The sequence below is a fragment of the Astyanax mexicanus genome, chromosome 22 (assembly GCF_023375975.1).
Source record: "Astyanax mexicanus isolate ESR-SI-001 chromosome 22, AstMex3_surface, whole genome shotgun sequence".
Lineage (NCBI taxonomy): Eukaryota > Metazoa > Chordata > Actinopteri > Characiformes > Acestrorhamphidae > Astyanax > Astyanax mexicanus.
This window is the reverse complement of record NC_064429.1, coordinates 7,442,675-7,586,853: the sequence shown is the minus strand read 5'-3', so window position 1 is coordinate 7,586,853 and position 144,179 is coordinate 7,442,675. Positions and strand designations below refer to the sequence as shown.

The following is a 144,179-nucleotide window of genomic DNA, read 5'->3' as shown; positions in this document are numbered from 1 at the left end:
CAAGCACAATGTGGACTGCAACAACAAGAAAACAAATAAAAAATGTGCAAAAATGTAGGACAAAATGATAACACAGTAAAACAGCTTTTACTCTTCATGTGTTTAAGTGTAACAAACTACATGTGAGTTATGACAACATAAAAACTATAAAAATGTATAAATACATAAAAAAATATATAAAAACAGAAAAGTGCACTAAAAATGTGACCATATGCAAACTGAACACTAAAGATGACACTAAATGTGGACTGACAGCAGCATTTATTTGCTCTTTTAGTGCGAGTTACGACTGAAAAAAGATATTTAAGTAATGTGCAATAAATATGCATTTACATTTAATTCCATCAGGGCTTATGGGTTGTAATCAAAACTAAACAGAAAAACATACAAATTAAAATGTAAAAAAATGAACTGGCAATAGAATTACATTTAGCTTCTTCTCTCAAAAAAAAGTTGTTTAGAAATAATAATACAATAAATATCCAAGCATATGGACCACAATGAGGATGAAACAGCATTTTAAATTTCCACATTGCATTAAAATTTATATGGACATTTTTATATTTAAACTCATCATAAAGTAAAGTAAATGAAGTTATGTATTGTAATCATTCTGATTGATAATTCAGAATGAACATTAAAATGTTACCAAGAACAATAAATGATAAAACATTTAGACTGATATGGGCAACATTTGTTCAGTAAAATGTAACATTAAAACAAGTTGTAGAGGTTCCTAAAGGAGTCCAGTGATAATTCATCTCATGCACCTTGAATATTCCCACCAGCCACATCCCTAAACTTATCCCTGATAGCATTCAATGCCAGAGGTGGAAAGTAATGAATTACATTTATTCAAGTTACTGTAATTAAGTATATTTTATGAGTAATTTGTAATTTTTAAAGTAGTTTTTAAAATAGGTATTTTACTTTTACTCAAGTACATTTTTACACCAGTAATTTACTTTGCTACATTGGAAAACTCCCCATCACTGAGTAAAAAATAAAATGCTGGGGAAAAAAAAACAATTGTCTGAATAATAATAAAAAAATTGTTGCGGATGCGCCGGCGCACGGATTCTCGGGCGTGGAATAACAAGGCAATAACGTCCTCATGCAATACAAAATGTGCCCCGCTGGACAGAGCTTTCAACTTTCAAAACTTCCACATCAAACCTGTGAAAGCATGTGGTGGTGAGTATTTTTATCATTAAACAATCTGCTTAAATGTTAAACAAAAAAAAAAACATTTAAATAGCAGTTAAAGCAGAGCAATTGCAAGTTAAAATATAACAATGACCTGTAAAACTGTAAAAATACAGTTTATAGTCACCTATATGACCATAACAAAAGTTATATAGGTGTACAGGTCATATAAGTGACTATAAACTGTATTTTTTAACAGTTAAGAAAAAAAATGGATCATAGAAACCTATACCACTTGTTTTTGAAAATGTTTTATTGGGTGATCTCAATAAATACTGCCTGAAAGGTCCAAATTATTATGTGGAATAATAGTTCATTAAAAGCAATTTCATTTATGATTTGTTTTAACTTTTTTACATCAAATAATTAAAAGTAACTATGTAACTTTGTACATTTTATATTTGTACATTTTAAATTGAGTACTTTTTTACTTTTACTCGAGTAGATTTTTAGATGGGTACTTTTATTTTTACTTGAGTAGAATTTTAACAAAGTAAAGGTACTTTTACTTAATTACAATATTTCTGTACTTTTTCCACCTCTGTTCAATGCTCATCCACATAGACATCACAGATACTGTACCATAGCCAGCTATATCACCAGACCACCAGACGCAAAATCAACACTCCCAACCATCCCTCCTGCAAAATCTGCAGGGATTGTGTGAATAGAAATATTGAAGCTTCATGGATATATAGAGTATCAAAGGACTCCATTGGGGCTCCATTAGGAACCTCTACAACTCCATGCTGAGATGTCTGTAGTGTTGTGTAACTAAATAAATATGACCAGCATTTTCCCACATATCAATTAAAATGTTTTATCATTAATTGCTTCTTGCCATTTTTAAATCTTCCTTTTAAATAGCATTACAATCCCACACTTTATTTTTCTGGGTGCAACCATTTTTATATTGTAAGTGTGTATTTGCAAAATAATAAGCTGAGAGTCATTTATTAAATCTTTTATTTTTTAAGTGTGTATGTGCAAAAGAATTAGCTGAATCTTTTATTTTATGTTGTTTCTCATTAATAACTGGTTGATTCACATTTTTAATAATCTATAACCACTAAAGTTACATTCCAAACTTCTATCTTACCATCTCAAGTGACATATTCAGATTTATTACAGCAGAAAAAGACAAATTTATATGGACTCTATATGGACGCTTTGAGCATTAATTACATAATAACAGTGCAACAGAAGATATTACAGCAGTGTGAGCAGTGTGAGGTTCTTTAGAACATTTTAAGCTCATTTTAAGGTTCGTAACACAACATCTATAAAGAAATCACTTTCTTCTGAATTTATTTTCGCTGTTTTAGAGCTAGAACTGTATTATATTAATATTAACTATTGTTTGTGATTTTTCATGCAGGGAGGGTTTTCACTTTGGTGACCGATCTTTGGTGAAAACAATAGCGAGGGGCAGCTCTTAGCTTTGAAAAAGTTTGTGAAAGGGAACACAATGACCGTACAGTGCATTATTACAAAACTTATATTACCATCACATCACATTGAAGCTTTTAGTGCATCAAAATACCTTAACATGGAATTAGAGAATACTTCCAGAGAGAGAGAATCACAATGGCCAATCTGCACAACAAGTCATTGTTAAAAAAAATTAAATAATCATAAAAAAAAAGATACTTTATTTCAGTAATTCTGAAAATGTAAAACTCAAATATTATATCTGATCATCAGTAAATTTTATATTTCATTTGGAAATCAAGGAACCAGAATCTGGAGGAATATAACTGTGTTTTATTATCAAGTCTAAAGTCAGTGCAGTTTTGTTTTACAGCACTTCATGCTTCCCTCTGCTGCTGACAACTTTTATGGAGATGCAGATTTCATTTTCCAGCAGGACTTGGCACACTGCCCACACTGCATACCAAAAGTACCAATTGGTCTTATATAATATTCCAATTTTCTGATACACTGAATTTTGAGTTTTCATTGGCTGTAAGCTATAATCATGAACAATAAAAGAAATAAATGCTTAAAATAGATCACTCTGTGTTTAATACATCTATATAATATATGAGTTTTTCATTTTAAACTGAATTAATGAAATAAAGTAACTTTTCAATGATATTCTAATTGATATTACAATATTGTTTTAATTGTTAATACTGACCTAAAGAAAGGCTGTCATATAAAAAATGAGTGCTCTAACCAATCACAGTGTTATTTATATGGGTCTGTAACTGTTCTAACCAGTGCGTAAGAACTGATCAAGGTAAAATCCTATGCTGGAAACAACCAGTGATCATGTTAAAGCTGGTTAAGCTGGTAGATCATCTCAGCCGTCAACCAGAAAAGCAGTAGAAGGTTTACATGTGTTTGGTTTTGCACCAAAAGGTGCAAAAGTAAGAAAATGGAAGAAATAGGCTTACAAAATGACTGTTAATTGACATCGTTTTGGAGTTCCGATTTAAGGAGCAGTAAAGCCACTCTGCTGAAGTACAGAGTTATACAGGAGTTTCAGTTTAGTTCTCCAACAGTATTAGCATTAGCTGCTAAACGCTAGCCATTGGAACATTCAGAGGTGAGTATCATCGACCTGTAGTCTGCTCTAACCCTGGCTAGCACTGCTGGAGCAGTATTAGCATTGCCCTCTAAGCGCAAGCCATTCGGACGTTCAGAGGTGAGTATTATCAGCCTGTAGTCTGCTTCTAACCCTGGCTAGCACTGCTGGAGCAGTATTAGCATTGCCCGCTAAGCGCTAGCCATTCAGACGTTCAGAGGTGAATATTATCAGCCTGTAGTCTGCTTCTTACCCCGGCTAGAGCTGCTGGAGCAGCATTAGCATTACCCGCTAACTGTGCTAGCCATTTGGCCATTCAGAGGTGAGAATTATCGGCCTGTAGTCTGCACGTTTACCATGTTAAAACAAGCTACGTGGACGCTTATGCTAATGCTAATACTCCAGCCTTAGTGGAAATCTGGAAATCTAAGCTTAAAATAAATAAAAATAAACAGAAGAGGTTAAAAAGTTTAAATATGAAAAAAGACCAGAAAATAGATGTTTATCGATAGAGCGCCTTGTAATGTGAAAAATATGGTATAGACGGTTTACGTCTTTCTCAGTATTCAAACTTACAAAATCAGCAGGGAATCTTTTAATTATTTCATTTACTGTATATGCTTTAGCAGCTAGCTAGTTCAATATGTGTGTTTTATTTCCTCTTCTGATTTTTCATGATATGAACAAAACATTAAAAGCCATTAAAAACAAGAAATCTAAACAAAATGATGATTATCAAAGTGCAACGTTGCTGCGCTTAGCACTGCAAACTAGCAACTAGCATAACAGCATGTCCAAAATGCTGAAAATCGACATGCTGCTTTGGCAACATCCTCAAGCACATACAGTACAGCTGCTCATTTTCAAAGACTAGTTTAAAAAAAAGGACATAAAACATAGAAAGATGATGACGTAAACGCAGTAAATACAACATGGAAGCAGTCACTACAGTGGATAAGCCTAGTCCAGCCCGCGGTGGCGCCGCCGAGTGTTTTAATGCACAGTTCAATAAACTGGAAATGGACATAATTTAATTATTCTTTTTTTTTTTAAGTTAATCTACCTCCACTTGTACAATATTACACAACATCCACCAGGAGGCGAGAGTACATAAGCCCTCCTAGCTGACTAGCATACAGAGCGTCCTACCATAGGAGGGCGCTACCGATATAATAGTCATTAAACGTTAATTATCATTATCGTGTAAATGTGTGTGTATGTATGTGTGTATGTGTGTATATGTGTAAATAATCACAAGTTTTTTTCCTGTACACCATGTCCATAACATTAACTGTACATTTCGTGCTGTAATATTGATTAATTGTTCTTTTTTTTTGTATAAGGGTACGAGGGTGTGAAAGAGAGAGAGAGAGACAGAGAGAGAGAGAGAGAGAGAGAGAGACAGACAGCTAGAGAGGTGTTTTACTGGATCTGACAGGCGGTAGAAGACGTGGCTTGGCAGCACATGCAGGTGGGGTTGACAGATTTGGGGGGGATGAGGTCCAGGTCTTCGTCGTCGGGGATTTCGTCCAGCCTGTAGCCGTCTTTCAGCAGCTGGATGTTCAGGTCCTGGTTTATTTGCTGTGAAAGTGGGTAACTTGAGTCATATAGATGTGAGATATATAGATATAGAGTCATAATTCATGAGAATTGAGCCTGATATTACACACCTACATCTTGAGGATTTCTAAGCATTACTTAAAAGGCTTTAATGTTTGATAATAAATATTACTACATGTAATTAATACTGTAATTGTAATTATTTTAATAATGTAAGTAAATCTTATATAAAATGCAACTTATATAAAATATACAAATATGATGAGTAAAATCATAAAATTGTCAGTATTTGTTGTTTTGTCTAGCCTCAAATATGTTAAAGGTTTTGGAACCTTAAGGAGCATCTTTCTCTTAGATAAAGTTAATAATATATCTTTATTAAAGAAAAAAACTTCTCATTCTGAGAGACCGAGTCTTATTTTTCATGTTTAACTGTTATAGTAGGATAGAGTTCAGTTTGTTAAGGCTCTAATTGTTCTATTATTTTGTACATGACTGTTCCTGTATTTTATTATTATTTATTTTGTTATGTTGCACATTGCTGTTTTAATAGTGCACACTGCTGCTACCCAAAAAAAGCCACTAGATGGCATTACATATATATCTTAATTAAATGATTTAAATTTGACCATTAGTGCCTAATGTGGTGTATTACAGATCACTTGTATCACTTTGCATGACTTATATCAAGCCCACCTTTTGAAATAAGATATTGTAAATTTGATGAATCAAACCAATGACTGACCATAGACTAATCTAAAACTGGCATAGGCCTCTCTGCTGTAAAAAAAAAAAGAAAAAAGAAAATCGAGAATCGAATCGTGACCCTAAAATCTGAAATAAAATCGAATCGAGGATTTAGAGAATCGTGACACCCCTAAGTTTTCAGAATATGAATGATCTATTTTACTGCAGAGATATAGGCCTGTAGCCTGTATATGGAACAAGGCATTTTAGGGGGTTAAATGTGTTTGGACCTTGACTTCAAAGTTATGGTGTATTCCTATTGACAGACAGAGGAGCCTGAGCTTGTGTGACTGGAAACAACTTTCCAGCAGCATTACAAAGATGGGTTATAGGTTCCCTATAGGGACTTTGGTATCAGCTCACTTGGTATCAACAGTATTAAAACGAATAAAAAATAAATCCTTTATTTAAAAAAAAAATCCAGTATTAATGAGTTAAACACAAATAGAGTTTGATGGTGAACATGCATCTATATGAGTAGTGGGAACACAGGAAATGAAGCTACATAATTTACGCACAACTTCGGGAAAAAACAGAGGGGTTTATTGGAATATTAATGCTTGTGAGAAACACATTATCCGTTAGAACTCTCGGCTGACTCTGTCAGTTTGGGGGTAAAAAGGAACATTTAGGAAGAAAAGAATAAAAAGTACATAGTTTGTAATGGAATAATGATGAGGGAAATCTGAATGAGGAACGAGGACACCCTGGTGATGTTTGGACGTGACATAGATTTGGTTACTCAGCCAGTGTTTTGTAGGTACCTGTTCCCTTAGTGACCTCACCTCAGCCGAGGAGTATCCCGACGAAGAGTATCTGGACACGTCGAAGTCATCATCACTAGAAAACACAATCAGAAAATTAAGCGTTAGCTGTGATGAGTTAGATGATGAGTGTGTGGTGAATCGTACTGTGTAGAAACAATTAAAGAAATGAGCGCAGTGTACCTACCTGTCTGTGTCTAGAGCTACTAAGGGTTTCTCGTCTGGGCTCTGGTCTAAAGAGGAGTAGCCTTTGTTGGGAACCACCAGCCTGAGGAAATAGAAAAAAACATTATTAGAAATCAATATCAGCAATAACATCAGCAAAAGAGGTCAGTGATCGAAACAGATGAATAAAATATGGTATATTCTTTTTTTCTATCATTAAAGGTGCTGTATATGATTTTGAAGGACAACTACAGATACAGCGGCTTAAAATATTTTATTTTATTTTTTAATGTTTAGGCCCAATCCTATTTCACCCCTTAGGTGGTAGGGAGAAGAGGGCTTTGTACAGAGATTTTTTTTAGATGAACTTTTCAAATAAAGGTGTATGAGAATCACTGGTAAGACGGCGGAACAAGAGACAAAAGAAACCCACAAATTTCAGTATTTTCCTTGTTAAAATGGATGATTAGCTCTATATTACCATAGTTTAATGTGTAGTTTCAATGTTTTATGCCCTAATTCTTCATAACAAGCATAAAAAAAGATCACTAGTAGACTACATTTATAAAGGGTTTATAAAAAAAAGGTTTACAATTAGTTTATTAATGGTTACTAATTAGGTTGTTAATTCCCTTTAAAAATCATTAATAATCAGTTATAACACATACGTAGAAAGGGCAACAATGACCTGTTGTTAAAATAGTGAACTCACAGCCGTCTATATTGCTGCCCTTTTTACGTATGTGTTATAACTGATTATTAATGATTTTTAAGGCATTTACAACCTGATTAGTAACCATTAATAGACTAATTGTAAACCATTTATGAACCATTTATAAAGATAGTCTTATTTTAAAGTGGTACCGTTCGTCTTAGTAGCTAGCTAGCTAACTTTCCTGTTCCACCTTAAATGATGCAACAGTGCTACAGTGGCTGCAGCATTTAGTTTATATAATTAAGTACTTGTATTGCATCTGCATGTGTCTGAGTTTTGTCCAGACATTACAGAGGTATTGTTCTAAAATGAAGAGGGTAAAATGTTTCATGTTCATACCGTGTTCTGGCCATGACGTTGTTTTTCTTGGGCTGCTGATTGACAGGGCTCCCGGTCGTGCCGTTCTTCAGTGAACCCTTCCTGGCCATCTCTCGCTGTTTCTCTGCACAGAAACACAAATCAGTTCAAATGTAAGAAGCATTTAAAGTCCAGATCAGGAATTACTCTCGGGCTGTAGAGAAACTCCAACACTCTGACTAAACAAAACCCAAGTTTACCATCTACTAGGGGGGTCAGGATTTCGATATTTCATCAAAATCTATCAAAATTATGTCATGATCTCGAGCCTCGAAGTCAAAAAGCGGATTGACGATCCCTCAAAGAGCAGCTCTTTCTCCAGAGAATGTGGACATTCTCATCTTCTTAAAGAAAAACTTGAAAATATAAAAATAACAGTTGATTTGTCTAGCCTCAAATATGTTAATAGTTTTGGTACCTTAAGGAGCATCTTTCTCTCAGATAAAGTTAATAATATATCTTTATTAAAGAAAAAAACTTCTCATTCTCAGGGACCGAGTCTTATTTTTCATGTTGAACTGTTATAGTAGGATAGAGTTCAGTTTGTTAAGGCTCTAATTGTTCTATTATTTTGTTCATGACTGTTCCTGTATTTTTTTATTATTTATTTTGTTATGTTGCACATTGCTGCTACCCCAAAAAAAGCCACTAGATGGCATTACATATATATATCTTAATTAAATTATTAAAATTTGACCATTACTGCCTAATGTGGTGTATTACAGATCACTTGTATCACTTTGCATCACTTATATCAAGCCCACCTTTTGAAATAGGCCTCTCTGCTGTAAAAAAAAGAAAATCAAGAATCGAATCGAATCGTGACCCTAAAATCGAGAGAGATAGAGTCTACAGGCCAAAGCAAGACATTTAAGACAGTGTACCTATTTTCCTCTGCAGCGGCGAGGGCTTGTAGTTGAGGGTGGCCGGCTCGCTCTCTCTTGTGTCCGAGTCGGCCTCAGAGGCAGTGGATGACGCTGGGTCCTAAAGAGAGGAAACAGAAGAGGATCGGTCCGTTATCATCCAATCAGTGTTAATACAGAAAATAAACAATTAGATATAATAATTATTTTTGGTTTATTATTCATTGTTAGGGTAGAAGCAAAGACTGATAATGTAGACTAAATAAACTGATATAAACTAATCTTAAAACCTGTGTGCCAAAGGATAGGAAACAATGATTAGAATCGAATCCCAGTCATGCAGCTTGCCATCAGCTGCTGGAGTCCCGAGAGAGCACAGCTGGTCTCGCTCTCTCTGGGTGGGTACAGTACAGTAGATGGTGCTTTTTCCCCTCATCACTCCTAGGGTGATGTGGATCAGCACAAGGCTGCATCTGTGAGCTGATGTATCAAAACTGAGTCGCTGCGCTTTCCTCCGAGTGTTAGCGCTGTGATGCTACTCAGCAATGTTGCGTCAATAGCAGTTAGAAAAGAAGCGATGTTTGGCTTTACAAGTGTTGAGGGATCACTAGTGATGGAAATATACTGCTGACTAGCAGCTAAATGGGTGAGAGAAATAGGCAGATAAACTGGAAGAAAAACAGTAGATAATTTAAAAAAGGCACATAAATTCATTGTTTATCTTATAATTAGGATAGTAAAACATGTGTCTATCCTGCTTTTGTTATCTCTACTGTCCAGGGAAGGCTTTCAAGTAGATTTTGGATTTAAGTCCACAAACATACAGCATTTTAGTGTGTGCTAGACCCTTAAAAAGCTTTAAAATAACCTGTTCTAAATGAAGTTCTTTATTTTAGATAAACTCTTAAAAGAGAAATCCAATTCAGAATGTTCTGCTGATATTGTCCCAATGCCCACACCCATCAATACCCATTTCTTTCTTTAGCTGAGAGCGGATCTAATCTCTCAGACAAACCTTTTAAGGCTCAGCCTTTGAGTAAATAAACACATACTGTAGTGCTTGAAAGTGTTTATATTTCTATATTTCTTCCTAAATATAAACTAAAAGTAGACAAGGCGAAACAAATCAACCAAATGAGACAAAACTATTAGACTTGTTCATTTCTTTGTTGAGGAGAATTATCCAATAATAGATATCTGTGGGTTAACAGATCGTTTGATAGTGAAATGAAATGTTGTCAAATAAATAAATGAGACAACATTTAGGTGTGAGTGGCTGGAGCCTGTATTATTTTATCATTAATTCAAAGTTTGGCCTATTAGTTTCTATTGTTGGAAATGATAAATCCAACATTTCTATTAGAGCTGGGTGATATGGCCCAAAAAAAATCTTTTTCGATTGAAATCTCTTTTTTTTCCCCTACTAAATTCTTCTAAAAGTCGCTAGAAGTCGCTAAAATGCCTGAGAGGGAGGGAGAGAGGGGCAGGGCGTTGCGTGGGAGAGAGGGGCGGGGCTGCACGCGGAGAGAGGGGCGGGGCTAAGCTCAGGGGAGTCGGTGGTGAAAATTAAAACTCAGAAAAAATTGATTTTCATAAAAACACATCGTCCTTAACTGTAAATTCGAATTAATTTATAACATCGATTAATCGACCAGCTCTAATTTCTATTCATACAGATTCTATTGAGACATCAAAAATCCAGTTTGGCCTACTAGATCCTACTGTGGCATCATAAATCTATTCTATCAGAGTTTGATCATAAAAAAACACGTTTGTGAAAGTGAATCATGACAAACGAGATTTTTGAGGATATCAGATTAATTCCAAATTTAAATTATTTATAAAGCACTTTTTTTTTTTTTTTTACAACAAATGGTGTCAGCTTTACAGAGATATGGCTCCAGGCCTCTTATGAGGAATCACCATTGTTGTTGATCCTCAACAAACTGAAAAAGTTTACAAAACCATCTCTATCTAAAGAGTTTAGACTCCACAAATCCACTATCAGACAGATTACAGTGTACAAATGGAAAATTCAAGACCATTATAACTTAAGGTAACTTCTAAGCAACTAAAGGCCAATTGGCTAATGTTAAAATTCACCACCAGAAGAATATTAAACAACTATGGTGAGTTTCCAAGGGAGAATTTCAATAAAAAACACAGCTTGTAAACGCTCAACTTTTAACTCAAACAGATAAAGAATAAAACAACATTACTGTTCCCTTAAATGAGCTGCTGGTGTGTCTTCACAGCGTGAAAGTGCAGATCAGTATCTGTCTCTGCTGAGATGCACAAAGCACCTCATTGTTAAAATACCAAAGCGCCAAAGTCAGAGCTCACCTGCTTCTTAAAGCAAATAACAACTGGCACACTGATCTAAATCAAGTTGTTCTATAGGCTACTGACTGGTGCGCTCTAGATCGTTAAAATAGTTCCCCACATCTGTAACATTGGATCATTTTCATCAATAAATAAATAAGCAAGTCTAATAATTACTGTGTCTTATTTGTTTGATGTGATTCAATTCATCGTTTAAGCCTCACTGTCTGTATTTTATGTATTTTATACTGTCGCAAAATCTACAGTAAAATTCAGTTTCTCCAGCCATCACTGCCTGAAACACTTGCAGCTTTAAGGCTTGTCTTGTGTTTACGGGTTAGTCATTTATCAGATGTTCTTGCTCAGCATGACCTCCTGTTCCTTCTTCTCTGCAAATCCTGAAAAAACTCACTCCTCTACAGAATATATTAATATATATTTACAACTCTTAAATTGTAACCTTCATGTAAATTGTGATTTGCATTCTTACTTCCTTAATTTCCTTTTGAAAACAATAAATCCTTCCTTCTTTTATTGAATGGTTCCTTTCAGAAGTGGTTCTCAGATCAGGGTGTAAATTTCAGGGGTGGGGGTTCTAAACATTTAACCCCCTTTTCAATATGTTAAGTTAAGTTGTTAAATATTTAGTGCATCCCTAATAATCTATATTATGCATCTGTACTGAGGTTGAAACCAGTGTCCACCCACTCAGTCAATGATTCTTCAAAGAACCATACAATAATATACAGATAGAATAATATACAATAGAATAATATACAGTACCATCCAAACTATTCACTAGAAGTGGTGAAAGAATATTCTTGAGGGGAACCATCTCAGTGAAAGAAAAAACCTTCTGTTCTCAAGCAAAAGAACATCCAGTCCCAAAAGTCCAAATGTCATGGCGGCTGCTCCATACATCGAGGTTGCTCAACTTTAAAATTCCTTCCTTCACATACAGAACCAGTCAAATTGTGGACATAACTTCCTATTCAGTATTTTTCCATACACTGTAAATGAACACTAAAGTCATCCAGACTATGAAGGAACACATAAGTAATCATGTAGTAACTAAAAAGTGTTAAACAAACCAAAATACTGCTTAACTTATCCTGTACAACTTCCTTTTCTGGGGCGGTCCTGATGAAAGCCAGTTTCATCATAATTTTTTTATGGTCTTTGATGGTCAGTGACTGCACTTTCGGATAATTTCAAAGTTCTTGAAATTGTTTTTTTGGATTGACTGACCTTCATTTTTTCTTAAAAGTCATTTTTTCTTAGCTTGAGTTGAGTATTTATTGTCATTGTATGGATTAGAACATATTCAAATATTCACTATTCACTGTATACCAACTCTACCTCTTCACTTCTTCAACTGATGCTCTCAAACACATTAAGAGGGAAGAAATTCAAGTCATTGAATTGACAAGGTCATTCCAGGTGACTCTACCTCATAAAGCTGACTGAGAAAATCCAGCCAAGATGTGCAAAACTGTTACCTAAAGAAGAGGTGCTGTATTTTGAATAATGTAAAATATAAAACATATTCTGGTTTATTTAACACTAGTTTGTTTTTCGTCGTGGTTTAGATGACTTTAATATTATTAATATACAATGCAGACATTTTTAAAAAAGTAATGAAATTTGGTTTGTGTTTGGGCACTTTTAGAGACACAGAAAGTTGAGTTGAGTTTAAATTTTCTGTTTTTGTGTCCTGCACTTTGTTTTGTGCGATGCTGTTGGAAATGAATAATTATTTAACACTGAAATTTGGAGTTAACTAATTTGTGTAACTGACATTCATTATTAACTATACTACATTACACTCTAAAAAAACAGAGGTACGATATGAGTACTTTTTTGTACTCAAAGGTATACTCTTCATAATTGTACCCTCAATGGTACAATATTGGTCTTTACAGGCTCAGATTTGTTCCCTCTGAAGTACAAAGTAATTTCTAACAGAAATAAGTACAAATTTGTACCACTTAACCAGCTAAAGGGTACATTTAGTATTCTGTATCACTGTACTAATAAACAAGATATATTTTAATTGCACATTTTTTATTTGAAAGCCAGACAATTTTCGATCAAGTTTTGAGCCATATTTAGTTGATGATAATATTTATAATTTTTATAATCTTTACTGGCTTTACATGGGTACAAAAAAGGACTTTCACTGAAAGGTACTTTTTGTACCTCAATATAAGGTACAGCCCCAGCGACAAGCTTTATACTCTTTTAAGTACAAATCTGTACTCACTTTTCTTAAAGTGTATAATTGTTGCAGCACTGTATGGATGTTCTGTTCTTTAAATTGACACACCTCCACATGTTGCCATATTTGTCTGGAAAATGTAGGCCCACACAATGGATGACTTTTGGGCCTGGATGTGCTTTTGTTCTTGAGAACAGAAGCTTCTTCCAGAACAAAACTGGTGACATGGTACGAATCTGTCATTAGGATGGAACTCTCAAGAGTATGTCTCCCAAGTACCTTTATTTAAGGTATTTAAATATTTCTACTACATCCCTTTGCTGTTTTTATTTCCATATACGTTTAAGGGACACAGTTGGACCTGAAAGATCATGTTGTACCTTTGATGAAACATTTGTACTGTCTGTTCTTGTACAGTGCATTTTTTTCTGGTATTATAAACCAGGCCTCAATTGAACCCTCATCGATCATAAAGCTAGGCTACGCTATGCTATCTACAGTATGTACATCCAACACCCAGCTCTGGAGGCTCTAGCCTGGGCTAGACTAGACTGCAGACAGTCTGGAGGCACTCTGAATGATGCTGTAGGAAGCTTGGATTGTAGAGTATTTTTAAACTTGTTAATTACCATTGTTGAAAAGACTAAACACTAAAAAACTAAACACATACACAACAATTACACAATGACCAGATTGCTCAGCTACACGATCAGCTAGAGCTGCGCATCTGCTTCGTAGTAGAATCTCCCGTTCCACCTTAAATGGTGCAGCAGATACATTGTAGAATGTTGTAGCGTCTCGAAGGATCTTGAACGCTGCAACTGCGCTATTTAAGGTGGACTGGAGAGTTAATGTACGAAGCTGGAGAGATGTGATTTTTGTGCATCAAACGGAGCATCCATGACCAAATCCCACAAACTGGTGCCATCAGACGCATCATCCCACTATCAATCCATCATTATTATTATCATCACCCAGGCGAATTAATCCGAATCTGTAAATCCCATCAAACCGATTTCACACACAGATAAACACACACACACACACACACACACACACACATAAACCGCATCGCATCGTTCGCTCACTCACCAGGGCCTGCATCTCAGCCTCGGTCGGGACCTGGAATCGGTCGATTTCTTCCATCATCTTTGCGGTGCTGCTGGATCACCGGCTCCTGTTCCGTTGCCCTGCCCACTGCGGAGCGCCCGACTGCGGCCTGGGAAGCTGGGAAGGACCGGTGTGAGTCCGGGTGTTTGTGTGTATGAGTGCGTGTGTGTATATAAGAGTGTGTGTGAGTGTGTATAATTGTGTACAGGCTGTGTGTGTGTGTGAGTGTTTTAGATTCCTCCTCTTCAGCCGCGAGACTGTCCCCGGCGCTCCTTCATCCCAGCGCTGAGCTCTCTGAGAGGCAGTGGTGATCCGCCCACTTCCGGCGGGGTTCGGTCTCGAGGGGGGGCGCGCGGATGGTGCTGATGCTGGGGCTCCGATTTCAGGGGCGGAGGGGCGGTGATGAGGCTCCACCCAGACCCGGGATGGAGGGGTGGAAGGGGTTGATGAAGGGGGCTGGTGGTAAACAACAGCTTGGTGGTAAACATCCTGCTACTAAATGACAGGGGCAATGTTGTATGATTTTGCTATTAATAGGTTTATGTATGAATAAAATGAACATTGCTGTTTTATTCTATAAACTACAGACAACATTTCTCCCAAATTACAAATAAAAATATTGTCATTTAGAGCATTTATTTGCAGAGCTGTCAATGCAAATAAAACAAGTTCACATTCATAAAGTTTTAAGAGTTCAGAAATCAATATTTGGTGGAATAACCCTGGTTTTTAATCACAGTTTTTTTCATGCATCTTGGCATGTTCTGCTTTTGGATAACTTTATGCTGCTTTACTTCTGGTGCAAAAAATCAAGAAGTTCAGTTTGGTGGTTTGATGGCTTGTGATCATCCATCTTCCTCTTGCTTATATTCCAGAGGTTTTTAATTCGGTAAAATCAAAGAAACCCATCATTTTCAAGTAAGTGGTCTCTTATTTTGTTCCAGAGCTGTATTTAAAGGCCATTCCAGCAAGTTATGTACAATATGTAATTAAACAATAACAGAAACTACTTAGAACACTGAAAAAATAGCATTTGTTACCTGTCCCCACTCTCTGACTACAAACTTTACCATGAAATATAAAATATATAAAATACTCCAGAAATTTTGTTTTGCATTGTTGTGTGACACCAAATCCCATATATGCTTTAAAAATATTGTTTTCATAGTAAATCCTTAATATTTAAGTTAAAATACACATTTTAGTTGTGTCTGTGGGTTTTACTCATTCCTGTTACCATTAAACATTACCCTGAATATCTGAAACATCTGGAAAATTCTACAAGTCACATCAACAACAGGAAGAGACATCAGCTGTTTTTTAAAAGGTCATTGGAAGACCAAAATTAAGTTCCCTCATTAGTTTTTCTATATAATTGGTCTTATTGTAACGATGACTGAGGAGCTCAATCTCAACACTCACTCCGGTTACCTAGGGGTGATTTTTGTGTCATAAATATAAATTATTTGAAGATGCAGTCAACCACTTCTTGAAAATAAAGACTTACTTCAGAGAAAAATAAAATATAGTGAACTTGCTTTTTAAATGTCACATGAGTGTTGTAACCGTCTTCGGATAAGAAACTTTGTAAAAATTAAGTAAAGCTGACTGAGATTGACCAGTACGTGTTTCGAATACATGTTAAATATATGTGTTATTAGATTCAGAGTTTAAAAAAAGAAGAAAGAGTATTAGGAAGAGTATTAGGAAGAGTTACAACAAGCAATTGGCACCTATTCGGTGGAATTTCCCATAAGCTATAACACAAGATGTCGCATCAGCACCGCGGACAGCGCCTCACTATAAACAGAGCAACTAAAAGTACATTCAATTCAGTTTTTAAACAAGATCAAACAATACCCCCATTGACCAAACTGTAACAACTGCAAGATGCAGATCAGAAATTACAAATATTTATATTATATTTATACATATAAAAAAAGAAAAAAATATTAGTTGTGTATAAAAAGAATATTACATTGCATCAATAACATTCGGTCTGTCAACATCTTAAGTCACACAGCTATTAATATATGCTTTTCTATGCTTTCTAGACATATACATCACGTTACCTTGCTTTTCCCAGTGTCAAACAAATATATTACGAGTGTTAAAACAATCTTTTTATTTTACTATGCCTGAATAGGAGGCGCTATTCCAAGACATTACCACCCTTAAAGATAATCTCCCTCAGACAGTGAGGAAATTAAGTCAATATTGGGGACCAAATCTTATCAAAATGGGTATAATTTCTTGTAATCCATGCTGTTAATCTTTCTTGGGGTAAAAGTCTGTACCACAGTGTTATTGATGGAGGTTTGTTCCTGGCGAGCAAATTTAGTAAAAAAAAAAAAAAAATCCTTGTTCTTTACCAACTCAATTTTGAAATTATGGGGCCCTCCCACATGCAGTGAATATACAGCTCTGGAAAAAAATAAGATACCATATAAAAATGATGAGTTTCTTTGATTTTACCAAATTGAAAACCTCTGGAATATAATCAAGAGGAAGATGAATGATCACAAACCATCAAACCACCAAACTGAACTGCTTGAATTTTTGCACCAGGAGTAAAGCAGCATAAAGTTATCCAAAAGCAGTGTGTAAGACTGGTGGAGAGGGGAGAACATGATGCCAAGATGCATGAAAAAAAACTATGATTAAAAACCAGGGTTATTCCACCAAATATTGATTTCTGAACTCTGCATGTATCCCTCCACCATGAGCACCACTTTAAATACACATTTTATTTCCAAAAGGTTATCTCAAACCCAAACCAAAACAATGTATTTAGAACCATCTCGACCAGCCTTGGAGATCTGATGTCCTTCAGGGATTTATAGCGGTCTCAGATTTTATTATCTGGATCAGATGTGTCAGATGAAGATTTAAGGTTGAAGGTCAAGGTCTTTCTACTGGTCCAGTGACACTACTTTCTCCTCAAATGCATTAGGATGATGTAAGATTTCTTGGGTCATCACTCTAATTCTGATTATCAATTTTGTTAACAAATAATTCAAAATATTAATTTCAGTAGAACGTTCTCTATATTATTTAATTTAAGTTTATTTAGAAATTAATTCTGGATGTCCATTTAATCATTATGTCTTTTTGGATATAACTTTATACTAGAACATTAATCAGGATATTTATTTATTTTTAAATTATTTCTAAATATTTTAGTTTCATATTAATTTGATTATAATATCTATTAATCTAATATTTTATTAGAACCATATACTGCATATCAATTGTTATTAGAAATACTTTTAGGATGGTATTTTATTTATTTATTTGTTTATTTATTTATTTATTTTAGAAATTGGTTGAACATGTATAGAACAATGACCTCTAATATACAGAATTGACCTGAAACCTCACATCAAATGTGTATCAAGAAGAAAACCAGCAGATGGCGTTAACCAGACAGGTCAATATCAATATACCAGTCAAAAGTTTGGACACACCTTCTCATTCAATTATTTTATATTTATATATTACATATATATAAATATATATATATATATATATATATATATATATATATTTTTTCCTACATTGTAAATTTATACTGAAGACTGAAGTAATCCAGACTATGAATCAACACATAAGAAATCATGTAGTAACTAAAAGCGTTAAACAAACCAAAATACTAATAGATTTTCTTATCTTGGGAAGCTGTTTGTTAACTTGTGGTTTCTGAGGCTGGTGAAAAAAGGTGTGGTTATTGTAAAAGGGCTGGTTATGGGCGGGACCAATAACAGACCGTCAGCTCCGCTCCGCCCCGCTCTGCAGTCTGTGACCGCGACGCAGCCCTCAGGGGCGGGGTTATTTAAATGAGTAGGCGGTCTCTCAACTGTCTTTCTCCCTCCTCTGGTCTCTACTGCGCAGAATCGGGTGTCAGGATCGCCAACATGGCAGAAGATTTTGGCTTCATTTTCATTGAATGAATGGGAACGAAGACACGGCGTCCATCTTTTTTTACAGTCTCTGACTTACCCTGTACAACTGAAGCAACTCTTGCTCTTCCTTTTCTGGGGCGGTCCTGATGAGAGCCAGTTTCATCATAGTTTCAAACATTCATCAAGTTTTTGATAATCTTTGCGGTGACCTCCCTTGACGATACTTTCAAAGTTCTTGAAATGTTTCGGATTGTCTGACCTTCATTTATTAAAGTATTTTTTTTCTTTATTTAGTTGAGCAGTTCTTGCTTCTCATAATCTGTATTAGAACATTACTCAAATATTCACTATTCACTGTTCACTCAGGGATCAATAAAGTATCTATCTATCTATCTATCTATCTATCTATCTATCTATCTATCTATCTATCTATCTATCTACAACTGATGCTCTTAAACACATTAAGAGACAAGAAATAATTAACTGTTGATGAGTTCAGCACAGCTGTTAACTGAAAGATATTCCCTAATAAACCAAGAGGTGCTACTTTTAAGAATGTAAAATATAAAGCATATTTTGGATTGTTTAACACTTTTTTTGTGTACTTAATAATTGTATGTGTTTCTTCATAGTTTTGATGAATTAAGTATTAATCTAAAATACAGAACAAAAATAAAATAAAAAAACTAAATTAAAAATGTGTCCAAACATTTCACAGGAATTGTACTATAGTAAATTACATTTCTTGAAGGGGCGGACCTTATTTAGTTTAAGAGTCTGGAAAATGTTTTTTAATATTCTGCTGGACATTATTTGCTTGGTTATATTGGTTTAAACTGAGAAGCATCAGTATGTATTTGCAGAGGTGGAAAAAGTACTGAAAAATTGTAATTAAGTAAAAGTACCTTTACTTTGCTAAAATTCTACTCAAGTAAAAGTAAAAGTACCCATCTAAAAATCTACTCAAGTCAATGTAAATTACTCAATTAAAAATTTACTTTGAGTAAAAGTTACATAGTTACTTTTAATTATTTGATGTAAAAAAGTAAAAACAAATAATAAATTAAATCGTTTTTAATGAACTATTATTCCACATAATAATTTGGACCTTTCAGGCAGTATTTGTTCAGACCACCCCCCCCCCCCCCCCCCCCTAAAACATTTTTAAGAACAAGTGGTATAGGTTTTTATGATTCATTTTTTTTTCTTTACTATTAAAAGATTATGATAATATATGTGACTATAAACTGTATTTTAAAAGTAACAAATTACTCATAAAATCTACTCAATTACAGTAATTTGAGTAAATGTAATTAATTACTTTCCACCTCTGTCTATTTGTGTCAGAAACATATTAAGCTAATTTTATCTAGTAAGAAGCTGTGAAACAGAGCTTTGACCACCAGGAGGCGCCACAGGGCTAACTATAAACTCAGTCATAGTAATAGGTCATGTCTATTTGAACACACGTGATCAGCAATAAACACGTATATACTAGTTGGTAATGAGATAAGACATTTATATGTGTAAAATAAATAATACTAAATACGTAATAAAAAAGTACACAAGCTAACATATCATGCATAACACAATAAAATGCCAAAAGCCATGGGATAGCATGAATGTTTATAAAGCAGTAATGATTATGAAGGCTTTAGAAATGCTCATTCTTGCATAAAGTGTTTGTTGTTGTTGCATAAATATTAATTAAATTATCTTTTTTTTCCTAAATATATATTTTCATGAATTAAGGCTCACTTGTGTTAAACACAGATTAAGACAGAGCTTTCTGTTGAAATTATTATTTTTTTAATTAATAATTTAAGCTAAAGTTGAACAGTTTATAGTTTATTTTCACACTTAAAAGTGTAATTTTAACTAATTTGGATTTAAATAGTGGAATAAAAATAGACATTTTATTCAACTCTGCCCACTTATCTGACTTGATTGGAGAACAAACTATTTGCATTACTATTTGCATCAAAATATTTGCATTATAATTTTTTTTGGCATGATGTGCAGTTAACCAATCCGTGTCTCACTTGCCATTCCCTTTAAGAGCCAGGTGCGCTCTGTTTTTGGCAGATTGCTATTTCAGGGGTGCAGCTACCTGGACATGTTCAACGTTTCTCAGCAGTAGAGCTGTGTTTGCAATTCATTCCCAAGACAGCAATGAACGTCTGACTGTTGACTTATGTTTATGTTGTTTTTAGTCAGTGGAGCACCTGTGTTTTTTGTGGCAAAGATAGCAATAATCCAGAAATTTGTGTGAACACACCTCATTTCCAGACCACCATATATTCACAAGCACTGTTGCTATTTAAACAACATTTATGGTGTAAGATAACAATGAGAATCGCAACCTGACTTGTGCAGGGTGTAAGATAGGGCCCTCTTTGTTCATTTATCTGCATTTTTGCATGTTCTCTGAAAGCTTGGCGCACTACGTAGGATTCCCTTGATTTTTGATCTTTTTAAAGAAGTAAAATTACAGCTTGAAACTCACTGCAGCGCTGCATTGAGGTGTAATAGGAGGAATAGCGGTGCTCTCGTGTCTGTGCCGGAGCTCCTCTGAGCTCAAATCAGACTCTGTAAGTTTTCCGAGGCAGCCGCGACCAACGCTCGCAAGAACTGAGACCTGCTTTCCGACCTTTAGTTCTAACAGTTCTACGAGGACTACTGGTTCATTCTTTACAAACTAACATACAGACACTGAAGCTGATACAGAAGCTGGAAAGAGACCGAATATGTCTGTGAAAGCCAAAAAAAAAAAAACGAGAAAGAGAAACTAATCTGCCTGAAACATTTATTACACTCTGCAACTGTAGGGGGAGCCCACTAGCCCAAAATGTCAATCCTACCTAGTGGAGCTTTAAAGTGCAAAATGCAACCACTGCCATGGACACGACTTATGTTGAAACTTTTAAAGACAGCTTTGCGTTATTCACCCTTCACCCCAACACCAGGAAGGTAAACAACACACAAATAACCTCAGAAAACAACATGAACCCAGTAAACAACCCCAAGCAAAGAATATAGAGAGTCACAAAGCATACAGGGAGCCCCCTCTTCATACTGAGCACCGCCACGATATAATGAAATTAGTGAATAGAATAAAAGAATAAATAACTGCAGTAAAACAGAAGATACTATAGTCGGCTATATTTATCTTAATCATATAGAATCAAACATCATGCTGTGAGATCATATGTGTGTTTGTACTGGATTACGGCTCTGACTGCATTCAGCTGTTGTTTGGACTCGTCCCCAGTTGGAGTCTTTACATGAGGCAGATGAGATAAGCTCCGTATGTCTGGATCTGATGAGTCACGCCGACTTTCAGTTTAAACATCAGCTCAGAGTCTCTCAGTCTGTCGCGTATAGAGCAGAATACTCAAATCTAAGAGCTATAAATAAATACAGAGAGTGGGAAAAAGCGTTCAATAAAGAGAGAGAGAGAGAGAGAGAGAGAGAGAGAGAGAGAGAGAGAGAATGGAAAAATTAATAATTCACATTTACTTTATTTAAAAGTGTACTAGAACTAAAACTAATACAACACACACTGAAACAAATGATGCGTAAAATTTACTTAAAAAAAACTTTTGCAACTTTCTGCATTTGATTTTTTTAAGTAAATTTAATTTAAGTTTCAAGCCTTAAATGTTACACAGAGGAAATAAGTGAACAGAACTTCAGTCAAACCTTTCTTTTAGTAAACTTTACTTCATTTATTTTTACTGAATCAATCCTTTCTTTTAGTAAACTTTACTTCATTTATTTTTACTGAATCAATCCTTTCTTTTATTAAACTTTACTTCATTTATTTTTACTGAATCAATCCTTTCTTTTATTAAACTTTACTTCATTTATTTTTACTGAATCAATCCTTTCTTTTATTAAACTTTACTTCATTTATTTTTACTGAATCAATCCTTTCTTTTATTAAACTTTACTTCATTTATTTTTACTGAATCAATCCTTTCTTTTATTAAACTTTACTTCATTTATTTTTACTGAATCAATCCTTTCTTTTATTAAACTTTACTTCATTTATTTTTACTGAATCAATCCTTTCTTTTATTAAACTTTACTTCATTTATTTTTACTGAATCAATCCTTTCTTTTATTAAACTTTACTTCATTTATTTTTACTGAATCAATCCTTTCTTTTATTAAACTTTACTTCATTTATTTTTATACTGAATCAATCCTTTCTTTTAGTAAACTTTACTTCATTTATTTTTATACTGAATCAATCCTTTCTTTTAGTAAACTTTACTTCATTTATTTTTATACTGAATCAATCCTTTCTTTTATTAAACTTCACTTCATTTATTTTTATACTGAATCAATCCTTTCTTTTATTAAACTTCACTTCATTTATTTTTACTGAATCAATCCTTTCTTTTATTAAACTTTACTTCATTTATTTTTACTGAATCAATCCTTTCTTTTATTAAACTTTACTTCATTTATTTTTATACTGAATCAATCCTTTCTTTTAGTAAACTTTACTTCATTTATTTTTATACTGAATCAATCCTTTCTTTTAGTAAACTTTACTTCATTTATTTTTACTGAATCAATCCTTTCTTTTAGTAAACTTTACTTCATTTCTGCATACAATATTACCTCATACACCACCACCATGCTAATCAGTGGTAATCACTGCAGTACTGAGAATAAATGACTCACCACCCAAATAATATTAATAAAGTTTACAGTCTGGGATTACAGGACTACAGTTTCCTGCATGTTCTCAGAGGAGCTTATAAGATGTAGAGTGAATGTCTTTTCACATATAGTATCCTTATAGTATCTGTATAAAATACATACATGTGTTCAGTATCATTTTTAATGGATATTACCCCACATCCTGGCATGTGTAATGACTCAGTAGAAACACAGAGCATGTGTGTGTGTGTGTGTGTGTGTGTGTGTGTGCACATTCAGGTCAGCACATTTCCCCAGGGCGGGCCTGGTGCACCAGCACGGTCCGTCATCACTGTGTTTTGTCTGCTTCTGAACAGACGCTGCTGTAAAACCCAAAGCTGACTGAGAGCACAATTAATATTTCCTCTTCTGTAGAAAAGGTTCGGCTGACCTTGTGCACTTCCTGCGGTTTGATCTGAACTCATTACCGTGGCCCCGGATTCCAACAGCTTACATCAAAGAGCGTCTTCCTTCATCCCGATACTGAAAGCCCTGTTTCAGTCTCCCCACAAACATCTGAGCTTTATTGTGAAGCTTTGTTGAATGAACAGAGCAGGAACTGTGTACCGATTGTTAATGCCGTAATCAGACGCTGACGGGACGACATGCATACCAATGGAACTACCAGTGGCCAGTGACCAGTGAGGAAACAAAGTCATTAGTTATCAGCTTACAGCTTCCAGAGAAGACTACGCTCCAAAAGAAAAGAAGCTTCATGACAAATAAAAGCTTAAACCCCAAGGATGCAGCACCGAACATGGCGCTTCTACTGCTGACTTTTGTCAGGGTTTTAATCAGTCAGTAGAGCACCTTTATTTCCCTCCACCTCACCTGAACACACCTCACTTCCAGACCACCATGCCTATCAGCGTAGATTTATTCCTAAACTGCAACGCTATTTTAACGGCGTGGAAATAGACTGTTGAGGGTTGTAAGATAGCAACAAGCATTGCAAAACATTGCAGCTTGCACAGGGTGTACAATAGAGCACAACGTCTTCATGCTCAAATTTGACCATAATTTTGACTCTCAGTTGAACTTAATCATGAAATCTTGACTAGGTATGCGGTTTTGACTCAACTCAACTAACAAAGAACATTATTCTAATGTTTAGCAAAGCCTATAATGTTACAGAAATAATGTTAAAATAATTACAGCGTTATTAGAACGTTCTTCTCATAATGTTCCCACAGCGAATTTAGCAGAATGTTTAAAAACATTACATAAAAACATTATTGAGGGTGACAGTGGTCCAGCGGCTAAGCGCTGCCACTGTGATTGGGAGATCGCTGGTTTGAATCTCGGTCATGCAGCTTGCCATCGGCTACCGGATCCCCGAGAGAGCACAGCTGGCCTTGCTTTCTCTGGGCACAGTAGATGATGGGTGATGTCGATCAGCACCAGCCATCTGTGAGCTGATGTATCGGAACCGTTTCGCTGCTTTTTTTCTCAGGGCATACTATGATGCTTCATTTTACAGATTGAACATTTAAACAACGTTCTAGAAAACGTCCTACTAACCAAAAATTGTTAGCTGGGTTAGACTACATTTTGATTGAGATACTCAATAAAAAAAGACTTAATAACGAAGGTCTTAGCTAGAGCCATAAATCTAGAGCAGGGGTGTCCAAACTACGGCCCGCGGGCCATTTGCGGCCCGATTCCTTTTTTGGAGCGGCCCGCGAGGTATTTTAGAAATAGAATGAAAGTTGGCCCACTGTTAAGCAGGTTTTTATAAGAGAGTGCGCATTTCTAGCGCAGAAAAACGGGGCAAAAGAGTCTAAAAGCGGAGAGAGTGCGCATTTCTAGTGCAGAAAAACGGGCCAAAGAGTCTAAAAGCGGAGAGTGTGCGCATTTCTAGCGCAGAAAATCGGGGCAAAAGAGACTAAAAGCGGAGAGGGTGTGCATTTCTAGCACAGAAAAACAGGGCAAAGAGTCTAAAAGTGGAGAGAGTGCGCATTTCTAGCGCAGAAAAACGGGCCAAAGAGTTTAAAAGCGGAGAGAGTGCGCATTTCTAGCGCAGAAAAACGGGGCAAAAGAGACTAAAAGCGGAGAGAGTGCGCATTTCTAGAGCAGAAAAACGGGCCAAAGAGTCTAAAAGCGGAGAGAGTGCGCATTTCTAGCGCAGAAAAAATGGGCCAAAGAATCTAAAAGCAGAGAGAGTGTGCATTACTAGCGCAGAAAAACAGGCCAAAGAGTTTAAAAGCAGAGAGAGTGCGCATTTCTAGCGCAGAAAAACGGGCTAAAAAAGAGTCTAAAAGTTGCCGTAATTAAGGAGTTTAATATTAAGAGACATCATGAAATGAAACATCAATTTGAAAAATCTTAGTTTACACAACACTGTCAAAGATAGATAAAGATAGTAAGTCAAGTAAAATGGTGTGTAAATGAAATAATCAGGAAAATTATATTTCATTCTTTGTTTTATTACAGAGTCTGTGGCCCGTGACTTATATATATTTCTGAATATATTTCTCCTTCTGGCCCCCAACAAAAAAAGTTTGGACACCCCTGATGTAGAGATTAATAATTGGACTATATCTCTCATACTAACTTACTGATTTACGTCAATATGACATAACATTTTCTAAAATAAGTGCATTTTACAGTATAACTATTACATAACTTCTGTGACCGATGTAACTTTAAAGGGAAATGAAGAGAAAGAGAGTTTTATATAACTCAGTGGACTAAGTAATTGTTTATGTGCATTGTTGCATAATAGGAACATTAGTGTAGAATGCAGTCTCCCGTCCATCTGCGACCCGCTGCCGTCAATTACCAGCTTCCAATAATCCCAGGCATTGACACGGTGCTGTGCAATTTAGCGTATGGTCACAACATTCACATGCATAATCATAATCTCAGCAGGCAGACTGATCTGTTACTGTTTATTTATCTCCAAGGAACTGCTGGAGTTCTCCATTCTCACAACTACAGAACTTTTAAATTAGTTACTGATGGGACTCAGTATTTGGAACCTAATTGTAAGCCTGGGAAGCAGAAGATAATAAAGTCTGAACATGTTTGTTTGGGGAAATTATGTAATATCAGTCCCAATCATTTGTACAGGGAACATGTACTCAGGTAATCTCACCTAAAACGTGGCTAAAATCCTCTCAGAGCTGGCTGTAATCCCACATACTGGATAGGTTACCCGTGTCTTTCACGCCGTTTAGCCATTCACATGTGAATCCGCATGGATATAATACTCTCAACAGGCTGGATTTAGCCTGAGAATTTAACCCATGCTAATAATGACTTTAGCCACAGTCAAATAAACATATATATTTCAGTGGATATACTGTATACACTACCTTATAATTAAGCAATAGAACACAAGAGGGAGTGTGTTATCACGAATTCATAACACACAACCTCGAGTGTTCTATTGCTTTTATACAACAGGTTTTTTTTACAAAATTAATAAAGAAAATAAATAAAAGAACCTTAAGAAATACAGAATGAATATGCTTTAATATGGACTGTGCCTTCCGCCAAAAAGTAGTTCCACAACAACTGTAACAGAACTGAAATTTAACTACAAAACGGTGTATGGTTCATACAGACTAACACCACGAAAGTTAGCTTGAAAGCAAAATTGGGAATAAGTGAAGATGGTAACATTAGGAGCGTGAAATAACGCTAATACTCTCCTCTCCTGCTCCATGGAGTCGTCTTCAGGTGAACGCTGCGCATTTTTTTAACATTTCTGCTTGTTTTGCTGGGTGGTGTTGGTTTTAGCTAGCCGGCTGGACCGTGGTTAGGTAAGCGTAACTTGCTTTAGCTCAGCATTAGCTTAGCGTAGCTTAGCCTAGCCTGGCTGGTTAGCATTCTGGATGTCAGACGGCATTAGCTGAGCGATTTTCTTTCCCTTTTTTCCACAAAAGACGAGCCAGCGCTGCGGGAAAGCATGCCGTTGCTTAGCGATAGCCTGTGCTAAGCTAATGCTGCTGCTGGTGCCGCTGGTGATGATTCCGGTGTATATACGCCGTTACTCGGCAACACGACGGCGGAGTGATTCAAGTTTAGTGTGAGAAGGCCGTGATGTTATCACAAATATCAGAATGGCTAGAACACTTCTCAACCAATCAGATTGTGAGGTCGGAACTAACTGTTGTATAAACACCTACATCCCCTGTAGCTACACTTTCCTGGTGTACAATTACAGATTGTATCCCAGGCTTCAGGAAATACAGGTCAGTGAATCCAAAAAACTCAAGAACTTTAAATATATCCTCAAGTGTATTTGCAAAGACCATCAAAAATATTATGATGAAACTGGCACTCATCAGGACCACCCCAGGAAAGAAAGAACACGAGTTACTTTCTTTGCACAGGATTTTATGTGGTCCATTCTCCTGCCCAATCAGCAGCTAGCCAGATGTATATTCCCATCACTAGTGATTTATCAACAGAAAGAGGACGAAGACTAGCACATGTGAAGTCAGACTCCGCCTCTTTCTGAACTCTGCATCTTACCGAGTAGCATCACAGCACACTCGGAGGAAAGCGCAGCGGTTCAGTACATGAAGTTCGGAGGTGTGTAGTGATGAACTTATCTGAAGCTACATGAAGTTAGGAGGTGTGTAGTGATGAACTCTGAAGCTACATGAGGTTTGGAGGTGTGTAGTGATGAACTAATCTGAAGCTACATGAAGTTTGGAGGTGTGTAGTGATGAACTAATCTGAAGCTAAATGAAGTTCGGAGGTGTGTAGTGATGAACTTATCTGAAGCTACATGAAGTTAGGAGGTGTGTAGTGATGAACTCTGAAGCTACATGAGGTTTGGAGGTGTGTAGTGATGAACTAATCTGAAGCTACATGAAGTTTGGAGGTGTGTAGTGATGAACTAATCTGAAGCTACATGAAGTTTGGAGGTGTGTAGTGATGAACTGTTCTGAAGCTACATGAAGTTTGGAGGTGTGTAGTGATGAACTAATCTGAAGCTACATGAAGTTTGGAGGTGTGTAGTGATGAACTGTTCTGAAGCTACATGAAGTTTGGAGGTGTGTAGTGATAAACTGTTCTGAAGCTACATGAAGTTTGGAGGTGTGTAGTGATGAACTAATCTGAAGCTACATGAAGTTTGGAGGTGTGTAGTGATGAACTAATCTGAAGCTACATGAGGTTTGGAGGTGTGTAGTGATGATCTAATCTGAAGCTACATGAAGTTTGGAGGTGTGTAGTGATGAACTCTGAAGCTACATGAAGTTTGGAGGTGTGTAGTGATGAACTCTGAAGCTACATGAAGTTTGGAGGTGTGTAGTGATGATCTAATCTGAAGCTACATGAAGTTTGGAGGTGTGTAGTGATGAACTCTGAAGCTACATGAAGTTTGGAGGCGTGTAGTGATGAGCTCTGAAGCTACATGAAGTTTGGAGGTGTGTAGTGATGAACTCTGAAGCTACATGAAGTTTGGAGGTGTGTAGTGATGAACTCTGAAGCTACATGAAGTTTGGAGGCGTGTAGTGATGAACTAATCTGAAGCTACATGAGGTTTGGAGGTGTGTAGTGATGAACAAATCTGAAGCTACATGAAGCTTGGAGGTGTGTAGTGATGAACTCTGAAGCTACATGAAGTTTGGAGGTGTGACTATTTAGACCAGTGGTTCCCAACCTATGGGTCGCGACCCAACCTATGGGTCGCCAAAGATCCACGATGGGTCGCGAAGCCCTCTTGATTTTAAGGGGTTTAATTTTAATACTATATATAGTCTAGGGTAAGCAAAATTCGCCGCGCTGCGCTGCGCTCTCTCTGTCTCTCTCTCTCTCTCTGGCGCGCGCGCGGGCGCTCTCTCCGGCAGCGCGGAGCTGAATTCAGCGCGAGGCTGAATATAATAATAAAATAATATAAGAATATAAAACTCAGTTTAGTTAAATAAATGAAAATGAGTGAGGGCCTGTAAAGTTAATCAATTATTGTCCAATATTTGGACAGGTTGAGGTTTTGGTGAGCTGTTTTACTGATTTGAAACTGAAACTGAAACTGATATTATTCTTTTTTTGTTTGTTTGTTTTTATTTTATATAAATTATTTTTTATTCATTTTAAATAGTTGTATTATTTTATTGATCTAATTATATTTTTCTTCATAAGATAAAAATTCCTTATGTTTTATGTATCAATTTTTCCTTTTTTACGTGTTTATTTTATTCATCTATAGTAAATGTCAGTTTTTATTTGTCATTTCTAACCCCCCCCCACCCCAACCCAATTATACACTTACATCTTTTACATTACATTTGGGGGGGGGGGCTTTATGTTGGGTCACCAAAGCTTACAATGGTAAAAATATGGGTCCCTGAAGAAAAAGGTTGGGAACCACTGATTTAGACTATTGTAGCTCAATATAAGATTATTCTGTCATGTATATATACATATATATATATATATATATATATATATATATGTGTATGTATATGAGCTGAGTGACTAAGCTGTTCTAACCTGTAGACTCATCTGTTAGTCATTCTCTCATCATTGCCGCAGGGCTATCAGTGTCTTCTTCACCTCATTCTCGATCTCCTTCCGAAGACACATGGAAAATCTGAAGGTCAAAGTGTGCTGGTAAGTTGTGGGTAAAGCTTTCTTAAGTGGAACTGCTTTTACTACACTTTACCCTCGTCAGAAGTTTAGGAGCTGATTTGAGTTCAGTATCGCCGCTCTCCTGAATGACTCCTCCAGCAGCAGATTGATCCAGGATCAGATCTTATCCCAGACATCAGGCAGCAGTAAATAGACTGGCAGATGGACAGTGTCTAAAGGGAACAGATAAGAGGCTTTACTTGCTTTACGTAATAATCGTCCTCATCCACAGCCCCACAGCACACACACTGAAAGGCCAAGTCTAGGACACAGCACTATACAGCTCTATATAGCACTATACAGCACTGTACAGCACTATACAGCACAATAAAGCACACTTTACAGCACCTTTTACAGCACTTTTTGCAGCAATATACAGCATATTGCAGCACTATACAACATTATACAGCACTACATAGCACACTTTACAGCACTATACAACATTATACAGCACTACACAGCACACTTTACAGCACTATACGGCATATTACAGCACTATACAACACTAAACAGCAATGTACAGCGCTATACAGCACACTTTACAGCACTATAAGGCACAATGTAGCTCTATACAGCACACTATACAGCATTATACAGCACTTTAAAGCACTATACGACACTATGTAGCCCTATATAACACTATACAGCACTTTGCAGCACTATACAGCAATATACAACACAATGTAGCACTATGCAAGACTATACAGCACTATACAGGGCTATACAGCACTATACAGCCCTACACAGCAGTTTACAGCACTATACAACACTATACAGCACTATATGGCGCTATACAGCACTTTGCAGCACTTTGCAGCACTATACAGCACTATGTTGCACTATACAGCACCACACAACACTTTACAGCACTATCCAGCACACTATACAGCAATGTAGCACTAGACAGCACAAAACAGCTCCATGCAGCACTATACAGCACTACACAGCACACTATACAGCATTGTTTCTCAACCTTTTTTCTATCACGTCACCCTTTAAATATATGCGAGATGTCAAGGCACCCCAGTGTACGGGGTGGGGGGGGAGGGTGCTGGCGCAGTACTTCAGGTGAGAAGGGGGGGGGGGGGGGGTGCTGTTGCAGTACTTCAGGTGAGAACGGGGGGGGGGGGGGGGGTGCTGGCGCAGTACTTCAGGTGAGAAAGGGGGGAGGGGGGGTGGGGTGCTGTTGCAGTACTTCAGGTGAGAACGGGGGGGGGGGGGGTGCTGGCGCAGTACTTCAGGTGAGAACGGGGGGTGTTGCTGGCGGAATATGAAATAAAATAGCGAGTCACAATTAGCGCGATTAGTGCTGCCTGTGATTTGGGACACACCCCGACACGAGCTGACTCTGGAAAGGAAATATGCACGTGAGGCGCAATATTTTGACGGCACCCCCGATGAAGCCAGACGGCACCCCAGGGTGCCGCGCACCCTTGTTGAGAAACACTGCTATACAGCACTTATTACAGCACTTTTTAGAGCACTATACAGCACTTTACAGTGCTATACAGCACTATACAGCACAGAAGTTTAGGAGCTGATTAGAAGTTTAGGAGCTGATCTGAGTTCAGGATCGCCACTCTCCTGACTGACTCCTCCAGCAGCATGTGTAAAAAATTCTAAATTAAAAAAAAGAAATAAATTAAAATAGGTCTGGATAGTTGTCTTTAGTAAGTGTGTTCCAGTCTAGTTAGATATCCTATTGTCAGTAACTAGTGGGAAGGGGGATACTTATAACAGTGTTGTTGTTCTCTCAGATATTGACCAAATTGAAACGGCCTCTCAAACAGTTGCTTGGTTTGCCTGTCCTGTTGCAACAGGCCTGTGTGTCAGAAATGGATCCAAGTAGCCATTAAAATGAGGTTTATGGGCATTCTCTTTCTTGTTAAAAATCATCTACCAATGGTAAATTCATACAAACTGAAATGTTTTAGGAAAATCATTGTTTATTATGTTGTGTGAGTGGATGTATTGTCTGGGTGTCCATCCTCGTCTGAGTGGGTGAGCATTAGTAAGCCTAGAAATGTCTCATATTGCAGTAATTACACTTTTTTATCATATCATTGAGGAGAATTGCTAAATAGCATTACAGACTAATAACTGCATAATTACATTACAGTATCAGCTGTGCTTTCCTAATCTCTCAGTGGAGATGAAGGAAGCATACAGGTGTAATCCACACCATACTGATCTCATTGCTTTGCTTGCATTGCTTCTGCTAGAATAAACTAATTAAGATCTTCTGAAATTTCTCAATATCATGTTTTAGATTCAAACTGGAATTAGTCAAGATTATAAAAAAGGTCATTCTATTAAAATGTCTAGTTGTGCTCTATATTATGAATGAATGGGGCGGCGTGCCAAGTCCTGCTGGAAAATGAAATCTGCAGAGAGAAGCATGAAGTGCTGTAAGATTTTGTGGGAAAACAAAACTGCACTGATTTTAGACTTGATAATAAAACACAGTGGATCAACACCAGCAGATGACATGTCTCTCCAAACCATCACTGATCATCAGTAAATTTTACATTTTATTTAAAGTAAATCAAGGGAGCAGAGTCTGGAGGAAGAGTGGAGAGACACACAGTCCAAACTGCTCGAGGTCTAGAGTGAAGTTTCCACCAATCAGTGATGGTTTGGAGAGACATGTCATCAAGATATATTATTGCTGAAAGCATCAGCTGTTAGTAATTTTACCTACACTAAACCAACTAAAGTAAACTTTTAAGCACAGTTTTATTATGGAAATACTAGGACACATACTTTTACTTAGTAAAAGTATAGTTTTATCATAAAAAACAGTTTTATAAAGTAATACTATATATATATATATATATATATATATATATATATATATATATATATATATATATATATATATATATATATATATATTTATTTATTTTATATATCACCAGTACAAAATTAGCACGGTCAAATAAACTATACTTTTTCAAATATACTTAAAAACAGATTACATAGGTAAAATGTAAAATGAGAAAAAATATACTTGAATTATTCACATTTTGTTTAGGTACACTATTAACATGTATTTAAATATACAACTTTTTATTGTAATTTTGTTAGTGCTTTGTCTATTTTTGGTGGTTAAAGAAAAAAAAAACATTGCCCATTTCTATTCAACCTGAATCAAACTATTAAATGACCTAAGTAAACTCTACGTACAAAATAAGAGACCAAAAAAATGATTTTCGTTTTATTTTACCAAATTAAAAACCTCTGGAATATAATCAGGTTTAAGATGGATGATCACAAGCCATCAAACCAAACTGAACTGCTTGAATTTTTGTACCAGGAGTAAAGCAGCATAAAGTTATCCAAAAGCAGTGTGTAAGACTGGTGGAGGAGAACATGATGCCAAGATGCCTTAAAAAAACATTTCTTTGCATTATTTGAGGTCTGAAAACTGCATCTTTTTTTATTTCAGCCATTTCTCATTTTCTGCAAATAAAAGATGGTATTTTGATATTCTCCAGTGCTCTGGTTGGTCAGTGACTTACTATAAGAATGTTTCACACATTAATTCAGGAACTCTACCCTTCTGTTCTCAGACACAGACCATCGCTGGCTCAAATAAAATGGATTGCTTTGGATTTCCTCTTGGTGTGTCGCCACTTTTAGCTTTCAGAAAATGCCATAACTTATGACTTTCTATCGTCATCAAAACAGATCAATGTGTGAACTTGCAAACTCGCGCTGTAGCTTCTTTTCTACAAGTTTGAGTCTCATGAGTGCTAGAAGATGTTGTGGGATGAAAATTGCAATAATTATAAAGTGCGCTCTGAGACTGAAACTCATTATAGTTTAATAGGTTTCTTCACCCTTCAGTACATTGTTTTTGCTTAAACTGTGATATAACACACCACATAGGATTTAATGACATTAGCTTGTACTTATATACTGTTTATTATTCATTATTGCGATACTGACCTCCGCAGTAGTAACTGACATCCATAAATAACAAGTAAAAAAAATCTGATATTCAAGTAGGGGTGTGCCATATCGTATTGTACATGATAATATTGCCAAAAACAAATTATATCGTGAACGATATTATACCCTGGAATATCGTGCCATATCACCCACTTCTAATTATCACATCAGGGTACTACTTTTTTTGCCATTTTTAGCAAAAAACTGTTCTCATTTCCCATTATATATCTACTAGAGACTAGAGATTATATCTGTCCAGTATCATTTATTGTACTTTAGTGCATTAGTAGAATCATGACATTCTGAATCATTGACTTTAGAGCCATATCGCTCACCCCTATACTCAAGTATTGTGACAATTATTACACATACATTCTGTTAACCACAGAGAAAGAATAAAATAGGACTGTTTTCTATAGAAAAATGAGAAATAATAGGATAAATATTTTGTTGTACAAACAATACAAAGCACACAAAAGAGCACATGTAAAAACATTTCATTATTCAAACATAGCCTGGGCAAATCAGTAGTTTAAGAGTTGATGTTAGCTGCCTCTTTAACTTCTTTAAAATACAGCACCAGTTTACCCCTTCTCATTCAACATTTTTATTATTATTTTTTTTCTTACATTGTCAACTATTAGTAAAGTCATCCAGACTATGAAGGAACACATAAGGAATCATGTAGTAACTTAAAAGTGTTAAACAAACTCTAGCTCTTTCTTTTCTGGGCGGTCCTGATGAGAGCCAGTTTCATCATTATGAATCATTATGTTTTTGATGGTCTTTGCGGTGACTACACTTGAGGATACTTCCAAAAATTCAAAGTGACCTACACTTCTTAAAGTTTTTTTTTCTTTATTTAGTTGAGTAGTTTTTGCTTCTCATAATCTGGATTAGAGCATTACTTAAATATTCACCATTCACTGTATACCTGTAACTCTACCTCTTCACTACTTTACTTTAACTGATGATCTCAAACACTTTATTAAGAGACAAGAAATTCAAGTAACTAATTCTTGATGAGTTCAGCACAGCTGTTAACTGAAAGCCTGAATTCCAGGTGACTCTACCTCATAAAGTTGCACAGCTGTCATCTAAGCAAAGGGTGCTACTTTAAAGAATGTAAAATGTAGAACACATTTTGATTTGTAAGTAATTCTATATGTTTTTTTATAGCTTGAATGACTTAAGTAATAATCAACAATGCACAACATTTTACAATGATAAAAAAAACGAAAAAAAACGAAAACTGAATTTAAAGTGTGTACTTTTTACTATTACTGTATTTTTATTGTTTCTAAACATAACCAACATGATTTAGAGAAATAAACATCTAGCTAACATTAGCTAGAGCATTAAATATTAGCTGGATTAGTTAAAATGTAGCCAACATCAGTTAGTATTGAACATGTAGCTAACATAAAATGGAGCAGTAAACATCTAGTTAATGTCAGCCAGAGTAGCTTGTAGATGTTAATGTCTGGTTAGCATTATCTAGAGTAGTTAACATCTAGCTAATAAATAAAAATAAAAGTAGTTGGTGGTATTTGGAGGAATCAAGTAAAATCTTGTCAAGAAAGCAATCTATAACTAAGCAATAATACACAAGAGGGAGTGCTATAACATGTAATATTGGCACTGCTGTGCTGATCTATGACATTATTGCAAATATACCACAGTTCCATTATCACTGTTTATTTAAAGTGTCAGTCTGTATTATTTTGTTTCTAAACTGAGAGCAGAAGCATTTCTGAGTGGAGAAGAATATGGATAAAATATGGTGTTTAATGGTACCAGTTTGCTGGAACGACCATCCCAGCTAAGCCTAATAATATATTCATTCTAAGAACTGGGGGTCGGGTCACTTTAAGAGGATCTGGCTCAGTTTTACTGAACGTGAGCGGCTGGTGGAGCAATGGAGACTTCAGAAGGGGAAACTCTTAGAGCTCAGTAGCTCATTCACTCATAGTAAAACCAAAGAAACGAAGGAGTGAAGATTCTGACTGAGCTCTCTCTCTCTCTCTCACTTTCTCTGACTAAACATAACCTGGAATCGGATTCATCTGCTCTGAAAGGAGACCGCATGACACCCGCCCAGTTTAAAATGATTCTTCCGCATGCTCAGTGCAATTACCCATTCTCACCAGAGTGGGCCCTAAATCCCATAAATCCCAAAACTTACGGACATTAGCTTTTAAGTTAAAGATGATGAGAAAATAGGATTTCTTTGGTTATAAAAACTTCGCAGGTTAAAATAGTTCCATTGCTGCTCCGTTTGTAGCTGCGCTGTTTGGTTGGTAAGCGCTGAATCGTTGCTAGGTTATCTAAAAGTATTGGAGTAATACAGAGTAATGGAGAGCTTCGGTTACAGTGCATTACTGGCTGATAATGTCACTCATGGAATGCCTCTCAGCCAATCACATCACAGGGTCGGAACTAACTGTGGTTTAATCATGTAATAATAATAATAATGATAATGATAATAATATTGTTCTACCAATATGGTTTTAACACATTTAAAGGCATATCACATTTACAATATGCAGCAGTACAATCTCAGGGTATCTGAATTTGTCCATTCTGTACCGGTGAGTTATACACCAGGTAGGGAGGACGTTCAGTTTAGTTGTTCTTCTAACATCATGCAGCAGTCAATAAGTACTTTTGTTCGCTCCTCTGCTTCTCCTGAATCTCTGTTAGCGCTGCTGCCCTCTGTGGACAGGAGGGCACTTTACAGGCCTTGTAGAGGATAACGAAGAGGATAAGGATGAGCACAGCGACTACAGAGTTGCACACAATGGCCACTATAGCCGCAGCAGACAGGCCAGTCCTGAGTTCCATCTCCATAATGACTGAGCTATTCCTCAATTCTTATAACTCCACCTAGTGTTCCTGAGGTTCTGTAAACAGACAAAACTACACATCGTCCATTGATGATGTAAAGAATCCATCAGCCACCAATGTTGATCGTGTTATTGGTCCAGTTTCCAGGTCCTGACGAAGGATCTTCTAGAACTGTCTGCGTCCCGAGCTTCGTTTCAGCCCTGAAAAACAAACAGACGATTTAGTAAAACCAGCACGCTCTGCCTCACAAGACTGGAAGTTATTAGTCTGAGGACTCTAACTGAATTTTAATCCATTACTCAGTGTCTGGCTGAAGCTGCTCTAATTGAAGCCATTTAAAGTCAGAACTGAATCGTTTCAAAATTCAGCCGTAATTGGATGGTCTCAAACTAATCATACACTGCCAACCCACCAATTTCTGAAAACAGTCATGCTGTTTTGTGAGACAATTCCATTAAAGAAGTAAAATGATTATGCTGCAGGCAGAAATCACGTCTTACAGGAGGTCCTGGGTTAATGGCCATGGATTTGGTGAGCTGGATTCTGTTGCTGCTTTCTGTTTTTTTCACTCTGAACAATAGCATGGACAGTGTGAGGTATAAAAAGGAGACGTGGCTCAAGCTTGTTTTTGCAACAATAACTAAGAAACAGTAAAACAGCTTGCAGGGCCCTGGGTAGAAAAAAATTACTCAGGCCCTGGGTAGTCAGGTCCACTTTTCCCCCACTACCACCCCCATGACAGCTTGGCTTGTAAATACATAAAGAAATTCATAAGACACTGTTTTAGCGATCTTTTTCACACCAGCCAATTAGGCAACACGCAGCTGGACTTAGGGCATGTCGGTGTCAAATATTACTTCTTTCAAATACACAGTGTCTATACACAGTCTATAACATATATTTTTTTAAACTCTGAATCTAATAACACATTTATTTACCTTTTTTAAAAACACGCACTGGTCAAACTCAGGCAGATTTCCTTAATTTACTTAAACAAAGTTTCTAAGCCAAAGATGGTTACAAAACTCATGTGACATTTATTTTTTTTACATATGTATCTTATACAGTGATTTTCAGAGCCTTTCATGTTCTGTAAGAAACTGCAGCCGAGTCTTCCACCTTTACTCTGCTCTTGTTTTTTCGCTCTCCATACGTTTATTCTGCCCAGTAGAGTAATTCTGATTTGTCGGTCCACTTGCCATGTGCAATCAGACTTCAAATTACAATCACAGCAAAACCACCCTGAACTATTTTGACTCAGACAGCAAAGCTGCATGAAGCATTCACTGGAGGTCTAGCCTTTCCTGAACCCTGTCTTTGTAAGTTTGCATGCATGCATGAATGAATGAATGAATGAATTAATTAGAGCTGAGGTCTAAAAACCTCAACCTTGAATTAAGTTTTCAGTCCTGGGTTTTGTTTTCTCTGCACAGATAATTAACAGTTCATTTAATTGTTTGGCCACAGAGTATCACAAATACCAAAGCATGGCAAATCTCAGGGCTTGCTGATACTGACAAAAAAAAAAATATATCTCGATTAGGGTTGGGCGGTATGACGGGATTTCGGTATACCACGGTATTTAAATATGGTGACAGTATTGTAAATGGTGACAGCATATTAACCATGTGATGTGACGTGCCAAATCTTTGAAAAACAGGACATTTAAGACATTCTGCGCATCCACAATGAAAGAGCAGTAGGAGGGGTAAGCAGTTGGATTGATTGGTTATGGGGTGGGGATTCTCACTGAGGAGATCATACAGCAAAAACTCCTGGGCCGGCGAGAATTCTCACTGCTTTTCTGGTGCGCTGTCGGGTTCAGCTGAAGAAAATGGTCTGTTCAATGTAACAAATCACACTGTGATTTTTGTGCTAATTAAAAAGTTACAGCTCATCCGTGAGTTTAAAGCTCCGCAGGTGGATTAATGTCAGCATATAAATCATGTGCGTTTTCCTACAGGACAAACCATTCAAACATGCGGATGAGCTCTCCGCACCTGATTAAAAAATCACACAGTGTCTGTCTGTCTTAAAATAGTTAGATACAGCTATTAAATTAATAAATCAACATTCATTGAAAAGACCAGTGAGACGTTCTGTATGCTAAATAACAAAGAAGGCAGCAACAAGCTAGAAGCTAATAACAACATTTAATAAAAACAGAAAAATAGATATAAAACGGGAAAATGACCAACTAAACTAAGCTCAAAATGCTAAAAGAAATATAATCTAAAAAATTCTAAAAGAGCAAAACGTAATAGTGAACACTTGGGTACAAAAATATTTTTTTGTATATTTTTTGGCCCTCAAAATACCAAAGACACGCCCTAAATCCAGTTGCGTGATGCATAATTGACCGAATTGCTATAGAACGCTAAAATATATGTTCGTAAAAAGTATGCTACTAAACTGCACTACTGCTTAACTCCAGATTGCTGTTCTTTATATAAACGCCTATAAACTCATCTCCACACACAGAAATGCTCCAGCGAATGCTAAAAGTGACTCTGCTAATGAGTCAAAATGAGAGCAGCGGTTCGCTGACCCCCCGAGAACACAGACACGGACTCATTAAATAACCATTAAACACTCATTCCGGTCGTACGCAAAAGCGGCATCCTCTGCAAAAACAAACGGGCTCGGCAGCTCAGCAATGCTCCAAATAAAGATTGATAAGGGAACACGGAATCCATTTCTGCTGTGAGGCGATGCCTGAATTAAGTCGGGATTTTTTGCTTACAAGGCTGAATGAGATTCAATCACAGACATTGCGCTCTGCCTCCGAGCAATTCCTCTCCCACCTCTCTGCCAATTTCACAGCCTCCGCCGTTATTACGAGTCTGGAATGAGTCAAGGCGGGAGGGAGATTGAGGAGGATCGCTCAAGTTACATTCACTTTCTGCCTGTGTCTCGCTGTGCCTCTCGCTCTCCTCTTTTATGCATAGGGTGCTATCACACATCGCGTTCGGTCCACACCTTTGAACATTTCAGTTTGACCTGAAACTAAATATCAGGAGTGGAAGGTGCTGCTAACCACATTCTTAACAAAAAGACCAAAATCTAGTATGAACAAGAGAAGTGTTATGAATCTGGATCAACTGAACCAAAGTCCGGTTTGTTTGCAGTTTGGTTCAGTTAAAACAAACTTTTATTTGTTTATTTGTGCCCTTAGTGCGGTTTAATTTAGCAGGTGTAAAAACAGTAATAGCACTCGGATGTGGTTTAAAACAACCGGACCGAGACCAGCTCATCTAGCTGGTTGTTTTGATCAGCACCTGTTTTAAATGAACTCACTTCGCTTGTGATAAGAACGTAAATCGGTCTCGATCCAACCCAGCTACCAAATATACTGCTTTTATTTGAGCTAAACTGCTGATAAAGCACAGTTTAATCTGATATATAAGTCAGATAACGCTAAATAACACAGCTATAAACAAACACTGTCTTTGCTGCTCCATGCTGTTTACAACACAGTCTGTGCTGCATTAGTTCCTGTGCTGCACAACGATGTATTCAATCCAATACGGTCACTTTATCTTCAGTTTGTCAATAATTTAGACTGCAGGTAGATAAGTCTTTTTAAGATTTTGATTAGTAAAGGTGTTTTCTTTTCATTTATTTGATTGCATTTCCTTATTTTGTACTTTCTTATCTTCTAACTTGCTATTTACAGTATATCTCATACTGTAATTTCTTTAACTTTTATGGTTATTGTTAATATTGTTTTTAATATTTAATGATGTAAGTTTAAAATGTAAGAAACATTTTTAAATAAATAACTAAAGAAATATCCAACTCCTTAAATAAATTGAAATTTAATATATGCATACAAAATACATATTAAATAAATGTATCCTTATGTTAATTTACATTTATTTGAAATCATCTATGCTTAAACATAAAATTGAAAATTAGTTAAACATCTTAAAGACTTCTACCGTTCACACTTTACAACTGCCTGTTCTGAAATGAGATACATGATGCACAAAACAAAACATTTAATATAAATACAGCTTTTAACTGTATTAATTTAAACTTAATTTAAGAAAGCTTTCCAAAAATAAGGTCTAGATTCCTTCCATAAACAAAGAGCTCCAAGATTACGTATCTTCTAAAGAAAGAGAAAAGCACATGGTGTGTTAAAGCTAATTTGGAGCTTTGTGATCATCTAATCAATACTCAACCCCATGCACAGATTGCAGCAGTGCAGAGGTCCAAAGTTCACAGAAGGTCTGTGTTCTGTGTTCAGTCCACATCAATACCTATACCAACTTTACATAAACCAACACACAGTCTGCTGCATGAAGATAAGAATGTGTGCATTTGATGCAAATGATCAAAGTTTAATCTTCTGTGGAATCTCCTGCTTAATTGATGGGCATCTGTAATGAGTGTAAAAAGAGTGAACTACGTATGCAGAGACTAAAGCAAAAAAGGGAAAGATCAACAGGACCAGTCTGTCTTTTGTCTACAGTGGACTGATCTAACCTATGCATCCACAGCGTGGACAAAAAAAAACTCCAGCATAATCTTGATGTTCTTGTTTCCATGCCCTGCTATTCACAGTGTCAGTGGCGTGGGCAGTATTGATTCTAGATGTATGGGGCATGAAAATATATATCCTTATTTGCACAGACTGCTTACAAGTTCTCTTCCAGCTCAGTGACCCACTGTTTTGTGGGAAACAATCTAGAAAACGTCTGGTAGAAAATACAAAGCAGGAGTACACATGACCTTATGAAATCTCTTCTGAGACCTGTCCACTGGTCTGTTTAGATGGCATAAAGTTATTAAGTATATATATATATATATATATATATATATATATATATATATATATATATATATATATATATATATATATATATATACTGTTGAAGCTAGGGCTGTACAATATATTGTTTGAGCACTGAAATCAAATGTGGGCATGTATGTGTAATAGTATCGTTTAATTTACTTCAGTCTTGGATACATGAAGTGCATTATTAATACAATGACATGCTGGATGATTTAATTCTAGTCAAAATGGTGATAATGACTGTATTTGTTAATATCACAATTAGAAATACAGACAAAAAACTATTGCAATGACACCGTTTCCAGTATTGTACAGTCTCATTTAAAACGCATGTATCACAAGAACCTTTAAAGTGTCAGTCTGTATTTTTTTGTTTCTAAACTGAAAGCAGAAGAATTTCTGAGTGGAGAAGAATATGGATAAAATATGGTGTTTAATGGTACCAGTGTGCTGAACGACCATCCCTGCTAAACCAAATATGTTCATTCTAAAAACTGGGGTTTCAGGTCACTTTTCACCGGAGTTCTTTACGAACTTACGTCACACGTACAGCCTCTGAAAGAGGATCCGGCTCAGTTTTACTGAACGTGAGTGGCTGGTGGAGCATTGGAGACTTCAGAAGAGGAACCTCAGAGCTCAGTAGCTCATTCGCTCATAGTAAAACCAAAGAAACGAAGGAGTGAAGTTCCTGACTGTGTGTGCTCTCTCTCTCTTTCTCTTTCTCTCTCTGACTTGAAAACTTGATAAGTGTCAGCTCATCACACCCAAAGGTTTCCAACCCCGAGGAATGTCAACGACAGAGACCCGAGCTTTCTGCATATATTTCCAGCTTATTGGTTCTTATAACCCAAATTTTGCAATATACCCATCGTTTGCATTTGCAAATAAGGTAATACATTTTCCGATTCACTGAAAGCACTGTTGCTATGGTAGATAATGTCATTGGTCAACCTAGGCAAAAATATCATTCCCTTTTATGGTTTTGATCACATGCTTTGTCACTCAGACCTGATGTTCAGCGTTTGACTTTAGTCAATGTGTTTGTGTAAAAGCTGCTTCTGACATCGTCAGCAGGCCTTTAACTCTAGATCATGGATACATTTCAACTTCACACCTTTTCTAAAGAGGGACTAAGGAAGTCAAAATGTCACACATATACTCACACACTGTCCCTAAGCTGACACTAAGGGCCCTATTTTAGTGATCTGTAGGCGAGCCATCAAACACACACTGCAAAACTTGGTTTAGGGCATGTCAGGGTGTCTTTGCTATCGTCACAACAGGAAAAGTATGCCTTATACACTTACCAAATTAATTATAAATGTACTATACTTTAAACTTCATTTTCTCAGACTTGTACATGGTGTCTGCACAGGCAGTTTTGCTGCTGCTACGTTTTTGGTGTTAACATCTATCTGGGTTATTTACAACAAAAGTTGTTTATGGTTATGAAGAACATGAAGAGCAAGTATGTCCACATTTGACTGCTACAACGTTCTAAAATCAGATATGAAATCAAACTTCTCACATTCCTAAGGAGTTGCTGTCAGTGGGGGTTTTGTCTACATTGTCGTATCAGAGACAATCAGCCAATTGTTTGTGCCCCACATTGGGAGCTGTGGGGTGCTCGGAGAATGTGGGGATGAATACTAAACAGCTCTGAATTTGCAGTCAGAGAACACTGAGAGAAGCCTATTGGTTCTTGAAGAGGCTCTAAACTCTTAAACCTTAAAACTTTTATTGATTGTAATGCTTTTGTGAAACGTTTAGAACATGTTTCTATTAAAATAGTAGAAAGTCATAGTGCCACAGACACTGTGGCAGTGGTCAGGGTGATGAGTCTTTTTCTCGTGTTGATGTTCTGATAAAATCAGCTTTGCAATCACAAGTTTTAGTCTTATCTGACGCAAAAACTCTGACGTGGGCATAGTGAATAACCAATAGCTGAGCTGTCTCCAGCACTAAACAGGAAGCAGGTGTCTGGTTCATGTAACCACGGTCATGTCCACATTCTATGCCTTCTTTACTCAACTTCTGTACACACAACTGTGGCCAAAAACTGTTTCTGTTTTTTCTCCATTGTTCAATTGTTCTGTTTCTCTTCCACCATGAGAACAACATCCCACAAATCTCACAAGCAATGTAGTGGTAGTCTTGGAAATAGTGGTCCAAAAATATTCTCTTTAAATGTGTCTCTTTAAATGTGTGTCAGGCTATGGTATTTTAAACAAGTTCTGTTTTACGGTTAGCATAGCCTTGCTTAAAAAATCCAGCTTAGGGACCTGCTTACAGACATGCATAAAGTACTAGAGATCCAGACTTGAGTAAAACTACAAGTGCTATATCATAGCCATCATAAACAATGCCAAACAATCCCAGACAATAATTGCATACCTCTTGCTGGTCAACCAGCTTGAGATGGCCCTCAGTTTGTATTTCTGTCTTTACTCCACTGATGCTCTGAATGATTTAATGAGGTCCCCACATGTACATATTGGCAAATGTCTGTATTTTGATCCCAATTTGAGTTTGGTTGCCCAAAAACTGGGTCAGAAACATTCATTTATAAGCATAACAGAATTATTGGTTGGTTTCTAAACTTTATTTAACACACCAGTAAGCCAGAAATATGAAGAATTTGCTTTAAAAAGTGTCAGGAAAGTAAGAAGTATCCTATTTACTCAATCTAGCAGTTTGAAAGCTCTTTAAACTGTGAATCACTCCTCAAAAATGGTCAGACTTGGTTATACTGGTTGTCTAGCTTGTTTAGTGACATATATTTTGCTTGTTAACCAGCTTGAGATGGCCATCGATTTGTATTCCTGTCTTTATGGAGAGTCCACTGATTCTCTAAATGATTTAATGAGCTGCTGGCTAGCTAAAGTTCCCCACTTGTATGTATTGGCAAATGTCTGTATTTATGTCCCTATTTTAAGTTTTATTCCCCCCTAAAACCTTACTCCACAACCCAAATGTTATTGGGAAACATTAGCTGGCAGAATAGTGTAAATGTAATAGTTTAAAAGGTCCTCAAACTGTGGATGCACCCCTCAAAATACATTTGATTTTGGTCTTGTTGGTCAACCAGCAACCCAGCTTGGTCAGGTAAATCAAACAATTACATACATGTTGCATATCAACCAGCTTAAGGTGGCCATAAGTTTGTATTCCTGTCTGTATGAGACTCCACTGACTTATCTGAATGATTGTATTTAGGTCCCTATATTTTGTTTGGTCCCCAAAAACTAGGTCAAAAACCCAGTCCCCACAACCCACATTTTCCAGTATTGTTTTTTAGAAAACATTAGCTCGCTGCTTAATAACATTAAACAATGATTCATACGCATAACAGAAGTACTGTTTGGTTTCTAAACTACATTTAACACACTAGTCAGCCAGAAATATGAATAAATCGCTCTGAAAAGTGGGAGAAAGTGAAAAGTACCCTGGTTATTTTGGGTTACTCACTTTAACAGTTTGAAAGATCCTCGGTTTGAACGCACCTGTCGTCCAACTCCGTAGATTAGCTCTCAGAAACGGCAATGTATTAGTTAAATTAGTCCGAAAAACAGGTAATAAGCTTCTTATTAAATCCTCTGGTGTTTAATAAGCCGAATAATTTTCTGTTTTGTCCCCTTTAGCAGCAGAACTAATCCTCAGCTTCTTCCTCTCCCGCTTCTCCAGCTCCTACTGAACTGACTGACTGAATGACTGGCGCGAGATACGTTACTTATTCCCGCCCGTTTTACAACAAGCCCCGCCTCCCTCTATCCCTGATTGGCTGAAGTTGTCGCGCCCGCTGCGCAGGATTGGCTATTGTTCTCACGCTGTGCACTTAGTAGGCGGGGCGTGTCTGATAACGGGTGAGATGAGAAATAAGTGCTAATTGTTGTTTATGTGCTGAGTTAATAATGGTTCAGTTGTTCTAGTATTTATCTAGAAAATAGGGAATAATAAGTTTTAAGATATGAATAATGTATATTTATATACAGTCTCTAAATGTCGGTAGATTTATTGGTTTAAGAATTGATGGTCTCATTCCATCATTTTTTCATTAATTTAAAATGTCTAGTTGTGGTCTTTAGTATAAAAAAATAAATAAAAAGTGCTCTGGTGATCCAGTATAACCCTGCTTTAATCCAGTGGAGGAGTGTGGGGCTCCTGTTTATGAATATTCATACATGCAAACATATTGCTTCTGATTGGCTAACAGCACGGAGAGACAGCGAGACAAACAACAGAAATGTTTTAAAAGAAAGACATTTTTACACTAATAACAAACTTTGCAATGTCATATGTTGCTTTACAAAATGTGTAATACCACTGACCTAGACTTATGGATTTTTTTTTTTATTTAAAACAATTTGCATTTTGAAATTGTATGAACACAATAAGCAAATGTATATTAATTGTATAATTTTAAACACAGGGGAGCTTGTGTTGGGACCCATGGGACCATTTCACTGATTTCCTTTTTGCTTTGGGTCCTTTCATTTTTTATATTTACTTTTATTTTCAAACTGTAAAAGTGCAAATATTTAATTAATATTGTTTAAAATCTTAAAGAAGATATATTATGTAATACTCACTTTTTGTTCTTTTCTATTTTCACTTGGGTCTCGACACTTGGGTCTTCTTACAGTTGAAGAAATGTTATTTCTTTATGCTAGTTGAAAACCTCAGACAGTACAAAACATGATCAGCCAGCAGACTTTGTCTAAGGGAGGGATCTGTACATACTGTACATGGCAAATCAACAGATTAAGGATATGTGAGTTCTTTGCATAATGAGTTTAGTGTTTTATCACAGTTAATAATGAGCTAGCTTGTTCTTGTTTTGCCATCAAGCACAAGCTAATACTAACATGTGGTAAATGCTTCATAGTCAACATGTGCCAGTTTAGCTTCATAGTCAACATGTGCCAGTTTAGCTTCATAGTCAACATGTGCCAGTTTAGCACTATTAATGAAGAAGTTTTAATTGATACAGTGAGTCACCTCAAATCATCCACCTGCAATCTTGATACATTACCAACCAAGTTTTTAAAGAATGTTTTTTACTCAATATCAGCAGACATTCTTCAAATTGTAAATACCTCACTCATGTCAGGTGTTTTCCCAAATGCATTAAAAACAGCCGTTGTGAAGCCTCTCTTAAAAAAGAAAAATTTAGATACAAACTTATTGAACAATTACAGACCAATCTCTAATCTACCATTCATTGGGAAAATAATTGAAAAAATTGTCTTCAAGCAAGTTATGCACTTCCTGTCCATAAATAACTGTCTAGACCAATTTCAGTCAGGTTTCCGGGCCAATCATAGTACTGAGCCTGCGCTTATTAAGGTTATCAATGACATTCGCTTAAACACAGACTCAGGAAAAATATCTATTCTACTACTGCTTGATCTCAGTGCTGCTTTTGACACCATTGACCACAACATTCTCATAGATAGACTTGGAATTGGAACCGGGTTGGAATTTCTGGAACTGTCCTAAAATGGTTCAGTTCATACCTTCAAGGAAGGAAATACTTTGTGGAAATGGAAAATAATGTTTCTGAGACTGTGCCAGTGACCTGTGGTGTACCCCAGGGTTCAATTCTTGGGCCACTCTTATTTAATTTATATATGATTCCTCTGGGGGAAATCATGCGTGACTATGGGATATCTTACCACAGCTATGCAGATGACACTCAGATCTACATGGCCCTCTGCCCAAACAACTATGGTCCCATTGACTCACTGTGTAAATGCCTTGAGCAGATAAATAAATGGATGGGACAGAACTTTCTGCAATTAAATAAAGATAAAACAGAGATTATTTTATTTGGGAATAGTAATGAGAGGCACAGTCTAGCTGCCTATCTGGATTCAAAATGCCTGAAATCTAAAGAACTAGTGCGTAATCTTGGTGTACAAATGGACTCTGATCTCACTTTTAACAGTCATGTCAAAGCAGTCACCAAATCAGCATTTTATCACCTCAAGAACATCAATAAGATCAGAGATTTTCTGTCTAAATCAGACCTGGAGAAACTCATCCACGCCTTTATTTCTAGTAGGATTGATTACTGTAATGGACTCCTAACTGGACTCCCAAAAAAGACCATCAAACAGCTTCAGCTGATTCAGAATTCAGCAGCCAGAGTTTTGACTAGAAGTAAAAGAAGGGAGCACATCACCCCCATCCTTAAATCCCTGCACTGGATACCAGTCTGTTACAGAATAGACTTTAAGGTTCTGTTACTGGTCTATAAATGTGTTAATGGTGCAGGACCAGCATATTTATCTGATGTGCTCCAGCAGTATGAGCCGAGCAGAACTCTCAGATCATCAGGAACTGCTCAGTTAGAGCCGCCTAAAGTAAAAACTAAACACGGAGAGGCAGCGTTTAGTTACTACGCTGCTCTTAAATGGAACCAGTTAACAGAGAGCATTAGAAGAGCTCCAACACTAAACATGTTTAAATCCAGACTGAAAACCTACATGTTTGATCAGGCTTTCAGCTCAGCTTAAAACACTGCAGCTCCGCCCACTTTTATTCTGTAACGGCACTTTTATATTATGTTTTATTCATGCTTTATTCTTATTAATTCCTTGTTGTTCTTTTACATGTTTTTAATTTAATTCTCTTTGTTTTAATCATGTTTTAATCAATCATGCTTTATTCTTATTTTAGTTTTTATTTCCATTTTTACTGTTAATCTTTTACATGTTTTTTTTTTTATTTTTTTATTTCTCTGTGTATTTTCTAATTTGTAAAGCACTTTGAATGACCGTTGTGTATGAAAGGTGCTATATAAATAAACTTGCCTTGCCTTGCCTTGCCTTTAAACATGGGGCATGGCCAGCAAACAGCTTATTTGCATAAACGTGACAGAGCCTTTAAACAGCACATTCTAAAAGGAACTAAAACTGGAAGGAATAAAGCTGGTGAGATCTCTTTATATAAAAGTGATTTTTTTTTGCAAAAAGTTCATGAAGATGTTTTGTTTAGCCCATAAACCTATTTTTATTTGTGTAAAAAGAGGTATAAATGCTATATATTTTTATTGCTAAATATTTTTATTTTTTTTGTAATTTACTTTTACTTTTACTTGTTAGGTTAAACATTTTAAGCTGTGTTGCTCAAATGCACTCTCAGTAAAGCTACAAACTGCTTAAATCTGTTTTTCCAGTTGCATTGGAATGGAGTTGAGAAACACTGATTTACATTGTGCAATTGGAACACATTTTCAGGACCTTCACTCCTGAGTGTGTGTCTCCATCCAAACAACACGATTGCTACAGCGCCTGACACAACCCCCTGATATTAAACCACTCTGCTCTGTGTACCTTTTATCTGTGCAGCTTCCAGCCACAAGACAGTCAGAGACTCTGAGACTCTATTATAGGAAATAAAAACAACCGCAGGACTCTCAGACACGCGTATATATCTGAAATAAATGGGGTGGGTATGGTTGAAAAGATGATGGCAAACTGAAGATTTCTCTCAAATATTTCACCTGAATGCAGCATACAAATCAGAAGCACACACATATAAAATATAAAGTGTATTTATAAACTGGTTTGGTAGAAGCACCTTTCTTTTGCTGCAGTAACAGTTTTAAGTCTGTTGAGGTGAGTTTCAGTGATGTCAGTAATGCGTTACTTAGTAACGCGTTACTCTAATCTAACGTGTTACTATTTCCAATCCAGTAATCAGATTAAAGTTACTTATTTAAGTCACTAAGCGTTACTCTCTCTCTCTCTCTCTCCACCTCATCTCCTCCACACACACACACACACACACACCGCTCCCTTACCAATTCCCCCTCTGCTCTTCCCCAATCACACGCGTCTCGCTTTCTCCCCTGTCATACCCCTGTCTCTCTCTCTCGCGCTCGGCGTGTCTTTAGTGTCCGCCCGTTTTCATTTTTTGCCAGTTTTCAGGCTCCCTATCTCTTTATAAAGGCGTTTTTTTTGCGGCCGCATCCCAATTCACTAGCCAGGGCAGCGGTCTGCCACAAATTTGATTGGCAGAGGAGAGCGTTTGAAGATTTTACACCACACGTGATTGGAAGTTCACTGTGGCGCAGAGCGCACATACCGTAAAGACAAGAAAAGTTCCGGTGCTTTAAATGAACACTGTCAGAATTAAATCCTTCTCAGTAGTTGGGTCCGGTATGGGGAACAACAGGTTCAATGTTCAGTTTTACAGTGTTAAATATGTCAGGTCAAGAAAGACTTTCTTTATTTTATATATTTTTTATAAAAACAAGTATTTATGTTAAGTAAAATCAAGAAAGACCATATTTTATTATTATTTTTTTTTAATATGTTAAGTAATTTTTTTTATTTTTATTAAAAATATATATATTTTTAGGAAATAGTTCAACTTAATAGAGATACATTGTTGCTGTTTAAATACATTTTCCAATAAAGGGAGTATTGGCAAAACTGGTTATAATGTTTATGTTAAGGCGGCGGGAGGTGGTGTCTGCAGCTGCTGAAAGTAACTAACTTGTAAAGTAACTTAGTTACTTTTAAAATCAAGTAATCCATGAAGTAACTAAGTTACTTTTTAAAGGAGTAATCAGTAATCAGTATCCAGTAATCGGATTACTTTTTCAAAGTAACTTTACCATCACTGGTGAGTTTCTTAAAGCACATCTGCTTCAGGATCACGGTTTTTAAATAGTTCGAGTTTTACTTGAAGATTGTAGAACATGTTTTGAGCAGACTGTTTGCTGGCATTTTGAATTTGGGCTTTATGCAAATACTGCATACTTCTGGTGTTTCTCATAACTTTCAAAACAAAACTTAAGTTTTTTTTTTTTTATTTCCCAGTGTAATAACATTTGGTAGCACTTTAAAATAAGGCTCCTTTATAAAGAGTTTATAGATGGTTTATGAATGCGTATACAAATGATTATAAATTATGTTGTAAATACATACATGTAAAAAAAACAATATTAAGCAGTTACAACAAATAAATAGAAAGGGAAACAGCAGCCTGTTTCATATTATTTTATACTATTAATCTTTTTCTTTTCCATCAGTCAGCGTTAACATATATGTTAACAACTTTATTAATTTAATTGCCCAGATTAATAATTTATCTAGTAATCACAATGTGTTGTATACTAACATATTGCATTAGTTTAATTATATTAAACTGGCTTTCTATACTATTTTAATATAGAAAAAATAGTTAATTCTGACTGATAAAAAGGACAAAGTAAGATTTAGGCCTCTGTTGTCTGTTATGTTTTCTATGTATGTACTCCTATGTAATGCTTAATTAATGGTTTTACAACCCAGTTAATAGCAATTAACAAACTCTTTTATAAACCCTTTATAAACTCTTTATAAGGGAGCCTTATTTTAAAGTGGTACCTAAACTTTTATTTTCACTTTTTTTCTGTCATCCTCGTAGAATTGCTTTTATTGGTCTTTTCTTTTTTCAAGCTGTTTGCACCTTTTTTCTCGCTGGTGCATCTTTATTCCAGTATTATCCATTAAACTCAGCAGCTCCTTTAAAGTGATTATTGGCCTCTTTATGGTTTCTGGCTCAAAGGGTGTCTCTCATTTCCTATCGCTGATATTCCTGGAAAAGTCTGTTAACCCTCCTGCTGTCCTCAAATTTATGAACACCCTTTATTCTCTGGGTCAATATGATCCCAGGAATTTAAACCTTCAGAAAAATATCATAATTACAGATCATTAAACACGTTAGCAAAGTTTACTCACCAGTTACTTTATGTTTATTTAAAAATTACCAGCTGTTTTTGCATTATTCTAAGTGTTTTATTAGTATTATATAAGTATTATTATTTGACAAATCAGGGCCTAAAGCAAATGGGCATTTAGAAAAAGATTGTAAAACTGAATGTCATTGTGATCTCAACATTATTAAGATGAAAATATGTGTCAAATACTGATATTTCTTATGTTTTATGTCAATAAAACGGCCTTAATAAAACATTAAAGACATTAAAGTTGAAACATTTAGTTTTTCATTAATTATCTTCATTAAATTAAGAAAAGACAATAAATATAAATGATAAAAAAACGAATGTCATCCCTTTTTTCAGAATCTTTAAACACTGAATGGGGTCACTGAATTGACCCCAAAGATAACAGGAGGGTTAAGGCAGTACATGGGGACATTTGCATTCAGTAATTTGAGTATTTCTGAGGTGAGGATGATGGATGGTCACCACCCCATTTCCTCCATCCCCAACTCCACAACTCTTTTCAAAAGTATTGGATGGAGCACCATAATTCCAGAGAATGCAGTTTTACTGCTCCACATCTTAATACTGGAAGACTTTAAACCCCTCAATGCTTTAGAGAGTCCTATTCTATTGGCCGTGCTTATCTATGGGGACAAGACAGGCTGTGTTTGTGCAATAAGTGCAACTGCATTGTAAAGTAACTGAATGCATTAGTTAGAAGTGGTGTATATAAATATTTGGGAATAGTAAACTACATGCATAGATATTGATGGTCTTGTTTTGTCACAGTTTGACTGATGCATATTACTTTGGTGTACTAGCTTTAGGCTACAAGCTATAGTAGGAAATACAGACCCTCTAAAGAATGTGCCAAACCTAATTTCTAAGGAAATGATTATGATGATTTATGACTCTTTGAGGCAGAAGCATGTTCTTACTCATTCTGGCTTCGGTGCTGAAGGCTATCAGCAGCAGGTGTTCAGAGAATCTGTTCAGGGTGTCTTGATCACTATTTGTCAGTAAATATTTAATCAGGATGAACATATTTTGGTTTTCTAAACAGAGGACACAAAGGGGACACATGGGTATTCAATATGGTTGGGATTTTTAGGACAGCAGGCTTTATGTAGACTTTTACATTACATTACATTTGGCAGACGCTTTTGTCCAAAGCGACTTACAATAGTCAAGTACAATGTAAAATAAGTTTAAAGGTAAAACATCTTTGGATAGGGATAAAAGGAGGTCAAAGGGGAATAATAGGATAGAGGAGTGAAGGAGGGGAAGAAGGAAATGGGGTTAGAAGTAGTTAGTGTGTTAGAGGTGTTAGGAGAGTAAGTGCTCTTTGAAGAGCTCTGTCTTCAGGAGTTTATTAAAGATCGCGAGAGATTCTTCTGATCTGGTAGTGGAAGGTAGTTTGTTCCACCATTGGGGAACTCTGTATGAGAACAGTCTGGATTGCTTTGTGTGAATGTTTGTTTGGCAAAGCGAGGAGACGTTCATTGGAGGAGCGCAGCGGCCGGGAGGTAGCGTAAGCCTTCAGGAGTGAGTGCAGGTAGGAAGGAGCCTGTTCTGTCATCACCTTGCAGGCGATTGTAAGAGCTTTGAATTTGATGCGAGCATCAACTGGTAGCCAATGGAGATCAATGAGCAGCGGGGTGACATGTGCCCGTTTTGGCTGACTTAAGTTGTAAACCTGTGCTGACGTGTTTGTGTAATTATGTGAGGTAATTTCCTCTTAAAGCTTCTGTAGAAACATCCTCTGTATAACTGTATAACTTTCTTTGCCATCTTTGAGAATTAAATAACATTTTTTGAGTTTATATTGTTTCTTTTTTTCTTGGTATTAATTGCCAAGGGCGTAGAAGCGGGCTTGATATTGGGGGGACACATTTGCCACCCTATAGTTTCCTAGAACAACATTTGTGGAAATTACTTTTAATCACAAATAATACATTTTTTTCTGTATCTTATTTATTATTAGTTACATCCAAGTAAAGGTGATTTTACAACCTAAACATGTTACTCCATGTTACAGTTACTGTTGTTAGAAAAAATTATGCATGCAATGTCTGAATTATATACATATGACAAAAATGATCAGTTATCACCTAATATTTAAAATAATATAACAGATTTGGTTATTATTATTATTATTATTATTATTATTATTATTATTATTATTATTATTATTATTATTAATATTAATATTATTAATATGTATTGGCATGTCAATTCTGTTGTATATTTACATTTTCTCCACTCTTTTTTCGTTCATTATAGCTCACAAAAAGTCCTGTAATTTTAGATTAATAAAGACAGTTTAAAAATGAAATAGTGATTAGTCTGGTCTGTCTCCTCATTAATAGTACAGCTGATATGAGCGAAACGATATCATTTTTTGGGGGGAAAAATTTCTAATATTCCCCCCGGTTCCTACGCCAATGTTAATTGCTATTGGAATTTAAATAGTATTTTATATATATATATAAATCACCCACTCTAGCTTTAAAATATGCAGCTATGTTAATGCACGTTTTTATAGAAAGAAATACGTATTAGCTTGCCATCAGCTACCGGAGCCCTGAAAAAGCACAATTGGCCTTGCTCTTTGGGTGGGTACAGTAGATGGCGCTCTCTTTCCCCTCATCACTCCTAGGGTGATGTTGATCAGCACACCCAACATGTCTTGACTGAGTGACTTAATTTGGCTTAATAAAAGAAAAGAATTGCAATAATTTGATTATTTTTCGCTAATATACGTAACGTTTATAAGCAGAAAATGATGAAGTCATCTTCATGTGGAATAAGAGGAAGAGATTTCCTCAGCTTCCTTCGTCTCTGAGGATCTGAGAGACGTTACTGGAATACTAATTTCCCAAAACTCTGTGTTTCCAGAGATAAGAGGTTTTCTCTAACGAGACAGTGTAACTCGCTGCCCTGTGGAAAGACTTCTGGCTGTTTGTGTGATATATATTTTCAGTCATCGGCAGATTGGCGGTGATGCAGATTGACAGGACTATAAATATCACAGTCCAGCACGCAGGTTGTGTGTGTGTGTGTGTGTGTGTGTGTGTGTGCAATCTGTTTTACTCACTTTGTTGGAACCTAATCGTTAACTTTTGTTTTATAAAAATGAGTAAAGTCAGTCATTTAATATTTTTTAAATTTGGGCTCTGAGTGGTAAAGCGAGCTTAGCACTGCCACTACGATCAGGAGATCACGCCGGTTCAAATCCCGTTTATGTAGCTTGCCATCAGCTACCGGAGCCCTGAGAGAGCACAAGTGGTCTTGCTCTCTCTGGGTGGGTACAGTACAGTAGATGGCGCTCTCTCCCCTCATCACTCCTAGGGTGATGTTGATCAGCACAAGGCTGAATCTGTGAGCTGATGTATCAGAACCGAGTCGCTGCGCTTTCCTCCGAGCGTTTAAATTTAAATTTAAATAAAAGAATGAGTGTAAGATTGGCAAAATGGAATTGTGGTGTCAATACTGTCGATGCATTTATTGATCTATTTTTGAGTTTAGAAACTAGGTTACTTTTTATCTCTGCTAAAATGTAGATTAAATCTCATAACTACTCATAACTAACTCTCACTACCCTGGTCTCTTTCTCAGAACTCAGAAAATTAAAATATTCTAATTTAAAAACACATTACAACTCCAGGGAGTATTACTATAAAAAATATACAATGTAAAATTAGTATAAAGAAAAAAATACTCAAGTCTGTTTGTCATGCGTATAAATTATTATTTTTGAATTCCTCCCCAAAATACAGGGAAATACCCAAATCATGATTTTAATCACAGAATATTGTTGCAAATAATACAATAGTTTTTTAAATGATTATAAAAAAGATCCCTTATACAAATATAATTCTATATAATTCTAACTCAGATGGAAGAACAATACAAGCCTCTTGACTTGATTTAAAGCTTAAGAAGAAAAAATTGATTAATAACGATTAAGAACAGAATATTGCTTTTCTTAATTGCTCGACAGCATTACCAAATTACCAAATAAAGAAGAGAAGAAAAGCAGACACAATATTACATATCTTGAGTTCATACTGTCTGCAGTCAAAAACCCAACTAAAGTCCCACCATTATTAATTCAGCTCTATAGCTGAATGAACAGCATCACCCCCTATTGTATGCATGTGCATGAGGTTTTAAAGAAAAATAAACATTTAAGAATGTTTTAAGTCTTTATTGAAATGATTTGATCCTTGGTCTCGTTTAGTTCTTCATCATAACCTGAAGCAAACAGGAATATGTATATATTAGCTACATTCAATAACACAATATAAGAACATACTTTATTATTAGCTACTGTATATTCAGTATATACTAATATGGTAGTAACCATGTTAATCTATAGTAAAACTACATAATAAAGTATTTAACACGAACAAAATTACAGCTCAATAATTAAGAGAGCACTTCAGTTTCTGAATCAGTTTCTCTGATTTTGCTATTTATAGGAACATGTTTGAGTAAAATAAATATTGTAGTTTTATTCTATAAATGTAAAAAAGAGAAATGGCTGAACTAACAAAAAAGATGCAGAGCTTTCAGACCTCAAATAATGCAAAGAAAACAAGTTCATATTCATAAAGTTTCAAGAGTTCAGAAATCAATATTTGGTGGAATAACCCTGGTGGTTTTTGATCACAGTTTTTCTTGGCATCATGTTCTCCTCCACCAGTCTTACACACTGCTTTTGGATAACTTTATGCTGCTTTACTCCTGGTGCAAAAATTCAAGCAGTTCAGTTTGGTTTGATGGTTTGTGATCATCTATCTTCCTCTTGATTATATTCCAGAGGTTTTCAATTTGGTAAATTCAAAGAAACTCATCATTTTTAAGTGCTCTCTTATTTTTTTCAAAGCTGTATGCACCATAGCTACTGTTTTCATATATACTGTAGATATAAGTAAATCTGTTCATCTGATCATTTAATACTGTGGCTCCATAACTCTAGATCAGGGGTGTCCAGGGGTGAGGTATTTTAGAAATAGAATGAAAGTTGGCCCGCTGTTAAGCAGGTTTTTATAATGTGAGATTCAAAGTTTGAACGCTAGGTGTCAGAAACGGGCCAAAGAGTCTAAAAGCGGAGAGAGTGCGCATTTCTAGCGCAGAAAACGGGCCAAAGAGTCTAAAAGCGGAGAGGGTGTTCAGTTGTAGCGCAGAAAAACGGACCAAAGAGTCTAAAAGCTGAGAGAGTGTGCAGTTGTAGCACAGAAAAACGAACCAAGGAGTCTAAAAGCGGAGAGAGTGTGCAGTTGTAGCGCAGAAAAACGGACCAAAGAGTCTAAAAGCGGAGAGAGTATTCAGTTGTAGCGCAGAAAAACAGACCAAAGAGTCTAAAAGCGGAGAGGGTGTTCAGTTGTAGCGCAGAAAAACGGGCCAAAGAGTCAAAAAGCGGAGAGGGTGCGCAATTGTAGTGTGGAAAAAACGGGCCAAAGAGTCTAAAAGCGGAGAGGGTGCGCAATTTGGTGGTGAGGTGGTCAGGTGGTGGCCGTTACCTGGTTGATCCAGTCGTTGAAGGCAGACACGCGGGTGAAGACGGTGGGCTTCTTCTCATAGTTGCAGCCCAAACCAGAGACGAAGCTGGCGATACCGTGCACCTCCCAAACACCCTCAGCGTTCCTGCAGTTCAGCGGACCACCGGAGTCACCCTGCAGCACAGAGGAGCTCAATATTAAATCCAACAACATTCTGATAAACGTTATATAAAATTAATATATAAAATAAAGCTCCAAGAAAATAAAAAACATAAAATAAAAATAACAATTAACACTTAACTTATTAATATTCATAATGATTTTTATTCACAAAAAATATTACTATATTTATTATATACTATATAATATATATACCTATATATATACCTATTAAAATAAATATCCTGAATCATAACATTTGAATTACAACATAAATTACCTTTATGTCAAATAATTTGCCTAAATTAAACATTGTTTTCAGAATCCAGAAAAGGTTACTAATTTCTAATATTAATACGCAGAATATGCAGAATTAATCTTTAATTAAATAATATCCAGGATAAAGTTTTAATATAATTTACATCCAGTGTGAATTTCTCGCTAAATATTTGTCGAGCCCAGTTCTAAAAGCAATGTTTATGTTTAAATAATAAACTGATCAAATAAATATCAAGAATAAAGCACAAATAACAATATTAACAACAGTGTACAATTACTACATATTAAAGTTCTATCAAATAAGTTTTTAGAATTATGTTTTAATAGCATTAATATGCAGGGTAATGCTCTAATAAAGTGTACATCTAGAATGAAGTTCAAATGAAATTAGGATCCATTATGAAGATAATACTATAAATATTTATAATAATAATAATAATTTATTAATAGAATAGAATAAAGTTTTAATAATTAAAAATCAGGATGAATTTCCAGAATAAGTAATAATTGTCTTAATATATAATTTAAAGGAAATGCTGTGTTGGACCTTGTATATCTTGCTCTCACACACACACACTTAGCAGCTGTGACAGCGATGTTGATAAGCAGTGATAGTACTATAAAGCGCTGGGTGCTGTCACTCACGTTGCAGCCGCCGACGATTCCGTCTCCTCCAGCGCACACCATGGTGTCCCTCAGAGCAGGACCCCACCAGTCCAGCTTGGTGCAGGTGGCGTGATCCACCACGGGCATCAGGGCCTGCTGGAGCTTATCAGCGATGGGTCCTCCGGCTGCAGCACATCACACACTGTCTGAACACTGCCACTGATACGAGCTAATGAGCACCTACACACTCCAGCACTTAACTGCTGAACCTTAGAATAGTCCATACAGTGCATTTACTAAAATAAGAGTCAATTAAATTAATACTTAATATAAAGAAACACATTAGGAATCATAAAGTAAGTTAAAAGTATTAAACAAACTAAATACTCTGTAAAGCACTTAGATCAGGGGTCGGCATAAGTTCTATATGCGCAAATTTAACCGCAGGCATGAAACATCTGTGAGGTTGCTTGAACTATAATGACGATAATGAAAATGAAATGAAAAATAATATAAAATAAAATGCTTCTCTGGTGAGTTTTTGTTTACATCCCTCCCCTGTCTCTCTCTCTATCATGCTCAGCGTGACTTTAGTTTCCACTCGTTCTCATTTTTCCGCCCATTCTTGGGCTCCCTATCTCCCTACCTTATAAGGGCGTTTTTTCCTGGCCGTGTCCCAATTCACTAGCCAGGCCAGCAATAGTGTATTGGACTGTGACCAATGTGTGTTTATTTATTTTTTATTTCTTCTTTGTTTAGAGATCAACTGTTCTGCAATTGGGTTCAACAACCCTCTGAGCTGGAGAGCTACTAGTCTGTAGCACTCCATCCCATTAACCTTCATTTTCCAAAACAAAATGTATTTTTTACCCACTAGGTAATGGCTAAAAAATATCTGGCCTGTGGCAAAACTTAATTGCCGACCCCAGATTTAGGTGCTCTTATCTACGGTTCTGTTAACTTGCGTTTTTCTGAGGCTGGAAACTCTGACTAAATTATCCCACACAACAGAGATAACTCTTAATTTTCTGGGGTGGTTCTGATGAGTTTTAAAATTATAAGGTTTTTGGTAGTCTTTGCAGTGACTGTACGTAAGGATACTTTCCTGAAATATTTCAAATTAACTGGCCTATTTTTTTCTTAACTTTGTTGATCAGTTCTTCTCATAATATGGATTAAAATATTACTCAACTAAAGCTTTTCACTGTATACCAACTCTACCTCTTCACAACTTTACAACCGATGCTCTCACATACATTAAGAGACAAGAAATTAACTCTTGACAAGTTCAGCACAGCTGTTAACTGAAAGCTGACTGAGAAAATCAAGCCAGTGATACTAAGAATCTAAATTATAAAACATTAAATATTTTTTTAGTAAATAACTGAATATGTTTTTCTTCATAGTTTGCATGACTTTAGTATTAATCTACAATACAGAACTTTAAAAAAAAGAAAACGAAAAAAAACACTGAATTTAAGGTGTCATTAAACAATATTACAGTTAATGAGACAGTAAAACACTTACTGGAGATTCTGCCCCAGCCGCTGATGTAGCAGGGGTAGTTGTTGGGCAGGAGGGTTCCAGGAGCGGGCATGCAGGTCAGCTGCACAGTATCACTCAGGGTCACGTGCTCAGACAGCTTAATCAGAGCCACGTCGTTCCTGACCACGCCCACACACACACAGAGACGAGCGTGAAACACGTGTTTACAGTAGGAAAAAAAGCAGTGTTTCTAATAAAGTGGCCAGGAAATAGAAGCAGAAGGTAGTAGTAGAAGGTGTTTCTAAAAAAGTGGCCAGTAAGTCACATTTGTTATGGCATTTTAGAATGAATGGAAGAAGAAAAATCATCCAAAACAGATTAAACAGAACTAAAATATATATAGCATATATCATATATATCAAAAGACTAGCACTATAGTTTTACTGTAGGTATATATATATATATATATATATATATATATATATATATATATATATATATATATATATATTAGATGTGAGAGTAATCTCACCCGAAGGCCACGAAAATAGGGTTCCACTTCTCGTGCACCACGATGGTCTCGGTGCTGAAGGCCCTGGATCCAGCCTCCTCCTCCACCAGGTTATACTTTCCAACATAAACGCGGTAGGTGTTCTTCTCACTGCACGAGTGAAAAACAATAAATTAATAAAACAGTTTCATATAAAACATCACAGATTAATGTACAGAAATGTTAGATTTTTTATCCTGTTATCTAAATAATTTTATGTTTTATTTGCTGTATCCGCCACTGATATATATATATATATACTATTTATTTATATATATTTATTATATGTTATATTCAGGCAGTGAGAATATAGCCTGTGACTGATTGCAGATCAGCAGCAGGGTGTCGTACTTGATACAGTGAGCAGCAGTCAGCACCCAGTTGGTGGCGATGAGAGATCCTCCACAGGTGTGTCTCCACTCGTTGTCTCGCAGGTACTGCAGAGAGATCTACAAGAGAACAAGCACTTTACAGTCAGAATTAGGGCTCTATTTTAGTGATCTATACTAAAATCTATACTATCTATATCGTGCAGCTGGATTTTGGGCGTGTCAGTGTTTCTTTGGTATTGTGAGGACACAAAAAATACACCATGCGCAGTTTGAAACATGCAAAAGGCATGTACTAATTCTGTTAATTATTTATAGATGTGTTTTGCGCATAATTTGATATAAACCAATCAGTGTGTCAGTCTTCATTCCCTTTAAGATGCAGGTGAGCAGGATTTGTTGTATTTGCACGCTGCATTGCATTTATTTGCGTGTGTATAAAGAGGGGGTGTATGTGCAGAGCAAAGATAAAATTGGGCGGCTGACTGTTGACTGTTGTCAGGGTTTTAATCAGTCAGTGAAGCTTCTGTATTTAGATGTCACAGAAACACGCCAGAAATTTACCTGAACACACCTCACCTTCAGACGACCACACCAGACTATCAGTGTAGATTTATTATGAAACTCTGATGCTATTTTTATGGTGCAAGGCGTAAAAAAAGACTGTTGACGGGGTGTAAAATTGCAACGAGCATGCACAGGGTGTATGATTTGGTTCTTTAGACTGAAATATATTGATAGGGTTCTTTAGACTGAAATATATTGGTTCTAATGGTGCAGTTTTCTCTGTGGTCCTCCAGACTACAAACTGGACGAGTGTCAAATTTGTTACTGTGATGTAGTATAAAATGTTGTAATATTCAGTAAAAGCAGGGAAAGAGTGAGAGATTAGTGAGTGAATGAAGAGCAGACCTGCCAGGGCCAGCTGTGAGGAATGGCATCCACTCCGTTAACCACGCGGGTGGTGAGGGGCTCAATGGGGGGAACGCCGCACCCCAGAGCTAAAAACAGAAGCACAGTAATAAACCACAAGTACATTTTGAGAAACCATAACAGAATACGTTGCATTAAAGTTCAAAGCCAACAACTTCACTAAAGTTCAAAAGAGTCATTCTGTTTTACGAATTTAATAAAAGAGTTCCACTTATTGTAAAGTTTCTGTATTAATATATTAATTAATATATATATGTACTTAATGTAAAAGTTTTATACTAATGCATGTCTTTTTCTAGAACTGATGAGACACTAATTAACAAAACACTTTTTTGTAGAATTGTCAAGAAAAAATGCGTACCAATAAATATTTTACAATTTTTATAGACAAAAAAAAAAACAATTAAAGAACTTCTTTCTGTATAATTTTTTTAATGTCAAGAAAAAATGTAAAGAACTTCAATTTAACATGAAGTTTCTGCACCAATAAAATGTTTTACTAAAACTGTCAAACAAATTTAATGAGTTCACTTAATGTAAAGGTTTTACACCATTAAATGTTTTTTCTTGAACTGTTGAGAAAAGAATTACAGAACACTTATTATAAAGTTTCTATAACAAAATACATTTTTTGTAGAAATGTCAATAATACTTTTTACTAAAACTGTGAAGAAAAAAAATATATACTTAACATCCACTTAATGTTAGGGTTTTACACTAATAAATATATATTTTTAAAACATAGTTCAGAAAATAATTAAAGAGTCCCTGCTTATTGTAAAGTCTCTAAAACAATATAGTTTTGAAGAATTGTCAAAAAATGTAAAGAACTGAAAAACTGAAGAATTTAAAGAACTTTCACTTATTGTAAAGTTTCTATATCAGTATTTGTCAAGAAAAATATATAACTTAAACAACAATTTAAATTAATAAAACCTTTTACTAATACTGTGTTGAAAAAAAAAGGAAAGAACATCCATTTAAATGTAAAGGTTTTACTCTAATAAATGTTTTTGGTACCACTTTAAAATAAGACTACCTTTATAAAGGGTTTATAAATTATTTCGTTTATTAATGGTTACTAATTAGGTTATAAATGCCTTAAAAATCATTAATAATCAGTTATAACACACACATAGAAATGTATGTAGACCTGTTTTTGCCAAATAGTGAACCCACAGCCACATAACTGATTATTAATGATTTTTAAGGCATTTACATCCTGATTAGTAACCATTAATAAATGTGTAAATCATTTATAAACCCTTTATAAATGTAGTCTTATTTTAAAGTGGTACCATGTTTTTTTTATAGAACTGCAAAACAATTTTATAGAACTGAAAAACTTTCACGTCTTTTTTTAAGAAATGGCAAAATGTGTATACAAAATTTTGAGAATGTAAATGTAATGTAAATAAAACCTTTTAATAAAACTGGCAGGAACAAAAAAATGTATAAACTTAAGTATCTATACAAATAATTGTTCTTTAATGTAAATGTTCGGTATCAATAAAACTATTCCTAGAACTTTAAAGGATTTTCAAGAAACAAATTTAAAGAAATTCTACTCAATGTAGAGTATAATTGTCTACTCAATGTTTCTATAGCAACATGGATTAAGCCTTGTTCTGGATTAATCAGCATTCTGGATGATAATTCTCTATTAAAAGAAAAGATGTAGTCCAGGACTAGTCTTAATCCCTGACCTGCAAATCAACCTGAGACTTTTTCCTTATTCTATTGAACAGAACTGCAGTAAATAAAGGTGGGTTAGCTCTGATGTGGGTCTGGGGACACCTGTACAGGTGTATTCTTACCGCTAGCGATGAGCACCGATGCCAAAACGAAAGGGAGCATGTTGACTTGGTTCTGCTGGCGTTCTGGACGCGAGAGGCTGAATTATAAATCTTTCCTTATCAGCTGCAACCAACACCTCACCAGACACGATGTCATCGGCCAGCCATTGGACGAAATAAATTAAAAGGTGTCCACCCCTTCTGACTGGAATACTTTATCAGCTACTAGGCAGCTGGCTTTGAGGAATGTGTTCTCATGGCACACACACACAAACACACACACACTGCCTCACACACACACACACACACTTCACACATACAGTTATTGATCATATCTGACCACTTTTGACTGTAATCAGCAGTTTCAGTGATGGAAAATCTGAATTTCCTTGAACGTTGCAGGTGCAGGTGGTTGCACACGTACCTACAGAAAATGCAATGATGAGGTCAGAGCAGTTCACTTGTTGCCAAATGTACAGAGCATAAAAATGTTTAGAACCCCCTGGTCAGATATTACATATAAGGCTGAAATTAAAAATATATATCAGCCCACCCTATTACTTGCAATCACTTGCAATGGTCCCAACACTGGCAGCATCAGGAGGAACGCATGCCTCCTTCGATCCATCTGAAATCAGACTCAGCCTGTTTTTAAACTGCACCATTAGGCAGCCAACAGGTTCAAAGCAAAGCTCCGCTAAAACTTTGAAGGAAAAAAAGAACATCCACTTAATGTGAAGGTTTTACACTAATATATGTCCTTTTTTTAAAGAACTGAAAAATAATGAAATAACTTCCACTTCTTAACACACCTTTGCTAACTGTAAAGTTTCTATAACAAAAGACTTTTTTGGAGAATTGTCAAAAAATTAAAGAACAGAAAAACAATTATATAACTTTCACTTTTTGTACAGTTTTCTATATAAAGTTTCTGATATGTCAGCTACCAGATGCCCTGTGTTGAACAACATCCCTTTTAAAATGATGAGGGAAGAGAGCGCCATCTACCCACCCAGAGTAAGCATGGCCAATTGTGCTCTCTCAGACTCCAGCTGCTGATGCCAAAACAGCTGGAATTGAAGTCACACTCATTGGGACATAGTGTAAGTTTAGAGTCACTTGGGGCCCTATTTTAATAATCTATAGCGCACAGGTAAATTGTGGATAACACAGTTGGATTTAGGGTGTGTGGGTGTATCTTTGGTGCAAAAGGGTGAATCATGAGGATGCAAAAAATATGCCTTGCGCTGCTCGAAACGTGCAAAAGGTATTGAGGAATGGCAGAGAGGAAGGCAGAGAGATGGAATTAGTTTTAACTGGATTTATGTAAAACAGAGAATATAAAATATTATCAGATTGGCTAATGACTCCGGCAGATCTGAATAAAACAGCCTAACTAATTCACAGTAGTAACCAAAAATACATTTGTTTAGAAAATATTTTATATTCCTAAACCATGTTAAATTATATAAGATTATAGGAGATTATAAGTCTTTCAGACATCATTCTTGTAGCTAAGATTTAATTTATCGATGTTTAGGTCTGTGATCATTGTTCACATTGTTTGTGTTTTAATCTTTCAGAGATCTGTTCTTAATGAACGTTTTTTCTTAAATAATAGGTCTATGCTTCTTTTGTGTTGCAATGTTAAGTAACATTAACATCATTCTGAACAGATTTAGCTTATTTATACAGCCGGGTTGAGCTTGATATTTTGGGCCTGATCTAATCTTTACTCCAGACATACCACAACCTGGACCAGGAAGAAATGGGAGTGAAGATGGATGTATAGATTAGTATTTGGTGACTACATGCAAATCAATGCAAACTTTCTAAATTGTTCTTAAGTAAAAAGACCGGAGCCCCCATTGGTTCTAAGGAATTTAATGTTAAATATAATTCACAGTCATAAAACGTAGTTGTTTCATAAAGCAGGTTTGGGTCTTTACCTGGGTAAAAGCCAAAAACAGCATGTGGCAGTTTCCCAGTTCAGGTCAGCCTGTGTCTGAAGTGCTGACTGCTATATCTGTTACCTTAAAATAACACATCATATCACCTCATATACACTACATAAACCGTTTTCATCTGAATAATGTTTTAAAACATTATGATAATGTTTTAATATTCTCAGTTTTGCATAAATCCAGTAAAAACTAATTCCATCTCTCTGCTTTCCTCCGAGTTACTGACTGCCCACCTGTCTGACCCGATACCGATGTTGGACCCTCAGGCTCTCGCGTCTCCTGTCCAGCCAGACTGATGGAAGTTTCTGAAGTCAGCTCTTCTCCACCACCACCACAGATCAGCTGCTCATCGACCATCTTACTCTCCACTACAGATTACATCCAAGCCATTAGTGGCGCTATTACACTCCTGAGTACATAAAACCTATATGGATGTATAAAAGACTTTTTAAATTTTAATTTAAAAGCCGTTTGACCAGTGGTAGGATGGTCCCCCCTTTAATGTGAGTCTTGGTCCTCCCAAGGTTTCTTCCTGCTCCTGCAGCTCTGAGGGAGTTTTTCCTTGCCTCCGCGCTCACTGGGGGTTCTGTATTCTGTATTTTCTATGTGTAATGTTTTGCCTGATTCTTTGTCCTGTAATCATGTTTCTGTAAAGCTGCTTTGTGCCAACACCTGTTGTAAAAAGCGCTATACAAATAAATTTGATTTGATTTGATTTGATTTGAATCCCATACCTTTTGGTTCCACACACTGTTAGTGGCCACTTTATTAGAAACACCTACCTCCTGGTAACTTTATTAGAAACACATATCACCATTTACTTTCACCCACTGGCCACTTTAACAGAAACACCTACTACTGTATTTGTGCTTCCACTCATTGTTGGCCACTTTATTAGAAACACCTACCTACAATCTTGTGCTTCGTCTCACTTGTCACTTTATTAGAAACACCAACTACTAACTGGTGCTTCCACTCACTGGCCACTTTATTGAAAACACCTATATGCAACCCTGTGCTTCCACTTTCTGGCCATTTTATTAGAAACACGAATCTACAATCTTGTGCTTCGTCTCACTGGCCCCTTTATTAGAAACAGCTACCCACAATCTTGTGTTTTCACTGAATGGCCACTTCATTAGAAACACCTACCTACAATCTTGTGCTTCTACTCACTGGCCACTTTATTAGAAACACCACCTACTATTTTGTACTTCTACTCACTGGCCACTTTATTAGAAACACCTATTTGCAACCTTGTGTTTCCACTCATTGGCCACTTTATTAAAAACACCTACCTACAATCTTGTGCTTCCACTCATTGGCCACTTTATTAGAAACACCTACTACTACCACCTTGTGCTTCCACTCACTGGCCACTTTATTAGAAACAGCTACCCACAATCTTGTGTTTTCACTGAATGGCCACTTTATTAGAAACACCTATTTGCAACCTTGTGCTTCCACTCTCTTTTCACTTTATTAGAAACACCTACATACTACATTATGCTTCCACTCACTGGCCACTTTATTAGAAACACCCACTACTAACTGGTGCTTCCACTCACTGGCCATTTTATTAGAAACACCTACATACTACCTTGTGCTTCCATTCTCTGGCCACTGTATTAGAAACACATACCTACAATCTTGTGCTTTCACTCACTGGCCACTTTATTAGAAACACATACTAAGTTGTGCTTCCACTCACTGGCCACTTTATTAGAAACACATACTAAGTTGTGCTTCCACTCACTGGCCACTTTATTAGTGCTTCCACTCATTGGCCTCTTTATTAGAAACATCTACCTCATACCTTGTGCTTCCACTCATTGACCACTTTATTAGAAACACCCACTACTAACTGGTGCTTTCAATCACTGGCCATTTTATTAGAAACACCTTCTACTGTATTTATGCTTTCCCTCGTTGTTGGCCAATTTATTAGAAACACCTACCTACTACTAACTTGTGCTTCCACTCACTGGCCAATTCGTTAGAAACACCTTCTACCTTGGCTTTCAGCACAGGTGATGCACTGATATAGAGGTAGAGGTGGGTTTTAGTGACTACTAGTGGTGATTTGGTGTCTCTGCATGTGATAAGCTTTATCTGATACAGATATCAGGTTTTTCATTTGGCTGACAGGTAAATAACACTGTATATTTAAAGGTATATGCTCCCATATTTACCCAGCATTCAGTTCACATTAATCAATCTCTTCACAAGTCACAACAAAAGACAAACACATAAAAATATATGTTTGCATGGTCTTATTTAACACAACATGTTAATCTTTACAGTGAGGGTGGAAAAGTGTGTGAATCTTTGGATTTAATAACTGGTTGATTCTCCTTTGGCAGCAAAAACCTCAACCAAGCGTTTCCTGTAGTTGCAGATCAGACCTGCAAAACAGTCAGGAGGAATTTTTAACCATTCCTCTTGGTGTCAAATATCTTGGTTATCTTGAGAATTGATTTTTCCGTTGATGACGGCAATCCATCCAGACCCTGAGGCAGCAAAGCAGCCCCAAACCATGATGCTCCCTCCACCATGCTTCACAGTTGGGATGAGGTTTTGATGATGGTGTGCTGTGGCTTTTTTCTCCACACATAGCGTTGTGTGTTCCATCCAAACAACTCAATTTTGGTTTCATCTGTCCACAGCATATTTTTTTTCCAGTAGTGCTGTGAAACATCCAGGTGCTCTTTTACAAACTTTTGGACAGCAGTGCCTTCCTCCGTAGTGTCCTCCTAAGAACTCTATCCTTGTTTAATGTTTTCCTTATTGTAGATTTGCCAACAAAAATGTCAGCATGTGCCAAAGATTTCTGTAAGCCTTCAGTTGACATTCTAGGATTCTTCCTCACCTCATTGATCATTCTGCGCTGTGCTCTTGCAGTCATCTTTACAGGACTTTACCACGCCTAGGGAGAGTAGCAACAACAGTGCTGAACTTTCTCCATTTGTAGATCGTCTGTCTTACCGTGGACAGATGAACATCAAGGCCTTTAGAGTTACTTTTGTAACCCTTTCCAGCTTCATGCAAGTCAGCAATTCTTGAACGTAGGTCTTCTGAGAGATCTTTTGTTTGAGGGATGATTCACATCAAGCAATGCTTCTTAATTAAGAACAGCAAACTCAAAACTAGTGTGTGTTTTTTTTATAGGGCAGTTCAGCTTTAACCAACACATCCTTTAATCTCATCACATCCTGCCTCCAATTAGCTCTTAGAAAAGTCATTAGCCGAGGGGTTTACATATTCCACCCTAAGTGTGGAATGCTAACATGAATGTTAATTCATATGAAAAAAAAAAATAACACTCCAGTAAATACAGATACAAGTACAGTAGTGATATTGATCTACTCCGTTTTACTATATCTCTGGACATGGAGCATTTTAGAAGGATGTAGAAGCTACAGCATACATGCATACATGTTTGCTTGCTGCAATGTTTCAGACCTGGCAACCCGGGGTGTGGAAATAGGACTGAGAAATAGCGATAAAACACAAATAGATTTTTGCACTGTAAAATAGAATATAAAGAAAAACAACCTCTCTATGTTCTCTGATGTTCTGATGTTCACAGATGCCAGTTAATAAACTTAGCATCTTTACTCAATATCTAATTTATATCTAAAAACACTTTTGTTTCCATCAGGAACCTTTTTTTGTGGAAAAACTCGGAGTATAAAGAAGTTTTAAATTGATAAAGATCCTTTACATTGACTTCTTTAATTCTTAAATGTTTTTTATATGGAGCCATTGCTTCTATGTGCTGTAACCTATTACTGTTAAGAGTGTACGATAGGTGTAATAAAGTGCAGACACTAGGTGTTCGTATTGTAAATGAGGAAGTTAGACATAATAGTGACAGATGAAAATCAAGATAGTGTTGTAATACCTACACTTTGAACTACGGTTCAATCCCAGGTCAGCCCTGACTCCATAAACGCTTTACAGGAGCAGTTACAAAAGCATTACCAAGTTTTATCAGTGTGTTGAATAGCTGGGATCCTGTCCAGGGTTCAGTGCTCTGTAGAGATGGGCGAGTCCCCACCCACCTCTGGTGCTTACTTGTAAATAAGTTTCCAATATATTGGAGCTGCCAGTGTTAGAATAGGTGTGTAGGACATTTACTCACCTTTAACCATGTCTGAACTAGCAAAGGAACCCGAGGCCAGTACGCCAGGTAAGCCCTGAATGGAATAAAACAATTTTAAACTTTGAAAGATGCTAAAACTCTTGTCAGGTGGTTAATAGCATGTGACATTCTTGGGAAAACAATGAATTAATCTATTAATGCATTTCATATGACCGATTAATATATAGTGTAGATCAGGGGTGTCCAAACTTTTTTTGTTGGGGGCCAGAAGGAGAAATAGTCACGGGCCACAGACTCTGTAATAAAACAAATAATGAAATATACCACTTTAAATAATACATTTTTCTGATTATTTCATTTACTCACCATTTTACTTGACTTACTATCTTTATCTATCTTTGACAGTGTTGTGTAAACTAAGATTTTTTAAATTGATGTTTCATTTCATGATGTCTCTTATTATTAAACTCCTTAATTATGGCAACTTTTAGACTCTTTGGCCAGTTTTTCTACGCTACAACTGTGCACTCTTTCCGCTTTTAGACTCTTTGGCTCGTTTTTCTACGCTACAACTGTGCACTCTCTCCGCTTTTAGACTCTTTGGCCCATTTTTTTGTGTTACAACTGCGCACTCTCTCCGCTTTTAGACTCTTTGCCACGTTTTTCTGCGCTACAACTGAGCACTCTCTCCGCTTTTAGACTCTTTGGCCCGTTTTTCTGCGCTACAACTGAACACCCTCTCCGCTTTTAGACTCTTTGCCACGTTTTTCTGCGTTACAACTGCGCATTCTCTCCGCTTTTATACTCTTTGGCCGGTTTTTCTGCGTTACAACTGCGCACTCTCTCCGCTTTTATACTCTTTGGCCCGTTTTTCTGCGCTATAACTGAGCACTCTCTCCGCTTTTAGACTCTTTGGCCGTTTTTCTGCGTTACAACTGCGCACTCTCTCCGCTTTTATACTCTTTGGCCCGTTTTTGACACCTAGCGTTCAAACTTTGTATCTTACATTATAAAAACCAGCTTAACAGCGGGCCAACTTTCATTTCTATTTCTAAAAAAGGAAGTTTGGACACCCCTGAAGAAAGAATGTTTTTGCCCCCTTAAAGATTTTGGTAACACTTTACATTAAGTGTTGACTAACTAACATGAACTAATGCATCGTTTACCATGAATAAGACATGAGGTAATACATTATTAACAAAGCTTAGGTAATGTTAGTTAAACACGGAACAACAGCATTAATTAATAATGTTATTTTCACATGAACAAACATTAGAAGTAAAGCATTTGTTAAGATGAACAATAAAACATACACTGCATTAATAATGTTAACTGTTAATGTTGCGTAAACAAGTAACAACTGCCTAAGTTAATCTTCTTGTCATTTGCTTATATGCTGCAGGTATGCATACAGTAATTGTTAAATATTTATTAATTAAATATTAGTTATAAATATATTTGGCAGTGATGATAGCTAGTTACGTGTTGTATTTACTAATGTCCGTTAACTAATATAATTATATATTTTACATTTTTACTTCTATTAGAAATACATCTCTACATGGATTAGAATTATTTTAATTTCACTTTACATCAGGTATATATTTATTTTACTGAACAGAGCTGTCTGTATAATCTGAGGAATAACTGAAAGAATTGATGCCTTACTCTTAGTTAATCATTCACTCTGACCTTCACCTGAACTTTTTTAGAATTGTGTCAGACCAAAGTCCCAAAGCATCACAAGCCAAGAGCATGCCTTTTTATAATAGCCCCAAACAGACACCAAACAGAAGCATACCAGATTTAAACCAGCAGTACCAAATCTGATACTGCTATTGCCTACGTTAGCCAAACCACTTCAAGTTCACTTTGTTTTTCTCTGCAGAAAACACAGGGATCAGTGTGTCACTCAGAGCATTGCAGAACATTCTTGGCGGCACCACCTTGACCCTAGGGATGTACAACCTTTAGCCATACCTGTCAAGTCTCCCGTTTTGGTCGGGAAACTACCGTATTTTACTCCTCTTTCCCGCCGTCCTCCCGTATTAGTATTTTCCCGTAAATTTCCCGTATTATATTAAGATTAAAAAATATATATTATTGAGGAGACAGGGCACTGACCGCTCTGTGTCTCTTAACCAATCGTGGAGCCGGTTCAAGGAGAAAGTCCCGCCTTTCAGGAGAAACAGCCAATCAGCTTGCAAAGAAGGGTCAGTGTGGGGAAGCCCCGCCCCCTGTCGCTGTGAGTTCAGGCAGCTAGTCGGAGCAGCTGATGTTAAAACATTCAGCGATTTTTCTTAAAGAAAGGTAACGGTAGGATAACCATGTTAAACTGTGATGAGATTTTTCTGATAGCTGCTCAAAAATACTTGTCTCCGAAACAAAACACACAGATTAAACCTTTTAAAAATTTAAAAATTACAGCTTGTGACTCAGTTTAACTAGAAATGTGGAGAGGACTGAACCTTCGTTGGGCTGGTGGGACGGTTTTAAGCGGACAGAGGAAAATATCCTTTATTTTTAAATCTAAAACTTGACAGGTATGCCTTTGGCATATCCTCATATGTGGCCAATTTAGTTGAATGTTAGTAAATTGAATTAGTAGAATGTTACAATGTTGACTGACTAAACAAACCAAGAATTTAATGGTTGGAATGGAATGAATGTAACGATAATATATGTAAGTACAACATTAAAGAGAATAGATTTATTGGGGCAAACAATAATGTAATTGAAAGGAGGCTCTAGTACTTTTTTTGGTGCTTCTAGCCTGGATAAGATGAGATACAGTTGGCCATACAGACTTTGTATGGTCCCAAAAAAACGCTTGATTGGGGACAAATCTGGTGGAGACATTCCTGTGAAACCATTGCTGTGCAAGATCCTGCTAAAATGATATCATTCCAGTCTATAATAGTGCAAGTTTCTCGTTTACTACACCACCCAGCCTAGATGGTGTGAAATTCATCAAAACAATCCCTTCAAAAAGTCTGTGAACAGAGCAAAACATCTTTGAGTGCATCATTAAAAAAAATTCTGGCATTCAACATGGCACAACCCAAATATAGCTTCTAAGAACAAATACTTTTTAAACCTTAATTATGTAAAAATATTGGTTATCTTTACTGGAGCAAATATTTTCCAGATGTCTTTTTACTTCTACTTCTTAATTTGTTTTATTTTCACACAGTTATCTGAACTTTCTACTCATTACATTTTAATAAAAACAGCCTGGTTACTCCCATTTCATTTCAGCTCGTTTTTATTCCAGCTTCTCATCATTCAATAAATAAAACCCCTATCCAGATAAATCTCTTCATCCAGATAGAGTGAATAAATCTGATTGTGATTGGATGTAGAGAAGTATAAACATATATTCTGACTTCCTATTGGTTTCCTCCAGCAAGAACATAGCAGACGTATGTAGTCTAGTATGAAGATGATCCGTGCAGAGACTCAAGAAAACTCCAGACAAACTCCAGTCCAACTAAAGCTTTAACTTTAATATATATTTACATTCTACTAACATACATTCATTTACAATCAGCATATATGCAGCTGAAACAGCATTGTAGGACCCTGCAGTTCGGCTTAAGCATTTGCTCCTAATATAGCAATTATATATTTCTCCTTATATCACTGTTACTTTTATACTTTTAAACTAATTCGTTTTCAAACCAATACTTTTACAATTTTCCTTAAAGAGTAAAAAGCTTGAGTAGATACTTTAACTTCTACAGAAGTACTTTAAGCCCTAGTATCTATACTACCTACAGAGTAATGAATGGAGATACTTTTCACAGTCAGACATTTGTCTTCTTTTTTCTCTACCATCCACCAGGCAATAAGAAGCGTCCACTGGCCCAGGGTCTGGAGGGCATTGCTCCTTTGGTGACTTCAGTGGAAGAGACTCCAGAACCCATTGCTACAGTAATAAAAGGCAATATTCCTTCCTGGATCAATGGAAGCTTCTTGCGCAACGGCCCTGGCAAGTTTGAATTTGATGAGAGCAGGTAGGAAATATTTATATATATTTTTTCTGACTATAAGGCGCACTTCATTATAAATCAGAAAAGGTCTATTTTTTGGTGTATTTTCGTACATAAGGTGCATCAGATTATAAGGTGAATTAATAGACGCTAGTAAGGATGCCTACATCGAAGTGAGCAAGGGTGTCTTCATGTTTCCCTTTTAATGTGGAAGTGCCTAAGTAAACAAAACTGTAATTCTTAAAAATAAAAAATTATTTCAAAGTCAAACAAGCACTAGATGTTAATCTACACAGATTTCTCTCCTAAAAAAAGCCTAGATCTCCAATGTTTTGTCTAAGAGTGAGTTTTCAGTGAAGTTTCTCCAGCACTATGGCTGGATGCAGCAGCATTAGCATTAGCCGCTAACCACAGCACTAGCAGGATGTAAATGCCGCCCGATAGCATTATCCCAGGGCACTATCAGCTAGCAGTTGTCCCACATAGCTTGTTTTAACACGGCAAACATGCAGACTACAATCTGATGTACTCGCCTCTGAACAGTGAAAGAGCTAGCGCTGTGGTTAGCGGCTAATGCTAATGCTGCTGCACCCAGTCTTAGTGCTGGAGAAACTTCACTGAAAACTCACTTTCATAATTCTGTACTTTAGTGGAGTCCTTTTCTATGTGAAGGCTAAGACAGTCCTTTTATTGGCTCATTAATCCAATTGATTGGCTAATTAGTCCAATTGAGCCCAAGCTGTGCCTGACCATGACTGAACGGTTCCTCTGCCTCCTCAACTCAAAAGTGCTAGGCAGCTGTTTGAGGAGACCACTATTGCTGAATGTAGGGAAAAGGTTTGAGCTTAAAGAAGTTATAGTTGGTAACCTTTAATGTCTTCTCAGGTACAACCACTGGTTTGATGGCATGGCGCTGATGCACCGTTTTCACATCCGTGATGGTCTGGTGACCTACAGCAGCCGATTTCTACAGAGTGACTCTTACGTACAGAACCTGGAGAAGAACCGCATTGTGGTGTCAGAGTTTGGGACTTTGGCCATGCCTGATCCATGCAAGAACATCTTTGCTCGGTTCTTCTCTCGCTTCCAGATCCCAAGTACGTTTACTGTGATTTTCAATTATTTTTTAAAACTGTCAGGATAATAGTCTTTAGGTTTTTAGTATGAAATGGTAAGTTCTGGAGAAAATTCTCTGTCCTTTTATATATATATTTTTGTTCTGCTCCACAGAGTCCACTGATAATGCAGGCGTGAGCTTTGTCAAGTACAAGGGAGATTTCTATGTGAGCACAGAGACCACCTACATGCGGAAAATCGACCCGCAGAGTCTGGAGACCAAAGAGAAGGTGCAACAAGCAGAATGTAGGCTTGGTGGGTTCCAGATGGGCATGGACTCTGAGTGGGCTTTTACATATATTATAATAGGTCTAGGGGTTCCATTTAGGCTTATTTGTAGGGTACAACCCAGATGGGGTCTATGTTTAAACCCATCATGTAAGTCCCATCACCAACACCCAGACATCACAAGTTACAAAAGTTCATTTTAGGGATTTACCCCCAGACCTGGACTTGGAGCAGCTGCCAGCAAAAACTTGTTTAGAGATGTTTTTAAAGCAGGGAATTGTTATATCTTCAGGTGGACTGGAGTACATACGTCGCCATCAATGCAGCTACAGCCCATCCACACTACGGCCGTGATGGTGCAGCCTACAACCTGGGAAACTCATATGGAGCACGAGGTACCCAACCTCTAAACCAGGGGTGTCCAAACTACAGCCCGTGGGTCATTTGCGGCCCGTTTCCTTTTTTGGAGCGTCCCGCGAGGTATTTTAGAAATAGAAAGTTGGCCCACTGTTAAGCAGGTTTTTATAATGTGAGATTCAAAGTTTGAACACTAGGTGTCAGAAACGGGCCAAAGAGTCTAAAGCGGAGAGTGTGCACATTTCTAGAGCAGAAAAACGGGCCAAAAAGTCTAAAAGCGGAGAGGGTGCACATTTCTAGCGCAGAAAAATGGGGCAAAAGAGTCTAAAAGTGGAGAGGGTGCGTATTTCTAGCACAGAAAAACAGGCCAAAGAGTCTAAAAGCAGAGAGAGTGCGCATTTCTAGCGCAGAAAAACGGGGCAAAGAGTCTAAAAGCGGAGAGAGTGCGCATTTCTAGCACAGAAAAACGGAACAAAAGAGTCTAAAAGCGGAGAGAGTGCGCATTTCAAGCACAGACAAACGGGCCAAAGAGTCTAAAAGCGGAGAGGGTGCGCATTTCTAGCGCAGAAAAACAGGGCAAAAGATTCTAAAAGCGGAGAGGGTGCGCATTTCTAGCGCAGAAAAACGGGGCAAAGAGTCTAAAAGCGGAGAGAGTGCGCATTTCTAGCGCAGAAAAACAGAAAAATAAGAGTCTAAAAGCGGAGAGAGTGCGCGTTTCTAGCGCAGAAAAACGGGCCAATGAGTCTAAAAGTTGCCGTAATTAAGGAGTTTAATATTAAGATTAAACATCAATTTGAAAAATCTTAGTTTACACAACACTGTCAAAGATAAAGATAGTTAGTAAAATGGTGTGTAAATAAAATATTCAGGAAAAAAATATTATTTAAAGTGGTATATTTCATTATTTGTTTTATTACAGAGTCTGTGGCCCGTGACTTCAAATATATTTCTCCTTCTGGCCCCCAACAAAAAAGTTTGGACACCCCTGCTCTAAACTGTCTAAATCACATATACAATTTTGTGCTGATTGGCTGCGCTCTATTGGTCCTATTCTTTTCTTTTGTGATTAAGCTAAAAGGGTAACTAGCTGTTAGCATTGTGAAAATTGCACAGTCCATTTTTGTCATTGTTTATTTGTACTGTACTGTGTACTGTTCTGCTTTTTTAAAGGATATTTCTATAACATTATCCGTGTTCCTCCTGCTGAGGGAAAGACAGATGGAGCTGATCTCAGTGGTGCAGAAATCCTCTGTTCCATTCCAGCTGCTGATCCAAGGAAACCATCCTACTACCACAGCTTTGGTAAACCCAACAATACTTATCAAGATCCAATAGCTCCTGTCATGGGATAAGATATATTAGGCAACAAGTGAACAGTCGATTTTTGTTATGTTAATGTGTTGAAGCAGGAACTATGGGCAAACATGGGAATCCAGTCAGATCAAATTTCTTTTTTATTTATTGCTTTTTACAACTGGCAATAATGTTGTTGCATAGCAGCTTTACAGAGAATCAAACAGCGTATAAAACACACTATAAAAAGCAAACAAAACTAAAAGTTTTTCTCCTTGATTTTTAAGTTAGCTTAACAAAGAATATATAATTTTACCATAAAATACAGCAAACTATCTTTATTAAGTTTAAGTAACTTTATTACGTTTCTTGTTAAAAGTTGGTGTAACTAAATAATCTGTGTCGACAAAATACACAATTTTTTTTAACCCTAGTTCCGAGACCAAACCAATTACTCGGCACTACTGCACATGCTCAGTGTGACCCTTCAGTTGAGCAGGGACTGCACAGCAATTATGCAGGGGTTTTCATCTGATGTTGGTCATGCTATTTGCATATGGGGCGTGACCTCCCATTTCTCACTCACCATCAGTGTGGATTAGTTTCTCAGAGGGCTCTGGGGTCATTTTCTTTTTTATGGGGGTCCTCTGTGATTTTATTCCTGTCCGGAACAACCATGTGTGGGTTTTTCTCAGACGTCCTTTGAGAAAATTACAGGTTGAATTATCTCCTGTTTTTCTCTGAACTCCGTGGTTGTCACGCCCTTGCTCTGGTGCCCTGTGTTTCTCCGTTTCCCAGTGTGTTCCCCAGTAATTTTCCAGTCAGGTGTGTGTAATTTGTAGCTCCGCCCCCTCATTCCCCGTTTCCCTAGGTGTGTGCTTCCTGTGTGTATATATAGTCCTCTTGTGTCAGTGTTTCCTGGTCAGTCATTGCACCTTCCCCTGTTGGTTTGTCTACCAACGTTTTCTAGTCATTTCACTCGCTTCTGGTCCTTGTTTATTTTTTGTTTATTTATTCTGTGCCCTGTTTAGTTCTGTATTATTTCAGTTCCTCGTTTGTTTCTTTGTTTATTACACCCTGTTTGTTTATGTTATCGTTACCCTTCCTTTGTTTTGGTTTGTTTCTCTGTTTATTTGTTTATTTATATAATAAAACCACCTTACCTGCATGTACGTCCTCCTCCGTGTCTCCCTGCCTGCTCTAGGATTACAGTGGTACTCTGGTAATTTTAGTCCCGTCCAGATGCACATCTCTGAGTTTCATCACCTCGCGTTTAATAAAATAGTTACTTGTCCACTTCCACGAACTTTATGCAATTACACTTTGAACTTGCGTTTCCATGGAGATCCATGTAAACACAATGGAGAGTGGAAAGGGAGCTACTGAACGCGATTTTGTGTGACTGAGAAAGCAACAGTTTTATCACTGAGTAGAAGTGTGAAATATTTGTTACAGATGTCGCCCAGAGACTAATCCAATCCGGATGAGGCTGTACACAATATTAGGTTTTGTTATCCTTAGTGAAACTTAAAAACAAGTTTGTTGATTGTTGATTTGTCTTTGCAGCTATGTCAGAGAATTACGTGATCTTCATTGAGCAGCCGATCAAGCTGGACCTGCTGAAGTTCATGTTGTACAGAGTTCAGGGCAAGAGTTTCCACAAAGTCATGTCCTGGGAGCCCCAGCTGGACACTGTCTTCCATGTCATTGACCGACGAACAGGCCAGGCATGTCAATGCTTTCTCCACAACAGTGGTCTCAAATACACAAAGGGTTTGTTTAGGCTTAAGCCTGCATTCCTAACAAACAGCCTGCAATGATTTAACATAGTGTATTTTTCAGACTATAAGGCACACTGGATCATAAGGCACACTATCAATTAAAGTCTATTTTCTGGTCTATGTTCGTACATAAGGTGCACCAGATTATATGGCAGATTAAGAGACACTAGTAAGGATAAGCAGGGGTGTCGCCATGTTTCCCTTCTAATGGGGAAGCTGGGGGAAGTGCCTAAGTAAACAAAACTGTAATTCTTAAAAAAAAAATTATCTTTCAAAATCAACCAAGCACTGGATTGTAATCTACACAGATTTCTCTCCTAAAAACTATTCAGTTGGGTGAATAAAGTGCTTATGTTTATTTACAGTAATCTTAGATTTTCACTATTTTGTCTAAGTGGGATGTAAATGCTGCCCGATAGTGCTATATTGAGAAACCTTGATTGTTCCGGTAACCCAGTGAGCTATCAGCTAGCGGTTTGTCCAAGTTAGCTTGTTTAAACACAACAATCATGCAGACTATAGTCCAATATACTTGCCTCTGAACGACGAAAGAGCTAGCGCTGTGGTTAGCAGCTAATGCTAATGCTGCTGCACCCAGCCTTAGTGCTGAAGAAACTTTACTGCAAACTCACCCTAATAACGCTGTACTTCGGTGAAGTGGCTTTACTGCTTCTTAATACATGACTAGTAGAACTAATACATAAGGCGCTATTGGATTATAAGGCACACTGTAGATTTCTGGGAAAATTAAAGGATTTTAAGTGAACCTTATAGTCCGAAAATTACGGTACTTGAGGGATGCATTTTCTTACAACTGTACTGTATGGGCATGTCTAAGGCATTTTTAAAAAGCTTCTCTTCTCAACCCTATTGTCTATATTAAATATTGTGTTCTTTTATAAAGGTACTTAAAACATTAAATGTCTAATATTTTTCATTGCAGCTAAGCAGCACCAGGTACTACACCAGCGCCATGTTCACTCTTCACCAAATCAACGCCTATGAGGATAACGGTTATCTCATCATGGACATGTGCTGTGGAGATGATGGCAATGTGATTGGTGATTTCACAGTGGAGAACCTCCGCAAGGCAGCAGGAGAGGAGCTGGACAAGGTAATATATTTATGTACAGTGTCTTCATGGAGATTCCAGTATAAACCTGATTATTTCATTTACACACCATTTTATTTGACTTACTATCTTTATCTTTGACAGTGTTGTGTAAACTAAGATTTTTCAAACTGATGTTTAATTTCATGATGTCTCTTAATATTAAACTCCTTAATTACGGCAACTTTTAGACTCTGGCCCGTTTTTCTGTACTAGAAATGCGCACTCTCTCCACTTTTAGACACATTGCCCTGTTTTTCTGTGCTAGAAATGCGCACTCTCTCCGCTTTTAGACTCTTTGGTCCGTTTTTCTGCGCTAGAAATGCGCACCCTCTCCGCTTTTAGACTCTTTGGCCCGTTTTTCTGTGCTACAAATGCACACCCTCTCCGCTTTTAGACTTTTTGGCCCGTTTCTGACACCTAGCGTTCAAACTTTAAATCTCACATTATAAAAACCTGCTTAACAGCGGGTCAACTTTCATTCTATTTCTAAAATACCTCGCGGGCCGCTCCAAAAAAGGAAACGGGCCGCAAATGGCCCGCGGGCCGTAGTTTGGACACCCCTGCTCTAATTGGTCAGAGCTGTCTGGTGCTGAAGAAAGAAAGTTAATACAGCACTAAGATTTTTTGTTCTATAGCCTATATCTGTGCAGTGTATAATTGCTTCAACACTGAACTCTGAAACGCTGAGTGTTTTCAATGGAACGTGCCGCGCAGATGTACAGATAGTAGGCCGAGTCGTGTTGCTGTGAGCAGTGAACACAGCACAGACCACAACTGTAAACAGCATGGAGCAGCAGAGAGCGTTTGTTCATAGCTGTGGTAATTAACGTTATCTGGCTAATATGTCAGATTAAACTGCGCCTTTTTTTAGCAGTTTAGCTTAAATAAAATGAGTATATTTTTTAAAGTGACTGAGCAAGATAAACTAAACTTCATTCTCATTGCTTTTGCAGTTTTACAATTCCTTGTGCACAAACCTGCCTCGACGATATGTCCTGCCTCTGGAAGTAAATGGAGAAGAACCAAATGACAAAAACCTCATCAGTTTACCCAACACCACCGCCACAGCTGTGAAGACCGAAACTGGGGTGAGATGTGAGAAAAAATGCAACTCATACATACAGCATGTAGAAAAAATAAGTCATTAACCATTGACTACCTTTTTTATTTAATATAAACAGGTGTTCTGCACACATGAGAATCTCTACAATGATAATCTTTTGGAGTACGGTGGCCTGGAGTTCCCACAAATAAACTACAGTCACTACAACGCTCGTCCCTATCGCTACTTTTACGCCTGTGGCTTTGGACACGTGTTTGGCGACTCCTTGCTTAAGATTGACCTTGAAGGAAAAAAGCTGAAGGTCTCAAGTTTTATTTCTATCTTGTCATGTTTATAACATCTTGAGCTCTATCTTATTCCTTTTGCAAGGTGCGTTGTGATGCTTATTGCTATCTTACACGCAGTCAACAATGTATTTTCAAACTTTGCACCTGCTTCATTTCAATAGCAACAGTGCTTCTGAATATATTTACATAAAAAAAAAATTCAGGTAAAATATTGCTATATAAAGGAAAACACAGGTGCAACTCTGATTGAAAACAATCTAAACAGATATAAACAGTCAGACGTTAATCTTGTCAGTGAATTGTCAACACAGCTGCATCCCTAAAACACATTCACTCTGCTTGTTAAGCACACATGAACACACAGCAGTGCACAAACCCATAGCGCATGCCTGTTGTCAACTATGCAAACTTTTACATAAACAATAATTACAATAAACAAGTGTGAACAAGCAGGTCAGTTGTATCTACTGAGAAACACTGGACATGTCCAGGTAGCCGCGCCTCTAAAATAGCAATCTGCCAAAGTCAGAGCACACCTGGCTCTTAAATAGATCAAAAAGCAAGTGACACACTGACTGGCTTATTGCACGTTACACCCAAAACACACTATTTTCAGCTGCGCAAGGTGTACTTTTCCCATCGTTACGATAGCAAAGACACACTGACGCAGCCTAAATCAAGCTGCACGGTGCAGAGTTCACTGCTCCGCTATAGATCCCTACATTAGGGCCCCTTATCAGTTATCTAGAATGTATTAAATTTGATTAAGCCATCAAGTTCAATCTGCAGCTTTTGATTTTGCTTGGAATTTCTATTTGCAGTTGATTAATCCATTGCTCTCTTTGGCAGGTGTGGCGCCACCCTGGTCTGTTCACGTCAGAGCCTGTGTTTGTTCCAGCACCAGACGCCAAAGATGAAGATGACGGGGTGGTCATGTCTGTGATCATCACGCCAAGAGAGGTGACGGTCCAGCAGTGTGTGGAACCCTGCAACTTTATTATATATATATATAATATATTTTCCTGTCTCTTAGCATGACTGATTCAACTCGTCAACTCATTAATAAGCTCTTTCAGAATTACAATCAATTAGTTAATGCAGGAAATTATCTGGAATGTTCTGGGAAGGCTTCAAGTAGTTACAGGGATCATCATACTGATTAATAATGTACCTAAACCCTATTTTTATCTCTTTATGTAGAGGAAAAGCTCATTCCTCCTGGTTCTGGATGCTAAGACCTTCACAGAACTGGGTCGTGCTGAGGTACCTGTGGACATCCCTTCTGGAACTCATGGACTGTTCAATGAGTCAAGCTAAAATCAGGATGCAAGACTGTGTGGAGCTCCCATAAGTACAATAAAACAATGTGTTTCTGAAAAAAATATCAGAAATAAAGTCCTGTGTTTTTAATATAATGATCTGAGTTTTATGCAATGTGACCTCATTGTGAAGCATGGTAGGAAAACAGCTGAGGAATACATGATATGGGCCTTGTGTACCATTGTGAAAAAGTATATAATACACCATGTATGATCTAGACCCCATCTACAGTGGTATGAAAAAGTATCCAGATTTCCAGTCAATATCAGCAGATTCTTGAGAATAATGTTTAAGAATCAGTGAGAAGGTTGAAGTTTGAAGCGCCCGGGGCTGGATCCTTCCACAAGACAACGACCCTACACTGCTCACAGAGGAACAACGTTCTGGAATGATCATCACAGTCCTCAATCTAGACCTGAATATTATTAAAAATCTGTGTTGTGATTTAAAGCGGGCTGTTCATGCAATAGTTTCTTAGTGTCTTGAAGAGGTTTCTGGAGGTGCTGAACAATAGTTGCTGCTTTTCCTTCACACTGTGAAGCTCCAGCTCATCCCAAATAAATCTCCTCAAATCACCATCTCAGTTCATCAGGTTTAGATCAACGGATTAACTACTATTACTATTACCCTTAATTGTTTTTACGTCTTTAATATTAATCTACACTGTAGAAAGCAAATTAAATTAAATTAAAAAAATGAAGGCAACTTTAACATTCATTGATTTAAGTTAATTTTGATTTGATATTGTTTTATTCAACATTTAAAAAAAAATGATTTTAAAGCTGTGAACAGTTTGCTAAATAAATGTAAAGTAAAAAAAAATGTGAAACCAAATTTTTCAGGAGAAACAATTTATTTATATATTTTATAAATATACACATGTCCAGATTTTACAACATTCCTGTTTGTTGACACAAGTATGGTTTTCGTGTATTGCCTGACATGAAACAATGGTTTGACATTAATAAATATTTCTATCTATAAATGTAAAATGTTTCTAATATTATAATTAAAATAATAATATAAAACTGAAAAAATATATCATTTATAAATATTTATAAATATAAATATCAGCTAAATATTACTTAAACCAAACCTTTTCTATTATTCCTTAATACAGCTCTGGAAAAAAAATAATAAGTGACCACTTAAAAATGATGAGTTACTTTGATTTTATCAAATTTAAAAACTCTGGAATATAATCAAGAGGAAGATGGATGATCACAAGCCAGATTGCACCAGAAGTGGCATAAAGTTATCCAAAAGCAGTGTGTAAGACTGGTGGAGGAGAACAGGCCAAGATGCATGAAAACGGTGATTGAAAACTAGGGTTATTCCATCAAATATTGATTTCTGAACTCTTAAAAGTTAATGAATATGAACTTGTTTTTTTTTTGTTTTTTTTTTTTTGCATTATTTGAGGTCTTAAAGCTCTACACCTTTTTTATTTCATCCATTTCTCATTTTCTGCAAATAAATGCTCTAAATGACAATATTTGTATTTGGAATTTGGGAGAAATGTTGTCCGTAGCTTATAGAATAAAACATCAATGTTAATTTTACTCAAACATAAACCTATAAATAGCAAAATCAGAGAAACTGAAGTTTTTCCAGAGCTGTATACTAGATCTTGCAACCTGTCATGTAGCTCCGCTTCAATAGGTGGCGGTGATGAGGTGCTATCAGGTGAGGAGGATCTGTTCTTATCAGAGTCAGAGAGAGCAGGGAACAGAGTACAGCACTGCCTTTAACTTAATACATGTAAATATTCTCATATTTAATACATTTACAGCTGAAAATCAGCTAAAACAGTGTTTATATCTGTACTGTAGAAGAGACTGTAGCCTGTTAGAGCTAACTTTAGCTGTTAGAGTGTTAGCAGTGAGAGTAGAGCAGAGTATCTGGAAGGAAAACTCAACTAAAATCATATTTCCTCATTTTCTTCTGATTTTAGATTACAGAGGAGCATGGCAGCGTGTTCGGTAAGACTATTTATCACCGTATTTACTTATTTTATTCACAGAATTTAGTAAAACCGCCGCTGACAGGTTCACCAGTGTGTTTCAGACTGAGGTAAAGAGTGAAGGGTGTTGTTGGTTAGCTAAAGGCTAATATCTAGGTTAGCTGAGCTGCTAAGGGCAGGTGTGGTCAGCGAGCTACAGGTGGGGTGTTGTTGACTTGGCTAGGTTATATTTAGCTACTTTAACTAGCTACTTCAGCTACCTAGCTAATGCTAAAGCTAACTAACTACCAGGAACAAAAACATGAGAAGCCTACCTAACTTAGCTAACCTAGCTAGCTAACTATCTAAGAGCCATTCCACTGAATGGGTACCATTTGCTTGTTGTGACTGTTCAAAATTAAACTAATTTTACTTAAAATTTTTCAACTTCAATTATTTTTTTTAACTTTTTTAATCTCTGAATCTAATAACTCATATATTTAACTACTCAAAACATGTACTGATCAATCTCAGACAGCCTTATTTAATTTTGTACAAAGTTTCTATGCTGAATACGGTAACAAAACTCATGTGACTTTTAAAAAGCATGTTTACAAGCAAGTCCATTAATTAATTTGATTTATTCTGCAAGTCTTTATTTAATAAAATGATAGACTTTAGGTTCGAATAATTTATATTTATGACAAAAAAAAATCACTACTGTTACTGGCACTCATTCCTGTTACTGCAACTCATTCCTGTTACTGCAACTCATTCCTGTTACTGGCACTCATTCCTGATACTGGCATTTACTCCTTTTACTGGGACTCACTACTGTTACTGCAACTCACTCCTGTTACTTTTTATGTTTTGAATAACAGTAATAAAAGTAGCAGGCATATGTTTTTTAGCATAGTATTAGCAAAAATATGAAAAATTGCTGCTATGCTATTAGCATGAGGACACTGGGCACATTCTAGTGGTTTTCCCAAAATGTGCATTTTTAAGATAAACCAACTAAGATCTAAGAATTAATACAGGTAACAGGACAGAGTGTTGAGATTGACCTGCTCAGTCACAGTTACAATACGATCAAATGAACTATAAATATATATTTTTATATAAACATAAATGAGCGAGACTGATAAATAAATAAATACATTGTATGATAATATAGTGATGAAATTTTATATTCAGTGAAAAAGGTCCTGAGTGTGTGATGTGTTTTTTTTCCCTTGTATTTAGTAGGGGTGGGCAATATTTTATTGTATACAATATATCGTGACACAGAAATATCGTGATATTAAAAATCCATATCGTGATAATAGAGATGTTCTGTCTTAAAAGTAGTCTATTATTTACTGTGAAGCTTTAAGTGTATTTATTGTATAATTGTTTTAGTTTGCAGTTTATATGCATGCACTAAATATTCTGCAATATTTTTTGCTGCATTATATTATTTTATGCTATATTATTTATTTTGCCACATTATGATTATACTGTTATACTCTTATACTATATTCCTGAAATTAATTAATTATTTTTCTGTTTTCCTATATCGCCAAGTATATCGTTATCGCAAAAATACCCTGAAATATCGTGATATTATTTTAGAACCATATCGCCCACCCCTAGTATTTAGAGGTTGATAACAAAACATTGTTTTCAACCTTACTATTCGTGTTCCTTGCCTTTTTACATGAATCTGGTTACTGTCTTCCTCTAGTGTAATTTTAGTGTAACATCCTCTCGTGTTGTTCTAGTGATCGGCTGTGGGGCAGGGATGCCGCTGTTCCGCCAGGCGGAGGCGAGGCCGGAGAAGGAGAGGCAGGCGAGGCGGAGTCGCACACATGAGTACAGCGAGGAAGAGGAGGATGATCCTCCCTCACTGACCAGACTGTGCCTCCTTAGCCTGGCGGAGAACATGAAGGATGTGTGGACGCAGGACTACTCCCAGAATTATATGGATCAGTACTTCTTCAGATACGTCATGGGTCCCTTCAGCCTACTGCGTAAGTATTCAGAGAGGCATTACAAGGGTCACTGCAGCTCATTGCAAGGTTTATTTAATCTAAAAATAAAATTAAATAATATATAAAGATAATAAATTTTTTTTGTGGATGTTTGTGGATGTGGACTTTTCTTTTAATGAATGAATTCAGCTGCTGTTCAGATACTGGAAAGTATTGGAAATAGATTAGAATTTGATGAAAATTTTACTCTGAATATTAATGTTATTAGAACTTTAGTCTGGATACTATTTTTATTCATAACTTAAGTCTGTTTTGTTAGAACTATATTCTAAATGTTAATGTTATAACATCTTCATTTTGGGTACTATTTATATTAGAATTTGTATCTTGATAATCATTTTTGTTACAACTTCATATAGAGAAACACAGTTCCAATAAAATCTAAAATGGCCAATATTTTAGAACGCACTGGAGCAAATATACAGCTCTGAAACAATTAAGACCACTTCAGTTTCTGAATCAGTTTCTCTGATTTTGCTTTCTATAGGTTTATGTTTGAGTAAAACGAGCATTGTTGTTTTATTTTATACACTACAGACAGCATTTGTCTCGAATTCCAAATAAAAATATTGTCATTTATTGCATTTATTTGCAAAAGATGAGAAATGGCTGAAATAACAAAAAGATGCAGAGCTTTCAGACCTCAAATAATGCAAAGAAAACAAGCTCATATTCATTCAAGTTTAAATAGTTCAAAAAACAATATTTTTCATGCATCTTGGCCTGTTCTCCTCCACCAGTCTTACACACTGCTTTTGGATAACTTTATGCCATTCCTGGTGCATTAATTCAAGCAATTCAGCTTGGTTTGAGCTGAGCACTAACTAATTCTTTTGTTGCTGAATGCAATCAGATCCTTACAGCAATGCTCCAACTCCTATTAAAAAGAGTTACTTTCCATACTTTTGTCCACATAGTGAATTACAGGGTGAGGAACAGTCCCAAATCTTTTTCTCTGCTCTGTTGTGATTCAGCGAATGAGCTGTTGGAGGAGTTGCTGTGTGTCCTGTCTCACCGGAATCTGCTGTCCCGCCCAGCGCTGCATCTCCTGCTGCTCCCACAGCTCCACCGTCTCTCACTGCAGCACTCCTGCAACCTCGTCACCGCCAACCTCTGCAGCCTCATCGCAGCACGCTGCCAGGTTAAAGACTTAAAGTGTCTTTCTCTTACACACACACATATACACTTATACATTTGATTTGTTTCCATATACAATATAAAACATCAATAGAAAACAAAATATGTTCAGAAAAAGTCCAGTTTAATATACAATTTAATACCCAAATTTTCTTACACATATTCTTCCGATGATTTCTTTTTTTTTTTTTTTGGGGCCCGCCACCACCCCTCCTCTTCGGAGGACTGTTAATACTTCATTAATTGCACATTGCACCAGTAAAAGCAGAGTGTGAAGGTTCAATTAGCAGGGTAAGAGCACAGTTCTGCTCTAAATATTGCAATGCACACAACATTATGGGTGACATACCAGAGTTCAAAAGAGGACAAATTGTTGGTGCACGTCTTGCTGGAGCATCTGTGACCAAGACAGCAAGTCTTTGTGATGCATCAAGAGCCACGGTATCCAGGGTAATGTCAGCATACCACCAAGAAGGACCAACCACATCCAACAGGATTAACTGTGGACGCTGTAAGAGGAAGCTGTCTGAAAGGGATGTTCGGGTGCTAACCCGGATTGTATCCAAAATAACATAAAACCACGGCTGATCAAATCACGGCAGAATTCAATGTGCACCTCAACTCTCCTGTTTCCACCAGAACTGTCCGTCACCACAATCAATTATTGTGATCTGAATTATCGCACTGAACAAGTAACAAGAGCGATGAAGCTTCAGTTTTTAGAAACCGTAGGATTTATTCCTAGCAAAATATATGCTATATCCCACTGGGTGTTTTGTGTCATAAGTGCTAGAACTTACAAATTACACTGAATATTAATGTTATTAGGACTTGTTTCTAAATGTTTACATTGTAAGCTATATTTTGAATATTAATGTTAATGTTATTAATGTTAATGTTAACAACTTCATTTTTGCCATTGTTTTTATAAGAATTTAAATCTTGATAATTATTTAACTTTATTATAACTGCCTCCAGATTAGTGTCAATAAACATACAGTACATGCATAAACATCTCTCTCTCTCCCTCTTTCTCACACACATACATAACCTGTACAGTATGCAGTACAGCTATATGACTACACCATCAGCACCATAAATACTGACATTAGCAGCTGAAATTTCACAAAAACTTCAAGCTTTAAATGTTTTTCTTGCTCAGGACTCGTGCCAGCTCTGGCACGCTGTACTGGGGTTTGGCATGTAAAGTGCTTTGTCAGATAAAGCCACTTTGCTCTCTCTGATTTACAGAGAGGGAATTAATCTCAGACTCACTGGCTTTTTTGACATGATTAGTGGGTTAATTACAGGAAGGACTACTCTGCTTAGTAAGCTAAAATACTAAAATGACACAGCTACTGTATAAGTAGAATAACTTAATTGAGGTAGATTTATGATTAAAATTGCACTTCTGAGGTTAAATTATGACTTCAATAGCACAGCTGAAGAGATGTTATGACTAAAATAACACTGCTGATGTAAATGTATGACTAAAATGGCACTGCTCTGTAGGAGAGGCCAATATGGGCCTAAAATAATATCACAGTATTTTACGGTATTTTCGTGATAACAATACTCTTGGCGATATGACAAAACGCTGAATTAAAAAAATAAATATTTCAAGAACACTACACTGCAAAAAAAATGAACATTTTATTTTATTATTGCATAATATATGATATGGCACACTTCTAACTGAGATGCTAAAAAATACAAGAATTTTATCAGATTTGTAACAGAAGTCAACAATCCAGAATGTCATGATACTAATAATAATGCACTCCAAATATCTCCATAGATCCAAGATTAAAGTAAAATAAATCCTAGTAAATATATACTAGGAAATGAGAACAGTGTGAATTTTTCTTTAACTAAAAACAGTAAAAAAAAAGTAGTACCCTGGTGTGATAATTAGGGGTGGATGATATGGCACCATATTTCAGAGTGTAATATCGTTCATGATATTAAAAATTGTGTCTATTATTGCGTACGGTACGATATGGCACACCCCTACTGCTGAGGAAAACATTTAATCAGAGTAGCACTACAGAAGTCAATTTAAAATGAGAATAGCACTGCTGAGGTAAATTTTAAATATACTGCCTATAAATATAAAGCCGTGCTGCGATGTTAAAAATGTCAATGTTGGGTATGAAATATTATTAAACTGTACTTTTGGAATTGCTTCTTTTGATACAATTTAATTTAATAACATTTAAATTCATTATTATTAAAAATGATTTTCCTGCTTTCTTCCACAGGCTCTAAAGTCTCTAAATCTGAGTGGAGCTCTAAACGTCTCTGCCACAGCCTTGTCCTCTCTTCTGGGCAGCCTGCCCCTCCTCCAGTCTCTGACCCTGGCAGGAACTCTGTCTGACCGCGGTGTGATAGCTACGGTGGCCCAGCGGTGCCCGTTGCTGAAGCACCTGGACGTTTCTCGCTGTGTCCACCTCCGTCCTTCTGCCCTGCTTCCCCTGGCTCAGTGCAGCAGTTCATGCTCCCTGGCCAGACTGCTGGCTCTGGATATAGGCCTGGAGGAGAACGAGGATGATGGAACAGCTTCAGCTGCTTTTCTCCTTCTGGGGTTGCCTGGTCTGCAGCAGGTAGCTTTAGATAACGTGGGGCAGGCATGTGTTCTACTCTGGAAGCAGGATTTTGGGATGACTGACAGGTTCACCAAAAAAAAGGGAGTGTCCAGCCTTCAGGAAATGTGGACTAGAAGAGTTGAAAGTGAAAAAGGGACAGCGAAAATGATGGATTTGGAGGATAAAATGGACAAATTGTTGCATGTAGACGAGAGCAAGGCTGATGTTGATACAAGGACAGACGTGGAAAATCAGGAAAAGACATTAAAACTGTCTCTTCTGGACGTTCAAAGCATTTCCCTCAACAGCCTGAGTGCTTTTGGACAGCTTTGCCCAGACCTTTGCTCTCTGACTTTAAACTGCCATGATGAAGAAGAAGATGAAGGTGCCGCTTTCTGGTGGACGACGCCCTTAACTAGAGGTTTGTCCACTTGGTCCGGTCAGTTGCGCCGCCTCTCCCTGCAGTTCCCCGGCCCTCTCTCTGAGCTGATTCCCTCTCTACAGGCTGCCGGTTCCAGCCTGACCTCCCTCACCCTGCAGGGAGTTAAAGCAGATGGACACCTATTCTTCCTGGAGCTCATCCATGCCTGCCCCAAACTGACCACCCTCTCCATTCACATAGACCCTCCCAGATCTAACCAGGAGGAGGAAGATGAGGATGAAGATTTGGAAGACTGGGATTTACCTTGTCTTCCACACCTGAGCTCACTGACACTCAAGTAAGTTCAAATGCTTGATTGGAATCAGATAGGAATAAGATATATATTATGAGACAACACTAAAGACAGTGAATAAGATTCCTGCAGATCATCATACTTTATATACCTCAGGCAATAATACCGTGCCAATATTACTTGTTATAGCACAAGCCTCATATAATACCTCACGTATTTTTGTGATTATACCACAGTTCCATTATCACTGTTATTCAAAGATTTTGAGTGAAAGAGGGTAAGAGAATATGTTTGGTTAAAAGAACTCCGCCATTTAAAATAGTTCCATTGCTGCTCTGTTTGTAGCTGCACTGTTTGGCTTGTAAGCGCTGCATCGTTGCTAGGTTACCTGTATGTGGCGGAGTAATACATGAAGAGATTTGGTTACAGTGCATTACCGGCTGATAATGTCACTCATAGAACACCTCTCAGCCAGTCACATTGCAGGGTTGGAACTTACTGTGGTATAATCGGATTTTTACTTCACACAACTTACACTGCCTGACCAAAAAAAAAAAGTCGCCACCAAAAAAAATTATTTGGGATGAGCTGGGGATTCACAGCATGAAGGAAAAAGCAATTGTTGTTCAACTCCTCCAGGAACAGAGATTAAAAAGAGATTAAAATACCAAGAGTCTGCAGATCTGTTCTCTAATATAAATGTGATACTTAGAAGAATCTAGTATAAAAGAAGTATAAAACATATTCTGGTTTGTTTAACACATTTTGTTTAATTAATAAATCAGCATGTTTCTGTATAGCTTTAATACAAGTCTTCAACAGGGGTGTCCAAACTACGGCCCGTGGGCCCTTTGCGGCCCGTTTCCTTTTTTGGAGCGGCCCGCGAGGTATTTTAGAAATAGAATGAAAGTTGGCCCGCTGTTAAACAGGTTTTTATAATGTGAGATTCAAAGTTTAAACGGTAGGTGTCAGAAACGGGCCAAAGAGTTTAAAAGCGGAGAGAGTGCGCATTTCTAGCGCAGAAAAACGGGCCAAAGAGTCTAAAAGCGGAGAGGGTGCGCATTTCTAGCACAGAAAAACGGGGCAAAGAGTCTAAAAGCGGAGAGAGTGCGCATTTCTAGCGCAGAAAAACAGGCCAAAGAGTCTAAAAGCGGAGAGGGTGTGCATTTCTAGCACAGAAAAACGGGGCAAAGAGTCTAAATGCGGAGAGAGTGCGCATTTCTAGTGCAGAAAAACGGGCCAAAGAGTCTAAAAGTTGCCGTAATTAAGGACTTTAATATTAACTTTACAATGTATATTTTGACTGGTACTGTGTTTACCTAATTATTGTGACATGCCATATTGGCAGTACTTATTTACAGGGACTAAATAAAAAAAAAAGAAACTTACAGTCTGGAGTACCTAATAATTTGAGGGAGATTCACCTCAATTACCCTACTGAAATTCCTTAACAGACCCAAACAGACACAAAACTGTTATAAAACCTCAGGATATTTACGTTTATTGTAAAAAATCAATTAGTGGATATGTTGATCTCTGGCTGTATCAAGTCAGATGTGTTGTACATATATAATCCTATTATGGTCCTTTTTTGGGTAAAATGCATTGCAGTAACCTGACCTAATAAACTATATTGTTCTGTTGACAGTTTTACCTTGGATGAGCGGCAGGTGAAGCCAGTGCTGTGCTGGGGGTCCCTGAGGGGTCCGCTCTGGGCTTTACTGAGAGGTGCTCCACAGCTCCAGACCCTGTCTCTTATCGCCACCCCCTGTCGGCTGGATCCTGTGTTCCGATTGGTTCTGGATCACCACGCTAAGCCTCTGGGCGGCTCTGACCAGCTCCCGCTGAGATCCCTCAGACACGTCAGCCTGAAGCGCTCGGACGTCACGATGCAGACGGCAGTTCGGCTCCTGAACGTCTGCCATCGGCTGTCTGATCTGGACCTGAGTGGCTGCTGGTCCATGACCCTCAGCAACATCACCAAGCTACAGAGCAAAGCCAGCAGGAGGCGCCACAGGTTACAGATCACATGGACTTGAGGCAGGCTGGACTGAAATAGTTACTTTATTCACGTGAGCACTTTTATAGGCTGATACTGTATCCTGCACTACACTAACATAATATCACTTATTAATATTTTACCAAAGGGAAATTTTAGTTTCAGAGTCTGGTTTGCTGTCACTTCTGATATTTTCTCCAGCGGTGGTGATTTTTTTTTTTATCTGCAATAAATATAGCAATAGTAAAAAAAAAAAAAAAAAAAAAAAGTTGTAAGAAGAATTGTCACCATATTTCTTTAGACGTCAATAGTCCAACATTATTATCGTGATATAAATATTCCCCTCTATACATCATAGTTTTAAGGCCACTCTATAAAAAAATAAAAGCAGTTGACTTTGAAAAAGTCGTAATATTTTGAGAAAAAGAGGTACAGAATGGCATTATAAGAATACAGTCATAATATTGTGAGCATAACATCGTAATATTGTTAGATTAAAGTGGTAATATTATGAGATTAATGTCGTAACATTACACTCATCTACCACACTGTCTGTCTGTCTATCTGTCTGTCTGTCTGTCTGTCTATCTATCACTCTGTCTCTGTTTAGCACTCTGTCCATCTGTCTATCTATTCATTTATCTCTATCTATCTATCTATCTATCTGCATAAAGTGGTAATATTGCGAGATTAAATTGGTAATATTGCGAGATTAAAGACTTAATATTAAGAGATTAAAGTCGTAACATGACAAGAATAAAGTCGAAAATTACAAGATTAAAGTTGTTATATTACGACTTTATTCTCAGTATTCCGTACAAAGTTTATTCTCATAATATGATGACTTTAATCTTGTCATATTGACTTTAATCTTGTAATATTACCATTATTACCAATATTACCATTCTTATTTTTTTTAAGAGTGGCCCTAAAATACTGTTGTATTTCTGTGTATCAAATAATAGAATTAAATAAAATACATTGGCCAGATACTTTGTAGGTCTGGTATCTTAGGAAAAATGAATACAGTGTGAATTTTCTTTTGTATTATGCGTAAAAAATGTTATAATAATTTTACATTGCACAAACTATTGCGTGTCCTGTCCTGTCAGGCTGTGCACATTTCAGTGGCGATGCTAAAATAATGTATTGTGCAGCCCTAGTGAACCTACACACGTCTAATGAATTTTATATTGCAATCAAAAATAATATTGGTGTTGTCTAGTTAAAAAATGTATCTACAGTTTTTAATATAGTCCTAGTAAACACTGTCGTTAAACAAACCAATAGAAATGCTCTAATATTACCTGGAAAAAACTTTAATATTAACCTGATGCAAAACAGCGTTTTTGACCAAACCACTCTGAACTACTAGATGTACTATGTTTACATCTATACTGTGAAATCACACAGTAAATTTGAAGTCCTGATTTCCCTGAAGTGGGAGGTTTTTCTAAAGTTCATATTTACCAAAAAACACCAAACATTTCTTTTTTATTTAAACTGTTATTCTAGAATTGAAATCTCTCACTGTTATGAATTTATATATGTATGTTTATATATGTTTAGTATTTTTATTCCACAGTTATAAAATGATGCAGTTTTATTGTGTTATTCATTTATAAATGAATTGTTGCTTTATTTGGGGATTTTTTTTGTTGCCTTGTTTGATGAGTTGTCTTTTTGAGAAAAGATGGAGTAATTGGGGAAAATCTGTAATGAGGCAACAGTGTTCTATCTATCTATCTATTCATCTAATTGTAGAATAAAACACAGATATGTTTGACCAATCTAATCCAATTTCAACATCATTTAAGCCATAACTACCAAATTTGTAAAGTTTCTGATTGGCCTTTTTTTTATACATTTAACAATTAATGCCCAACACTGATTTTGACTTATATACAAAGAGATACAAGATACAAAGATCTCCAGTTTTACAAAAGTAACGTTAAATAAGAAGTAGTGTGTCCAAACTTTTGACTGGTACTGTATAGACACACAAGATTATGCAGTTTTATTGTGTTATTCATTTATATACGAATTGTTGATTTATTTGAGGGATTTTTTTCGTCTTGTTTGATGAGTTGTCTTTTTGAGAAGAGGTGGGGTAATTGGGGAAAATCTGTAATGAGGCAACAGTGTTCTGATATTTAATCAATTTGTTTACTTAACAAGAACAGATTCAGTTAAGTAAACATGCAGCCAACCGGGTACTATGGATGATTTGGCAGATTGTTTCTGTCTGTCTGACTGTCTGTCTGTCTGTCTGTCTGACTGACTGTCTGTCTGACTGTCTGACTGTCTGTCTGACTGTCTGTCTGACTGTCTGTCTGACTGTCTGTCTGTCTGTCTGTCTGTCTGTCTGTCTGTCTGTCTAATTGCTCACAAATGACATTTTTTGAATAAAACACAGATATTTGTAACCAATCTAATCTGATCAACATAATTTCAAGCCATAACAACCAAATTTGTAAAGTTTCTGATCTGCCTTTTCACACCTTTAACCCTTAACCGTTGTGTGGTGTTCATATTTTTGTTACTCGTTTACTTTGTTATTTGTATTTAATTCAGCAAAATTAAGCAATTCTACATTAAAATGCTTTACACATGCTCGCTTCACCTAAATTGCAAGCAATATAAACAGCTTACATGGTTAATATTTGCCCTTTACCTTTCTTATGTTACATTTCTTTCAAAAAGTGCTACTCTTTTTTTATTAGTTTTTTAATAACATGTAAAAGAAAATGAATTAAACTCAAGATATGAGTAGAAAATTTGTTTAGTTTCAAATTTACAAATGAAGCAATGTTTATTAGCCCCTGGCCAAACATACTGTATGTAATATAAATGTGTGTGTGTGTGTTGGGGGGGGGGGGTGTACAGTGTGTGTTTATTGAAAATGTGTTTTGATATATGTTTTTCACAAAAAATGAGCCAATGCCAATGAGTTTGAGTTAGAAAAAATATTGTTTTAGTATCATTTGATGAAAAATGAAAACGGGTCCCGAACACCACACAAGGGTTGATACCAAATACTGATTTTGACTTTTATATAATCTGTACAAATGAGTCTCTCAGGAGCAAAGATTACAAAGATCTCCAGTTTGTAACAAATGCGTTGGAAAGTGCTTTAAAACTATTTTAAAACGTAACATTAAATAAAATGAGGTGTGTGTTCAAACTTTTGACTGGTACTGTATAGACACATACAATAATTATACCAAATACAGGTGAGTACAAATGCGATTCAGGTGCAGCTAAAACAGTAATCCAGTGATATGATTGGACGATATATTTTGTATGTATAGTAAATAGTTCAGTGTGAGGTATAGTGTACTCTGTAATGTACTGTGTTTTATAGTGAGATATTAATTTTGGCCAAACCAAATCTCATTTGTTTAAATCAGTACTTTTTAAGCATCTCTTTGTAGATGGTAGTATAGCAGGTTTTTTTTATTCATTATTAATTTTTAAGATTTTTTTTGTCTAATTTTAGAACATTTCGTAACAACATGAGGGTTTATATAAAGAAAAATATGCTTATTTACCCGAGTTTTATCTGTTTATATATTTTTGTATTATTATGACATCTAATTTTAGTAATATTTTGGAATGTTTGGATTTAGTGAATCACGCTTATTGGACACAATCCAAGTAGATTATTTTAGTAGAACTTTAACTGTAGGTAAACACTAGTGTTTACTCTGGTGAGTTTATAAGCGGGTTATTGCTGATAGTTTCACAGCTGGGGTGAAGATCGACCTGATCTTACATTCAGAGATTTTTACAGTCTGGATCTGCAGGAGTGCGGTAAGACACTGCCAGTGTTCCCAGTAAGTGTTCAGTCTGTAACTATCTATCTTTCTGTCTGTCTATTCATCTGTCTTTGTCTTTAGCTATCTATCTATCTATTTATCTATCTATCTATTTATCTGTCTATCCATCTGTCTATTTATCTATTAATCTGTCTTTGTCTGTCTGTTTATATATCTATCTATTTATCTATCTATCTATTCATCTGTCTTTATCTGTCTGTTTATATATCTATCTATTTATCTATCTATCTATTCATCTGTCTTTATCTGTCTGTTTATACATCTATCTATTTATCTATCTATCTATTCATCTGTCTTTATCTGTCTGTTTATATATCTATCTATTTATCTATCTATTTATCTATCTATTCATCTGTCTTTATTTGTCTGTTTATATATCTATCTATTTATCTATCTATTCATCTGTCTTTATTTGTCTGTTTATATATCTATCTATTTATCTATCTATCTATTCATCTGTCTTTGTCTGTTTATATCTATCTATCTATTCATCTGTCTTTATCTGTCTGTTTATATATCTATCTATTTATCTATCTATTCATCTTTCTTTATCTGTGTTTATATATCTATCTATTCATCTGTCTTTATCTGTTTATATATCTATCTATCTATTCATCTGTCTTTATCTGTCTGTTTATCTATCTATCTGTCTATCTATCTGTCTGTTTATATATCTATCTATCTATCTATTCATCTGTCTTTATCTGTGTTTATATATCTATCTATGTATCTATCTATCTATTCATCTGTCTTTATCTGTCTGTTTATATACAGTGCCCTCCATAATTATTGGCACCCCTGGTTAAGATGTGTTCTTTAGCTTCTCATAAATTGAGTTTTGTTCAAAATAATATAGGACCACGATGGAAAAAAAAAGTAAAGTCCAACCTTAAACTCAAGTAAATTTTAAGGGGGAAATAAAATCCCTGACTAAGAAATAATTATTCTTCATAAAATCACCTGTTCCACAATTATTGGCACCCCTAACAATTCTTAGGAAATAAATTTAATAAAAGTATTTCTGTCACTTCTACAGTAGTTTACGAAGTTGATCAGAGTATGTAGGAACATTTAATTAGTAATTCACAACTTCCTGTTTCCCTGGGGTATAAATATGACGTGACACAGAGGCCATTTATCTTCAACATGGGAAAGACAAAGGAACATACCATTCAAGTGAGGCAGATGTGTGTTGACCTTCACAAGTCAGGCAATGGCTACAAGAAAATCGCTACTCGCCTACACCTGTCCATATCTACTGTCAGAGGAATTATTAAGAAGTTTACCACTGGAACAGTGGTAAACAAGCCTGGACGAGGACGCAAGTTTATTTTGCCACCACGCACAGTGAGGAGGATGATAAGAGAAATAAAAAGTTCTCCAAAGCTCACTGTTACAGAATTGCAACAAATGGTAGCTTCTTGGGGTCACAAAGTCTCCAAAACAACCATCAGGCGCTATCTACATGCCAACAAGTTGTTTGGGAGGCATGCACGGAAGAAACCATTTCTCACTCACAATCATAAACGCAAACGTTTGGAGTTTGCTAAGCGGTACTGGGACTTCAACTGGGACCGTGTGCTTTGGTCAGATGAAACAAAGATAGAGCTTTTTGGCAACAAATGCTCTAAGTGGGTCTGGCGTAACACAAGAGCTGAGTATGCAGAAAAGCACCTCATGCCCACTGTGAAATACGGCGGGGGATCAGTGATGCTGTGGGCCTGTTTCTCTTCTAAAGGCCCTGGGAACCTTGTTAGGGTGCATGGCATCATGAATGCTCTAAAATACCAGGACATTTTAAAACAAAATCTGGTGGCTTCTGCCCGAAAGCTGAAGATGGGTCGTCACTGGGTCTTTCAGCAAGATAATGACCCTAAACATGTGGCCAAATCTACACAGAAATGGTTCACCGCACACAGAATCAAGCTCCTCCCATGGCCATCTCAGTCCCCAGACCTCAACCCCATTGAAAACCTGTGGGGTGAGCTGAAGAGGAGAGTGCAGAGGAGAGGACCCAGGTCGTTGGATGATTTAGAGAGAATGTGCAAAGAGGAATGGTCAAAGATCCCTCTTTCTGTATTCTCCCATCTTGTGAAACATTACAGGAGAAGATTAGGTGCTGTTTTGTTGGCAAAAGGGGGTTGTACAAAGTATTAACATCAGGGGTGCTAATAATTGTGGCACACATGATTTGATGTTAAATAATTATTTCTTAATGTGGGATTTTTTTCCTACTGAATAAATTCACCTGAGTTAAAGGTTGTATTTTACTCTTTTTTTCCATCGTGGTCCTATATTATTTTGAACAAAACTCAATTTATGAGAAGCTAAAGAACACATCTTAACCAGGGGTGCCAATAATTATGGAGGGCACTGTATCTATCTATCTATTCATCTGTCTTTATCTGTCTGTTTATATATCTATCTATCTATTTATCTATCTATCGTGTCTGTCGTATATATTGTGTATTTTGAACTTGTGGTGTGGAGAAAAAAATACATTACATCACGTTACATGAATAACTTAAAATAACAACATAACATTTCTTTAATTCTAAAAAAAATCAGCTCCATAAATTTAATGTTTCACCTTGCACATACAAGTGCAGCTCAAAAAATGTAAATATCATGGAAAAGTTACTTAATTTTAGTGATTCAGTTAAAAATGGGAAACTCATATAATATATATGATATGTATTACACACAGAGTGATCTATTTTAAGCGTTTATTTCTTTTATTTTGGAAAATGAAATCTGCATGTTCAAATAATCGTGAGCAGAGGAAAGAATGAAGTGCTAAAAAAATTTTAGATTTAATTTTCCAGCAGGACTTTTCCTGCTGGAAACACTGCCCACACTGCCAAAAGTACCAGTTGGTGTTATATAGTATTCTAATTTTCTGAGAGACTGATTTTTTGGGGTTTTCATTAGCTGTAAGCTTCATAATCATCAACAATAAAAGAAATGAACACTTAAAATAGATCACTCTGTGTGTAATGGTCAAACATATTTGCATTCCAACATTAAGTAACAACTTATAAGTAGCTAACGTAGTCCCAACGTCAAAAATTGGTTGACACTTAAAGTCAGGCCAACGTACTCCCAACGTAAAATATTGGTCGTCACCCAACGTCAGGCCAACGTAGGCCCACTGGCCAAAATGACGTTGGACCAACGTGATTGCCCAACGTCATGCCAACGTAAACAATGATGTTGAGCCATCGTATGCTTGCTATCTGGGTAGCAACTCCATGGCAACCAGCATAGATGCCATAACAAAACCTTAGCAAATTCATTGTTGCACATTTTAGAAACCACCTGGAAACTCTCAGCAACACCATAGCAATCACCGTGGACACCATGACATAACATGGCAAAACCTTATCAATCACCTCCCAACCACTTAGCAATATCTTACCATGACCAGGGATATCATAGTGACTGTTTCCTTCAGGAAACTCAACACCCCCCCCCCCCCCCCCCTACACATTTATATTACATACAGTATGTTTGGCCAAGGGCTAATAAACATTGCTTCATTTGTAAATTTGAAACTAAACAAATTTTCTACTCATATCTTGAGTTTAATTCATTTTCTTTTACATTTTATTAAAAAACTAATAAAAAAAGAGTAGCACTTTTTGAAAGAAATGTAACATAATAAAGGTAAAGGGCAAATATTAACCATGTAAGCTGTTTATATTGCTTGCAGTTTAGGTGAAGCAAGCATGTGTAAAGCATTTTAATGTAAAATTGCTTAATTTTGCTAAATTAAATACAAGTAACAAAGTAAACCAGTAACAAAAATATGAACACCACACAAGGGTTAAACTGTTGTATTTTTTTGTTTCCCCTCAGTCATGACTCTACGCCTGACATGTGTGGCCCTTCTGGTGGTAGTTGCTCACCTGGAGCTCACTGATGCTGCGGTCCGTGTGTGGGGCATGAGAGCCTCCCGTCTGGAAGGAGACCCCACAGGACCCCCCGACCCGTACCTTAAAGTCTGGTGCGGTTCTTCATTCGCCGGCATGACCCAGTTCTACAGGGACACGTCCTCACCATCCTGGAACGCAGAGTTCAACATCCCAAGCTGCAGAGCCAATGACAACCTGAAACTGGAGGTGTGGGACAAAGACCTCAACGTAGACGATCACCTGGGCACCTGTATCACACAGGTGCGGTACGGCTCTAACAACAACAAGTCCTGCCGTGTGGGGAAAGGCACTCTGACCTACAACTACAAACTGTCATGAGCATCCCAATAAATTCAGGGTCTTATTAACTAAGAGTTAAAGCGACCGTCTGTGAGTTTGGGGGATTTGGAGCCCTCTCTGGTGAGAATGTGTAGTTGCACAGAGAAGAGTTCATGCATATCAATAAAAATAAATTGTTATTAAATTCTGTGTTTTTGACTATGATATATTGTTTTGTTAATTTTGATCATTCAGGAAGTACTGACAAAATGTAGAGAGCATTCATATCCAACAAACTTACCAGACCACTCAGTATTTAGAATTAATATACTAGACCAGGGGTGTCCAAACTACGGCCCGCGGGCCATTTGCAGCCCGTTTCCTTTTTTGGAGTGGCCCGCGAGGTATTTTGGAAATAGAATGAAATTTGGCCTGCTGTTAAGCAGGTTTTTATAATGTGAGATTCAAAGTTTGAACGCTAGAGTAGAGAGTGCGCATTTCTAGCACAGAAAAACGGGGCAAAGAGTCTAAAAGCGGAAAGGGTGCGCATTTCTAGCGCAGAAAAACGGAGGCAAAGAGTCTAAAAGCAGATAGAGTGCGCATTTCTAGCACAGAAAAACGGGCCAAAGAGTCTAAAAGCAGAGAGAGTGCGCATTTCTAGCACAGAAAAACGGGCCAAAGAGTCTAAAAGCAGAGAGAGTGCGCATTTCTAGCACAGAAAAACGAGGCAAAGAGTCTAAAAGCGGAAAGGGTGCGCATTTCTAGCGCAGAAAATCGGGCCAAAGTGTCTAAAAGCAGAGAGAGTGCGCATTTCTAGCGCAGAAAAACGGGGCCAAAGAGTCTAAAAGCAGAGAGAGTGCGCATTTCTAGCGCAGAAAAATGGGGCCAAAGAGTCTAAAAGCGGAGAGGGTGCGCATTTCTAGCGCAGAAAAACGGGGCCAAAGAGTCTAAAAGCAGAGAGGGTGCACATTTCTAGCTCAGAAAAACAGGGCCAAAGAGTCTAAAAGCGGAGAGAGTGCGCATTTCTAGCACAGAAAAAACAGTGCCAAAGTGTCTAAAAGCGGAGAGACTGCGCATTTCTAGCGCAGAAAAACGGGGCCAAAGAGTCTAAAAGCGGAGAGGGTACGCATTTCTAGCGCAGAAAAACGGGGCCAAAGAGTCTAAAAGCGGAGAGGGTGCGCATTTCTAGCGCAGAAAAACGGGGCCAAAGAGTCTAAAAGCGGAGAGAGTGCGCATTTCTAATGGTGTGTAAATTAAATAATCAGGGAAAAAAAGTATTATTTAAAGTGGTATATGTGGCCTGTGACTTAAAATATATTTCTCCTTCTGGCCCCCAGCAAAAAAAGTTTGGACACCCCTGCCATAGGTCAACACATTCACAACCCAGAGACCCTTTAGGCCGCTATAATTTAACATTGATCACTTCAATAAAGTGTTAATTCTCTATGACTTCTTATCAACTCTGATATCTTTGATCAATAAAAATATAATTTTTCACCAACTTGTAAAGCATTCTGTTGTTATTTTGTAGACTTTTGTTTGAGAGATGTTGGAAATGTGATTATGAGGTGTGTTCACGTAAAATTTCTGGCATATTGCTATCTTGACAAACCTACACAGATATCAACAGTCAGAAGTTTACTGCTATCTTAGCAGTGAATTGTCAACACAGACGCGCCCCCAACAGATGTGCAGTGTGTGTCTTTTACATCAACAATAAACAGAATGAGCAAATTTAACCCTTGTGTGGAGTTCATATTTTTGTTACTCGTTTACTTTGTTACTTGTATTTAATTCAGCAAAATTAAGCAATTTTACATGAAAATGCTTTACACATGCTTGCTTCACCTAAATTGCAAGCAATATAAACAGCTTACATGGTTAATATTTGCCCTTTACCTTTCTTATGTTACATTTCTTTCAAAAAGTGCTACTCTTTTTTTATTAGTTTTTTTTAATAAAATGTAAAAGAAAACGAATTTAACTCAAGATATGAGTAGAAAATTTGTTTAGTTTTAAATTTACAAATGAAGCAATGTTTATTAGCCCTTGGCCAAACATACTATATGTAATATAAATGTGTGGGGGTTTGGGGAGGGTGTACAGTGTGTGTTTATCGAAAATGTGTTTTGATATATGTTTTTCACAAAAAATGAGCCAATGCCAATGAGTTTGAGTTAAAAAATATATATTTTTAGTAGCATTTGATGAAAAATGAAAACTGGTCCCACAGACCCGAACACCACACAAGGGTTAAATGAGTAGGTCAGTTAAAATAGTACCATAATGTCCAGGGGTAGCAATAGTTATAACAGATATCTTTATTTAAATAAAAATAATAATAATAATAATAATAATGTGTTATTTTTATGAAGGTAGAAGTAATTGTAGGGCTAATCAAATGCATGTTTTCTGTGGAAGCAGGCTGGTCTTTGATAAGTTCTGCCTATTGTCCATCTACAGTAGATGTTTCTTGGTATATAAAAGGAAACAAATCACCCATTCACATTTGTGCTCTGGCAGTCTGGGCTGCTTGGTACAGTATATTCAGCACATATCTGCTGCTTGAGCTTTATCACATCACAGCTGATGAGTTGCAGCATTTGGTTTGCTGAGATAAGAAACACATGGACAAAAACTCAGAGGCTGAGATTGGAAATGGCCATATTGAAATCTTCGAGGAACTCTCCATTCTCACAAACCAGAGAAGACACTCATTCAAATGCATCCCTCTTTTCTCCTCAAAGTAATTAAACTACATTCTCCAGGCTGTTATACAGGCTGAAAACAATGTTTTGAAGGTTGAATGAAATTTAATGGAAAAACATTGAGAAAGAACTTTATAGAACTTCATAGAAGAATTTAATTCTGTAACTTTTCCTGTTCTTCTAGGAAGCCTTGAGACTAGAGCTTAGATCTGGCCTAAAATATCCAGCCTAACCTGACCCCAAACACTGTTGTTTTGAGCCCAAGCCCGATTTAAACCCAATTTTATTTTTTATTTTTTTTAGAAAGTAGAGCGTTAAAAATTTTAGTTTTTAAAAAACATTTCCGGGCTGTTTAAATGATGCTAATTAACATTGCAACACCGAAGACATTTTTTTAAATGTCTATTAAGAATAGATCTCCGAAAGATTAAAATGTAAACAATGATCCACAGACCTAAACATCGGTAAATTAGGCTACAAGTATGATGTCTGATTAACGTTCCTTTAGTCTAATATAATTTAACATGGTTTAATTATATTAAATACTTTCTAAACAAAAAAAATATATATTGAGCTTACAGTCTATGTGCAAAACACAAAAAACAGTAATAAGGCTATGCACTGCACTGCGCTGCGATTATCACATCATAGCTTTATATAAAATGAAAATAGCATTAAAAACAGACCCGGCCTGAGAAAAATGGTGGGAAATCTCGGCCCGGGTTCAAGCTTAGTATCTCTAAACTTCAGTTTGCTAAGTGCGGACCACGCCTAAAGAAGTAGAGAAAGAAGGAAAAAGGGGAGGGAAATTTGGGCTGGAGTTCTGAACTGCGTGCTTGAAGAAGCGTGCAGTTATATCCCCCCCTTTTTATTTAATGAGAAGTGGAAGAGTAGAAAAAGGGGGGAGGAGGTGGGTTGCGAACTTTCATCACGAGAGATAGTTAGTTAGGGGAGGTATTTATAGGACGGTTGATTGATACGGGGTGGAGTTAGAACGTAGAGTTCGGGCGTGGTCCTTCTCCCAAACTTTTGTTATTACATAACATCATTTTGCTAAGTGCGGACCACGCCTAAAGAAGTAGAGAAAGAAGAAGGAAAAAGGGGAGGGAACTCAGGGAAATTTGGGCTGGAGTTCTGAACTGCGTGCTTGAAGAAGCGTGCAGTTATATCCCCAAAATTGGAGCTTGTGTGGAAGCTAGTTTGGAATGAGCCTGTCTCAAACCGTCTGGTTGGGAACGGATGTATAGGTTATAAGCTTGGGAAGACCACCGGCCGGGGAGCTTGATCGTGTGCTCGGAGATTCCTTGTCTGGAGGCATTGGATGCTGCACGATGTAAACTGAGTGGGCGGAGAATTGATCTGGCGAGTAACTACTGGGAGAAAGGATGCGACGGAGATGTGTTGGAACCAGTGCTTTGAGATTATACTACTAGATTCCGTTGTGAACAGAGGATCTAAAGGTGATGCTTGTTGAAAGAGGCGGAGATTAAGTGGTGGACGAGTGGTTCGTACGGGCTGAGGGGTGAGTCAATTTGAATAGATAGAGGATCGTGGTTTTTGCCAATTTGGTCCGTTTGCTTCATTCTTGAAGGTAAGGGTATCTGAGTCAAGGATGATGAGATCTGAAATTAGGGGCTGAGAAGGAGTTGTGGGAGATTTTAAGGGAAGTAAATTCTGAGCATCTGAGGAATCTAAGTAGAAGGTTTGTTGAGCTTGGAAGATCAGTTCGTTTACACGGGGGTTAGGTGAAGTGTAGTTTGTGAAAATGAAGGTACCGAGGTTGGGTTGCATTTGCATGCGGAGCCAAGGATCTGAATTTCTGTAACTGAAAACGAAAAAGAATAGAATTAAATTCTATCTGCGATCGAATTAAATGGACCTGAGGTGTGAACAGCTTTAGTGGTGAACTGATGCTTAATGGAGTGCCAAGTGAGACGACGGATAAAAGGCAAGATTTCTAGCGATTTGGAGCAACTTTTTTTTTTTTTTTTTGATGTGGACTGCGGCGAGATTGATCAGAGTGGAGTAGAATAGATTTTGACCATTCATGTCCCCAAAGGAGGGCAGCGACGAGGACAGCATATAAGTCCAGAGAGCGCAGAAGAATCGCGCGGCTGCGCAGATGAAGTTCTCCGGCCAAGCAGAAGCGACCAGAGGAAGGAGCGGCATCTGTGAATAGCTTAATATCAAAAGAGCTGGAAGCTGCGTTGGCGTAGAAGAAAAACCCGTTCGATTGCAGAGGAGGCACAGCCAGAAATGGAGCTCTGACGTGCAGTATCAGTTGAGCATAACGAATGGTGGAGGGCTCGGACGAAAACGCCAAGCGGAGGAGGCGGGAAATGAAAGAACGACCCTGGGTTCGATTTTGGGTTGTGAATAAAGTGGCCGAGGGGGGAAAGACGGTGTTAGATACGGGCGGGGAGACTTGAAAGGAGGCGGAGTCCAGAAAGATCCCAAGAAACTCGAGAGATGTGGAGGGACCAACGGAGTTCTCCGACGGCGGGGCACGGAGGCGAGTGAAAGCGCTGGTCATGACTTCAAGACCCATCGAGAGGGGCGAGGAAGGAGGACCGATGACGAAGTTACCCAGGAGGTGGAGCACGAACTGGGGCCCGTGTTAAGCAAATCCAGCAGAGCGCCTTAGCAAAGGAGTCGAAGCTTGGGGTTACTTTGCACCCGAAAGCAAGGTGAACTGAAAAACGGACTCTGAAAAGGCGCCAGGAGTCAGGATGGAGAGGGAGGATTTTGAAAGCCGAAACCACGTCAGCCTTAGACAGCCAGGCCCATCGCGGGATGGGGAGCTTCGTCCCGCAAACATACGTCAATGAAGTTCCAGATCCGGGGCGTCTTGGAATGTAGCAGGGTTCCAGTGTTGGAGATGAACCGCAGCGCGAGCTGAGAGGGGGCGGCGCTGTAGATGGAGAATGAAGGTCATGAAGCTCCAGCAAGGAGCTGAGCGGGTGCTGCAGCCCGGTGAGAAACGGCGAGAGAGGAGGCGGGAAGAGAATTGACGGAGTAAAGGAAGGAGAAAGGCTGGCTGGAAGGGACGGGTTGGAGAATAGTGTTGCCAACTGCTCAGTAAGGAAAGTAGCCATTGGCTGCAATTTGTGATTAAAACCCCTTAAAATGTTAGAATGTTACAAATGAACTCTAACAAATGAACTACGTCCGTTGCTTTTATAAATAGGCAGAGACTTCTGAAAATAACTCCATTTTAACGTAAATTACATGATTAAGGTTTTTTTTGGACAGTCAGCGGCGGCTTTAGGTATGCGCAGTTCGATGCAGCGTGTTTGAAGAGCGGTGTGAGTGTGTGGTCTGACTGAGACTGCGCTGTGAGTGTCGTGGGCGGGGCTCGCGGCAGCACCTGCTGCTCGCTGAGGAGAAACTGAAGAGCATGTGTGTTCATTTAAACTCTCAATAACAAACAAAAACTACGTTGGCAAGTTGGCAACACTGTTGGAGAACAGCAGGAGGAACGCAGAAATGGAGAAGGAGGATGACAGAGAGGGGGTTCGAACGACTGAGGGGAAGAGGGAAACGAGAGAGACGAGAGAAACGAGGCGCTGAGGCGAAGTTGGTGCCGCGCCAGGGGTGCGAGAGCTGCAGCAGCGGCGAGGGGGAGTTGGACGACAGAGGGAGGGGGAGTTGGACGACAGAGGGGAAGAGAGACGAGAGAGACGAGGCGCTGAGGCGAAGTTGGTGCCGCGCCAGGGGCGCGAGAGCTGCAGCGGCAGCGAGTTGAGCGGGTGACGTCATCAGGCCGCGACGCCGGTGCGGCTCATGTGCGCTGTTCAGAGGTTCAGTGAAAAGTTCCGCTTTTGGAGCAGAACGGGGGAAAGGGACGCCGCGGCCCTTCAAAAACCCACTGCAGCTTAACAACAGTCCAATCGGACATGCGAGGAGGCTGGGACTTACTAGGAGAGAGGGGCCCAGGGCCGCGAGGCCGGCCGAGGAAGACGGGCGTCCGGAGCGGCGAGCCCGCGCAGGAGGAGTAGGGGAAGGGGGAGAAGAGCGGCGGGAGTGCCGAGATCCGGGGGTGCACTGGTGAGGACGACCGACCCGGGAGGAAGAATAAGCAGTAGCCGGAGTAGAACCAGGAGTAGCCGGAATGGAGATTACGGAATTCAGACGACGAGCCCGGCGAGGTGGAGCAGGAGTGGAGACAGGCTGGCTAGGAGGGAAGAGGTCCTCGTCGGAGGCGGTGAGTTAAAGGTCCATGACGGAGAACAAGCTAATGCTAGCAGGCGGGTGCGGCAGATTCGACTGATGCGAACTTTCATCACGAGAGATAGTTAGTAAGGGGAGGTATTTATAGGACGGTTGATTGATACGGGGTGGAGTTAGAACGTAGAGTTCGGGCGTGGTCCTTCTCCCAAACTTTTGTTATTACATAACATCATTTGTCGTGAAACTCTATGGACCTTTTTACATCAGGCGCTAATGTGCATTTTGTATCATGCATGTGTGGCAATGCCCTGCAGAAGAGTGCCAAGACAACTGTGAAATGCCTACAGTAAAGCATGGTGGTGGTAGCATCATGGTCTGGAGCTGCATGATTGCTACCAGTACATGGGAGCTGAATTTTAACATGTGCTGTGACATTCTGAAGGAGATTATGATCCTCTACCTTTGGAAACTTTGCCGCTTGACAGTTTTTTTAAACTCGATAACAAGGGTGTCATTTACAGGGGGGATTAGGATTGGGATTGGGATTTGATTTTAACAAGTCCAGAACACATTAACAAATTAACAAATTAACACTATTATTAGGGGGGGCAAATAATTTTCTGCACTCCTCACTGCTCCTAAACACTTTACGGCATCGGCGGGCTCTGCTGAGGCAGCAGACTCAAGTTTTGAAAGGGGTGGTTTTGACTATTTGGGGTCCTGGTCTCTCCAAACAAGAGCGGATCACTTCAGGATGCTAAATCCTAGGCTTATAGAGCCGGAGAGCAGGACGCTCTAGGCGCTGAACCTGGGGCTTATAGAGCCGGAAAGCGAGTCGCTTCAGGCTGTTGAACCTGGGCCAGACAGCCCTGGAGAGCATATGTTTGGATGTTAGCATAGCTAGTTAGCTAACTCTCTTGCTGTTCCCATGAATCATTAGCATTAGTTCACTAAAAAGATTAGTTTAAAAGATTCATTCACCAAATCGTTCAGTGAACGAATCACCCAGTGACTGAACGGGAGCATCAGTACGTTCAGTGAGCGGAGCACAAAGTAAGTGGACTAGAGTGGTTAATTGTAGATAAACCTATAGTGGTGGTGAATAGAACCATGACCGCCAAATAGCCATTTTTAAAATGAACTTACATGAGTCTTACATGAGTATATGAAATACTGATGTCGGTAAAATACTGACAAAGCTAAATGAAGTACATATTGGACAAAAACAAAAACAAAAAAAAATACTAAACAAAATGGTATTATTTTAACATGAATTACTTTAAAAGTCTACAAATGCAATCTTTAATAATGAAAAGAGCAATGCATTAGAAGGTATTAACTTTATAAAATTAATGAAACTCCTTTTTTAAACCCAAATATTAAAGCAAAATCTGTTATGCTCAGGCTATGGACCAAAAGATATGGCCAGTAAGGCCAACATATTTGCATTACCAAATACATACAGTACATACAGTATGGGACATGGCCACCTGTTCATATATTGAGGGCTGGAGTCAAGAATACAAATAGAGCAGGTGGAAGTGGAGGGTGAAAATATCACATCCAAAAAAAAAAAGACCCGCGGGCCGCAGTTTGGACACCCCTGCTCTAATATATAAAATTATCAGTTAAAACAGCTTTTTATATTGTCTCAGCTTATATTTTGCTGATTGTACATATACTATTTTGTGTTTATTAATCTGAAAAATGTAAATATGAAAAAAGCAAAAAACAAAGAAATATGTGTGGGGCAAATACTTTTTCACAACACTGAATTTTATGAATTGAATGTATTGAATGCATTCTGACTTCTTTTTGCCAGTTGGCAACCAATGAGTTTTTCTCTGCTGTTCACCAGATGCTTCACATCTTATCTACATTACATAACATAACGTATAGCTCTTTAAAACATGAGAGATAACTAGTTTGTTTCTTGCAGAGAAAGGCTTCTCATTGGCTGAAATATGCAAGGTGAACCTCTGATAAGCTGAAGGTCTTCTTTAAGTTGGGGCTGCAGTGAAGCTGAGGGTACCTGGGGTTTCTCTGTGCTGAGAAATACAACTGAGGTAAGACTGTTCATCTCTACCAAACTCTGATACTTCTACACCTGTAGAATTTTATTAACTTTTTTAATAAAAATGATTTTTTATTGCATTTTTAGTAGCTTTTCATTTATCATCAGCTTATCATTTGCTATTAGTTTTGTAATAATTTCTGTCATGTACAGAAAATTTTATCAAAATGTCAGATTTACTAACAATTACAAACTACTTTAAGTATCAGCTGATCGTCTGAAAAAAAGAATGGTATTGGTGTCAGATACCAGATGGTATTGGTGCAATTGGTGCTAATCCATCATTTTTATTAGTGAGTTTTTAGTAACTATTTTAGTTACTCTTGTTTACAGTTGTTTACAAAACAAAAGTTTGAAGTGTTTTTCAGTTTCTGCTAAATATTGTACAACTGTATGGATGCCCATTCCCACCATCAAAAAAAAATAAATAGCAATGGTTTTCTTATTATTAAAACTGCTATCTCATTAAATCACTATAGTCGTTATTTTGAGATACTAAGTTATTATATTATTATATTATTATATTATTTTGATTACTTTTAGATACTAAGTCATTATTTTAAGATAGAAAGTCATAATTTTAAGATAACAAGTCATAATTTTAAGATAGCATGTCATAATTTAAAGATACTAAGTCATTATTTTGAGATAGCAAGTCATTATTTTGAGATACTAAGTCATTATTTTAAGATAGCATGTCATAATTTAAAGATACTAAGTCATTATTTTGAGATAGCAAGTCATTATTTTGAGATACTAAGTCATTATTTTAAGATACTAAGTAATTTTTTAAGATAGCAAGTTATTATTTTAAGAAACTAAGTCATAATTTTGAGACAGAAAGTCGTTATTTTGAGATACTAAGTCATTATTTTAAGATAGCAATCATTATTTTAAGATACTAAGTCATTATTTTAAAACAAAAGCACATTTCTTATTATTATTATTAAGTAATCTACTATCTCATTAAATCACTATAGTCATTATTTTGAGATACTAAGTCATTATTTTGAGATAGCAAGTCATTATTTTAAGATACGAAGTCATTATTTTGAGATACTAAGTCATTTTTTGAGATACTAAGTCATTATTTTAAAATAGGAAGTGTATTTTCAATTCTAAGTGCATTTTTAATATACCTGGTGTATAGTGATACAGTTGTCATACTCATGAAATGTATGTATTATAATTTAAGCATATTTTAAAAAATATGGGGTTATAAACTTAAAGTAGTATGTTTAAATGTTACTTTAGTATATTTTAAAATAGTACACTTAAGTACATATAACACAATTTATGTAAAACTTTTTTTTTACTATTTTTATACAATTAAAGTATAATAAGTACAAACAAAAAGCACTTTTTACATATACTGATTAATAATAAAGTGGCTACAAGAACACTTTAGTGCATTATAGCATAATAATGCTTAGTTTACTTTAATCTACTTTCTTTTCTATAGGGCAGGTTTAGATTAGAGGATTAATCTGGAGAATGAACACATTTTTTTACTGTTTTACTATGTAAACCAAATCATTTAATGGTACTGTATGTTTTCATCTTGTTTTATATCTTCATTCTATACAGACAACACCATGATGTTTTCACGTCTGGCCCTCCTGGTCCTGGTATCGTACGTGGCGCTGGGTGATGCTGGCACCACCGTGACGGATCTCAGCGCCACCGGTCTGTCTGGAGACGCATTCGGTAACCGGCCTGATCCCTACGTCAAGCTGTTCTGCAACAACTCCTACGGCGGCAGGACCGACACCATCAAGGGCACCCACAGCCCGAACTGGGCCGGAAGATTCACCTTCAGCTGCAGGCCTGGAGCCACTCTGAAGCTGGAGGTTTGGGACCAAGACATCAACAACGATGACCGCCTGGGCACCTGTACCCACAAGCTGGTGAAGGGAACTCACGGCTCCAAGTGCTCCCTGAAGAAGGGCACTGTGCGCTTCAACTACAGTTCCAGTTAAACACAGTCATCACTCCCAGTATGGATCAGATCAGACACACCAGATCCAGTACATCAGTGATCTGGCGTTAAATCCTTATTTAAGATTTAAGATTCATATTTGAGCTCTGCAATAAAGGTTTCTGTAAAGAAGAATCCAGAAGCTTCAGAATCTTCTTGTTGTACATGTTTTACTGAAAATTCTGAAAAATTGCAAGAAATTTAAAGGCATCCTTAAGCACAGTCACCACAAAGACCATCAAAAATGTTATGATGAAACTGGTTCTCATCAGGACCGCCCCAGGAGAGGAAGAGCAAGAGTTCCCTCTGTTGTACAGGATACGTTCAGCCTCAGAAACCACACTTTAAAGTTACACATGATTCCTTATGTGTTCCTTCATAGTCTATGATTTTTGGCTGGTACTGTATATAAAAGCCTAATAAAACCTAATGTTAATGCATTAGTTTGGATAGTATATAAAAAATAATAATTGTACAGGTAAATAGATCCATGATGCCGGGGTTTTACAAGAATTTACTTTTAATTTTATTTCAAATCATAATTATATAAGGGCCAAGCTGTCCGTGATGAGGTTAAACTCAAAACAACCTTCAGCCTAAAAATGATTGAGATCATACCTGAGGTGGGGAAATGTCTTTTCTTAAAGCACTGCGAAACCACAAGGCAGTGAGAAGAACAACAGTTAGAAATGGTTTAAAAATAAATACATTTGTACACTAATAACAGTCTTAGAAATGACATATATTACTTTACAGCATGTGTAATAATGTCCTGCTAAGTGCAGTTCAGCCACTGACCTAAGAGTCTTAGAGTCTCTGTGAAACACAAAATCCACCGGAGATCCTATTTAAACCTATAGTTACACACAGAGGTGGTTAGTTCAGGTCCAGAAAGTAAAAATCCACCCCGGGACTAATTAGTAACTTGTGTTAACAGAACTGTTCGCTGGTGTTGTTCCTCCACAGACAAATCTGAACTATTTGTTCCTTAGCTCTGAATTACTGGGTAAAGCATATAACTAAACACTGTTGTGTTATTTGCACAAATAACACAGGAATTAACTGCTATGCTGTCCCTAGCGCTGTTAGCTCTTATCTGACGAGACGGTGTCGCTGCCTGGCTTCAGCTCTTCCTATGTGCGGCCCGAGCCAAAGTGGGCGGGGTCATGAATACTAATTCACGAGTTTGATAGACATAGATACAGAGCTTTTACTGATCAACTTGTTTTTCTGAACATTTTCTTTTATTAGCTACTGCAGAAAATGGAGGTTTCTAATCAACTTTCAGATAAAATTATGAAAAATAAAATTGATCCAAAAGGCTCCTGTCTCAGAGAATCACCCACAAAATCACCATCTTTGCTAAAGAATTTAAAGATTATACAGTTTATAGAAGAAACAGGTTCATACATTAGCTACTGTAATTATATTTTTCCATTTCTATCCTCATTCTTCACAGACGGAACCATGGTGTTCTCTCCTCACCTGATGTTCCTCACCCTCCTGGTCCTGGCCTCTCACATGACGCTGGGTGATGCTGTCGTCACCGTGACGAGAATCTCAGCCTCCGGATTGGCTGTTGATGAGTCGGGCACTAAGCCCGACCCGTACATCAAGGCGTGGTGCAACGGTGTATACGGCGGCAAGACCTCCAGCGGTTCAAACAACAGCAGTCCCTCCTGGATTGTAAAGTTCGATTTCTCCGACTGCAAAGCAGGACACACTCTAAAGCTGGAGGTGTGGGATAAGAACCTCTTTTTTGATAAACTGTTGGGCTCCTGTAGCCATAAAGTGTTAAGTGGAAGTAACACCAGCAGGTGCACCCTAATAAAAGGCTCTTTGTCCTCCACCTACAACACCAGCTAAGCATGCCCATCATGCACATGTCAGTTTTAAATGCTACAGTTTTCTTCTTTTTGTTTGAAAACAATAAAAAAAATGTTTGCAAACTTGCTTTATTATTTTAATTTCCTTTTAAACAGAATTTTAATGTAGAACAAGTCTTTCTCAAACTGACCCATAAACACTTTTTTTCCTACGCTTCAATTAAATGTATCCTTCAATTCATTCAGCAATGTTACTGTTGGGATCTATCTTTATTACCTTTAACACATTTAATCCTCAAACTGACCCATGAGCTCTTTCCCCAGGGTGAGCTTGACCTTTCTATTAATAAAATTCATTAGATTTACATTTATGGCAATTACAGAAACAGTAACCCCTTTGGGATTCCTTGGATTTCTGCATAAATTGGTCATTAAACAAAACTAATATCACAAAAAGTATATGTTTGCATGGTTTTATTGAACACAACATGTTAACATTTACAGTGAGGGTGGAAAAATATGTGAAACTTTGGATTTGATAACTGGTTGACCTTCCTTTGGCAGCAATAACCTAGTTGCAGATCAGACCTGCACAACGGTCAGGAGGAATGTTTTTTTTTTTTTACCTTCCTCCTTAGTGTCCTCCTAGGAACTCCATTTTTGTTTCATGTTTTTCTTTACTGTGGATTTGTCAAAAAATTTTTTAGCATGTGTCAGAGATTTCTGTAAGTCTTCAGCTGCCACTCTAGGATTCTTCCTCACCTCATTGATCATTCTGCGCTGTGCTCTTGCAGTCATCTTTACAGGACTTTACCACGCCTAGCGTAGCAGCAACAGTGCTGAACTTTCTCCATTTGTAGAGCGTCTGTCTTATCGTGGACACATTAACATCAAAGCTTTTAGAGATACTTTCCAGCTTCATGCAAGGCAACAATTCTTGAATGTAGGCTTTCTGAAAGCTTGATCTTTTGTGCGAGAAATGATTCACATCAAGCAATGCTTCTTAAAAACAGCAAACTCAAAACTGGTGTGTGTTTTTAAAGGGCAGGGCACCTTTATGCAGATTTTAAAATCTCAACATTGTGTTGGGTAGATGAAGAGGCAATACTTTACAGGTCACTGATTACCTGTTCAAAAATGTACTGCAAAATATTTTGGTTCTTTGGCACTGTTGGATTTTGTGTCTTTAAATAGTGTTAAGTGCCCTGTAACAAAAGTGTTGCTGTAAAATTGCACATTTCTCAGCTGTCTATGAATAGTATAAAAAAAAACAAGTCACTAAATTACATGCAAAAAATTAAGTCTCAAATCCTGATACTGAAGTCAGTAGAGACAAGTCTCAAGCAATGGAATTATATCTGCAAATAGCAACCCATGGGGTTTTGGGATTTAAAAAAATATGCACTAAATTGCACACATGAGCCACTTTCACAAAATGATACACAGTGCAAGATTAGGAGGCAAGTCTGAAGTCAAGTCCCAAGTCTTACACTTTAAGTCCTTGTTAAGACACAAAATATAATGCCATTACAATATTTAGCAACAATAAAGTAAGTAATTAGTCGTATAATAATAAAGTGCCAATATTCATACATCTTTGAAAAGTTTGTTTTTATTTGTGTTAAATCAACACTTAAATTAAATTAACACAGGTTATTACATTTTTACAACTAAAAGAGGGCATATTGTACTTCTTTTTAAGTTAGAGCATATCTATGGACTATACAAAACATGTTTATGAAGTTCATTCTCACACGAAGAGAGCTATACATGCCAGTTTTAGTCCCGTTCAGAATAAGCTGTTTAAGCGCTCTGTCACTTTTATGAAAATAAGCCGTTGTTGGCCATGCCCCATGTATACACTGAGCATTTACCACATTAGGTTGTGCAACATAAAAAATTCTTGTTGCTGTACATGTGGGTGTTATTTCTGTTCAACACTTGCTGCTGTTATGGGAACTCTTCTGTCATTTTCAGGTGGTAGAGGTAGGTCATTCATATCAGATAGAAAAGGTCTCCAACACTTATCTAGGATAAATGTTTGCTTTTAATGTGCTGTTTTTACAGTCCCAAGTCAAGACCTCTGCGTTAACATTAAATCCCAAGTCTTGACCCTAGTCTTGACACTCAAGAGTCAAGTCCCAAATCTTCCCAATCAAGTTCCAAATCAAGTCCCAAATCTTGACACTTAAATCCAGAGTTAAGTCCCAAGTCATTAACTTAAATCCCAAGTCTTGAGTCTTGACAATAGGGTCCAGAATCAAGTCCCGAGTCTTCACAATAGGGTCCCGAATCAAGTCCCATGTCTTGACCTTCAAGTCCAGAGTTAAGTCCCAAGTTATAACAAATCCTAGATCCCAGGTCAAGTCCCAAGTCTTAACACTCAAGTCCAGAGTCAAGTCCCAATTCTTGACACTCAAGACCAAATTTCTGAGTCAAGTCCCCAGTCTTAACAATAGAGTCCTGTATCAAGTCCCAGGTCTTGACCCTAGTCATGACACTTAAGCCAAGAGTCAACTCCAAAGTCTTTCCAATCAAGGTCCAAGTCATGTCCCAAATCTTGACAATCAAGTCTCAAGTTAAGTCCCAAGTATTGAAAAAAGGATCCCGAATCAAGTCCCAAGTCTTGACACTTAAGTCCAGAGTAAAGTCTCAAATCTTGACCCTCAAGTCCAGAGTTAAGTCCCAAGTCTTAACAATAGGGTCCCAAATCAAGTCCCAAATTTTAACACTCAACTCCAGAGTCAAGTCCCAAGTCTTGACATTTAAATCCCAAGTCAAGTCCCGAGTCTTGACAATAGGTTTGACCCTCAATTCCTAACATTTTTAAAGATGTGTCGCTGCCATCAAGTTCTAAATGAGTTAATATTTTTCATGACACAGTAAAATGTCTCACGATCAGAATTTAAAATGAGTTGTATGTACTACTGTGAATAAAATGTGAGCTTATGTTATGCAAATCATTGCATTCTGTTTTTATTTGCAACCCTTAATCAGATTAAAGTTCATACTTGACGTATATATATAGGTGGATATTTACTTTGAATTTTGTTTTACTGTGAACAGTATGAACCCAAGATGTTATGGTTTAAATTCCTTTAATTTATTTTGAATATATCCAGCCCCACATTTCAGGCCTGAAACACAATAGTTTTAATTTGGTACAAATTTGCCAAAGGGCTGGCTGAGTCTTGGAAGAGGGAAGAAGGACATATAGTGTTCAGTTTTCATAAAACAAGACTTAATTTCCACATAATTCTACAGACTTACCTGTTAATTAAAATATTCAATACAATTAATCAATAAGAGCACACTCTTAATTCAGAATATCATGTCCGTTAGAGCTGTACACAGCTCTGTATTTGCCCTGTATTTGGTTATTCTGGATGCCCTGAATGCCTGTAATCAAAAGGGATTCCTGTGCAGCAGATGTTTTAGTTCTCATCAACATTAAAATAAGATCAGTCACACTTTTCCAAAACACAAGCATTTATCTAACTTTATGTGTATCTATTCTCTTCTGTTTAAATTCTGATTGGATGAAAAAAGAAACTGTCGATAAGATCAAGGTTAGAATGGAGATTGGATCTTCTTTAAATTGGGGTTGAGTTAAGCAGATCGAACGTGTGCTCTATTAGATCACTAAAGAAGAAAACTTGAGGTAAGACCTCTATAATTTATCTCTTTATTGCTTTATTTCTCTACCTTTTACTGGTTGAACTTTACTAAATTTACGTCTTTCAGTTTGTGATAATTCAATAAACATTCTGTAGCTGTAGTAATTTACTGATTATTTATTAATTAGGTAGTTAACCCTTGTGTGGTGTTCATATTTTTGTTACTGGTTTACTTTGTTACTTGTATTTAATTCAGCAAAATTAAGCAATTCTACATTAAAATGCTTTACACATGCTTGCTTCACCTAAATTGCAAGCAATATAAACAGCTTACATGGTTAATATTTGCCCTTTACCTTTCTTATGTTACATTTCTTTCAAAAAGTGCTACTCTTTTTTTATTAGTTTTTTAATAAAATGTAAAAGAAAATGAATTAAACTCAAGATATGAGTAGAAAATTTGTTTAGTTTCAAATGTACAAATGAAGCAATGTTTATTAGCCCTTGGCCAAACATACTGTATGTAATATAAATGTGTGTTGGGGGGGGGGGTACAGTGTGTGTTTATCGAAAATGTGTTTTGATATATGTTTTTCACAAAAAATGAGCCAATGCCAATGAGTTTGAGTTAGAAAAAATATTTTTTTAGTATCATTTGATGAAAAATGAAAACGGGTCCCACAGACCCGAACACCACACAAGGGTTAATATAGTATATTAATTTTTGTTAACATTAAGATATGTTCTAACAGATATTGTATGTAATAATGGGCATCAGAGAGCCCCTATTAAAATGCGTGTAAATATGATTCAGTGTAAATTCTGTGTTAATCTAAAAGTTCTGAACTGAAGATGCTGGAGTGCTATTTACACTTATAGTTTCTGTTATTGCTAATTCTAAAAAATGGGCCACCAATCATTCTTATAACAAATCTCTTTTTAAACTGCCCATACCCATAATTTTACAATTTTAATCTTCTAATTTGTCTTTCCATCTTCAAGGCCAAAGTTCCAACAGTATTTGTTCATGTATTTATTTGTTTATTCTATTATTTTCCTCCAGAAAATAGCTTTACAGGCTTCACAGATATTAAAGGTCTCATTCTTTCGTTTTTTTAATTCATTGTCTAGTTGTGGTCTCTAGTATGAATTAATGTGAGCCGTTTTTTATGAAAAAGGACAGGATATCAGCTCTCGCTCATGAATATTCATACATGGATACATATCGCATCTGATTGGCTAACAGCACATTTAATTCACCCCACAGTCAATTTTACAGCTCTAAAACTCAAAAGACAAAATGTTTTCAGAGATACAGCCTTAGGTACGCTGAACCGTGCCCGGGCCCGCTTGGAGAGGTGGGCCCGAGCACGGTTCACTTGGTACAGATGCAGTGTGAGCGCAAACCGTGCCCGGGCACGGATCAAGATGACGTCAGTGATGCGACGCTACTGTAAACGGAGGGCGTTTTATACACAATTCTGCATATAATATTTTTGAAAAGGGTTCTAAAGAGCACCATAATGGTTAGTGTTACCCATAATAAATTAGGACTACTATCTACAAGTCCTAAACAACAAACACATTTTATTATTACTTGAGTTTTATGTTTCGCTCCTTTGGTCACTATTTATGTATATAGCAAGTACGTCTCTTACCTTACTGATGAACGTGAATTATAGTCCGCGAGTAAAGCTGCAAATTTCACCCTGGACGTCTGCTGCTTGTGTAAAAACCTTCTTACACGTGCAGCACTAGCAGTAAATCGCTGTGTTGCACAATCAATGAATCTCTGGTTCAGTTGCGTATTTGCACGCCAAAAACGACTCCAGAGAAACAAAAACAACAGTACAATCCTGAACTCCATTGTTTTGCGCGCGCATACTGTTCTTCAAAACAAAAGTCACCTGTTGATGACGAAAGCGTGCTCGGGCACGGATCGTTTAGCACAGTGTGAGTGCAGGCCTGCGGGGGAGGGGGCCGAATCGTGCTCCGGCACGATTCAACCCAACCGGGCCTAGTGTGAGTACACCCTTAGTTGTAAAGATATAGAACCGAGTTTAGGGGTTAACTTTACCTATATCTACCTATATAGCTATATCTTTACAATTAAGGCTGTATCTCTGTAAACATTTTGTCCTTTGAGTTTTAGAGCTGCAAAATTGACTGATCTGTCGAGTTCTGCTACCTCGTCAAACCGTGCTACCCTAGTGTATATTTGTCTTGTTAAATTAAAAAATCCACCGGAGATCCGATGTAAACCTATAGTTGGTGTGAACAGCGCTGTAAGATCTTTAGCTGAAGAGACAGTGTCGGCTCTGCTGCAGTCCGGCTTCACCTCTGTCTGTGGGTGGTCCCGAGCCAAGGTGGGCGGGGCCATGAATACTAATTCACGGGTTGATGTAGACACGGTGCTTTTCCTGATCAACTCGTTTTTTTCTGAACACTTTCTTTTACTAGCTGCTGCAGATAATGGAGGTTAAGGAACAGCTTAATGTGCAGCATCATAAACAACTTAGAGAGACCTACTGTATTTCACAAAGAACAAAAAAAATGATTTTAGCAGAAGGAGACTTTTAAAGAAGGCATGTGCTGCTGGTCTTCACCCTCTTAATGTTGGAAGAAGGAAATGTATAAGGTGTTAGTTAGAGTGGAAGAAGGTGAAACGAGCTGAAACCCACAGGCACGGCTCTCTTTTCACACCGTAATTATGTTATTTATTTCTTCATTCTTCACAGACGAAACCATGCTGTTGATGTACCTCACCGTCCTGGTCCTGGCATCTCACATGATGCTAGGCGATGCTGCCGTCACCGTGTCGAATCTCCGGGCCTCTGGCTTGTCAGGCGACGCCTTTGGAAACCGCCCTGACCCCTACGTCAAGTTGTGGTGTAACAGTGTCTACGGAGGCAGGACCGACACCATTAAGGGCACCACCAGCCCCAACTGGGCCGGAACTTACACCTTCTCCAGCTGCAGGGCAGGACATTCTGTGAGGCTGGAGGTGTGGGACCAGGACCTCACAAACGATGACCTCTTGGGAAGCTGCAGCAGAACAACGTCAAGCGGGAGCCGCAGTACCAGCTGCTCCCTGAATAAAGGCACTGTGTATTTCAGCTACTCCGCCAACTGAGCACGTCCATCACGCTCGTGTCCATCAGGGTTAAATACTGCAGATTTCTTCAGTGAACGTTTGGTTGACAACTAATAAAAGAAGTGATTCAGTGCAAATTGTTTCAGATTATTTACCGTTTGCATTCTTCTTTGCTGCATGACTTCCCAATCTCTGAGATTAATCTTAAATACCAGCAATATAAAACAGTTATCCAAGCATAAATACATTACATTGTATTTTTAACTAGACTTTTTAACTTAAATTTTCAGAAACTGCCCTGCTGTTTCACTATAATACATCTGAGTGGTAACATGTCCAGTCTGAAGCCATGATCAGGAGGTTCATCACACTCTGGGTTCTATCAAAGCTTGTGCCTGTTGTGTTCAATACAAATTATGTTGCTCCACCAATTATTAAAGCCCATATCCAGCAACCTTTTTGACTGAAAGTAGAGGAGTCTAGAAAAAGTGGGGCATTAGATAAGGGTCAGGGTCTGGGAAAAAATGATCACAAGGGTGCTTAAAATTTAATAGGGGAAAGCATCACACTCAAAAACTAACCAAGCATGGTTATGAGTAGTAATAGACATAATATTTTTCATTGAACAAAATTAATTGAATGGTTTATTTTGCCTATTTGGCACATACATGTTAAACAAAGGTTGTTAAAACAATAAAAGGTGCAATATAAGCAAAACAAGTTATTTTGAGAAGCTTTAGAGTATTTTGGTTTGTTTAAAACTTTTAAGTTACTACGTGATTCCTTACAGTCTGGATCACTTCAGTGTTGATGTTCTTTATCACCAGCAGGGGGTGCGGCAAGAGCGCTGTATTTACATATGACCTCACTTCCGCACGGACACAAGTTGGCGGGAAGCTCACACACACACACACACACTCTTACTTACAGATACCTTACTACAGTCACACACCTTCACACGTTCACACACACACTCTGAGCAGCATGTCTGTCAGGCTGAACTGTATAGTGGCGGTTTGCCCTGATATGGGGATCGGGATGAGCGGAAATCTGCCCTGGCACCCGATCAGACTCAGGTAAAACACTGTTACTCCTTATTACAACTATACGGGTGTTCTGATGAGTTATGCTACCCATCTATATGTGCTTCGTAAAGGCACTGCGCATGCGCCGACTTACTTTTTTTATGTGTTAAGTTTTTCATGATAATTCCTTATGTTTTTATTAGTAGCATTAAACAGCCTGATTGAATGTTTGAAAAGCAGTTAAAACATAGCAATGGTAATTTACAATTATTTGAAAAATACGATTTTACCTTTAAAAAAAATAAATACTACTAGGGTAGCACTGTTTGACCAGTTTGCACAACTTGACAGAACACCGGTCCACCTTAAAAAACTCCATCACTCTCATTCTGCTCCAGCACTTAAGGTGGACTGGATCTGTCTCGTTAGAAGCTAACGTACTGTAACCCAGCGCTGGATTGTGTACATATCATGTATAATTTTATTGTTTAATAAGAATAAAATGTGTACCTATCTTTTATTTTGTAAAAGCTTTTCTACATTTTCAAAATAAGGCTTTCTTCCCAGCTGTCCCAGTGGCAGCATCAATCAAACAATAGCTAAATGTGCTATAAAGTTGTAATAATTCAACTATATTTATCAGAATAATGTGAATAGGTTAATAAAGATGCGGATTTTGTTTTCCAGCAGGAGTTGGCACATTGCCCACACTGCCAAAAGTACCAACTGATCTTATATACAGTGGCTTAAACCCTTAAACCATAAACATAATATTTCACTGATTTTTTTTTTTTTTTTTTTTTTTTTGAAAGACCAACACAAAGTTGTTTGTTAAGTGGAAAGAAGATTATGCATGATTCAAAACATTTTTTACAAATAAAAAAAAATAATATTTTAAAAATAGCTGTTCTTTGCTTTGTATCAGGTTTGATAGGCTGTTTTACTTCAGGTTAGCAACATTAGCTAACATTTCTAAACTCTCTTGTTTCTTCCTTTTTGAGTGATTTTAAATAAACTTGTACATTCCACCTGCAATTATATTTTCCTGTAGTATGTAGCAAGTTTATTAAAGTAAAAAAATGTGTTTTGGAAATGTGGAGTTCAGGATTCAGGAGTTCAACAGTGCAGTTTGTTTTATTACAGGTTAAACTCCAAAGTCTGAACTGTAATGAATGTTCAGTGGGAGGGGAACAGCGGTTGACTGAATGGCAAATTCTAGTCATTGTACGTCTTTTCTACATGACCAGTCAAAAGTTTAGACATACCTTTTCATTCAGTGTTTTTACATTGTGAATGTAGCCATACAGACTCTGAAGGAACACATAAGGAATTATGTAGTAACTTAAAACTGTCAAACAAACCAAAAGCACTCATTTAGGTGCTCTTATTTTCGAAGCGGTTAACTTGCGTTTTTTGAGGCTGATCACTCTAATTAACTTATCCTGTACAACAGAGGTAACTCTCACTTTTTATTTCCTGGGGCCGTCCTGATGAGAGCCAGTTTCATCATAATGTTTGCAACTGCACTTGAGGAAACTTTCAAAGTTCTTTAAATGTTTCAGATTGACTGACCTTCATTTTTTAAAAGTAATTTTCTTTTTTAGCTAAGGTACTTGCTCGCAGGTTGGAGGCTGTACTACCAAAGGTAATTAAACCCGACCAAACTGGCTTTGTGACAATGCGATATGCCTCTGATAACATACGCCGGCTACTAAATATTGTGGATTTTCTTGATAAATCTAAACACCCCGCACTTATAGTTTCACTTGACGCCGAAAAAGCCTTCGACCGCGTCGAATGGTCTTTTCTTTTTGCAACACTTGAGAAATTTAATTTAGGGCCAAATTTTATTAAATTAGTTAAACTTTTATATTCCGATCCCCGAGCTACAGTTCTTACCAATGGACAAATGTCACAAGTTATACATATTAAAAGAGGAACAAGGCAAGGATGTCCTCTGTCACCCCTATTATTTGCTCTGGTGATTGAGCCATTAGCCGAGTTGATTAGAACAGATGCCAATATTTTGGGTATTGACGTGGGAAATGAGGACCATAGAATCTCTCTTTACGCTGATGATGTTTTATTGTTTATTTCTAACCCTGTCCATTCACTTCCCAGAATATTGGAAAATATTGCTCAATATAGTACACTTTCTGGTTATAAAATACATTTTTCAAAATCCATGGCACTGCCATTCAATGTCCCTACTTGCTCCTCTCAATCCTTGTCTACTTTTTTGGGGGATGACTTCCCATTCCATTTGGTTGTTGATGGATTTAATTATTTGGGAATTTAAAAAAAAAAAAAAAAAATATTTGCCCCTGGTGAATAAAATTAAGGTGGACTTGGTTATCTGGTGCTCCCTCCCATTATCTTTTTTTGAAAGGATAAATGTTCTGAGAATGAACATTCTTCCTCATTTTCTATATTTATTCCAGTCCCTTCCTTGTTATCTATCCAACTCTTTTTAAAGGATTTAAACACTTACTTTTCAAGGTTCATCTGGAACAATAAAAAACCTAGACTTAAATTTACCAACTTAAAGAAACCTAAAGAAAATGGGGGTACAGGTGTACCAAACATGCAACTGTACTATTGGTCAGCTCAGGTTAAACACATCATTAGCTGGTGTACCAACAGAAGTGACTCACTGTGGGTTAATATGGAATCCAAATCATGCTTCCCTCTTTCACTATCTCATTTACCTTTTATTAATAATGTGGAAATGTTGAAAGATGTATCTGATTCTTTTGCTATATCCAATACTCTGCTGACCTGGAAAGATGTTAAAAAGTATTTAAAAATACCTGTTTGTCTCTCTGTGTCTTCCCCATTCGCACTCAACCCAGACATTCCCTCTCAGTTGCATAACACAGGATTCCTTGAATGGTTTAAACGAGGAATCAAGTGTATTTCTTGTCTGTTTTCAGATGGGACCCTGTTGCCTTTTGGGGTCATTCTGGAAAGGTATAGTCTATCAAAAGCCGATTTTATAGATATCTCCAGATTAGACATTTCTTTAAGTCTCTTCTAGATAAGGGGGAGTTGCGGGTTGAGATGACAGAGATGGAAACACTTTTTTCTAAAAAGTACGATTCAAAAGGCCTGATTTCAAGGGTATACACACTATGTTGTCTAATGAATCCTCATCCACTCTGATAAGTTTAAAGGCTATTTGGGAGAAAGATCTGGAAATTGACTTGGATCAGAATTTATGGGACTTTGTTTGTGTGAACTTGTTTCCCAAGTGCACTTCAATTAATGTGCATGAACTTAATTTTAAGTTCATGCATAGAATCTATTTAACACCAGTACGATTACAGAGGATATACCCAGAGAGATTCAAATGTCAGACACAGAGAGGTACATTTATTCACTCTTTTTGGACCTGTAATAAAATTAAACCATTCTGGAGGGAAGAGCATCTGGTTATTGAGGATATTTTCAGTGTAAAGTTTGCTATGTGCCCCGCACTGTATTTGCTGAATGCTCAGTTGGATGACATGTTTGATGCCCAGTTGAGAAAAGTTTTCATTCTGTTGGTTTTTATAGCCAAAAAATGTATTTTGTTGCTTTGGTCTTCCAAACAAGCCCCATCATTGACCTTATGGCTCTCTAAGTTGACATCTCTCCTTCCTCTTGAGAAACTGACTTATGACCTTCGCCAGAGGTCTGAGAGCTTCTGGCGGGTATGGTCCCCTCTTTGGAACTATCTGGAAGATCTTGGGTAGAGCCTATGAGAGACTACCTTCTGTTGTTTTGTATCCTATGTGTGTGATCGCTATGAATGTATGCGGGTATGGCGCTATCAGTGTAAAAATTTTTGTTTGTTTCTGTGCAACCACAAAAAAAAGTAATTTTCTTTAAAAGTTGAGCAGTTCTTGCCATAATAGGGATTAGAAAATTACTCAAAAAGAGATACTCACTGTATACCAACTCTACCTCTTCACAACTTTATAACTGATGCTCGCAAACACATTAAGAGGCAAGACATTCAAGTAATTAACTCTTGATGAGTTCAGCACAGCTGTTAACTGAAAGCTGAAAATTCCAGGTGACTCTACCTCATAAAGCTGACTGAGAAAATCAAGCCAAGAGGTGCAAAACTGATCATTTAAGCAAGAGGTGCTATTTTAACAAATCTAAAATATAAAACATATTCTGGTTAAACCCTTTTTTCATAATGTATTGTGTACAAAAAAGAAAAACACTGAATAAAGGCCCTTGACCCCTCACAGCTTACCAATGCACAGTATGGTAAATATGGTTGACCTGTCCTGTGTGTTTTTTTTTTTTGCAGCAAGGAATTTAAACACTTTCAGAAGATGACCATGACTCCAACTGTAGAAGGCAAGCATGCATCTTTATCATATTTTACCTTTTTAGATAAATACACTGTAAAATTGACTAGGTCTGGTAGGTGGGAGGGTTTATACAGTCCACTTCAAAAGTATTGGAAAGGTGAGGCTGATCTCATTAGTTCTGCTGTAGACTGAAAACACTTGGGTTTGTCATTTAAATATTATAAAAATTTTAGCTTGTATTTTCATCTGGATCTGATGCACAGTTCAAAAGATTCAGCACCTTCTGATGAGCACATCCTTTCTTTCTCCAAACTTAAGCTTTTACATCACCATTGGTAAAGGTTAATCTTTGTCTCATCAGTACATATTCAGTCCACAGGCTTTTCTTTAAACTTCCAAATTGGCCTTTCTATTCTTCTTGCTAATTAGTGTTTTCCCATCTTCTGCTAAAGCCGTACTGTTGTTTATAAAGTTCTCTGTGAACAGTAGATTATGATACCTTCACTCCTGCCCTCTGGAGGTTGTTGCTGATACTAACAGTCACTAACAGTTATTTTAGGGTCTTTCTTTACAGCGCTCACAATGTGTCTGTCATCAATTGCTGTGTATTTCCCTGGTTTACCGGTGGGGCATCTGTTACTTAGTACACCAGTGAAGACTTTCTTCTTCAGGACATTTCATGTGGTTGTACTGGCTATGGTTAATATTTGTGCTCTAATGGACCTGATTGATTTTCAATTTTCTCTCAGCTTTACAGTTTGTTCTTCACGCATAGACTCTCATAGCTCTCTGGTTTTCATGTTGGTTATTAGGGGTGTGACGAGACACTAATACCACGAGACGAGAGGAGACACGATATTGGGGTCACGATAACGAGATTTAAAAATTAAATTTTAAAGAAAACTTTTTTTTTTTTTTTTTTTTTTTGGACAAAATCATATGCCGCAAACTTAACAGACTGGTTTCTCTCACACATTGATTCTATAAGGAATAGAAATAAGAATAAAAAATAAAAATACAACTTATATAGTGCAAAAAATAAGTGCAAACCACAACCAGTCATATTAAGACTATGGTTTGTGTTTTTTTTTTTTTCTCCTAAATCTCTTGTAATTTAACTATTCATAACCATAACCAGTCATATTAAGACTATGCTTGAAGTGCAAACAGAGACAAAACTTTTTTTTAATACAGTACAGAGCTAAGGGATTAGTACAGCTGTCTATGAAACAGTCACGTGTAGGATTTACTTACAGTATTTATATATGTTTTGTGTCTTGTTGGTCACTCTGTTACCGTTTATTGTTTTCACTGGAGCCAAAATGCAGCCAGATATACAACTTAAAAGTAGCAGAAGCATCTTCTATATCAGGGGTATTTAATTATATTAAATAATTAAGTGCTATATCCTGTAAGGTTGTTTGCACTGAATGATGTAAAAATATAAAAGAAGAAGAAGAAGAAGAAGAAGAAATGCCTCTCTGGACAGATTTTGTTTACATTTATCCCGTCTCTCTATCTCGCGCTCGGCGTGACTAGTTTCCGCCTGTTCTCGGGCTCCCTATCTCCGTATTAAGTCGTTTTTTCACGGCCGTGGGACCGCGACCCTGACAACACGGGTTCGATCCCGCGTGAGGAGCGGTGTGTTTATTTATTTATTTATTTATTTATTTATTTTCCTTACCGCGTCTGCACAGATCTGATTGACTGAAGAGAGCGTTTGGTGATCTTACCCCGCACGTGATTGGTCTGAGAGTTTACTGCGCCGCACAATTAAATCCTTCTCAGTAGTTTATCGGTTTGGGTCCGCATTGGACAACGTTTGGGTCCGGACCGCGGCCCGCCCATTAGTGACCTCTGTTCTATACAAATTCCTGAATTTTCCTCTTCTGCTCTCGAACTCGCTGCTACTGGGTTGCCAGATCCCTCTTAAAAAGTCCAGATTAAACTGTTTGTTTTTTTCTCCCGCGAGACGGGTTTAAGCTTGACGAGAAATATCGTCACATTTAATCTCGCGAGATCTCGTGGCACCCCTATTGGTTATTCCTCTAACTATAAATGCTCATACTAATGAATTGAATAATCAGTGTATCTGGACACGCCTGGGCAATAAAACACACCTGACAATCACATGTTCCACTACTTTTGCTCACAAGAAAAATGGGTGAGTTCATACAAAATGTGCTGAATCTTCTGAACTATGTATCAGATCCAGATGTAAATATCTGTAAATAAAAGCTGAAATCTAAACAAATGTTTTCAGTTTACAGTAGAAATAAATAGATTGACCTCACTGTTTCAATCCAATTTGAAGGGGCCAATATACCTTGCAAATGGGTAAGTAAATGGTATACAATTAGAAGTAAATTCTAGTTAATGATATATCAAGATTGCTAATTATTGTGTTTTTTATTAAAACACATTCTACTTAGATACACAGTTAGATATTTAATCATCAATTGTACAGCATGCTGTGTTTTGGTGTTATAAATAAACACTGTTATATTAACATTATTCAGTTTTATAATTTTGAATGCTTTCGCTATTTCACTTGGTCATATAGCAATATGAGGTGTTTTGTTTTTTGGTCATATTGCCCAGCCTCATGGGTGGTACCTGTGGTATGTGAAATACCTGTATCCTTGTGTGTAATCTGGTGTATTTTGTACAAATGTTTTACCAGGTAAAAAGAACGTGGTCATAATGGGCAGAAAGACCTGGTACTCGATACCTCCACAGAACCGGCCCCTCAAGAACAGAATCAACGTTGTTCTCAGCAGAGAGCTCAAGTAAGAACATGTTTTAGCTAATCTTGCCCACCTAATTTTGATGGGAATTCATTTGGAGTGAAACGGTTCATTGGCTAAATGCAAGCAAATTTTTACAGAAGATTATTTCACCTTCTAGTGTAAAGCCATAATACGTAGACCCAGTTACTGAAGCAAAGAGAAAGAAATGCTTTAATATTATCCTTAATTTCAGAAGGTACAGTGAAGTTGCTAGAATCAACTCTTTGGTGCCTGCAAATATCATATTTTTGGTACTTTAAGACCCACATAAAATTCTTTAATTTTCCTAGAAATCACTTTGTGTATGATTTTTACCAACAGTAAAGCCACTTAGCTGAAGTACAGGGATATAAGGGTGAATTTTCAATAAAGTTTCTCCAGCACTAAGGCTGGGTGCAGCTGCATTAGCATTAGCTGCTAACCATAGCGCTAGCTCTTTCGCCATTCAGAGACGAGTATATTGGACTGTAGTCTGCGTGTTTACTGTGTTAAAACAAGCTAAGCTGGACGAGCCGCTAGCTTATACAGGCCCGTAGCCAGCATTGTGATGGGGGGATCTTTTTCCCCCAAAAGTGGACTTCATTTGGCTCTCTACTCCAATGCCCCCTAAATACACGAGCACACTTCAAACCTTTTAATTTAGACATATTTTATTTATTATAAGTTTGTTGTGAATCTGTTGTTGCTGTCCTTATTTGTTCGTCTGTTGCTCCCCACTGTTAACATAAATTTGATATAAATGTAAGTGTTACTCAAACTTCCTACATCTGTGATGTGACTTCATTGTCTGTCTCTGTTGCTCACCTCAGTTGTCTGTTGCTTTGTTTCATTGTCTCTGTTGCTGCCCTCCATTGTCTGTCTCTGATGTTGCTGTCCTTTATTGTCTATCTCTCTACTATTGACATAAATAGATAAGAATTACTTCATTAGGAACACTATCGGTATGGTCATTAAAACTTAAACATGAATTAATAATACTATAAATTGAAGTGTTCGGTCTTATTAAAATCTTCCTATAACTGTTCTGGGACTTCGTTGACCCCCCCCTCCCTTCGCTGAACTCGGCGCCTGATTGGCTGACAGAGCTCATTTGCATACCGTCTGGTCTGTGAGGGTCTGCTGATTCATTAGATATGCGTGGATTCGTGGAGCGACCAATAATCCGCTTTTAATAACGCGTTAAAGTTGATATAATTTTTTTCTGCCTCAAATTATTTCAAGCACTGTTTGGATATATGTGAGAATTACTGGTGACTGGATTGCGTTTTGAAGGTAAGAGTGTGGGGGAAGCGCTGGAGGGAGTTGGGTGTGTGTCTCGAGTGTCCTGAGGTAAACACAAAGCGAAAGACAAGCAGATTTAAACTCTAAACACAGTTCCGTAATCCGGAGGGGCAGACGGTTCGAATGGTGTATAACATGTCCGCATTCGATCAAATATGGACGTACGAAAAACGTAAATATGAAAATAATATTTCATAACTTTCATAAACCAGGCATATTTTCTGAAAGGAGATACGGCTAAATAGGCTAGATAACTGAAAAGCTTTAAAATGGCATATTGGGTGTCTATATTGAACCTATAAGTATTCATAAACACAGCCAGATATTAGATATGATATTTTTCTGGCCCGCCGGCGGGCCAGGGCGTGTTGAGAGGTTAACCCCCTTTTTACACCTCTATACTGTATTTTATATATGGCCTTAGGAGCAACAGGCATGTTGAGAGTAAAATACACCCTAGCTTGATCGTCAGAATTGCAAAGTGAGTGACTGAATGTTATTGTCACTTAACCTACATTTCTTAAAAATCAACTAAAATCCAGACTTTGGAGTTATCGCAATAATAACAGTAATAATCCGGTGTTACATGTACAATATACTATTGGGCTAAGCCGAGCCCGGCACTTTTAACGCAGGGGGTTGTGGGGGATGGGGGGGGGATCGAACTAACCCTAAAAACTAATATTTATATATATATATTTTTTTTAAATAAAGAATCACAGTTTTGTTTATTTAGGTGCTTCCCCATTAGAAGGTAAACATGGCAACACCCTTGCACACTTCGATGTAGGCATCATTACTAGTGTCCCTAAATGTGTTTTATAATCTAGTGCACCTTATGTATGCAAATAGACCAGGAAATAGACGTTTATTGATAGTGTGCCTTATAATCTGGTGCGCCGTATAGTCTGAAAAATGTGGTAGTTGCACCCGACGGACGTGTCTAATTACTATTCATTGTTGTCAGTGACAAGATCAGCATTTAAAGGGCTTGGTATCATAGAGTGTGGAGAAGTTGAATAGGATTACAGCCACATTAAAATCTAAAATTATGTTGTTATTGTAAATGAAGAACTGTGTAAGAATATTGGAGCTGAGGATAGATAGATTATCCCAAGGCTCCATTAGGAACCTCTACAACTCTCCACATGCTGAGAGGTTTGGCATATTGCAGCGTTACATATTTGTTACACACTACTTATATGTGTGTGTAGCTTACTAAATATGATCAAGAGTTGCTTATTTATTGTTTCTGGTAACTTTCATCTTACTTCCGAATAGCTTTGCAATGTGACACTTCTTCTGGTTGCAACTATTCTTTTTTAGACGATGACTATGAAATATATTTTATATACAACTTTTACAGTATGATTATGTTAGGGTTATGTTATTTCACGATACTTCACAGCATCTGTGTTACTAAAGAGGATAAAATACTCCTAAATAAGCAAATACTAGGAATTATGGCTTTATTGGTGTCAATTTCACACAATTTACCAACCAATATTCTTCACCTCAGATTTAGTCTATTTATTTGATTATAGTGTCACCATGTGGAATAATGAAGCAGTAGCTTTATTAAGGTACATTTTGGGGCGAGTCTTAAAGATTAGAGTGCCTGTATTTAAATAAATATCCATATTTTACACCACGTATCAATAATACAATATATTACACTATTGATATATTTTAACTGAATGTGTTTTGCCTTTTGTTTTAGGGAGCCTCCAGAGGGAGCACACTATCTAGCATCAGACTTCAGCTCAGCACTCGGCCTGCTGACCACTCCAGAATTATCATCTGAAGCTGACCAGATCTGGGTCATCGGTGGAAGCTCATTATACAAGGTGAGAGGAGTTTAATCAAATGCTACACTATCAGTCTGCACATGGGGAACTGGGGCAGGCTGAGATGGGTACATGCAGTTCCAGAAGTTTTTTTCTCATTTTACTTTCTAATAGTCTCTTCTTTTTTAATATTAGTCTTTATCCAGTCGTCAGATGTGTGTTCCTCTTTTTAAGGAACCAAGGTGTTCCTAAAAATCCCACAGAAGTAAATTTACTTTTAAAAATTCTATAATGACTCATACAGTCCCAGAAATGGTAGTGTTCCAGCATTAATCTTTCTCCTATGGGGTCTATCAACAGACTTATTTGATGATGTTTAGATTGGGGGACAGAGAGGGACTAGTTTGTTGTGGATGTTGAGACAAACACACACACAGTACTGTCCTTTGTAAAAGAAAAGTGCGTTCATATATATATATATATCTATATATATATATATATATATATATATATATATATATATATATATATATATATATATATATATATATATATATATATATATATATATTTTTTTTTTTTTTTTTTTTTAAAGAATACTTGACATGGCGAAAGTGCATACTTTTAACATTAATATTAATACGTATTTAAATACATACTTATATAAGTATATTCCAGTTGTAATTAAGCTATATTTCAATACAACATAAAACCATTAGGTTCTCCTTGTGAGTGCAATTTTTTATAACTTCTGCAAACATAAGATTTATTTTTTTTTATTTTTTTTCTCTCTTTCTATACATAATTTCATATATTGTAAATGTACTAATTAACACATTGATGCACATATTGTGTACACCTTAAAGCTATAGGGAAAAAAATACCCTAAAGTGCACTTTAAGTAGTATTTAATGCCAAGACGTATATATTTTCTATCAACACAACATGTTGCTTGAAAATACATTTTATGGAAATACAGGGAAAGTATATTTAATGTGTATTTTCATAAAGTATGCTAAATTTAAAATACCCTTTTTTGTATTTTTTACCTAATTTGAACATACTTTTAATGCTCTTAGGTATACTTTTCTTTTTACAAGGCGTGTCACTGCTGCCGTAGTCATCTATAATTTCTGTGCCAACGTGTGATGAAAAAAAAAAAACACTTAAAGGTTGCGCCTCCTTAACCTAATAACTTGGTTCTGCACCCTTGGTGGCAACAACTGCAATCAAGCTTTATTGATAACTAACAACAAGTCTTTCACATCTCTGTGGAGGAATTTTGTTCCACTCTTCTTTACAGAATTATTTTAATTCAAACACATTGGACGATTTTCCAGCATGAACGTCCTGTTTAAGATCATCCACAGCATCACCTTTTTTTTTTTTTTTTTTTTTTTTTTGAGTCATTTAAAGGTGGATTGATTCTGTGCTTTGGGTCATTGTCCTGCTGCAAAACCCAAATACACCTGAGCTTGAGGTCACTAACAGATGGTCAGATATTCTCCTTCAGGATTGTCTGGTAAACAGCAGAATTCCTGCTTCCATCTATTACAGCAAGTTGTCCAGCAGTCCCAGACCATTACACACACCATGTTTTACGTTCAGTATGATTTTTTTGTGTGAATTTTTATAACTTTTCAAAAAGTTCCTTTTGCCTCATCAGTCCACAGAATGTTTTCTCAAAGTTTCAAGACCTTTATCAGGACTTTTGGGAACTTATCTATTCTTTGTAGTCGTCAGTGTTTTTTGGCCTTGAAAGGAGCACAAACAGAAAACCCTTGACCCCGGTTAGATTTACAGGAGTTTGCATGTGACTGACCTGACTGCTGTTGTAACACAACCATGTGATGAAAACTCAGACCGGTGGAAGCAGGGGATGGGAACCAGGGCACGCTGTCCACTGAACCTTCTATTAAAGGATCGATCATTTTTTGGAGGATTCTTCTACAGAAGGATAGTAATTCTAACTGTACCCCAAAATTCATAATCTATCACCTCAGGAGCCACAAGCAAACATTTTGCCATGGCCCTTAAGTCCATCACTGAAAGCTGACGTAGCAGTGCAATGAAAAGATCCTGGAATCACAGAAAAAATCACCTGAAACAAGAACTGATACAATCTTGTATAAAAAGCATTAACAAGCTGTGATCCTCATAGTGGAAGTTTTACTAAGTACAAATCATGCAGGGTCATCTTGCTTTAGTACATTTTTACTATTTGAAAAAAAGTAAGGGATGAAAATATAAAAAAGTAAACTTGCTTAAAATATACAGTGTGCTCACAAAATATTTACATAATACTTAATGTTTGCGACAACATTTCTACTACATGGTGGCCAACATCTATAAAATAGGTGGTATGTATCATAATGAATGGTTTCCTACAGTGAAGAGTTACTTTAGTTCCTCCACACAGCACACTCTTCACTCTACAGTCAGTTGCCTGGGGAACTGTGCTGCTCAAGGACGCTTTCACAAAAGCTCGTCCACCATCGTATTCCTTCACCCCCACACATCTGCTGAGATCAGTATGTGCATCACTACCTTTAAAATCTTGCTTTTTAGTGTAATTGGGAGGGATTTGAGCTGAAGGACGGTCCTGACTGTTGACCCGTGAAGTACTTTTAATAGTCCGTTTTGATCTATATTAGTCATAAGTCCCTGTTTATTACTGAAATGGATATTTGTGCATATTTTGAATGGCTCAGCTCTTGCTTTCTTATATTTCAGGTGTGTATATATATATATATATATTTTTTTTTTTTTATTATTATTTTTATTTTATTTATTTATTTATTTTTATTACTTTTTTGGGGGGGTTTATGCATTTCATTGAATATATTTTAAGGTTCGTTCGGTCATGAAAAATCTGGAAAAGTCATGAACTGGATAAGTTTAGGAAAATAAAAATACCCACTTTTCCAGGTTTGAAAAATTCATGGACATTTGGTCTACAAATCTTTGTGTTGTGGTTTTTTTTTTTTTTTTTTTTTTTTTTTTTAATCGATGGAAATTTTTATTTGGTAATTTAGCCCTACACAATCTAGCTCTCAGGATCTGACATATATTTTATTATTAAAAATGTATGGCCTTGAAGGCATTGAAAAGTCATGAAAAAAATTGCAATTTTTTCTTTTTTTACATGGTGGCACTGTATGTCTACAAAGCAAAAAGTGTGGTAGAGAGAGCCCTCAATACTTAACACAACTGGTATTATTGTATGTTTATAGTGCTCTACTGTACAATACAGTTCTTTACCACACTCTTTATTGACTCTGGCTGTTTTCCAATCAAAAGGTATAAATTGTACAGTTACAATATTAACATTAGCTGATCTAACTTAAGCCTAAGCATTTGTTTGTTTATTGAAATAACCAGCTGCCTTTCACTGTAAATTTAACTGTTTGAGTAGCACTACTGAAGTAAATATATGATTAAAATAGCACATTAAATAATTTAAAAAGCAAGACAAACATATACGTAGATACCAGCAGATGACATGTCTCTCCAAACCATCACTGATCATCAGTAAATTTTACATTTCATTTGTTAAATCAAGGGAGCAGAGTCTGGAGGAAGAGTGGAGAGACACACAGTTCAAACTGCTCGAGGTCTAGTGTGAAGTTTCCACCAATCAGGGATGGTTTGTAGAGACATGTCATCTGCTGGTGTTGGTCCACTGTGTTTTATTATCAAGTCTAAAGTCAGTGCTGTGTTTTCCCTCAGCCGAACAACTTTTATGGAGATGCAGATTTCATTTTCCAGCAGGACTTTTTTTTTTTTTACACATAAAATACATCACGCTTTGTGTAATACATCTACATAATATGAGTTTTACATTTTCAACTGAATTACTGAAATAAAGTAACTATTCAATGATATGAACATTTTTGGAAATTAACTAATAAATACAATACGACCAGAAACCGTTTGATATGAGCTGACTGGATATTCAACAAAAGTGCATAAGAAAATAACTCTTAAAAGTGGGCGTGGCAGAATAAGGTGGATTCAGGCTGCGCGTGGCTGCTTGCACTTTGTTAAAGGGAAAAAGAATGGAAGAAGATGATCTCAACAACTGTCTAGATTTTTAAGACCATTCTTGCTGATCTATGCAAAAAACACTTGTGTAGGAAAGGAAAGGTTTAGCTGATAGGTACATGTAAAAACAAAATAATAATCACTTTCTCTGTTGAAATTAAATTAAATTCTCTCTTTAATTTAAATTAAATGTATCTGTCTGTTTTCTCTGTTTGTTTTGTTCTGTTGAATTATTGGTCTATAGTGATAGTTATTATGTGTATTGTTATTAAGTTTATAGTGTATAGTGTTTATACTGCAAAGCTATCTGTATGTCTTATTTTATATTATATTTTATTTTATTACTCTTCTTATAAATATTGTTCTCTGCACATTGGTGGGAATCTGCACCCAAGTTTTTCACTCACATGTACACCTGTACTCTGTGACGTGACAATAAAAATCTTGAATCTTAAATGTAAAAAAAATTGAATTATAAAACTTGAAATTTTTGTACTTTACCAACAGGAGGCAATGGAGAGCTCTGGACCCAAGCGCCTGTTTGTGACGCGGATTCTGAAGCAGTTTGATTGCGACACGTTCATTCCCAAGATCAACCTCGACAAGTACAAACAACTGACTGAGTGAGTGAGAGCCTAACCACATACTAATACACCATACTAATATACACGCCAAAAGTCACAGAACAAAAACTAGTTACCGTCCTTTCTGTGTGTGCGCGTTTTAATAACATTTCTTTTAGCTATTCTAACACTACTAAACTCTTATTCAGACTTGGCGATTCAGTGTTTGGGTAGTTTTACCACGCTGAAGCCCCAGAATCCGCTCTAAAATCATAAAAACTGACAGGAATGGTGCCCAGCTTTGACCGGTGTTCTGTCAACCTGTGCTACCTTGTCAAACCGTGCTTCCATAGTGGTTATTTAAGGTCTTGGTAAAACACGGAATCCACCGGAGATCCGATGTAAACCTATAGGTACTTACTAGGGGTGTGACGAGACACTAATATCACGAGACGAGACACGATACTGGGTTCACAAGAACAAGACGAGACGAGATTTTAAAAAATTAATTTGAAAGAAAAAGTCAAAAATGAAAAAAGGCTTGAAAACAAACTAGTTTTATTTGACAAAATCATATAACGCAAACTTAACAGACTGGTTTCTCTCACACATTGATTCTATAAGAAATAGAAATAAGAATAAGAATAAAAAAATAAAATAAAACTTTTCTAGGTCTTATAAAGTGCAAACAATAAGTGCAAACCACAACCAGTCATATTAAGCCTATGGTTTGTGTTTTTTTCTCCTAAATCTCTTGTAATTTAACCACGCAGATCCATAACCAGTAATATTAAGACTATACTTGAAGTGCAAACAGAGACAGAACATTTTTTTAATACAGTACAGAGCTAAGGGATTAGTACAGCTGCCTATGAAACAGTCACGTGTAGGACTTATTTACAGTATTTATATATGTTTTGTGTCTTGTTGGTCACTCTGTTACCATTTATTGTTTCCACTGGAGCCAAAATGCAGCAAAACATACAACTTAAAAGTAGCAGAAGCATCTTCTATACAAATACCTGAATTTTCCTCTTCTGCTGAAAGCTGCTCTCACTGCTCAGCCGCTAGCACTACTGGGTTGCCAGATCCCTCTCAAAAAGTCCACACTAAACTGTTTTTTTTTTTTTTTTCTTCGCGAGACAGGTTTAAGCTTGACGAGAAATATTGTCACATTATAATCTCGCGAGATCTTGTGGCACGCCCCTAGTGGCACACCCCTAGTACTCATACAAGATAGCTAACGCTACCTGGCTGACTAGACGGTGTGACGATCCATGGTGGGCGAGGCAGGGAATACTAATTCACGTAGTTTCAGGTGTTTTTCTGAGTATTTTCTTTTCTAAGCTACTGCAGATAATGAAGGTTGAGGAAGAGTTTCATGTGCAGCATCATATACAACTCTGTGAAATACAGTAGGTTTCTCAAAGAACAAGAAAAAGTGGATTTTAGTAGAAAATATACCTTTTTACAACACTAGTATTGTTGTTGCCAAATGAATATAATTTTGGTCTGAAAGAATCTGCATTTTTTTTTTTTTCTTATTTTGACCGTTTCTCATTTTCTACAGATAAATGCTAATGCTAAGTTACAATATTTTTATTTGGAATTTGGGAAAAATGTTGTCTGTAGTTTATAGAATAAAACAACAATGTTCATTTTAAACATTTTTTTTCTGGAGCTGTATATTACATGTGCAGGAAATAAGTGGAATTTGACATTTTTGGATAAGGGCCAGTGTTCACTGGTTAAAAACACTGTGTAAGTTTAATGTGTCAGATAAGGTCAGTCAAAAAGATTTCCTACCTTTGTTATCTCTCTAAGGAAAACATCCAATTTAGCTCCCATGAGCCTTTTAGCTCTCCTCGACCTCCACAGCTACAGACCCTGTACACTTTCTAAAAAGAGCCTTTTTTTTGGGTCGCAATTCCCCTATTGTGGTGAATTTTGCATTACAACAGAGCAAATGGATTTGTTGGCACAACAAACACACATGCCTGGCTTTGAACTCAACACTAAAAAGCAGATAAAAATCAACAAAGGCCCTTAAAAAAAAACAAAAAAAAAAACACACACGCTCTCTTCTAACATAAAAGTGGCATGAGCCATCAGCGCGTAGTTCTACCTAATGTCAAGTTACTGCACTCAGCAGTCATTTGGAGAGCACTTACAGGCCAGTGGAAGCACAACACTACCATTATTATCTTTACTCCTCGGTCATCTGACAGATGCACGGAGCAGGACGAGCCCCTTGTTTACGGGAACAGACATCTGTCTGTTTAAAACGCTCTGATGAATTAACCCTGCGCAGCGACGGCTAACCCTCGTGGGGGTTTTCTCAGTGGACATGTTACCTTTGACAACAGAAAGCCGTGAGCGGGAAATAAAACATTTTTTTAAAATTGTATATGCTCCAGGAAATTGTATAGGATTCTGGCTAGGGCAGCAGGATATTGATATTTTTATATAAGATTTCAGCAGACATCAGTGATCCAGTATGCAGAGATGTAAAGTAGAGATGGGACCCCCGATCCGAGACAATATCGGTATAATTTAGTTCGGAAATACAGTTAGCATCGCCACTTAGCCGTTAGCCATCTCTATTAAGATCTGCAGTCTGTTAGCCTAGCTAGCAAGCTATTGTGAATGTAATAAGTCTTAAGTGAACTACAGCCATAATTTACATCTAATATCAAACCACAGACCCTACCCACTCTAACCAGCACTAAGAAATCAATCAGTTATTAAAAAAAGTGATTAATTCAGCTCGGAAATACAGTTAGCATCGCCGGTTAGCCGTTAGCTATTGCAGTTTATCCTCTACTCTACCTGTCATAATGAAAGTCTCCTGCGCAACCATTGCAAAAATGTAATATTTAATGTATTTAATATTTAACTTTTTTATATTTAATAAAAATTTAAACATTTAAATTGAAAGGAAACTATTGTGCATTTGCATTTAAAGTGTGTCAAATAAATGACTTAAATGCATTTACATTAAATGCACTTGTGTATAATCTTCACTTGTTGTCTGTTTCAGCCTCATTATGTAACCTTAATCATTGTACTGTTAATAAACTAAAAGTATCAGCATTTGTATCGGCAGTTTTATATCGGTTTTATGTCCCATCACTAATTTAAAGTAAAGTAATGCAGTACAGATACTTTGTTACCTTAATTATACCTTGCCTGGCCTTCCTATTCAACCCTTCTGGTGCTCTTTCTGTACAGCGCTCACAATGTTTGTCATCAACTGCTGTGTTTTTCTCTGTCTATATGTTCAACATATGTTATGTAGTACACCAGTGACGACCTTCTTCTTCAGGACATTTTAAACAGCTGTATTGGCTATTGGCTATTGCCAATATTTGTGCAAAAGTTCTGATTGATTTCCAATCTTTCCTCAGCTTCACAATTGCTTGGTTTCACCCATATGCATATATAATCTACATATCTAAAAAAAAATATATAAAATGTAGATATACAGTACTTTTTATTGTTTGAATAATCAATGTAACAGGACACACCTGGGCAACAAAATATACCCGACAGTCACATATTTCAATACTTTTACTCACAAGAAAAATGTTTGGGTTCAAACAGAAAGTGCTAAATCTTCTGAACTGTGTATCAGATACAGATGTAAATACCTGGAAATTAAATCTGACATTTTGTATTTTGTCTCATATATTTTACACATTTTTTAAATATTAATTAAATTATACCCAGATGTTTTCAGTCCACTGCAGAACTAAGTGGATTGACATCCATTTTTTAATGCTTTAAGAAGGAACTTTACTAGAGCATTAAGCAAAATTTGAATGTCATTGAAAAGTTACTTTAACTTAGTTAATGAAAATGTGAAGCTCATATATTATATAGACGTATTGCACACAGAGTGATCTATTTTAAGCATTTATTTCTTTTATTGTTGATGATTATGACTTAAAGTCAATGAAAACCCAAAAATAATAACCCAGTATCTCAAACTAAATTAGAATATTATATTAGACAAATTGGTACTTCAACAGAGGGAAGCATGAAGTGCTGTAAGATTTTGTGGGAAAACAAAACTGCACTGATTTTAGACTTGATAATAAAACACAAAAGTTATGTCATGTCATCTGCTGGTGTTGGTCCACTGTGTTCTAAATCGTGAGTATATTTCACATTTTGAACGGGAATTACTTTGTTTGTTCGTTTCTTTAATACATAACTTAAGAGCTCAAAGTTCATTCTTTTGTTTTCTCTTTTTGTGTGCAGATTCCCAGGAGTCCCCTCTGGGTTACAGGAGGAAAATGGTCTGCAGTATGTGTTTGAGGTGTATGAGAGCAACGACCACTGTTGACAGTACTGCAAGATGTTTTTTCAGATGTCTCTTTCAGCAATGGAGGTTTACAGTTCTCTTTTGTAGGCTGACGAAAAATGGTTGAAGCTCAGGACACAAGTAGATTAGATTTGTTCATCTGAAAAATAATAAAAACCCATTTTTTTCTTTTTTTAATTGTTTCTATTGATTGTTTTGTCTCAATACTCATACATGTGTGTTCGACTTGCCCTTTTAATCTTCATTATTTGTCTCAGAGTACTACAAACCAATCACAAGCTCATCTCCATAAGCCTGAGCGAGAAGTGGCTGTTGTTCAGCATGACCCACATCAGTCTGGCCCGTCTCGCGTCGCTCATGAATATGCATTCAGTCTTTCAGCTGGAGGACTAATTACTGGCCAGGTTTCTCGTGTGGTTTTCAGGCTGGGTGACAACACTGGAGTATCACCTCTACACACACACACTCTCACACACTTCCCTCCAAACTCGTCCCTCTAAACAGCCCTATTTAACAAAAGCTAAAGGCTGCAATCAGGTCTAACCTTTTGAGGCTGATTGGTTTCAGGTCTAGCATCCCAGCAGGAAGCTATGAGCTCTTTCACTAAGCTGGAAATTAGTTTGATTGACAGGTCAATTTCCCCTCCACATACACACAACCTCCCCCTCCCGTTCAATGGTCTTTAAGGAGCACTTAGACTTAATTTCAGACGGAACCGTAACACCGTGATTAGCTGTCTCTTCCTCCTCTTCACCGCGCTGCAGTGTGTTTCGGGGAGTTGACATTGCGTTAGAGAAGAGTGTACAGCTTTCAGTTTCAGAAGACAGTCCAAGATTTTACAGAAGGGTCGGCAATTAATTTTGACTGTGGGCTAGATATATATTTTTTAAAGCCATTACAGGGCGGGCCACAAAAAAAAATCTGTTTTGGAAAATTAAGTGTAATGGGGATGGACTGGTACAGACTATTAGCTCTCCAGCCCAGAGGGTTGGTGAACCCAATTGCAGAACAGTTGATCTTAAAGCAGGTAAACCCAGAAGAAAGGGAAAAAAATAAAAATAAATAAATAAACACACCGCTCCTCACGCAGGATCAAACCTGTGTTGTCAGGGTCGCGGTCCAATACACTACTGTGCCCTGGGTAGTGAATTGAGACACAACCCGGGGGAAAAAAAACGCCCTTATAAAGGAGATACGGGCCCAAGAATGGGCGGAAACTAAAGTCTGGCCAATTACGACAAAGAGACGGGGGAGGAATGTAAACAAAAACTCGCCAGTCATAGAAGCATTTTATTATAATATAATTTTTTCATTATCGTTCATTATAGTTCAAAGAAACGCACATGCCAGATGTTTCATGCTTGTGGACCATGGATGTGCAGATCCATGATCAGAGGGGTCCAGTAGTGAAGAGTTAAAATATTTATCTACTGGCACAAAGGAAGTTACATCACAAGGACATTTTCTGCCCACATGGCAAGACCAAGAGTAAGTGCTCTAACAATTTTCAAGATTTTTTTTCCAAATATGTTTGTCCAAGTTGTGTGTGTCACTCAGTGAACGCAACCCTGTTACTCATATTGTAAGACTAATAATGAGTAGAGTCAAAATTTACTTTATATACTTATATAACCATGTTTCTCCTTGATCTTGTATACATAGCAAAATTTTACAGTGAGCATCTGTTCCTGGGGTAAACCACAACTTAGCCTAGATTTGCAACCCTGTTACTCACAACCCTGTTACTGTAAGTTACCAAATATATTGCATAATCTAATAAAAAAAAAAACTGCTTTGATACCTGAGCTTGACGAATCAAACTTTTTGATGGTCTATTACCTGTATTTAATAAATATATGACTAAAAATGATCAAATTGAAGATCAAATTTTCAGAAGTGACCACCCCTGAAATGTACCAAAATCCTGGAATGTCCCGCTGGAAAGTATCGCTTAGAGGCTTACCAAATGGTGTGTTGGGGTAAATGTCTGGTGCATTGCTATCTTGGCAACGGAAAACACAGGTGCACCACTGACAGATTTTTTTGAAACCCCCAGATTCTCATAATACTGTAAAACTGCACATTTAAGAGTGGCGTTTTATTATAGCCAGCCCAATATACACCTGTGTAATAATCACTGTGTCTAATCAGCATCTTAATATGCCACACCTGTGACTGGAGGATGGTTTATCTCAGTAAATAAGGAGAATAACTCACTAACACAGATTTAGACCCAATTGTGAACAAAATTTAAAAGAAACATCTTAGAACTTTGAGTTCAGCTCATGAAAAATTGGAGCAAAACCTTTTTATCTTCCATTTATCTTCTCGTTCAGTGAACTGTGAACTTAACTTACTCTACTTAAGAAATGTTGGTTATCTATGCTTAACTGGAGGAATTAACTCTTCAGTTGTGGTTTTAAAGACTCTGATGTTACTCAAGCACGTGGTGTATGTGCACATGAACTCACCCACTGGTGGAGAACACGGTCAAGGATGATTCATTGGACAAGATCACTTTCTCGCACATGTCTTGAGCACAGTGCATGTAATTGTACACCACTGACCTCTCTTTAATGGCCATTCATCTTTTTTTTAATGAGGGATCTCAGGCCTGCAGCCGTGTGTAGTCTGATCACGTTTACACTGACCTTCTCAGTCACCTGACCATCGCTCGGTTTCCTGTACGCTTTGTACCAACATCCCAGCATCACACTCACTGCATAAGAGGCTCCTGTCCACAGTTCCCAACACTGTTAACTGGTTCTGTTCCCACAGATCTACACGCAGAGGTCACTGGACTCTTCTGACTCTTTTGTATTTAAAACAGCGGCCTGTTAAACATTTTTGTGTGTTTTTGTGACTAAAGCTTCTGCCAGCTGTGCTTCAATAATGAATTCTCTTTCAGAGTCACTTAGATCTGATTCACGAGCCATCTGGCTTCAGAATTGCGGTCAGCTAGGCTGCTTATCATAATAGTAGGTTGATAATTGCATAACTGTATTATATATACTACATCTATTTGGAGGAATCTGCACTTGTTCCAATTCTCCACTCATTTATTCAGTTTTTTTTTTCTTTAATTTGTCATTAAAGAAACAAACAATTATGTTTTTTTGGGGCAAAGATTCTGCATGGATGATAGATGAGGCTTGGGCAGAAATAAGTTTCTGATACAGTAAAAACTGTAACATTTAAGGGCCATTCCACCAAAGTTTTAAATAACTTTAAAATAAATTTAATTATTAAGCATAGTGTCTTGTACATTGACCTAAATGTGAAAGTAAGATGTAATTAAAACATTAATTAAAAACTCCTTAAAACACTGAAAAAATAGCATTTGTAGCATAGCATTTGTGATTATAAACTTTACCACGAAATATAATTATTAAAATCCTTTAGAGATGTCATTTTTGCATTGTTGTGTGTCTCCAAATCCCATATATTTTAATAAAAATCCACAATATTTAAGTTAAAATACACATTTTAGTTGTGTTTCACTTAGTCCTGTTACCGTAAAACACAGAGGTGGAAAAGGGACCTTTACTTTGCTAAAAGTCTACTCAAGTAAAAGTAAAAGTACCCATCTAAAAATCTACACGAGTAAAAGTAAAAAAGTACTCCATTTAAAATGTACTTCGAGTAAAAGTTACATAGTTACTTTTAATTATTTGATGTAAAAAAGTACAAACAAATCATAAATTAATTAGTTTTTAATGAACTATTATTCCACATAATAATTTGAATCTTTCAGGCAGTATTTGTTCAGACCCCACCATAAAACTTTTTTTTTTTTGAGAACAAGTAGCATAGGTTTCTATCATCCATTTTTTTTCTTTACTGTTAAAACTGTTAATAGTCATATAGGTGACTATAAACTTTATTTTTATTGTTTTTTTCTCAGCATTTTATTTTGTACTCATTAATTGGGAGTTTTCTAATGTAGCAAAGTAAATTACTTGTGTCAAAATAATCTTGAGTAAAAGTAAAATTACCTATTTTAAAAACTACTTTAAAAATGACAAATTACTCATAAAACCTACTCAATTACAGTAACTTGAGTAAATGTAATTCATTACTTTCCACCTCTGGTAACACATCACCCCATCTGAAACATCTTGAACATTCTACAACAAGTCACATCTACAACAGGAAGTGACATCAGCTGCTTTCCCAACCCATCAACTGATATAACTCATGTAATACAATCAGATGTTCCTCAATGGGTTTTAAACTGTAAACTGAGCCTCACATTCCTCACTCAATGCCACCAGTACCAGCCTGTACATCACCCAGAACAGGATGGCCTAATATGGACTCGTGTGCAGAAGTGCTGTTACTGGATTGAGGGTTCCAGGACTACAGGTGCTTATGGGTCCTACGGGTCTAGTTAAAAGCAATAAGCAGCCCCAACAGATTTGAACTGACGTTATGCACACTAGACAACATTCAGCATTCAGAAACTCAAAACACCAACAAAGCTCAGCATTAACTGGCTGCCAGCAGTTACTAATCACTACTAAACACTACTCTCTACTGATGAAGATCTTTTTCGTTTACTGGATCTAGATAAACCTATAAGTGAAAAAACAAATATTGATATTTTACTACAGGGGTTGGAGAATGAAACTGAAACACCTGGTTTTAGACCACAATAATTTATTGTGGTGACGGACAGTTCTGGTGGAAACAGGAGAGTTGAGGTGCACATTGAATTCTGCGTGATTTGATCAGCCGTGGTTTTATGTTTTTTGGATACAATCCGGGTTAGCACCCGAACATCCCTTTCAGACAGCTTCCTCTTACAGCGTCCACAGTTAATCCTGTTGGATGTGGTTGG

The 144,179-nt window shown here is 37.0% G+C and overlaps 9 protein-coding genes across 13 annotated transcripts; 7 read left to right on the top strand and 2 right to left on the bottom strand.

Moving 5' to 3' along the window:
* Positions 1-5,112: 5,112 nt before the first annotated feature.
* fam219ab (family with sequence similarity 219 member Ab) lies at positions 5,113-14,892 on the bottom strand. Of its 2 annotated transcripts, none has more exons than XM_007240555.4 (6): positions 14,540-14,892; positions 8,929-9,028; positions 8,027-8,129; positions 6,995-7,075; positions 6,808-6,883; positions 5,113-5,317 (listed from the first exon to the last, which is right to left on the bottom strand). In XM_007240555.4, exons 1-6 carry the CDS (start codon positions 14,594-14,596, stop codon positions 5,159-5,161), a joined length of 576 nt encoding a protein of 191 aa, XP_007240617.1. In that variant the 5' UTR covers positions 14,597-14,892; the 3' UTR covers positions 5,113-5,158. The 2 variants fall into 2 exon arrangements, with proteins under 2 accessions (XP_007240617.1, XP_007240618.1); XM_007240556.4 differs by having other exon boundaries at positions 6,829-6,883; positions 14,540-14,884.
* A 40,386-nt stretch (positions 14,893-55,278) lies between these two features.
* On the bottom strand, positions 55,279-62,855 carry ela3l (elastase 3 like). The gene is made up of 8 exons (XM_022668252.2): positions 62,749-62,855; positions 60,911-60,999; positions 60,021-60,118; positions 59,652-59,780; positions 59,162-59,298; positions 57,674-57,819; positions 56,612-56,764; positions 55,279-55,340 (listed from the first exon to the last, which is right to left on the bottom strand). The coding sequence occupies exons 1-8, from the start codon at positions 62,786-62,788 to the stop codon at positions 55,323-55,325; spliced, it is 810 nt and encodes a 269-aa protein (XP_022523973.2). The 5' UTR covers positions 62,789-62,855; the 3' UTR covers positions 55,279-55,322.
* A 5,860-nt stretch (positions 62,856-68,715) lies between these two features.
* Positions 68,716-81,923, top strand: bco2l (beta-carotene 15, 15-dioxygenase 2, like). The gene is made up of 12 exons (XM_049470397.1): positions 68,716-68,883; positions 72,641-72,812; positions 73,674-73,885; positions 74,019-74,134; positions 74,425-74,527; positions 75,660-75,791; positions 77,349-77,509; positions 78,507-78,677; positions 79,631-79,765; positions 79,859-80,041; positions 80,877-80,987; positions 81,228-81,923. Exons 1-12 carry the CDS (start codon positions 68,844-68,846, stop codon positions 81,342-81,344), a joined length of 1,653 nt encoding a protein of 550 aa, XP_049326354.1. The 5' UTR covers positions 68,716-68,843; the 3' UTR covers positions 81,345-81,923.
* Positions 81,924-83,003: 1,080 nt separating this feature from the next.
* si:ch211-214j8.12 (uncharacterized protein LOC100000539 homolog) lies at positions 83,004-92,537 on the top strand. Its single transcript, XM_049470396.1, has 6 exons — positions 83,004-83,108; positions 83,302-83,329; positions 85,053-85,301; positions 86,297-86,463; positions 88,721-89,763; positions 91,367-92,537. Exons 1-6 carry the CDS (start codon positions 83,019-83,021, stop codon positions 91,755-91,757), a joined length of 1,968 nt encoding a protein of 655 aa, XP_049326353.1. The 5' UTR covers positions 83,004-83,018; the 3' UTR covers positions 91,758-92,537.
* A 2,874-nt stretch (positions 92,538-95,411) lies between these two features.
* Positions 95,412-99,955, top strand: LOC111191979 (uncharacterized). 2 transcript variants are annotated; one of them, XM_022668274.2, is made up of 2 exons: positions 95,412-95,553; positions 99,415-99,955. In XM_022668274.2, the coding sequence occupies exon 2, from the start codon at positions 99,417-99,419 to the stop codon at positions 99,807-99,809; it is 393 nt and encodes a 130-aa protein (XP_022523995.2). In that variant the 5' UTR covers positions 95,412-95,553; positions 99,415-99,416; the 3' UTR covers positions 99,810-99,955. The 2 variants fall into 2 exon arrangements, with proteins under 2 accessions (XP_022523995.2, XP_022523997.2); XM_022668276.2 differs by having other exon boundaries at positions 95,493-95,530.
* Positions 99,956-106,115: 6,160 nt separating this feature from the next.
* On the top strand, positions 106,116-110,853 carry LOC111191980 (perforin-1). Of its 2 annotated transcripts, none has more exons than XM_049470401.1 (3): positions 106,116-106,661; positions 108,567-108,693; positions 110,289-110,853. In XM_049470401.1, exon 3 carries the CDS (start codon positions 110,297-110,299, stop codon positions 110,678-110,680), a length of 384 nt encoding a protein of 127 aa, XP_049326358.1. In that variant the 5' UTR covers positions 106,116-106,661; positions 108,567-108,693; positions 110,289-110,296; the 3' UTR covers positions 110,681-110,853. The 2 variants fall into 2 exon arrangements, with proteins under 2 accessions (XP_049326358.1, XP_022523999.1); XM_022668278.2 differs by lacking the exon at positions 106,116-106,661 and adding an exon at positions 107,336-107,680.
* A 29-nt stretch (positions 110,854-110,882) lies between these two features.
* LOC111191977 (perforin-1-like) lies at positions 110,883-112,940 on the top strand. Its single transcript, XM_049470400.1, has one exon. It carries the CDS (start codon positions 111,943-111,945, stop codon positions 112,543-112,545), a length of 603 nt encoding a protein of 200 aa, XP_049326357.1. The 5' UTR covers positions 110,883-111,942; the 3' UTR covers positions 112,546-112,940.
* Positions 112,941-116,082: 3,142 nt separating this feature from the next.
* Positions 116,083-119,353, top strand: LOC103041231 (perforin-1). The gene is made up of 2 exons (XM_007240553.4): positions 116,083-116,166; positions 118,861-119,353. The coding sequence occupies exon 2, from the start codon at positions 118,869-118,871 to the stop codon at positions 119,253-119,255; it is 387 nt and encodes a 128-aa protein (XP_007240615.2). The 5' UTR covers positions 116,083-116,166; positions 118,861-118,868; the 3' UTR covers positions 119,256-119,353.
* A 735-nt stretch (positions 119,354-120,088) lies between these two features.
* On the top strand, positions 120,089-139,516 carry dhfr (dihydrofolate reductase). Of its 2 annotated transcripts, XM_022668248.2 has the most exons (7): positions 120,202-120,292; positions 121,846-121,886; positions 124,545-124,594; positions 127,232-127,337; positions 130,339-130,465; positions 134,957-135,072; positions 139,276-139,516. In XM_022668248.2, exons 3-7 carry the CDS (start codon positions 124,570-124,572, stop codon positions 139,358-139,360), a joined length of 459 nt encoding a protein of 152 aa, XP_022523969.2. In that variant the 5' UTR covers positions 120,202-120,292; positions 121,846-121,886; positions 124,545-124,569; the 3' UTR covers positions 139,361-139,516. The 2 variants fall into 2 exon arrangements, with proteins under 2 accessions (XP_022523968.2, XP_022523969.2); XM_022668247.2 differs by lacking the exon at positions 121,846-121,886 and having other exon boundaries at positions 120,089-120,292.
* The last annotated feature ends 4,663 nt before the right edge of the window (positions 139,517-144,179 follow it).

Excerpts from the sequence above, each read along its gene's own strand:
- bco2l (XM_049470397.1), top strand. The coding sequence starts at position 68,844 with ATGTCTGAACTAGCAAAGGAACCCGAGGCCAGTACGCCAG. Across the intron at positions 68,884-72,640 it reads ACCCGAGGCCAGTACGCCAG|GCAATAAGAAGCGTCCACTG; the intron begins GTAAGCCCTGAA and ends ACCATCCACCAG. Across the intron at positions 79,766-79,858 it reads CTGTGAAGACCGAAACTGGG|GTGTTCTGCACACATGAGAA; the intron begins GTGAGATGTGAG and ends TAATATAAACAG.
- dhfr (XM_022668247.2), top strand. The coding sequence starts at position 120,201 with ATGTCTGTCAGGCTGAACTGTATAGTGGCGGTTTGCCCTGATATGGGG. Across the intron at positions 120,293-124,544 it reads TGGCACCCGATCAGACTCAG|CAAGGAATTTAAACACTTTC; the intron begins GTAAAACACTGT and ends TTTTTTTTGCAG. Across the intron at positions 124,595-127,231 it reads CATGACTCCAACTGTAGAAG|GTAAAAAGAACGTGGTCATA; the intron begins GCAAGCATGCAT and ends ATGTTTTACCAG.
- LOC111191977 (XM_049470400.1), top strand. The coding sequence starts at position 111,943 with ATGGAGGTTTCTAATCAACTTTCAGATAAAATTATGAAAAATAAAATT.
- LOC111191979 (XM_022668274.2), top strand. The coding sequence starts at position 99,417 with ATGACTCTACGCCTGACATGTGTGGCCCTTCTGGTGGTAGTTGCTCAC.
- LOC111191980 (XM_049470401.1), top strand. The coding sequence starts at position 110,297 with ATGATGTTTTCACGTCTGGCCCTCCTGGTCCTGGTATCGTACGTGGCG.
- ela3l (XM_022668252.2), bottom strand. The coding sequence starts at position 62,788 with ATGCTCCCTTTCGTTTTGGCATCGGTGCTCATCGCTAGCG. Across the intron at positions 60,119-60,910 it reads CTCACAGCTGGCCCTGGCAG|ATCTCTCTGCAGTACCTGCG; the intron begins GTCTGCTCTTCA and ends GTTCTCTTGTAG. Across the intron at positions 59,299-59,651 it reads CCTATTTTCGTGGCCTTCGG|GAACGACGTGGCTCTGATTA; the intron begins GTGAGATTACTC and ends GGGCGTGGTCAG.
- fam219ab (XM_007240555.4), bottom strand. The coding sequence starts at position 14,596 with ATGATGGAAGAAATCGACCGATTCCAGGTCCCGACCGAGGCTGAGATG. Across the intron at positions 8,130-8,928 it reads GCCGCTGCAGAGGAAAATAG|AGAAACAGCGAGAGATGGCC; the intron begins GTACACTGTCTT and ends GTTTCTGTGCAG. Across the intron at positions 7,076-8,026 it reads AACGTCATGGCCAGAACACG|GCTGGTGGTTCCCAACAAAG; the intron begins GTATGAACATGA and ends CTATTTCCTCAG.
- LOC103041231 (XM_007240553.4), top strand. The coding sequence starts at position 118,869 with ATGCTGTTGATGTACCTCACCGTCCTGGTCCTGGCATCTCACATGATG.
- si:ch211-214j8.12 (XM_049470396.1), top strand. The coding sequence starts at position 83,019 with ATGAGGTGCTATCAGGTGAGGAGGATCTGTTCTTATCAGAGTCAGAGA. Across the intron at positions 83,109-83,301 it reads CTGCCTTTAACTTAATACAT|ATTACAGAGGAGCATGGCAG; the intron begins GTAAATATTCTC and ends TTCTGATTTTAG. Across the intron at positions 86,464-88,720 it reads TCATCGCAGCACGCTGCCAG|GCTCTAAAGTCTCTAAATCT; the intron begins GTTAAAGACTTA and ends TTTCTTCCACAG.